General features: G+C 48.1%; 6 protein-coding genes, 2 long non-coding RNA genes and 5 other non-coding genes across 15 annotated transcripts in view; 10 read left to right on the top strand and 3 right to left on the bottom strand.

Annotated features, from left to right (window-relative positions):
* The window catches only part of FBXO47 (F-box protein 47), a 20,326-nt gene extending 8,227 nt beyond the window's left edge, over positions 1–12,099 (top strand). Inside the window, exons 6-12 of the mRNA XM_029928207.1 lie at positions 620–697; positions 3,111–3,219; positions 5,582–5,758; positions 6,694–6,840; positions 7,599–7,741; positions 10,518–10,677; positions 11,344–12,099. Of these exons, the coding sequence (XP_029784067.1) occupies positions 620–697; positions 3,111–3,219; positions 5,582–5,758; positions 6,694–6,840; positions 7,599–7,741; positions 10,518–10,677; positions 11,344–11,456 (927 nt within the window). The 3' untranslated portion in view covers positions 11,457–12,099. The remainder of the gene's footprint in view (positions 1–619; positions 698–3,110; positions 3,220–5,581; positions 5,759–6,693; positions 6,841–7,598; positions 7,742–10,517; positions 10,678–11,343) is intronic.
* A 6,978-nt stretch (positions 12,100–19,077) lies between these two features.
* LOC115282250 lies at positions 19,078–20,664 on the bottom strand. The gene is made up of 2 exons (XR_003904565.1): positions 20,340–20,664; positions 19,078–19,783 (listed from the first exon to the last, which is right to left on the bottom strand). It is a non-coding gene; the product is annotated as an uncharacterized LOC115282250 (long non-coding RNA).
* A 2,871-nt stretch (positions 20,665–23,535) lies between these two features.
* On the bottom strand, positions 23,536–63,897 carry LASP1 (LIM and SH3 protein 1). 2 transcript variants are annotated; one of them, XM_029929060.1, is made up of 7 exons: positions 63,829–63,897; positions 56,753–56,847; positions 46,972–47,056; positions 39,222–39,329; positions 29,773–29,926; positions 29,290–29,393; positions 23,536–26,572 (listed from the first exon to the last, which is right to left on the bottom strand). In XM_029929060.1, the coding sequence occupies exons 1-7, from the start codon at positions 63,895–63,897 to the stop codon at positions 26,399–26,401; spliced, it is 789 nt and encodes a 262-aa protein (XP_029784920.1). In that variant the 3' UTR covers positions 23,536–26,398. The 2 variants fall into 2 exon arrangements, with proteins under 2 accessions (XP_029784920.1, XP_029784921.1); XM_029929061.1 differs by lacking the exons at positions 46,972–47,056; positions 63,829–63,897 and having other exon boundaries at positions 56,753–56,833.
* On the top strand, positions 50,873–52,585 carry LOC115282858. The gene is made up of 2 exons (XR_003904774.1): positions 50,873–51,063; positions 51,851–52,585. It is a non-coding gene; the product is annotated as an uncharacterized LOC115282858 (long non-coding RNA).
* Positions 63,898–64,760: 863 nt separating the features above from the next.
* Positions 64,761–64,832, top strand: TRNAC-GCA. The gene has a single exon. It is a non-coding gene; the product is annotated as a tRNA-Cys (tRNA).
* A 1,593-nt stretch (positions 64,833–66,425) lies between these two features.
* On the bottom strand, positions 66,426–66,497 carry TRNAC-GCA. The gene has a single exon. It is a non-coding gene; the product is annotated as a tRNA-Cys (tRNA).
* Positions 66,498–70,055: 3,558 nt separating this feature from the next.
* On the top strand, positions 70,056–70,127 carry TRNAC-GCA. Its single transcript has one exon. It is a non-coding gene; the product is annotated as a tRNA-Cys (tRNA).
* A 6,040-nt stretch (positions 70,128–76,167) lies between these two features.
* Positions 76,168–82,163, top strand: RPL23 (ribosomal protein L23). Its single transcript, XM_029929063.1, has 5 exons — positions 76,168–76,272; positions 76,856–76,939; positions 77,247–77,375; positions 81,822–81,935; positions 82,035–82,163. The coding sequence occupies exons 1-5, from the start codon at positions 76,260–76,262 to the stop codon at positions 82,115–82,117; spliced, it is 423 nt and encodes a 140-aa protein (XP_029784923.1). The 5' UTR covers positions 76,168–76,259; the 3' UTR covers positions 82,118–82,163.
* Positions 76,979–77,113, top strand: LOC115283117. Its single transcript, XR_003904925.1, has one exon. It is a non-coding gene; the product is annotated as a small nucleolar RNA SNORA21 (small nucleolar RNA).
* Positions 82,164–84,316: 2,153 nt separating the features above from the next.
* Positions 84,317–87,716, top strand: C17H17orf98 (chromosome 17 C17orf98 homolog). The gene is made up of 3 exons (XM_029928658.1): positions 84,317–84,618; positions 86,604–86,703; positions 87,455–87,716. Exons 1-3 carry the CDS (start codon positions 84,412–84,414, stop codon positions 87,610–87,612), a joined length of 465 nt encoding a protein of 154 aa, XP_029784518.1. The 5' UTR covers positions 84,317–84,411; the 3' UTR covers positions 87,613–87,716.
* A 689-nt stretch (positions 87,717–88,405) lies between these two features.
* Positions 88,406–88,477, top strand: TRNAC-GCA. The gene has a single exon. It is a non-coding gene; the product is annotated as a tRNA-Cys (tRNA).
* An 8,362-nt stretch (positions 88,478–96,839) lies between these two features.
* Positions 96,840–123,858, top strand: CWC25 (CWC25 spliceosome associated protein homolog). Its single transcript, XM_029927982.1, has 10 exons — positions 96,840–97,024; positions 99,664–99,836; positions 106,993–107,229; positions 109,688–109,757; positions 110,938–111,065; positions 111,710–111,773; positions 112,636–112,847; positions 113,901–113,999; positions 121,515–121,676; positions 122,397–123,858. The coding sequence occupies exons 1-10, from the start codon at positions 97,007–97,009 to the stop codon at positions 122,509–122,511; spliced, it is 1,278 nt and encodes a 425-aa protein (XP_029783842.1). The 5' UTR covers positions 96,840–97,006; the 3' UTR covers positions 122,512–123,858.
* Positions 123,859–124,800: 942 nt separating this feature from the next.
* Positions 124,801–139,886, top strand: part of PIP4K2B (phosphatidylinositol-5-phosphate 4-kinase type 2 beta) — a 27,124-nt gene continuing 12,038 nt past the window's right edge. For both annotated transcript variants that reach the window (XR_003904430.1, XM_029927492.1), the window contains exons 1-3: positions 124,801–125,085; positions 135,453–135,550; positions 138,510–138,606. Coding sequence is in view for 1 of the 2 variants with exons in the window: in XM_029927492.1 (XP_029783352.1) it covers positions 124,927–125,085; positions 135,453–135,550; positions 138,510–138,606 (354 nt within the window). In the remaining variant the exon portion in view is untranslated. The remainder of the gene's footprint in view (positions 125,086–135,452; positions 135,551–138,509; positions 138,607–139,886) is intronic.

Raw genomic sequence — 139,886 nt, 5'->3', positions numbered from 1 at the left:
TCAAGTTAATTTTCTTCCATAAAAATCTTCCAGTGGCTACTCAGTTTCAGCAAGATAAGGTCCAAAGTCCATTTTAGGGTTCTCCCTGACAATGCAGCCTTACTTCGTACCACACTGAGCCGAGTTAAGCATGCCATACCTTTCGTCCCCTGTAAACCTTTTTATTCTTACGTCTATGCAATCTTGTCCTTATCATTTCCCTCACCTATCTTTTCTATTCATTTTATTTGCATCCTACTTTAAGATAGTGCTTTTCTTTTTCACATCCTTCAGAAGCTGTTTTGATCAAATTTATGTTGTTTCTGCTTTCGTAGTATCTGATATAGTGTAGATTTGGTCACTTTAATATTTATATGTATTCTAACCTGAATTGTCAAAATAATTTTATGTGCATGTATTTTATTCTTCTAAATAAATTATGAACTTGAAAACAGAGACTGTTTTATACTCTTTTGAGATCCCACCTATGTAACACATTGCTGGTTAGTTATTTAGCATTTTAATTTTAGCATTTAATTTTTCAGTACTGAAAAATTCCTGCATATTTCTATTAAATTTGAATGTCCAGTCATTGTACAGTCCCACTGAAAGAAAGGAATTAATAGTTGTTTCTTTACAGGTTTCCTGTTTTAAATTCAGTGGCTGTGCAGCTCCTATCCAATGTTTAGGATTACCATGTTATGGCCTGTTTTTACAGGTACATTTTTAAATTTTATTTTATTTTTTATAGGTACATTTCTTGAAAAAAGAAGAAAAGGAATGTTTTTTGAAATATTAACAAGTAGAGCATGTAATCTATCTTTCTGTAGGTTAATAAAAATAATCTAGAAGAGAACAAAATTAAAGATTTGAGGATGTGTTAATCTAATAGTGTGTTTGCCACCTCCAATTTTTTCTTGAATTTCTCAATGGTAAGAACATTTAACATTTATTTGCTCTATATCAATATTTTTGACATTTCTAGCCAGACTGGTAATCTTGTGGGGTGGTGTGTGTGTGTGTGTGTGTGTGTGTGTGTGTGTGTGTGTGTTATGAAGTTTTAGTCTTGAGCTAGTTATTTAAAATGTGATTTTAGGCATCCCTGGGTGGCTCAGTTGGTTAAGCATTGGACTTTGGCTCAAGTCATGATCTTGCAGTTCAAGGGTTCAAGCCCAGCATCGGGCTCTGTGCTGACAGCTCAGAGCCTGGAGCCTGCTTTAGATTCTGTGCCTCCCTCTCTCTCTGCCCTTCCCTTGCTCATGCTTTGTCTGTCTCTCTCTTAAAAATAAATAAACATTAAAAAAATTTTTTAAAATAAGCATTAAAAAATGTGATTTTAGAAATGAAAAAAATTGTGACTTTAGGGGATGAGAGCTGTGTTAACTAACATTATTGTAGGAATTATTTTGTAATATATACATATATAAAATTTCTACATGGTACACTTTCAACCTACACAATGTTAATATGTCAATTATATCTCAAGTAAGTTGATAAAAAAGAAATAAACTACATGATTTTTTAAAGTTTTTGACTAATCTTTTATTATAAATAAAGAAGATAACAATAGTATTATTTAATGTTATTCAATACTAATGACATATTATTAATCTATTACATTGTTCTAAGCAGTTTAAATGTACAGTTTACCCTTGAACAACACAGGTTTGAACTGTCCAGGTCTACTTATACACAGATTTTTTTCAATAAATCAGTATAGATAAATGTAGTACCTCTTTCTTATGATTTTCTTTTTCTTTTTATCTTTTTGAGAGAGAGAGGGAAGGAGGGAAAGGGGCAGAGAGAGAGGGAGACAGAGGATCTGAAGCAGTCCCTGCACTGTCAGCAGAGAGCCTATGCAGGACTCAAACTCACAAACCGCAGGATTATCACCTGAGCTAAAGTTGGACACTTCACCAACTGAGCCACCCAGGCACCCCCTTATGATTTTCTTAATAACATTTTCTTTTTTCTTACCTTATTGCAAGAATACAGTATATAATACGTATAACATACAAAATATGTCAATTAACTGTTTATGTTATTGGTAAGGCTTGTAGTCAACAGTAGTCTATTAATAGTTAAGTTTTTGGAGAGCCAAAACTCTATGTGGATTTTCAACTGTCCAGGGATGTCAGCGCCCCAGCCCCTGCGTTGTTCAAGAATCAACTGTAAGAACTTATTTAAAGCTTAAACAACCTTACAAGGTTTATAACAATCTTGCTCTATATCCCATCCTGCTAGCCACCATCTGCCTGCCCAGATTCCAGGGACCTAGGCCCTCCTACTATCCCTCTTCTAAGATAGACTTTTGTTTTGGGGGAGAGGATCGGGACAACTAATATAAATACATATATTCATATAAAGTTCAAAATGTACCAAATTGTATAAAGTAAAAAGTAAGTCTCCCAACAAGGCCTGTTCCTTGTCTACCGAGTTCCCTTCAACAGAAGTAACTGTTGTTAGCAGTTTCTTCTATGTCCTTCCAGAGAAAGTGAGATTAATTTTTAAACTACTAAAATCCAGCTCAAATATTTTAAGAAAAATTTATATGGTTAATCAACCTTTTGAAAATCTGACTATAGTGGTATACCATTTGAATTTCCTTTTCATATATGTATAACTTTACATTCTGGTTTGTTCAATGATAATTATTAAACTCTGTCCTAATAAAAACTTTTTGCTTGTTCACATCAAAATGTCATAATTGTTATATTAAAATGAAATAATTATCATTTGTATGTAATATCATAAATGATAGCTAGAGGAGGTTAAAGGGATTCTGTTGTCCTCTAAAACTAAACTACAGTATGTTGTGAGTCAGATATCTAATGCTGTGTTTTAGGGTTTTGGCTTTGTTATTTTACTCAAGCTGTCAGAGTTCAGGATTCAGTACCATTTGAAAGTTCTCTGAAAGGATACTCCCTTTACAACCAAAAAGAAACTGGATTTTGGAGCATTTCTAGGATTTGCTTATATAAATTTTCTTATTAAACATTCCATAGTGGATAAAAATTGCACATCACCTCAATCATGTGCTATAGCAGTTATGCTCATAAGGCAGCAGTGACTTACATTTTGATTTGATGGTCTGAACATCTGCAATGTTTCCTTTATTTTATTATTCTCAGACCTTAACAGCAGGTTGGGATGAACTTGAGTGCCATCGTGTGTATAACTTCTTATGTGAGCTGACTAATCTCTCCCGCAAGATGCAGGCCGTTGTCTGCAGCAAACCAGGTAAAAAACTACAATTAACAGATAATATTATACAGATATTAAAATGGGGGGGGAGTGGGGGCCTAGGTGGCTCAGTCAGTTGAGGGTCAGACTTTGGCTCAGGTCATGATCTCATGGTTCATGAGTTCTAGACCCACTGTCAGGCTCTGTGCTGACCACTCAGAGCCTGAAGCCTGCTTCAGATTCTGTGTCTCCTTCTCTCTCTGCTCCTCCCCCACTCACACTCTGTCTCTCTCTCTCTCTCTCTCCTCCTCCTCCTCAAAAAGAAATAAACATCTAAAAAAATTTTTTAATATAAGAACAGGGGCACCTGGGTGGCTCAGTCAGTTAAGCATCCAACTTCAGACATAAAAGAGAATGAAGTCTTGGTGCATGCTAAAATGGATGAAATTGGAAAGCATGCTATGTGAAATAAGTCAGACACAAAAGGACAGATGTGTGATTCCACTTAAATGAGGCACCTCAAAGAAGCAAATTCATAAAAACAGAAAGCAGATTAGAGGTTATTAGGAACTGGGAGCAGAGGGAAACAGGAGTTGTTGCTTAATGGTTATAGAGTTTGTTTGAGGTGATAAAGAGTTCTGGAAATAAACAGTTATAAAATGGTTGAACAATATCATGAATATAATTGAGGCCATTGTATTATATACTTTAAAAATGGTTAGGATGGGGGGCGCCTGGGTGGCTCAGTCGGTTAAGTGGCTGACTTCGGCTCAGGTCATGATCTCACAGTTAGTGGGTTTGAGCCCTGCATCGGGCTTTGTGCTGATCGTGCAGAGCTTAGAACCTGCTTCTGATTCTATGTCTTCCTCTCTCCCTGACCCTCTTCCACTCACAATCAGTGTCTCTCTCTCAAAAATAAATAAATAAAATGTTACAAAAAATTTTAATGGTTAAGATGGTAAACATTATGTTATATATACTTATATATATATAAATATATACCACAATTTTTAAAAATTAATAATGTAATAGATTTTTAAAGTTTATTTAAGTAATCTCTATACTCAACATGGGTTATGAACTCATGACCCCAAGATCAAGAGTCTCATGGTCTTCCTACTAAGCCAGCCAGGTGCCCAATGATACAATAGATTATAAACTTTTGAATTATATACTTTAAATGGGTGCATTATATGGTATGTAAATTACATATATTTCAATAAGTCTGTCTTAAGAAACAAACACAAGATTCCACTTCATTCCACCAGAATGGCTAGAATCAAAAAGTCAAATAATAACAAATGTTGGCAAGAATGTGGAGAAATTGGAGCCCTTACACATTGCTGGTCAGGATGTAAGATGGTGCAGCCACTTTGGAAAGCAGTCCGGCAATTCCTCAAAGGATTAAGCATAGAGTTACTAGATGACCCAGAAATTCCACTCCTAGGTATTTCCCAAGAGAAATGAAAACATATGTCCACACAGAAACTGGTAGACAAATGTAATAGCCAAAAGGTAGAAACAACCCAAATATCCATCAGTGGGTGAATGGATAAACAAGATGAGGTATATCTATGCAATGGAATATTATTTGGCAAAAAAAAAAAAATGAAGTAAGTACTGATAGATACCATAACATGGATGAACCTTAAAAACATGCCAAGTTTTGTAGTTATGAACATTTAAAGTTACTTGCTTTGTATATTGCTATAGTAAAGGAATGTTGTGCATTAAAAAAAATGCCAAGAAAAAAAAAGACCAAAAAAAACATGCTATATGATTTCATTCACATGAAAATCCAGAAATAGGCAATCTTTAGAGACAGGATAGATTGTTGTTGCTTAAGGCTAGGGGTGGTAAATAATGGAGGGATGGGGGGGATGATAGCTAAAAGAACAGGATTTCTTTTTGAGGTGATGAAAAGGTTCTATGGGGCACCTGGGTGGCTCAGTTGGTAGAGCATCCAGCTTCGGTTCAGGTCATGATCTCACGGTTCATGGGTTCGAGCCCCACATCAGGCTCTGTGCTGACCACTAGCTTAGAGTCTGGAGCCTGTCTTTGGAGTCTGTGTCTCCCTCTTTCTCTGACCCTTCCCTGCTCACACTGTCTCTCTCTTTCTCAAAAAAATAGTGAAACATTTTTTTAAAAGTTAAAAAAAAATGAAAAGGTTCTAAAATTGACTTGATGCTGGCTGTACATATCTGTGAATATACTAAAAGCCACTCATTCGTATGGTGTGTAAAGTATATCTCAATAAAATTGTTTAAAAAATAATCCCTTGACAATCTAAAATTTTTACAGAGGAAAATGAAATCGCACTTTCAGTACAAAACATGTTACAGATGTCTATCACTTACCTAGCCAATATGCACATCAGTCTTTCTAGGAAGAATGGTTTACAATTCTTTTGTCTTCATAGGAAGTGCCCGAAAACTGGAGTTAAGGATCAGACTATTCTGTAGGAATGTCCTGCTTGATCACTGGATACATGAAAGTGATTCTGCTTTTTGGTTGACACGTATATTAAAACCATGGCCAATGGTCAATCAGGCAAGATTATTGTATATCATCTTTGGACCAACATCTCCTCAAGATGGTGAGCATCCATTTTTCAGGGATGTATGCTACAAAACTAGTTAACTACTTTTGCTTTAGGAATCATATCTTTTGTACCTGCTCAGTTTCATCATTCCTAATGACTACACTGTGTTTCATGATTTCATAGATGTGCACTACATTAGCTTATGCATTACTTAAGACTGCGGGCCATTACCAAATATATTCCCATCATCTCTGGTATACCTAAAAATCACTACATTTTATTTCTAAACATTACCTTAACTCAATATTATGTTTGCTGCTGGAGGGAACTCATAATGCCTTTAAAGCACAGTAGCCATTGAAATTAATGTTTTGGGTGCATAATATGATTATTTGCATTTTCTCCTTTCTAATTAAGTTCTACTTAGATTAATGTTAAAATTAGTGTGCAGTTCTTTGGTTCACATTGTCTCTGTCAGGAAGTAACCAGTTTAAAGTATACTGAATAGCAGCAGGAAGCCAATCTGGGATAAAATGTTATGTGTAATTCACAAAGCAAATTGATCATAGGTAAATAATCAAAAATTGACTGGATTACTGTGTTTTGGTATAAATGTTTGAAAGATACTCAAATACAGCATGCTGGACATCAATAGATTTGATTTGATTTTAGTAAGATTACATCAATTGTTTACTACAATTTCTATTGCAGGAATAGCATTGTCTTTGAACTAGAAACACAATTCTACTTGGTGAAACTACCTTTACTTCATTTAGCTTTTGTTGCTATGCTTCATCACATCAGCCAGAGACATTCAAACTTACACTGTTATCAAAATTGACTTTCATTATGAAAGTTAAAATGAAAGTAGCATATATAAGCAATGGGAATTTCATTATGCAATCCAATTTCGTTTTTAAACAATCCATGAAGACTTTATCATAAGTCCACTATTCTGTCATAGCCTAGTTTTTGTTTCAATTATCTAGGACAGGTGGTTTGGCAGAAAATGATAGAAGAATCTACAGATGAATCCAGTCTTAAAGGTTTGGCTGGTGCCATTAGATTACTATATGACACAGGCACCAAAGAGTGGACAGCAGATGATGTTATCAGTCTTGTAGATGAACTATCAGGTAAAAATTCATATTTGCCACATAGAATAATAGAAGTGTATTCTTGGAATATGGTTATCAAATTGTAAGAATAATTCTATGGGTAATAAGTGAATTATCTATTCCAGATCACTAAATATTCTAAAGTATTTAAAGAGTTTGGCATTATGTTTGAAGAGAATACATATAATCAATATACTTTCCTCCAATTGCCAATATTTATGTATATATACTTATATATAATTTATATATTTATATATAATAATTATATATAATATAATTATATTATTATAATATATATTGTATATAATATATATTTATTACTATTACTATTGAAAGTTTCATGAATTTAATTAGCTCAATTATTCTCAGTTTGCAAATTCTCCCAAACACCCTCTTAGTAAGACTGTGTGAGAAGAAAACTCTCTCCCGTTGGCGAGAAAAAGGAAAACAGTTTTTCCCATTCTTGCAGAACCCTTCAGATTCTAAAGCTTTTAAGATTTCTTTCCTTCCACAGAATTAGACTATCTCGCCTTTTGATCTATGTGCAGGGGAAATGCTTTGACTATATTATTAGGACGTTTGTAAAAGTCGCCACAACTTGGCAATAATCTCTGTCTCTAGTTGAATGCTGTAATTGTACAACTAAAGCACTTTTTTCTGAGCTTGGCACTAGTTGTATTTCCAAAAAAGTGATATAATATTGCATGTTCTTAAGGGTGTATACTAGACCTATTATATAATTTTTCACTAAATAACTGCTCTTCCTCTAATAAAAGTGGTTCCCCGTGAGTGGCTTCTAGAGAATAATGCACGTCTCCTAATCCTAAGTGGGAACAACATCTGTTTCACTTTCATGGCTAGTAAAGCTGTAAATGGACGGGCCATTGAACTGGCAAAGCTGATAGTCTTTTTGGCTTTGGTAAGTAAAAGACAAGTTTTTCTCTAGCAATTTAAAATTATAGTTTCCCTACCAGGGAGCTGCCCTGAAGGAACTGAAATATTTCAAAACATTTTGAAAGAATAAGTATTTAAGCATATATTTTAATGTATACTTTAAAATTTCAAATACATGTAATATCATATTTGGAAACATTCCTTATATTAACCTTTCCCCACTTCATGTCTATATTGTCATTATACAGCTCTGCCAAATTATATTCTTTTTTTTAAGTCTCATTTTTTAAAAACACTCTTTATGATTTGCTTCAAAATAATTAGTGGGCAAAAGGGAAAGGATGCAAAATTAAATGGTAGTAGAGGGGAGACAAGATTGGTAATTGTTGAAGTTAGGGAATGTATATGAGGGGTTCAGTATACTGTTATTTCCACTTTTGTATAGTTAAAATGTTTTTCAAAATAAAACATTAAAAATATGTTTAATATGCATTCATTTAACACAAATTGAGTGTTTTGTTTTGAGCCATACGCTGTGTAAGATTCTAAGACTATGGAAATTGGGGTCCCTGGTTGGCTCAGTCAGTTGGGCATCTGACTCTTGGTTTCAGCTCAGGTTATGATCTTCTGGTTCCTGGGATCAAGCCCTGTGTCAGGCTCCGCGTTAATGGCGTAGAACCTGCTTGGGATTCTCTTTCTCCGTCTCTCTCTCTCTCTGCCCTTCCCCCGCTTGTGTTCTCTCTCTCTCTCAAAATAAATAAACATTAAAAAATACTTATTAAAAACGATGGAGATTAGTAGAACAAATAAATCTCTGACAAAAAGTGGCTTAAGGTCTTTTAAGAGATTATCAGTTTACTTATTTATAAATAAATTCAATGTGATAAGTACAAAAATATATGTACAAATAGAAATAGAGGTAGCAGAGAGGAGCCAATATTAGGTGAATATAGAGCACAGACAAAGCTTCCCCAATCCTAGTAGAAATAGGTTTTTAAAAATGAATAGAAGTTTGCCAGAAGATTGGGGGAGGGGGTTGCAAATTATTCAAGCATGTACCTGCACGTATTACATAGGAATCTCATTTATTTGGCTACCGTCACAGATGCCACCCCACCAGTGCTTCAAAAGCAACAGGAATTGGGGCACCTGGGTGGCTCAGTCGGGTAAGCATCCGGCGTTGGCTCAGGTCATGATCTCACGGTTCGTGGGTTTGAGCCCCGCGTCGGGCTCTGTGCTGACAGCTAGCTCAGAGCCTGGAGCCTGCTTCGGATTCTGTGTCTCCCTCTCTCTCTGACCCTCCCCTGCTCATACTGTCTCTCAAAAGTAAATAAAAAACATAAAAAAATAAAAATACTTGCTATTGTTTAAAAAAAAAGCAACAAGAATAGTCTTCCAATTGACTATTATGAGGAGTGTAATCCATTTCCTATGAAATGGAGACCAGGATCTTTACCAACTCAACTGCTTTAAACATGAATGAAACCTCTGTGGCTCTTCTTAAAATGTGAAACTGTGAAGAAAACTGTAAATTAACTGAATTCTCAATATAAGTATTTATTTTAATAATTAAGCAGATTCCCTCAGAGGGAGGAAGAAATGGAACTGCCTAGCTATATTCAAAGGCCTGTAAACAGTTCAGTATTATTTCTGGAGTAAAATGTTCAGAGGAAGAGGAGGTAAGGTTAGATAGGAAGGGCTTTGTCAGCCCTCCTGTGGAGCTTGAACACACCCTCTAGTAGGGAGCTGCTGAAAAGGTTTAGGAAGGCGAGTTGACATGATCAGTTTCTAAGTTTGTGGAAGTTTACTTTGGCAGCACTATAGCAAGTGGAATGAAGAGGAAGTCACTAAGGATGACTTCCCCACAAAATCTCCGATAAACATCATAATTCTGATCCTTAACTTTCTCTAAATGGCCTCAGATTTGTCTCTTCTTTGTCTTCATTTACAGTGGTGTTCATAAGCCATTGTATGTGTGGGGTAAGCCATCTCCTAGAATTGATTGCGAGCTCTTTGACATCCAGGACTATGTCACTTACTTCATCCATAGTTCCTGGAACAGTGCCTGCTACACAGTGCAAAGTCAACAAATCTTTCCTGTCAGATTTACATTATAACTAAATGTGAGTGCTCGCTTCGGCAGCACATATACTAACTAAATGTGACACTACTACATGGTTTATTTTCATGCTGTTTATTGTTTGGCTCTGTGATTTAAGTTGGCCATTTAGAAAGTAAACCTTTGTTCTTTAAGCCACTCTTAACTATTAACATGTAATCTTTAAATATCTTATCTTTTAAATAATAGAGATGTAAACATCCCTATAACTCTTACAGTAGATAGTTGATAATACCAAAGTGCTCTTGCCTATTAAAATTTTTTGTTTGTTACCCTTGTTGGATTCCTAGAAAATAGAAGCCCTATCCTAATGGCTTAACCATTGTATCCCTAGCTCTTAGCATCTGCTCAGTAAATTTTACTGATTGAATGACAGAATGAACATATGTCTATTTTTTATATGTTTCATAATTATTTGTGGTGTTCTTACATTAATAAATTATATACTATTATAATCTTGAACAAAGCTTTTACTTACCTCACACTTTTTTTCTACTAAAATTGTACCATTTGAAAACAAAGAGGAATTAGATGTAAGAACATTTCCCGCTTATAAACTCAATATGATGTCATGTGTAATAAATCATGTTAAGACATAAACCATCATTATTAAAACCATGTTCAAATTCGACAGTTTCCTTTACATGAAGACTTACCATAATTCTTTTTATATCTAAATCAGGTGTGTGAGAAAGAACTATACTGCATGGACTGGGCAGTTAAAATGACGCAAAAAGTCTGTAAAGTCTTTAGCACTCCAGTGGAAAGAAGTAACTTCCTGCAGAAGGTGGCAAATGCATTTGCATGTGTTACAATGGAAATGCTGCAGTCGATTATGTCTGGTGAGTGTACACGTAGAAGGTGCACAGGTGTGAATAAAATGCATTCTAATCTCCACTTAAAACATAATTCTGTGCAGACTTTTACTTCTCAACTAAGAATAGAAGGAGCAGACATTTTTTGTTTGTTTTTCCTTGAGATATATTTAGTTCCTGATTTTGCTACTTTTTAAATCTGGTATGATTTTAATGGAAAACATAAAGTTGAAGAGTCTGCTCCGGAAGGAACTCATTTCAGTTTTGCACAGTAAAACGTTAACTTGCTCACTTACCAACTATCATAATCATCATAATAGTATCCTATATATTTTAGTTTCAATGCATATTATTGTATAGTTTCACTAGCTAGCCAACATACTAATCAACCCTGTTTTGCAGGTGAGAAAACTAGGTCTTAGAGAAATTACTTGACTTGCCCAAAGTCATATAGTTAGAGGCAGTACAGCATGAACCAGCACCCTTTTCTTCTGACTCCCTAGTCAGTGCTCATATGTAATTCCCTAATGTGGCTAATGTGGTTAGTAAAGGGGTTAGTAAAGGTCATTAATTAGTCTTCTATTACACATTACTAGGGAAAATTGGAACATCTTGTTCTGAATAACTCATAGATTTAAAATTTTAACTGTGATTTTCTTTTCCCTACTGTCCATTCCTGTGTGTGGCATATAGGAGACCATGATGAAGATGACAGAAACTTTTTGAATCTGTTCCATCTTGTGCATGCTCAGGCTAACTTCCATAAGGAAGTCTTGTATTTGACCATGAATACTCTTTCTGCCTAAATACTCAGAAAGCCTTGCATTTAGAGAATACCTCACTGAACTAACCATTAGAAGAGTGCTACTTTTCCACACTCAGAGAACAGCATCCATGGGACTTTTTGTCACCTAAGTAACCTAAGAACTCAAAAGCTGCATAGAATTTTAGAGGCAACTACTTACACCATTATTAATATAAAAATTACAGACATCCCCAAGAATGTATTGAGATTTCTCTGGAAAACAAGTTGTGCGCCTCCAGATTTTGAGAAACCTAACACCCAACTAAATAGAGCATTAGTGTCAAAGAATCTGGGGCCAACCTGTATGTGTGGATGTTCGAAGCAAGGGAAAATTCTGGTTTATAGGTAGTGATGTCTCAAATTCACTAAATGACTTGTATCTGTTCACTTTGCTTAGACTGTGTAGACGTAACCTAAAATGTTTTGTGAAGATTTGCAATATGATGTTTTGGGATGTACAGATATAAATCACATTTTTTACCACCTTTTGGCATATGATTACAAAGAACATGTTTTGCATGAGCTAACAGATCAAAAACTAAAGGAAGTGTGTGGTATACGTACTCACGCAGATATATGTATGTCTCTCTCTATATATACATACAAACACACACTTCCTTCTTTACGACAGAAGTCTATAAATAAAGGAAAGTCTATATTGTCTTTTTTTTTTTAATGATTATTTTTGAGAGAGAGAGAGAGACAGAGCGCAAGTGGGGCAGGAGCAGAGAGAGAGGGAGACGGAATCTGATTGAGGCTCCAGGCTCTGAGCTGTCAGCACAGAGCCCAACATGGGGCTCGCACGATCCGTGAGATCATGACCTGAGCAGAAGTCGGATGCTCAACTGATTGAGCCACCCAGACGTCCCAATTAAATCATCTTTTATTCCTTCCTGAAGATTAGAGTAAAATGCTGCAAGTAAGTGAGAATATAAAATGAAAGTACTTATTCTGCTGCCAGAACAATCTTCACAAGTAATTTGCACTCTTTCCTAAAGCTTTCCTCCCAAAGAGCAGGACTTGAAGGGAAGTGGAAGCATGCATGGGTAGAGCAACCCAGGAGAGAGCGGGGTTTTCATTCAAGTAAATGGTTTCCAAGAAGCTGCGGGACTATTTCAGTCTAAGAAGCATCTGCCACCACTTTTACTATTAAAATAGAAACTAATAGTGTCTCAGGGGGCCGAAATCATGCTGGAGCCCTCCGGGATCTCCCGTTTTCTTCTCCTTGGGTTGGTCATTTTATTTCTGCTAAAGACACAATTCCCACTGGAAAGGACGCTGGCTTTCTTTCCCTAAGTCCTTGGCTTAACTCATTTCTGCAACTGATGAAGGAAAGGAACACTAGAAAATTTAGAAATTACTCATAGAAATGGGATGTAAATTGTGAGAAATTCTCAAGTATTCGGCATGAGGGACTCTGAGATTTAATAGGATTGAGGAAGAGTGAAAATTTTGGGGAAAATATAAATTGTGATAATAAGATTTTACTCTATTTCAGCAGCAAAAGTATTTTCCTTCATTTTTGGAGTGTCAGAAATTAACTACCTTTTCCTGACGGATAATCCCACTATACTTCCACTGATGGCAGGAATTTTCTTCTGACCCAGCTGGGTCAGTCATTTGAGTGTCCGACTTCAGATCAGGTCATGATCTCGCAGTTCGTGGGTTTGAGCCCCACATCAGGTTCTCTGCTCTCCATGCTGAGCATGATTCAGATCCTCTGTCCCCATCACTCTCTGCCTCTCCCTCACTCGTGTGCTCTCTCTCTCTTTCTCCCTGAAAATAAATAAACACTAAAAAAAAGAATTCACCCACATTTAAATTAGAAAGATTAAAAGTTGGCAGATACCAGAGTACTTGATTTTAACCTTTTCTTCTCCCTCTCTCACTCTTTTTCCTGTACACGCTTTGGACAATCTAATCCATTTATTTATGAAAACATTGGTGATTCCAAGTTGCCAATATACCTATTAGATTATTTGGGGAGAAAAAAGGCAAATAGGGGAAAAGGAAATTTTAAAGACCCGTGAATATTTTTAGTATCTTACTAAATAGATGTTGTTTCATTCTCTTAGAAATTTGGCATTGTGAAGTTTCCTTGAATTCCGTGAAATTTCCTTGAATTCCGTAAAGTTTCCTTGAATTCCTTGAATTATCTCAGTCTCCACACCAGTTATTTTCAGCACATTTACAAAAGAAGCGTGGTTTAACTTAAAACATTTTTAAGAATTTATTTATTTTAAGTATGCTCCATACCTAATGTGAGACTTGAACTCACGACCCCGAGATCAAGAACCACAGGCTCTACCAACTGAAAGGTCAGGCGCCCCTTCACTTAAACATTTTTGGTGCAGATTTTGAATCTCGTTATAACTTGAATGGACTTGACTGCTGCCATACAATGTTTTAAAAACATTACTGTATTATCCCCGATAATTGTGAGACTATTATCTCATCCACCCCAAAATTTGGAACATAAAAAAATCTCATCCACCCCCAAATTTTGGAAAAAAATTCATTCTTTAGGTGTAATAGATAAATGAAAATAAAATGAAAATTAAAAGCTACCATTAAAAAGTAAACTGACAAGTTCTTCATTGAGTTATTAATACGTAAAAATAACATTGAAACCAAACTTGCAATTTCCTTAGTGCAGCAGCCCAGTTTTTTGCCAAATACATCTGTCATCAGAATGAAGTGTGATATCCGATGTTGAAGTAGGAGATTAACTTGCAAAAGCACATGTTATTATCATTGGTTTGGATGTTTAAGCGATGATGTAAATGCTCCTAGTGCCACCAAAAAAAACCAAAATGAAAATTGCAAAATGAATAGCCTAACAATACGCGAGGACTGGCCACTTCTAACTTTAGAACAGTCGTAACATGACAACGTGAGCTGCTAACAGGCTAGATCCTTTATCCCATATCTTTTTCTAAATTAGAAGATCGACCTGATCTTCTAACTCTTTTTTACCTTTTACTAGTGATTTCCTCAGTCTCCTCGGACTTTCATTTGATGCTGATTTTTACTTCTACTAGAAGGCAAACCCAAGCATTATATCTATCTTTACCTTTCTTTCTAAACACACACAACACCATATTGACACACTAAGGATACTTCTTTTCCTAGAAACTCATCTAAAGTTTATATCTTGTGACAAATATACTACACCTTAAGAGACCAGGGAACATCTATCTAACCTTAACACTTTCTAAAAAAATAATTCTGTCTCATGCCCTGCGGATCCCTTAACTTCTTTATCACATTCACAGTGCAGGCAGTCAGTTACTAAATGTGGGCAGCAGTTCAATCACTCAAGAAATTCAAGGGGTTTCCTGTCAGGCTGTTCTCCGTAGCATGAACAACAGACACCTTACTTCACACTTTCCCCATCTTCTGATGACTTAGTTCATGCTTCCAGTTCTTCCGTTCAAAGATTTTTATTGCCAGGATAATCATTCACCTCAGGTGGAGATAAGAGCAAGATGAGGTTTATAGGAAAAGATGCAACTGGAAGAACCATCTTACGTCAATAAAAAACAAACCTTAACCTCTTTGTGTGATTATTGCTCAGGAGTTCACCTCTTTAAGTGAATGGTACCCAATTACACGATTACAGATTTCTTTGTCAGTAACTATTGTGACGGGTAAAAACAGAAAACCGTTGTACTCTTTGGTTATTGGTCACCTTACTAGCACTGTCACGTCTTTCAATTCCACTAGCAGGTGGCAGCGAAACCTATAAGAAATTAGGTTATGGACATATGTTTCTTTGCTGATTGAAACATCACTAAGATAGGAAAGATGACCTGAAAAACTATTGGATAGTCTTCTCTAGGTTAAAAAAAAAAAAGTGCCAAAGTACTAAGAACACATTTTATTTACATCAAGAAAGCAAATATAACTTCAGAAAATTCCTTAAGTAACCAGAGACTTTAAAAAAGCTTTAGTGTGGTCCTTGAAAGGCTTTCATATAAATATGTACAAAACTGAAAAATATGCATTGTTAAAATATTGTATTTATGGTAGAGTGTCTTTGATACCTAAATATTTAATATTTGCTAAATTTTATTTAATTTGTTATTTATTCATATTAATAAAAAATGAAAATTAAAAACACTTTAACTTGTTCAGAGTTTTGTCATTATGCAAGTCATTGAATGTAACTCCTTTAAATTATTTCTTATGAAGGAACTTATTTTTATTTAAGTTGTTAATTATAGCTCTACCATGATAAAACACAAAACATCTTAATATAATGTTGCAATAAGCTATATATTTATGTATACTTATGCTTAATACTATAGTATATAAATTAATTAGATAATTTCATTTACTACCAACAACTCATAAATTGAACAATAATCTATAAGTAGATCAATGTTCTTTTTTTAATGTTTTTTTATTTATTTTTGAGAGACAGAGAGAGACAGTGTGAGCAGGGGAGGGTCAGAGAGAGAGGGAAACAGAATCTGAAGCAGGCTCCAGGCTCTGAGCTAGCTGTCAGCACAGAGCCCAACGCGGGGCTCAAACCCACGAACTGTGAGATCATGACCTGAGCCGAAGCCGGACGCTTAACCGACTGAGCCACCCAGGCGCCCCAAGTAGATCAATATTCTGTACTATTCTGCTATTTAATGCAGAGACCAAATTCCAAGCAATTAATATTACAAATACTACAATTATCACAGTTTAACATTAAGTTTCAAAAAACAAAATATGTGATCAAGTATTGTGGATTGATTACCTGCAATTTCCCATGACAACAAGATCTGTTTTTCTAAGAACAAAAAAGTTCTTAAATATTTCTAGATGTATCTGCATGTTTGCGTTTATAATGGAAGTTGTGGCAACGGCCTTTTCTGTTTCCTCTTTTATATGTGACTTTGGGTTTTATTTTTGTTTAAAATATATGGGAGCAAGACTAACTTAGAAGAGGTCATTCTAGGGGCGCCTGGGTGGCTCAGTCGGTTAAGCCTCCGACTTCGGCTCAGGTCAGATCTCACATTCGTGAGTTCGTGGGTTCGAGCCCCGCCTCGGGCTCTGTGCTGAGCTCTAGCTCAGCGCCTGGAGCCTGCTTCCAGTTCTGTGTCTCCTTCTCTCTCTGACCCTCCCCCTCTCATGCTCTGTCTCGCTCTGTATCAAAAATAAATAAAACATTTAAAAAAAAAGAAGAGGTCATTCTAGGCTTACAAGTATTTGGAGTGTGATAATGCAGAGAAAGACCATTTTCCACTTCAGCTATGCTTACTTTTTATTTGGGGAAGTTCCCTTTTTTTTTTTTTTTTTTAGTAATTTAACATTAAAATGGTACTTTTAAGGGATTTGAAATCAGAATAATGCTAACTTTATTAATTTTTTGAATAATGCTAATTTTAAGCCTTTTAAAAGCAAATTTCTGAAATTTATAAATCATGTCATGCCAAGCTATGAATTCAAAAAGTTTGGATATGATTCTGTATACCCAGAACAATGAATCTTAGATAGTTCAAAACTTAGTAATATTTATTTATTATTTTCCTTTAGTGTGTTATGCGGAGATTTTAATATCACCCCCAAAAACCAGAGACCGCCAGGGAGGCCGAGGCACGCATGCAAAAGCAAAGGGCTTTATTACAGGCCTAGGCTCACCCGGGGCCTAAACTCGGGCTCACAGACTTTATCGGCGTGGTGGGTCCATGCTGAGAGCCCCGAACACAGGAGGGGTAGGGCTTTTATGAGTTTGGGAAGGGGGAGTTACAGGAAATTGTGACATAGGTACAGTGATCCAATTATTATTATAATACAATATTATTGACAGCAGATTTATCCAATCACAACATTTAGAGTGTTAGCCAGTTACAGAGTAGGCCTAGGACCCAGGACCCTCACGTAGGGTGTAACTAGCCTTAAGCAATAACTGATTACCTATAGCTTCTATTTCTAGGCCTGCCCTTCAGAATGTTAAGGGTATTACAAGGGTGGTCGCTCTTGCCTTGGGCAATGTGTGCCCTTCTGTTGTCTCAAACCTGCGTCCTTACAAGCCCAACATACATCCTCTTTCTCCTGAAATAAAATACATCACCTTCCCATACAAATTTCTATTTTTTGTCAAAAAAGCAGGAATTAGTATAATGCTGCATTAACTATTTTCTAAGTAATCTACAATTATTTAGAGGTGTTTTTTTACTGCATCGATGTGGGCCAAATATAATACCCACTTTATAGGACAGGATTGCCTTATGACAGATTTATAAAATTTATACAAAACTTTATATTACAGGGGTGCCTGGGTGGCTCATTCAGTTAAACGTCTGACTTGATTTTGGCCCAGATCATGATCTCATGGTTCGTGGGTTTGAGCCCTGCATTGAGCTCTAGCACTGACAACATGGAGCCTGCTTGGGATTCTCTCTCTCTCTCTCTCTCTCTCTCGCTCTCGCTCTCTCGCTCTCTCGTTCTCTCTCTGCTCCTTCCCTATGCATGCATGTGCGTTCTCTCTCTCAGATATAACATTTTTAAAAAACCTTTACATTACTTAAGTAACTCTTTTCAGTGTTTTATTGTGTATTAGGATGCCAATATACAAATAGTTTAAGTATGAGATTTAAAAATGTATTGAACTGATGAACACAGTAAGATTCTATTATAAACTGGCAAATTCTAGCATGGGTAGAAGCATAAAGTCCTAAAATTTCTTCCAAAATGTAATTACTTATTTTTTAAAACCATAGTATTTCACAAGCAATATGGGTACCCTTTCTGTGCTCAGCCTGCACACAATACCAGTGATATGTATCAGTGGGCTAGGACTAAAATTGCTGATCATTTTCACTGAATTGTTTAGTCATTTCAACTCTGCATGAATCCAGGCTAAAGAGCCTTGACCTCATAGAACTTCAGAGTGAACTCGGTTAGAGACTAAAAGTTGAAGATTCATACCACTATAATTAACTGTGTAACTTGGACCCCCTCCAAAATACTGATGCTTGCCCTAAAGTAGAAAAATTTTAGTGTGAAACACGAAGTTATGCCAAAGTCAGAGGAATGTTTTCCTGGGAAATGTCATGTCAAGGACTCCCCAGATAACTGAAGATCATCCCTTGTAAGGACGCAGGTCTGAAACTGACTCCATGAGACAATAGAAGGGCACACATTGCCCAAGGCAGGAGGGACCACCCTTGTAACACCCTTAACATTCCGAAGGGCAGGCCTAGAAATAGAAGCTATAGGTAATCAGTTATTGCTTAAGTTATCACTTAAGTTATTGCTTAAGTAATCACGTAATTTGTTGCCAAGACAATACCCCTAGAGTAGTGTATTTTTCTTGGCCAGAATTTTAAAATGCAAGTTTTCCATTTTAATTGGATCATATATTGTATTGCCTCAATTATATTCCTTTTTAAAACATGGAAATTGAACACAGTATTATAAATAAGAACTATTATGTTAATCTCTCTCCTTGTTTATTTTTATGCTAGAAAGGAAAATCAAATGTAGAACCATTATGATGGGCTTTTCAAAGGAATGGGTACCACAGATTTGAGGCCCAAGTGTACTCTGGATTCCAAAATATATAGTTTCTTCAACCCTAATTGGACAAAGAAATATGTTGAAAGTCTTTTTCCAGAAAAGGAACATTTGACAATATAAAAAAACCATTTATTTTGGGGTAAGAGAGAGATTTTTCCCACATAACAAGAAAGATGAGTTATGGCTACCCTATTCCAATAATTTATCATTCAGACAGTCTCAAAGAATGAGGACTATATAACCATTTCTCTCTTTAAATGAGAAGCTGGAGCTCAAGTGGTAGGGAGTGGCAGAAATGTGATAAATCTTAAAAACTCAAATGACAAGTTCCTTCTGGCTAAAGAGTGAGATTAGAGATACCGTACGCCCTCAGGCTATGCAGTCTGTAAAGAGTGATAAAGTGAGGACTTCAGAGGAAGATAGACAATGTGCTTTAGAATTTACAGGCCGCCCCACCCCCGCCCCGCCCCGAGCGTGAGAGGGAAAGAAAACATATTTTAGCATAATATACAGTTGCATTTACACCTAAAGAAAGGCTATCAAAATGGATTTGTGAGCCATTCTCCATGGTAACTTTATTGAGTCTACATTTCAGCTCTGTGTCCTCAACACCTTCTATCTACAGCTCAAACGCACGCAGCATCTGCCAGCCTTGCCCACGAATTCCTGATGTCCCTGCTGAGCGCCTCTGCCTCGGGGCTCAAAAAGCCCCTTGCTCCACAGTGGCTAGCCTTTTCCGGAAGGCTCTGGAAGAGGTCTGCTGGGCAGCAGGACTGCTGCTAAGAGGTCTCTTGTTGGACTGGAGACCAGGAGCTGTGGGAGACCCAGAAACAAGGCTCAGACCGGGATAGCAGCGCAGGTATCAGCAACCCAGTACTGTCTACGGACTAGGAAACAAATGAATTCCTCCCTCCTCGCCACCAAACCCCACAGTTGGAAAAGAATGGACGTCTCCCCCCAGACCCCACTCCCAAGTAAATTTCATTTGTGACTTCATCTTCCAGTGAAAACAAGTCACTAATTAATTAATGCAATTATGGAAGCATAATTGCAAACCACTCTGCTGACATATAAAAATGTGTTTTACCTTTAATTACCGAGAGAAGAAAGGCAACTTGGACTATGAGCAGGTAACTTTAAAAAAAAAACACTAGGAAAATAATAGTCCCTCCCCGCAAGCACACCACTCCCAACCCATTCTATCCCCAAATCCTTTGTATTGTGGGTTTTATTTTTCATCTTAAAAATGTCTCGAAGTTGGCATTTCTTATTCTTTTCAGAGTGGTCTGAGAAATACTCCGCCAATGCATCTGAGGGGGGGAAACATAGGATAACAAGATCTCTTTCGATTTTGTTTTTGAATCAATACCCGAAATAACGACCAGAAGCAAAATTCCACCGGTGCGTCAGCAAAGCAGGAGGCTCGGCCAGTCAGCTCCATCCTTCCCCCCCGAGCTGTCCTGAGGGCTCCCCGCCGCAGCCGCAGGCCACTAGAGCAGATAGATAATGTAGGACAGAATGACCAGGCCTATAATGGCAAAGAACATCAGGATGAAAATATCCAGCATTATGGAGTCCTTGGCCGAGGAGGCCTCTGGATTCCGGGCAAACGTGAGCTGTGAGCACGGAGGTTGCAGCCAGTGGAGAGAAATGGCTCCCTCCTCCCTCCACTGCTCGGTCTTTTCCCTTCCCCCTCCCGGGGCCCGAGATGAAGGGATGCGGCCGCTCCATCAGCAGCCTACTGTCCCCTCCCCACCCCCCACAGCCAACCAATCACAAAGCCCGGGAGCGGGTGAACCAAGGCACTGCTCGATTTAGACCCAGCAGAAGCGAAGAGGCTCAATTTCTCCCCAGGAACCCAATCCCACCCCTTCATATCTAAATGGAGTCTGCATGATATGGACGTAGGAGGAGAACTGATCTCTATCCAGATCCCCTAGGAATGAATCCTCCTGACTGCCTTCCTTCTTCCTTTTTCCTCTGACACATCTGTGGCAAATTCTCACAGAAAAATAACGCTTGGGAGCTGGGTGGGCCATGGGCAAGTGGTAGAGGTCACGCCGTGGAGGGACATGGACAAACGTCTCGTGTCAGCCTCAGTCGCATCTCTGGGGTCGGAGCTAACACTTGGGGGCCTCCTATACTGGGCCAGATACCGCACACGGGCTGTATATCAGTTGAACCTCCCCTCAAGCCTTTTATAGATGAGGCTCAGAGATGGACAGGAAGTTGCCCGATGTTTCATTGGAAATGGGGGAAACCAAGATTGAAAACGAGGCTTGCACACTCTGGAGTCCATGTTCTTTTCTCACCCTCCCCTCCCTCCCCCAGCCCGACCAGCCCACCCCGTTCATCTGAAATGCTCCTCAGCCCTACCTGCACTGCCCAGATCGCTCCACAGACAGTGTGAGCGCCAGGGGTCTCTCCTCTAGCTGCTACTCCTGGTCTCTTTGTGTAATTACCCGCATCCTTATACTCTTCAGAGAGCTCAGGGTAGTGCCCTGGGGCGTCTGGGTGGCTCAACCTGTTAAGGGTCTGACTCTTGGTTTCTGCTCAGGTCATGATGTAATGGTTCGTGGGTTCAAGCCCCAGGCTGGGCTGTGCATCGAGGGCTCGGAGCCTGCTTGGGATTCTCTGTCTCCCTCTCTCTTTGCCCCTCCTCGGCTCACTCTCCATCTCTCTCTCAAAATAAATAAAAACTTAAAAAAAAAAAAGCACACGAATGAATTCCCAGGCCTTTCCCTGCAATGAGGGGCTCTAGATATGCAAGTTTAAGTGATGCTTTCTGAGGGGAAAGGAGAATTAATGTTTTATCTTTTTTTTTAATGTTTATCTATTTTTGAGAGAAAGACAGAGTGGGGGGGGGGAATCAAAGAGAGAGGGAAACACAGAATCTAAAGCAGGCTCCAGGCTCTGAGCTGTCAGCACAGAGCCTGACAGGGGGTTCGAACCCACGAACCGTGAAATCATGACCTGAGCTGCGGTTGGACACTTAACCCATTGAGCCACTCAGGCTCCCCAATGTTTTATCTTTTAAGTGGGGTGTTCGGTATTCAGTTATGTCTCATGTTGTTTTTATGTCTTTGATGTCTTAATTATTCCGCATTAAATTAAAAAAAAATTCCCTGTGACATCTCTGAGGCCTAGTGTCCTTGGCTCTACCTTAAATAGTTCTTTGGAAGGCCCCGGGGTGAGGACATTAGTTGCCCCCTTCCATATGTTAGGCCACGGGAACTGAGGCAACTTCCAGAAGGGGGTCTAGATACGGCTCCCATTGGCTGGTGCCAAGAGGTAGAGCCCAGGGCTCTCTGTGAGCGGGGAGTGGAGATTCCTCCCCAGCCAACTGCCCCCTTGAATGAAGGTGAACGGAGCCTCCCGGGAGAGAGGGCCTGGCTCTGCAGACACAAGGGGGCAGGCCAACAGGAGGCGAGATTCGCCAACTCATTCCCTTCCGCTGGAAAACATTACGCGCCCAGCTTCTTCAGAGCCAGAGCGGGTGACTGTGCTGTCTTCAATTATCCCACCCGGAGCCTCTGGCGCTCCCTCCACCCCTCCAGCCCTGCCTCTTCCTTACTCCCCATTCCCAAGGCTCAGGGAGAGCCCTTTCTTCCATCTCCGCTGGGCTATCCTGAAGCCAGAGAATGCCTTCATTCTCGGCCCCAAGTGGGAGACGCCCTTTGCCACAAAGCAGCTGGACGTGAGGCCTCCTGGTGGTGCTGAACCCGGGCAGAAGGTTCTGGATTCCTTCTCCATCACCGTCCACTTCCCAACCGCACAGAAGAGGGGAGGCCACCTTGGCCTTCTGGTGGGAAGTCAGACCCAGGGCACCCGGAGCAAAGGACAGAGCAGGAGTGATATGAACGTGAGTGGCGCAAAGGGCATGGGAACGGGGCCCACGGTGGCAAGGCAGCATGGCGTGAGGCTGCGAGGGTCACACTGTGGGTCCTGAGACCTCTGGCCCCGCCACTCGCTGTGCAACTCCCACCAAACCACGGCCTCTCTGGGTTTCAGGGAACCCCCATCAGTGAGGTAGACAACGCTGTGGTGATTTGGATTGTGAGTATTGCTTGGAGTTGCCAGACCACATGATCAGATGGCTTCGTCCGTCCTATCCCACCACAGACCACCCCTCTGCCACGTCACTCCTCACACAAGCCCGTCCAACGCGCCAGGCAGAGGCGGAGGGCTGAAACTGCCCCCGAGCTGAGTTCATGCGTTAACGCAACAAATCTTTGTTGAGCAGCTGTGCGCCTGGCCCAGGGCAGGCGCTGGGGACTTAGGGGACTTAGACATGTTAGCGCACTGGCTGCTGGGGAGACAGGTGCGTCACAAAGGAAGTCCGACAGGAAGAGGGACATACAGGAGGGAAGTTTCTGGGAATGTCACTGCTGGGCAGAGGAACTGGTCGTTCTGTCCCTGAAGGGCAGCAGCGCTCAGGAAGGTGCCGGGCTAATGCCCCCAAACACTTAGGGGACACACACACACACACACACACACACACACACTCACTCACTCACTCACATTCAGCAGCATCAGTACTTCAGAGCCAGAGAGAAAACCAAGTCCACAGGTAAAAATTATACTTTTATTATTTGAGTCACCAGGAGAAAGATTCACTTGTGGTCCAAGTCAAATGTTGAGAATCATAACAGGCCAGAAAGAGTTGATCCCAAGCACAAGTCCACGAGGGAGGGGACCAAAACAGACCAAGAAAAGACAACCACCCCATATAAAAAGATGAACGGACGGCTTCACACATACACACACACACGGATGAAATGTTTGGACAGAGGCAAATTTCACATGGTCATTTGTATCTTTTTAAATACAGGTTTGCGGGGTGGTATTTTTTTCCAGCTATTAAAAAAAAAGGCCCAAAAGTGCATATGTGAGAGGAAAAAGGCAGAAATGAAGCAATAAAGTAGTTTTCCCTGGAGGGACATGAGGAAGAAAATAGGAAGCAGTGTTGCCAGAATTCACTTTTCTCGCCATTGGGCTTCTTGCATTTTCTTATTGGTCCACTAAAGTTATATTCACATTCTAGCTTTGATGGTTCTTCTTTCCTGGGATTAGATTGGCCAGAGACCTTTGTGAACTGTAAGAAAAGACCAGGGACTCGGCCCAGCCCTCGGTTCTGTGCTCTTTTAGGGATGGATGGTTCTGGAAAGGAGCAAGGACTCCCAGCAGCCCCTGGGTCCCTCAGCACCAGTGTGACAGTCCCTCTTCTCTATGGGGGTGTGGAAGAAAAGGTCCCCTATTTTTAGGACAGGAGGAGCAGAGGGGCGAGGACAACAGACTCCAGGGACTGGCCTGCCTCGTTCTGGAAGGAAAATTAGGCTGAGGGAAAACAGGCCGCCTCCTGCTCCGCCAGGCCTTCCTCCTGCCTCTCACCATGCTCCCAACCACAAGTGCTCCAACAGGATGCACCTCTGCCCGTTGGTCCCCAAATCCAAGTTGTGCTTTGAGATCACTTAGAAGGTTAGTGGGGCCTCCCCCATAGCTCCCTCTCTGCCTCCCTCAGCTCCACACGGTCCGACATACAGACCCCCTACTCTCGGCTGGGACCAGAGGAAGAGATGGGTCAGGCAGGGCTCTCCCCCAGTACCAGTGGCCATTTCTTCAACCTTCTGATTTGGGGGGAAAATATTCCAACGTCCACCACCAAGCGGTGAGGACCTGCCTGCTGACTTCGCCTGCAGGGCCCTCCTTCCCTGGACGGGACCAGGAAGCAACAATGTCGACTGTGGAGCCTGAGTGGACTCAGGGTGAAGGTAGGAGGGGGAAGCCCGGAGGGGTGTTGAGAGAGAGGCCAGAGATGAATAACGCCAGGCAAGGGTCATCACAGCCACCAAAGAGCAAGAGAAGGGACTTGGAAATAGCACCATCTTTCCCTTCCTCACCCCGGGGTCTGCGCTTCCAGTTTCGTAGCCCTGGGACTTCCTCCTTCTGCTTCAGGGGGGCCTTACCTAAGAGAGAGAGAGAGGTCTGGTGGCGTGGGGGGTGAGCCCAAGAGTGAGACACCCAGTGTGGCCGACACAGGGTCGTCCGGTGCTCTACTCTGCAGCCAAGGACATGGACGTGAGGGGAAAGAATGTGCCTGGAGACACGAACCCTTGCCCCCTCTCACCCCAGCAAGCTGCAGGCCCAACGTCAGCCCCACCAACTCCGGGACCACCCCCTCACCTCTGCCCAGCACGCTGGAAAGGCGAGGGTGGGCTTCCGCCATGTGGAGATGAAAGGAAAGGAGGGATCTTCGCGCCAGAGAAGACATGAGGAGTTTCTCTCCCCCCACCCCTCTCCCCTCTCCCCGTGGGGTCTGAGGAAACTATGGGGGGTGGGGGGCGGCGGCTCTGCACACCCTCACAGAAGCCCAGAGACTCCTGCCCGCCTGGACCCTGGCTGCTTCGGTCACGCAAGCCTGTCACAGGTATAGGCGCGCTCCCTCCCCCACACGCTGAGTCCTGGAGACACAGAAGGTTCTGTGGCTGTGCACAGCTCCAGTGTGCTTGGTGCTGGGCCAAGGAGGCGAGGCCATGGGAGGCCGGGGACATCTTCCCATGGGGAGGAGGGACGAGTGGCCCACCTAACCCAGAGCCCAGGGGCTGGGCCTTGCAGGCCAAGAGGCCCAAGGCTTCCTTGCCTCACGGTTTAGGAGCCACCAGGGGGCCTGGAGACTAGGGGGAGGAGGAGAAAGGGCTGTGGGAGAGAACACCCTGTTCCCCTTCCTCCTGCAGCTGTCCCTAAAAGTAAGAAAGGCGAGCACTTGACCCAAGCCATGCTTCCTGGGGAGCTCCTGGCCCACACCCGGGCTGTGTGGGCAGGAGTGCGAAATCACAGTGTGAGAAGGAACACGTGTGGGGAGGGATGAATGAATCCCAAAGCGGGAACTCTACCCTCCTTTGTGGTCCTTGAGAGTGAGAGAGGGGGCTGAGGGGCCCCTCCGAGGGCCAGTCGCGCCCCGTCTTTGAGAAGCAGAGGCTAAGCCCATCCCAGGGGCAAGGGGGTATGGAGTCCCGTCCCCTGGGAGTCCTGGGAAGGTTGGGGGTCGGGGGATGAGGAGGAGGGCAGGAAGGTCTGAGGGGGTAGAAATGAGAGAAGGCAGAGGCCTGGGAGCCAACGGGTCTCCCACTCCAGACCAGCTCCCCAGGCCTCGGCCTCCCCAGGAGAGGTCCACGCCTGTTCCATCCAGAGAGAAAACCAAGAAATTGGTCAAGGGGAAAACCTGCCAGAGGAAGGAGCCCGCAAAAGTGGCAGAACAAGGCTTCGGTTGGCAGAAGTAGCTGGAGGAGGGTGGGACTAAAACAAGCTGTCGCATTTTAAAAAAAGAGAGAGAGACACGGAAGAAGGGTGGGCAGGTGCCCAGGACAGATGCGATGCCGGGAACGCGCTGAAGACGGGTGGGGGCGGGGCAGCGCCCGGGGGAGGGGCTCAGATGGCCTCCACGTAGTTGGCCGGCAGCATCCCCGTGTCGCCGGTGCGCTCCACGGTCCCGTACATCCAGCCATCGTCGATCTGCTGCACGTTGATGATGGTGTCCCCATCCTGGAAGGAGACTTCGTCCTCGTCGGCGGCGCTGTAGTCATACACGGCACGGTACCGCTTCTGTGGGGGAGGGGGGGGACACAGTCAGCCCAGGGCTGGATCCCTTCTTTCTAAACCCTACAGGACAGGACCGAGCCCAGACGGGCAGCGATCCAGGGGCTGGAGACAGGAAAGGCCTGGGCTCTGCCACGAATCTTCTCACCCCTGTGTCTCCCTGTCTGAGACCCATCACCCTTCTCACAATTATCTGGCATCTACGGAGGGCACAGGACAGGGACTGAGGTTGCCACCGGTCTACCCCACCTCTCGGAAGAGCAATGCAACCGATCCAGTGATATGATGCTCTGTAGCGTTTTAAAGACATCTTCTGGGGAAAGCGATCTGCAGGCGGCACAAGAAATTCCACCCTTGACCCTCAGCCAAAATCATATGCTTAAGCCCCTGTGAAATGACCGGTGAATCTGCGATCCGACCTCGGCCTGGGAGCCGGCCGCCATTCTAATGCCCTGTCCTTCCTATGGACTGGTCTCCGGGGGTCGGCTCAGCCTTCGTCTTGTTCTCCCAGCCCAGGCCCTGGGATCCGTGGGCTGACTGGTCCAGGATGGAGGAGCCCCTCAGGGACCTCCCACATCTGCCCCCAAGGCTCAGCCCTTCTATTTCTGGCCTCCGATCTGCCCCCTCCAACTGTTCATCCACTGTGATCTCAGGGAATCGTCTTATTCCCTGGCTTAAAATCCTTCAGAGGTATCCCATTTTCTTTCTTTCTTTTTTTTTACTTTTTTAATGTTTATTTATTTTTGAGAGAGAGAGAGAGAGAGAACGAGAGCGAGAGCGAGCATGCAAGCAGGGGAAGGGCTGAGACAGGGAGACAGAATTGGAAGCAGTCTCCAGGCTCTGAGCTGTCAGCACAGAGCCCAATGCAGCCTTAAACTCACAGACCATGAGATCATGAATTGAGCCGAAGTCAGACACTTAACCGACTGAGCTACCCTGGTGCCCCTCTTTTTTTTTTTGTTTTGTTTGAAGATTTTATTTTTAAGCAATCTCTACACCTTACATGGGACTTGAACTTACAACCCCGAGATCAAGAGTTAACATGCTCCACCAACTGAGCCAGCCAGGCCCGCCTTTCAAACTTTCTTTCAACCAACAGAAACCAGCTCCATCAGCCCTGAAGGCTGTGGGATAAGTGGTCACCCCCCACCCCTACCCCATGAAGCGACCTGGGTCTCTTATCACCAAGTCCGCCTCTGTCTCCTGGGCTGATGCCAGCTACGCCTGCAATCGGCAACAGCCTCCTCACCCATCTCCCTGCTTCCAGCCCCAACCTTCTACTGCCTCGTCTCACACAGCCGCCAGAGCGATCCTGTAAAAGCATAAACCAAAACCTGTCACTCTGCATACGCACCAAGTGCAAAGGCCTTCCTGTGGCCTGCACGTCCCTGCACGATCCGACCTTATCTCCTACCCTCTTCCCCTCTAATCGCCTTGGCCTTTCTGCTGGCCACAGGGCCTTTGCCGTGCTGTTCTCCCTGAACCAGTCACTCTTTCCTCTAATTGAGGACTTTGCTGCTTTCCTTCCCATCACCCTGCTGGTTTTTTCTTCACAGGATGTGCCACTGTCTGACCTTATATCATATACCCTCTTACTGATTGCCTCAAGTGTCTCCCTGACTGGAATGTAAGCACCAGGATTGCAGGAATGTGGTCTTTGAGTCAGAGCCAAATCCCTCACGTCCAAGGCAGGTTTAGCAAGTATTTGAAGGACCAGCTGTCTATCTGGAATCTTATCCTACAGATGACTTCTCGGTCCTGCCCAGTCCCCTACACGGCACGGACCCTCCTTTGTTTACTTCCTTGTACCCGGAGCTTTGTGCTGAGGACACGTATCTCAGGCTAGTTTACTTCTCTGAGTATTGTCTCTCTTGCTCCAACGTGAGCTGCTTGGAACTCCCGGGAAGCCAGCATGGCAGAGCTGAGCTCAGCCGGGAGCTCAGTTGGGGAGGCTCAGCAGCCCCTCCGTGGGATAAGGATCAGGACTTACAGACGGGGCCCTTCGACCCGAAGGACTGGTATGCCTGATTCTGCACTTCTTACTTTACTCGTCATTTACTTGGCAGTAGAGGAGTGCCCGCTCTGCCCGGATCAGAGTGGCTGAACCAAAGGAACACTGCCCTGCCCGCCCGCACAGAGCTTCAAATCTAGCAGGGGATGCAGCAGAAGTTAACCCGCAGAACAGCCCTCCGTGGGGAAAAGTGCTCTGAAGGGCACTGCTGAGGGTGGAGTGATAGAGATGTCAGGGGAGACCCACTTGACATGGGGGGTGGGGGAGGGCCCCTCAGAGGCAGGGGCAGGCTGAGATCCGAAGGCCGTGGGGGCAGGTCATCATCATTAAGAGTGGGGAGCGTGACCTGGGTCTGGAAGGCCCCAAACAGAAAGGTACTTCGTGCGCCCCTGGGGAACCAGAGTGCGGGAAATGGGCAGGGGGAGGTGACTGGCCCAGGGTACCCCCAGAACCTACTCCCAGCCCAGGGCAGAGTCCGATAACCACACTTTCTCTGCGCAGAGGCGGAGGTGTCTATCACGTGCAGAGGACAACAGGACTGGGATCAAAGGTCCGGGGAAGCCAGGCCTCCTGGGTGGGGCTCTTAAGGAGAATCTCTGAGCAACGTCCATGAGGCCTTCCCTTGGCCCATCCACCTTCGGCCTCTTCAGGCTTCCTGGGTCCCTCCAACCTCTCAACTCCAGGATCTCTCCCTCAGGCCAGAGCTACTCACCCCGCCCCCGCCTGGGGCGCAGCGCGGTATGGACACCGGGGCTGCGGGCTCCTTGTAGCCACCATAGGACTGTGCCGCCTGCTGCTGCTGGGGCTGCTGGTAAACTGGAAGATGGGGGGAGGCGGCGCTCAGAAACTGTCTCACCAAACCCAGTCCCTCCCGGATTGCCCCACCTTCCCCGACGAAACCCCGATTGTGCATTTCCACCCCCCACGACCTGGCTTGGCCCCCACTTCTCAAAGGCTTGTATGTCCGGTGTGCACATCTGCTAGTGCTGCATCTTCTACGGCAGGGGCTGTGTCTCTGCCAAAACCCTGGGGACCCGGCGTAGACCCTGACCCCGGTGGTGCTCGATGCCTCTGGTGGGAAGGGCCTGAAGGTCTGTGAGCACGCGCATGTAGACAAGGCTTCTCTCCGACCTCCTCCCCCTCCCACAGCCGGCCTGGTCTGGGGTCCCCGGCCCCCCCCAGGCCTCACACTCACCCGGGGCGCTGGTTGGGATGTGGTGGGGCGGCGGCTGCTGCTCCTGGGGCCGCCGGTAGCTGCTGCTGTCCTGGGAATCTCGGCGCTCAGGCTCCAGGCCCTCGCCCCCGCTGGGGCCCATGCGGCTCTTCTCAAACTCCTCGTGGTACTTTATCTGCGGTGGCCGAAAGTGCTGGGTGAAGGACCAACAGCAGCAAACCAACCAGAGCTCCCTTCCTTTGCCACTTCAAATCTCCCAGGAGGGGAGAGGTGCCCGGGGGCCCCAGGCAGAGAGAACCAGATCCCTGTGGGAGGCGCACGAGCTGTGTGGTCTTGGATAAGCTACTTACTTAACCTGGCCGGGCCTCAGTTTGCACCCCTGTAATAGAGGGCATCTCTATTATCTATAAGTCTATATTATCTCTATAGGCCGGAGGATGGCACCTGCTGTTCCCTGCGCCCCTGCTGGGCGCCAGGCACTGGGCCAGGCGGAATACATCACGGGCTCGTGTTGACCTGTCAGCGCCTCCGAGGGGGTGTAGGACAGTCCCCAGCGAACACACAAGAAGGAAACTACGGTCCTGACAAGCTGAGCGAGTGGGCCAAGATCACGCAAACTCCAGGGCCTGGAGCCTGACCGCACAGGGCTCTGGGCAGGATCCCAGGTGGTGGGACAAGAAATGCAGGGTCCTCCCTCCTCATCGGGGAAGGGAGGAGGGCTAGAGCCTGCCCTGTTATCTGGAGCAGAAGGAACTAGTGAGTCTGCGCCCCAAGGCCCGAGAGGAGCCGTCCCACCCCAGGGCTGGCCCTTTGGACCACTTGCCCACGTTCTCCGCGGCCATCTCTCCCACACCGTGACACTCGCTTTGCAAGGAGGGCGAGAGCTAACGCTTGGCCAGGCGGGGCTTCCCTGCAGTAGCCGGGCTAACCTTCTGGGAAGGCTGGAAGAGCAGCAGAGCCTCACTCAGGACCACACCTGCCCCTTCCTCTCACGCCCCAGGGCGGACCCCCACCCAAATGGCAAAATGGGCTGAGCCCATTCCTGAGGGGGAGGCCAGACCAAAAGCCCATGGGATCCCTCGACTCCCACCCAGGAGGGCACCCAGGGGTGACGCTCTCAGACACAGGGCCAGCGCCCTGCTCCTGGATTCCTGAGACAAGAGCAAAAGGCAAGTGTCCCAGAGCCCCACTCCCTCAGTCAACCCTGTCCACTGGTGGGGGGGTGGGGGATAAGGCGAGGGGCCACCCCTCCTGAGGCCTTTAGGCTCACAAGGCAACTGCCCTTCCGACTTTTGTCCTGGGGGCTTAGAAAGGTCAGCTTCCTGTGTTTACTTTCTGTGAAAGACGCCTGACCCCAGGAGCCTGTGACCAGGGAAGGGGAAGTACACGTGTGGAAGAGGAAAGAGGCCGATACTGGGGGACAGGTGTCCCTAAAGCTGGGGGCCCCGCCACCCTGGGTGTGAAGGGGTAGCACAGAGGGTGTGTCGGTCCTGGCTCCCTTCCGGTATCAAGGAGCCAATGCCTGCTGCCGTCCCCAGTGTGTGTCCTACAGACAGTCCTTCATCCTGGGCTGCAGAGGCCGTCCCACACCCCCTCCCTGAAAGATCAAGAGCCTGTTGCTTACTCATGTGACCTTGGAGAGTCTCCACCCCTCTGGGCCTCAGTTTCCTGATCTGTAAGCAAGACCTGGTACCATCGGTCCCTAGGAGGTCTCGAGGCTCCTGATCGGTTCTAGGAACCTAACCGAAATCCAGAGCCGAAAGCAAGTACAGACATGCGTGTTTCCACAAGGGCCTGGGAGACTCGACCTTGCTCCTGACACAGCCGCTACGCCAGTAAATATTGATAAAATGAGGGCCAGCTGCCCCAGGTGGATGGGGGCGTGGCAAGCCTGAACACAAAGGAACCCTCCCCAGCACCCATGCCCATCCCACTTGTTACTGTTAATATTAATAACCTTCGCATCTGCTCAGCGATTCACACCGAGCGCGTAAAGGCTCTCTGCACATGATCTCCCTTGGCCCCCGGTCATGGGCCCCCCTAAATAAAGAAGCTGTACAGGTACACTTTAATTCCCATTTTACAGAAGAGGAAAATGTGCTCAGAAGTTAAATGCCTTCCCAAGACCGAGCTTTCATTACTCAATAAGGGACAAAGGGTCACAGGGACAAAGTAACAGCTAGACAGGCCCTTTCCTGAGGGCAGGAGTGGAGCAGGATGACCACAGGGCCATGTCTGCCCCGGGTCATGTCTTCTTGTTCTGGAATAAGTAGGAGTAGGCATGCATTTCCCTTGCAACAGGGATGATGAGCATTAAGAGGAGAGGCAGCGAAGGGACGGGCCAGTGGCGCAATGGATAACGTGTCGGACTACGGGTCAGAAAGAGGAGAGGCAGCGCTGCAGGGATTAGTGGGCTGAGAAAAGTAGGGTACAGTCCCTCTGCCTCGGCCACCTGGGATAAGACGCTGCTCCTCTCCACTTCCTCTCTCCCTCCCTTCCCGCAGCGAGTGGGAAACTTCTGTCATTGCTCTGCCGACTGACCAAACGGGAGAAGCAAATAGGCACGCTGAAGGGGGTTAGCACATCCGAAAGGGAAAGAAACATTTTCCAGACTCCGGGGGTCTGGCTGGTGCCTGCTCCACGTTCTTGAGAACTGCTGTGGGCCGCCCGTGGAAGGACACCCTGTTCTGTGCCCAGAAGATCCAAGTGCATGTGGGTTGAGGGGCCCCGGCCCCTGCTAGCAGGGACTGGTCCATTCCAAAGCTAAAGAAACCCATTTCCTCTGCTAGCCGACGTTCCGTTTTCTGAGCCCCTGCTCTCCTCATGCTGGTGGAAAACCAAGGTCTGACTCCTCACGATGAGGCCACATGATTCTACATCACGGTCAGCAACAGAGCGCAGGCTCTGAATGGAATCATCAGCTCAGCACCCAGGGTCTACTTTTTATAACATCTGTCACTTGCTGAGGGCCTGTCTCGTGCCCTGACGTGGATTACTCACTTCCTTTTCTCAGCCAGCCCTACAGCTAGGCATCACCCCCGCCCACCACCCATTTGCTAGGTGGGGAAACTGGGGCGCGGAGGCGGGGAGCTGGTGGGTTATCAGAATCCAGCTCTCGCATCCTACCCTTGCTTCTCAACTACCATGCAATACTGTTCCCCATTACAGACGAATCATACTTCGTTTTTAAAACAAATGTAAATCCTTGGGGTGCCTGGGTGAGTGTCCGACTCTTGATTTCAGCTCAGGGCCTGATCCTAGGGTTGTGGGCTCGAGCCCCACCTCGGGCTGCATGCTGAGCACAGAGCCTGCTTGGTATTCTCTCTCTCTGTCCACCCCCCTCCAGGCTTGTGCTCCAACAAAATAAATAAAATAAAATAATAAATAAAAAGAGTGGCAACTGGGTGACTCAGTTAGTTAAGCATCTGATTTTGGTTCAGGTCATGACCCCATGGTTCGCGGGTTCCAGCCCCACGTTGGGCTCTGCGCTGACAGCTCAGAGCCCAGAGCCTGCTTGGGATTCTATGTCCCCCCGCTCTCTCTCCGCCCTTCCCCTGCTCGTGCTCCATCTCTCAAAATTAAATAGACATTAAAAAATGTTTTACATAAATAAGTAAAACAAATGCAAATCTGTGTTTTCCTTCATTAGTTATTAGAGAAAGGCAAGTTAAAATCACAATGAGATACCATGATATGAAATCTAAATGGCTAAAATGAGGAAGTCTCAGGAAGTAGGGCCGTAGGGACACTCATCACTGCTAGCAGGAGGGTAAGTCAGTACGTGAAAACTGGAGGAGCACTACGCGGTAAGGCGGAAGGCTCATAAACTCTAAGACCCAGCAGGAGCGCCTGCGGGGCTCAGCTGGTTGTGTCTGACTTCAGCTCAGGGCATGATCTCACAGTTCGTGGGTTCAAGCCCCGCATCAGGCCCTGTGTTGACAGCTCAGAGTCTGGACCCTGCTTCGGATTCCGTGTCTTCCCCCCCTCTCTGCCCCTCCCCTGCTCATGCTTTGTGTCTTTCTTCTCTCAAAAATAAATGTTAAAAAAATTGTTTTATAAACTCTAAGACCCGGCAATTCCACCCACACAAACACCAGCATCAACCAAATGGGGCACAGGCATAAACGGAATACTAGACAGAAATGAAAGAGTGAACTAGAGCTCCATGCAAATAAGTAGCTGAATCTTTTCTTCTAATGTTTTGTTTATTTTTGAGAGAGAGAGAGAGAGAGAGAGAGAGAGAGCGCGCGCACGCACATGAGTGGGGGAGGGGCAGAGAGAGGGAGATAGAGGATCTGAGGCAGACTCCGCGCTGACAGCAGAGAGCCTGATGTGGGGTTTGAACTCATTAACCATGAGATCATGACCTGAGCCAAAGTCAGACGCTTAACCAACTGAGCCACCCAGGAACCCTGCAGCTAATCTTTAAATCCAAATGTAGACCCAAGGAAGAAAGACACGAAAAGAATACATACTCTATACCCAAAGTCAGGAAAAACAAAACTATAGTGTTTAGAAATACATGGTTCCATATTAAAATTATAAAGGAAAGAATAGCACAGGCTTTCAAACATCATGCCAGAGAGTTGTCCCACAAGCCTGCCTCCGGGTCATTTGACCCTGGGGATGGAATTTTTGTTTGGTTCACTATTTACTACTGACTAGGCCCAGACTCTAAAGACTGAAGCTAACTTACAGAATATGCACTGCCAATTATTATTATTTTTAATGTTTATTTATTTATTTTGAGAGAAAGACAAGCAAGCAGAGACAGGGTAGAGAGAGAGGGAGACAGAGCCCTAAGCAGGCTCTCCGCACTGTTAGCTCAAAGCCTGATGTGAGGCTTGAACCCACGAACTGTGAGATCTTGATCTGAGCCGAAACCACAAGTTAGAGGCTTACCTGAGTGAGCCACCCAGGTGCCCAGCCCTGCTAGTTATGTTTAGCTGATGGAAATGCAAAGCATTTCTGCCCGTGGCAAAGATATTCTCAAAGTTTATGGTTTTATGGTCCTGTAGAACATTAACCAGTTCTACAGATAGTGGCAGGGCATGGAGCAGCTCTGTGTCCAATTGCATCCAGCACTTTCTTTCACTGACGAGGCGTCACCTCTGCCTTCCTACCCTCCAGCGTAATTAAGTGAAATATATGATAGGTGCTCACTGCATGAGAGTTATGTTTTCAACACTTTGAAAACTTGTGGGGCGCCTGGGTGGCTCAGTCGGTTAAGCGTCCTATTTCGGCTCAGGTCATGATCTCACAGTTCATGGGTTCGAGTCCTGCGCCAGGCTCTGTGCTGACAGCTCAGAGCCTGGAGCCTGCTTCGATTCTGTGTCTCCCTCTGTCTCTGACCCTCCCCTGCTCATGCTGTCCTCTCTCAAAAATAAATAGAACATTAAAAAAAAAAAACTTGTAAGGGGAGTTCAGCAAGGTAGTTTCTTGACTTGTGCGATCCATACATACACACGTTTACTATACGTGTCACCGGGTGTTATGTTTCAAAGAAAAAGAAAAAGAATTGTATACAGAAAACCAATATATAAAAGTAGATTCGTAGGTAAATAAAAGCAAAGCTTCTCTCTCCTGGAAGGCGGGGGCTCCCAGAGAAGGGTCTCCACAATGAAAATTCCCCAGGCCCTTATAGCCAGTAGAGCTCATGACCAAAGGCCAGGATTCCAGAAGGATACACTGCATCCTAGAGTATGACGCTCTGGCCTCTCAACCCTTTTGATGCCTTTCTTGAAGACACAGTCACCCCAGAAGGATAACTGACTAGCGCCTCGCCTCACAAGCTTTCACACATTCTCAGTACCCACAATGGCCCCACGTTTCCACCAAGCTTTCCTCTCTGCCTCTTCTTTAGCCACAAGGTGGGAAGGGGACAGGACTACCTCTACAAAAATGAGGATTCCATTGACAACACTGATCTGACGGACGACAGACCACACACGTCCAAAGTGTTTCAACACCACCCGGGGAGACCAGCCACTTTTTCAAAATGCTCTTGCTTGTAAATCCTCCAATCTGGAGCACATTCCTCCAGGGAGGTAAATTTCATCTCTTTGCAAGATGGTCTGACCTCCCTGGACGCAGCTAAAAGTTCAATGCTAACCTGGGAAGTGAGTGACAAATTACACACAGGACGCTGTTTTGGATACAAAACAATGGGTGTGGCTCTAAACACTGTCTTTTCCCAAAACTCTTGTGGGAGTTGGGACAATTGAACAATGGCTCTGAGTGTAGTTTCGAGTTCCCTTAGAGTTCGGGGATGTGGCCAGGCCTGACACCCTCTGACTTAGGGCTTGGGGAAATTTTTAAGGTTTTTTTTTTTAGTGTTTATTTATTTTTTTTTTAATGTTTTAATTTATTTTTTATACAGAGAGAGACAGAGCATGAGAGGAGGAGGGGCAAAGAAAGGAGGAGACACAGAACCGGAAGCAGGCTCCAGGCTCTGAGCTGGCTGTCAGCACAGAGCCTGACGCGGGGCTCGAACCCACGAACGTGAGATCTGACCTGAGCCGAAGTCGGAGGCTTAACCGACTGAGCCACCCAGGCGCCCCTAGTGTTTATTTTTTAAGAAAAGAGAGAGAAAGAATGCAAGCAGGGGAGGGGCAGAGAGAGAGGCAGACACAGCATCTGAAGCAGGGTCCAGGCTCTGAGCTGTCGGCACAGAGTCTAACATGGGGCTCGAACCCACAAGCCGTGAAAGCGTGACCTGAGCTGAAGTCAGACACCCAGGCCACCCAGGCACCCCGACTTCCTCAGGCTTTTAAGTGATAGTTCTCAAACTTTACTAAGTACCACAGAAACCCAGTGAATGTTTAAAATGCTGGTTCCTGGGCCCCACGGCCAGGGACGCTAAATCTGGCAGCCCGTACAGAGGAGGCCTGTGAGCCTGTATTTTCCTTTTTCTTTGTTTCAGAAAAAAATTTTTTTTTAATGTTTATTTATTTTTGAGAGAGAGAGAGAGGGAGAGAGAGAGAGACAGAGCACCAGTGGGGGAGGAGCAGAAAGAGAGGAAGACACAGAATCCAAGGCAGGCTCTAGGTTCTGAGCTGTCAGCACAGAGCCTGACGCAGGGCTTGAACCCACAAACTACAAGATCATTACCTGAGCTGAAGTTGTACACTCAACCAACTGAGCCACCCAGGCGCCCCTGTTTTAGAAATTTTTAAATGCATATTTATTTTTGAGAGACTGTGTGAGCAGGGGAGGAGTAGAGAGACAGGGAGACAGAGGACTTGAAGTGGGCTCTGCATGGACAACACAAAGCCCAGTACAGGATCTCACAAACCATGAGATTATGACCTGAGCCGAAGTCAGACACTTAACTGACTGAGCCACCCAGGTGCCTCGAGTCTGCATTTTCAATAAACCTTTGCACGTGACTATAGCACACTTGTCTGGAGGCCCACATTTGACAGCCTCTAATTGCATTCACTAAAACCAAGAGTTCCAGTTCGTGGTCACACCTCAGAGGTCCCAGCTAAAGCTGCAAAAGCAGAACTCGGTCAAGTTCAAGTCACCTCCCCCACCTCGGAGCAGAGGACAATCAGCTAATTGCAGCCCCGTGGTTAACGATAAGATAGTTATCTCGTTAGGTGTAGATGTCCTGGCCACAGTGCGTTCTGTTACCAGGGCTCCTCAGATATTAACACCCTCCAATAACTGGGTATGGAATATTCTGGAAGCCTTCCAGAAAGGGAGGCTGGGATGACTGGGCTTGCTTATCTTCTGCCCTCTAAAAGCCACAGGCCGGGAGCACTGAGTGAGCGTGCTGGGGAGTTGGGGTTGCAGAGGAGAGCGCATGTCCTCGAAATGACAAGCCACAGAGGCCGGAGAATCAAGACACCAGCTTTGTGAGCCATTCCAGGTTTTCCCCATTGCCCAAGTCTTCCCCCTCCCTCCCACTTGCCATGTGGAGAGCTGGAAGGCACAGACCTTGAACCCTCTTTACCCTTCAGAGGGTCTGGGCAGCAGCAGCAGCAGAGAAGCTCTAGGGTGTGAGGCCAGGCCCTCCGCCCCGCCTCTAAAGTAAAGGTTTTACTTATGTGTGTATTCCAGGGGAGGGTGGTGGTGGTGTGGACTAGAGCCCTCCCAGCCCCAAGGAAGCTCTCCATTTCCTCAAACCACAACTATCAAACTGCAAGACAGCAGCCTCGTTGCAAAACTCACTTGGTTACCCGTTTAGTTAAGTCTGCAACAAGCATCTTTTACAAAATAAAATAGAATAGGAGAGACCTGAATGCTCTCCAAATAGTAAGGGCTTTTTCACGTAGGTTTGGATTTGCTCTTCTCTCTAAATAAGTAAGAGCACCGGTTTGGTGCGTCACTATGTGAAATGTATTTCATATCGTCGGTTGCAAGGTTTGAAAGCCATGGGCTTGGGCATGACTGGTACTCCTAACTCTGAAATCCAGCTGAGCCTCTCTGTGGGGCCCTCTCGGCACAGCCCCGTCAAGGAGGCTGCGGGGAGGAATGGGGAGGCATGCAGAGCCCAGAGATGGGGTCTGGGTGGACCACCTGGAACACAGGCCCTTGGCCCAGAGTGACATCGGGCACCTGGTGGACTCCTTCCTGTTCTAGACATAAAGACAACAGTTGGCCAAGGCCTCCATTTGTGGGACCTCCCAGACAAGGCTGGGTGGGCGTGCCCCAAGACCCTGTGGGGGGGTCTGCAGCCCATGTCCTATGCTTGTGGCTCTAAGCAGCACTCTGCCCCCACATACCCAAAACCCCCCAGACAGCCTCCCCACAAACCCAGAGCTGCATTGGCTCTACCAAGTGAGAAACCAATGCCTATCCCCTGGCCACAGGTGCCATGGGCCCATCGATCTACTGCCCACTCTCTGTACCCAGTCCTGCCAGGCACACACTGCTGACCGTCCCCAGCCCAGGAGGGCCGGGGGGGTACGGGGCCAGCCAGCAAAGCCGGCTGGGGTTTTTACACAGGAAGGAAGAGCAAGCCAAGGTGGGGGAGGAGGCCGAGGGAGGGCGGAAATGACTGCAATGTCAGCACCCAGAGACAGACAAGGGGGAGGCTGGCCCCTCCCCACCCCTGCCACCCAGTTATGACCTTTGCGCTTAGACCAAATGGTCGGTCTGGAACCTGACACCCACCATAGCCAGGAGGGGAAAAGAAGAAAAAGGAAAAAAACTTGAGAGAGGGTGGGGAGTGATTTCGCGCAGAGGCCCCCCCACCCCGTTCACACCCCCCAGGAGTGTAGTCCTTTCAGGGCAGACACGCTACGTGGGCAGAGGGCAGAACAGGGGGATGTGGGGTGCACAGAAAAAGCGGCCTCTGGGAACCCCTTTCTTCCCTCTGCTCCAGCGGCTGTCACCCAGACACACCCAGAAGGGCAGGGGCAGCAGAGAACTGGCCTGGTTCAGGCCAGCCAGGTGGGCAGGGAGGGGATGGGAGGGAAGGGCAGCAGGTCAGTGCGGCTTCCACGGCGGGCAGGGGAGCGTACGTTACTGATCTGGTCCTGGGTCTTCTTGATTCTCTGGAGCTCCGGGGTGTCTGCCACCACACTGAAGCCTTTGCCTTTGTTCTTCTCAAACTCCTCCTTGTAGCGCACCTGGGGGGCCGAATGGGGGAGAGGGATTAGAGTGAAGGCAGGGGCAGCAAGGAGGGCCCCAGTCTGTGGCCACCTCCGAGGCAGCAACCAGCCAGGAGAGAGATCCTGACCAGAGACACCCCCCTGCAGTGACACCTACCACCCAGCCCCGACCTGAAGGTAAAGCAGAAGCCTTAGCCAGAAAGTGTGAGGCTGCTAACAATAACCCATTAATACGGATTCAGTGCATTCCGTACTGAGGGCTTTACGTGAAGTACCTCATGTAAGTCTTCTGTATTCTATTATTAGCTCCATCTGACAGATAAGGAAACTGAGCCAGAGCGAGGCAAGGTCCGCTGCCAAGGTCACACAGCCTGGCAATAAGTGTCCAGAGCCACCAGGGCGCAAACCCTCATCTACCTGACTCCTGACCCTTCCCCGCTGGCCTGTGCTGCCTGCAAGAGGAAGGAGGTTCTTTCCAGAGCTCCAGGGACGGCCCCCTCACACCCTGGCCGGGATGCGGCCCCACCCACTGAGAGCCCGGAGACGTTTTTAAGCGACCAGCTGCACAAAGGCTGTGCCAACGGACAGAGTTAGCACCCAGAAGGGAGGGCGGTGAGACAGCTGTTCGGAAGACCCCATCGATGTGTCTTTGACAGGCCTGGCGGCTTCCTGGAGCCTGCCAGGCCCACGGCTAAGGTCAACACCACAAGAGGGGATGAAATTGGTGGGGGACAGACAGGACTTCAGCACAGGGTTCCTGCCACCCCATCACTGCCTTCCTCTTTTGAGAAATCCACAGAAATTCAAGTATGGAGGGACTCAAGTCAGACATAAGAAAGGACTTCCTGAACGCTAATGGAATTGAAATATGAAAAATATCTTGTTTTCTCCTGGGGGGAGAAACAGAATGGAGGCTGTAAATGCCCACGGGACCGAGAACTGTTTCCTGGCTTCCAGAGGCTTCACTGTCCCCCTGGGCAGCCAGCTGTCCCAACCCCACCAGCTGCCTGGATTTCCTCCACAGGGGCTGCTGCACTATCCTAGAAGCAGGTCAGCCCAGGACATGAGGCTCAGGACCTCGGCAGTTTCCAGGATGGGACGCCCGGGCAGCTCCCAGGCATGGAGACATCTGGCCACAGGGCTGAGCTGCACCGTGACCCTGACTGACAACACACATGCACAAATCTGTGGCCACAGCTGTCAGTTCCTCTGCACATCCATCCTCCAGGGGTCGGAGGTCCCCATTCACCGTCTGGAGCCCACCTTGCCCATCCATGGGTTCTTCATCCTAAAAAGGTTTAGAAGCTACTTTGTTTATTTTTTAAGAAGCTCCTTTGTTCTGATCCAGATGAAACTCAAAGGCCTGGATGTGCCAGTTCCCATCAGACTGGAAGTTAGTGCAGTAAATACAAGTACTGACCCACCCCGAGGGCCCCAAACTGCCTCCAGCATCATCTCTTCCAGGAAGTCCAGGAGCAGCAGGACAACTTTTTGTGGGGGAGGGAGAGGGACCCTTTGGGAAGGGCGCATTAGGGAGAGGAAAGTATGAGAGCCAGAAGATGGTAGCTCCAGAGGCAGAAGCCCCAAATCCAAGGTCTCTGGTCTCGATTTCCTCATCTATACAAGGGTTGTCATAGGAATCGGTCAAAACACGGGGGGGGGGGGGGGGGGGGGGGGGGGGGGGGGGGGGGGGGGGGGGGGGGGGGGGGGGGGGGGGGGGGGGGGGGAGGGCTTCCAGTCGCCAAGCATGGGTAAAGGAGTCAGAGGGAGCTGGTTCTAACACGGGCTCAGTCTCCCACTTGCTAGGTGATCTTGGGCAAATGACTTAACCTCTTGAGCCTCCATTTCCAATCTGTAAAATGGGGATAGTACCACCCATTCCCATCAATGGTGCAGGCTACAGACAGTGGCCCTAATACAGCAAATGCCTCGTGGAGCATCCTGAAGCAAGGCAGGGCTCAATACCCACTGATAAGGGGGAGCGTGGAAGTGCTCTGTCAACGTTAAAAGTGCTGAACAAGGGCCAGACCCCCATTCTTTCCTCCACTTCCTGGCCTTGTAAGGGTCAGGCCCCTAATCCAGGGGAATGATTGCCATGGCGACACTACAATGACATCAGCTAGTTCCCAGGCTCAGGAACTGCCTCTCCCTCCCTGCTGGGGAAGGAGAATTCATTTCACTGCAGGCACAGGCAGCCAGATAGGGCGGGGCGGGACTGGGGTGGTACAGGGGCTGAGAAGGGAGGGAGGGAGGTCTGGGCTTGGCACCTCTTTGCAGTGTGTCACTAAGCAAGTCAGCCCCCCTCTCTGGATCCCCTGAGCGGGGGCTAGCCGGATGATCCCTAAAAGCCCACTCAGCTCTTGAAGTTTATGACCATTTTTAAGTATCTGCAGGCCTTAACCATGAAGAATCAAGGTGAGGAAGATTCTCTGAGGCCTTTTAGTGCTGGAATGAGTACACAGGGAAAAAGGAGAGAGAGAGCCAGGGGTGTGGGGAGGGCCCTGCCCCCGCCCCCGTCAATGTTCCCTTGTCACCCAAGCAGGAGTGTTTGCCCTCGTCTTGGACAGCTCACCAGGATGGAGGTCTCGAAGGGAAAGGACGTGCCCAAGGTCATTCAACCTAGTTGTTGATAAGGTCAGAGTGCAACTCAGCACTGTGGGCGGATGACTCCAAGCCTAGGAACTGCCTGGGCCACCCATCCTGGAAATTCCCAGGGTGGGGCCAGATCTGAGCCCAAGGCTCCTCCCTCCCAACACACACAGCCCCTGACACTGCTTTCTCTATGCACGTTTATTAATAATTCCCCAGCTCGATCCTGTTCACTACTTATCCCGGCAGAGGAGGTACAAATATAAGTGGTTGTCGCATGAATGATGAGTGAATTGAAAAGACACAAAATCTCCTAACAGCGTCATTTAGACTAGAACTGCTTTGCTGATGTAACATAAAAGATAGCGACTTAAAAATAAATTGTTTTCTTAAAAAAAAATTACACTACTGACAATTTCCACTGACTGTGGGCCTACTGTGTGCTGGGTGCATGTACTATGTAACCCGCCCCTTCTAACAGAAAAGAAATCCGTTTTAAATAGACAGACACAGATGGGGAGGAGAGCTAATGGAAAAGTCAGTGCGGGAAGCGATCATGAAAAGGTCATTGTGTCTACTCCACAGCTTCACTGTGCCCTGGCTCCATTTCCTCTCCTTTCCAGGAGAATAGTTAATAGTGAACATTTATTGAGCGCTGACTCTATGCCAGGAACTGTTCTAAACGCCTAATAGATACTAATGTCCTCACAATAACCTTTGGAGGAAGGTAAGCCCCATTTTACAGATGAAGTCACTGAGGCTCGGGAAGGTGAAGGAACGTGCCCGGGTTCACACAGCTCGTGGTGGCAGACCCAGGATCTGACCTTCAGCTGGTTTAGGTTAAGAGTGACGCACGTGGGGCGCCCGGGTGGCTGTCGGTTAAGTGTCCGACTTCAGCGCAGGTCACGGTGTCAAGGTTTGGAAGCGGTGCTTACGCCATGGAACCTGGAGCCTGCTTCAGATTCTGTGTCTCCCTCTCGCTCTCTCTGCCCCTCCCCCACTCGTGCTTGCTCACTCTCTCTCTCTTTCAAAAATAAATAAACATTAAAAAATAAAAAAAGCGTGCCACCAGCGTGCTGGTCACAGACTACACTCTCCTGTGCGTCAGGGCATTTCTGACTCTGTGCTGGGCTCAGCACCACGGGGGTGTGGCCACATTGACACCCCCAGCTCGACCCCACCCCAAAGATGTTGCCTCTGTTCAGCCTGGGGGCTGGAGGTGGGAGAGCTGCCTTGGGCAGGGGTGCCACTGGGCCCCAGTCTCTTTTTCCCTGCCTGAGCCAGCCAGGCCCGGGCAGGACCACCCAGAAGGTCATTTCTGGTCAGTTCTGTGGTTCCCTCCCCGGCAAGGGAGGCTCCAGGTGTCCCAGACGCCCAAAGTACCACTTTGGGAACCAAACTAGAGACAGGAAAACAAATAAAGTTGAAATAGCACCAGCGGCTTCCAGAGAGGAGGGCTGAGACACCCGCACCCAGGCCAGGAAGGGGCCCTGGAAAGAGACCAACTGACACCCTGGTGGGGAGGGGCGGGGCAGGCCGAGGAGGCTCCCACTTCCCTTCCCGCCAGCCACAGACTGCTCTAGCAGGCCCTGCCCCCACAGCAGCCGCAGGAGCCAGAACCTGTCACCATACCCCCCACACCAGGCCCACTCATCCCTTCCAAGCCTCAGTGCATCGGCCCAGCCCCCGACCTCTAGGCGACTGGGCTTTGCTGTCCCCATTTTACAGGGGAGGAAAAAAGCTATGAGAGGAAAGCAGCCAGGCTCAGACCACAGACAGAGCTGGGGGCCTCGGTAGAAGGAAGACAGAACCAGGCTTGCAAAGAAGGCAGGAACCCTGCCCCCACCCGCCCACCTACCCCAGCTGCCGGGCCCGCGGAAGCCCCACCGTGGGTTAGAGCTGTGTCCTCAGTCCAGAGCCCTGACTCCATGACTCGCACCCCTCATGGCAGAAGCAAGGTGAGAGCTGGGGTCAGTTCCACCCACTTCCTGCCTGCCCCCCCAGCCCAGCTCTAAGGCTCTGAGTAGGTCCAAAAGGCACGCAAGAATCACCAGGGCAGTCAAAATGCAGATTCCTGGGCACTGCCCAGAACTGCCAGCCAGAAACCTCTTGGCAGGGCGGGGCACTAGGAATCTGTATTCCAGTGCGCCTACCCGTGTCTGTGAGTGTGTGTGTGTACACATTCTCTCTCTCTCTCTCTCTCTCTCTCTCTCTCTCTCTGTCCCCCACCACTGGTAACTGTATCTGGTGGGTCAAGAATACAAGGCTGGGCACCACGTCAGACTACAGAATTGGTAAGAGCAAAGGATTTGAAACCTGCCTCTGGGCAAGTGGCATGGCCTCTCTAAATCTGTGCCCCCATCTGTAGAATGGGGATAAAAAGATCTCTCCTTCCTCAGGTGGTCATAAGGATTAAATGAGGTCAGGGCCTGGCCCTCAGCGAGGACCTCATGGAGAATGATGGCCGTTCTCAGAACGTCCTCGGCCTGCCTGAGACACAGGAGGAGGCCGGGAGTCCAGGAGGCAAGCAGCAGGCCAGGCCCCTTGGGAGCAGGGAGCGAAGGCAGGGAGCCTGAGCTTAGGGTGCTTCCCCTACAGACCCCACCCCTCGGGGATCTGGTCTCAGGGACAAAAAGAGCTACAGCCTTGCTTTTGTGGGACTCACAAAGGCTGAGGGAATTAATAGGGTTTGAATTTCTCCTCCTGAGAGTAGGGGTGTGTGGGTGTGTGTGTGGGCGTGCATGCACGCACGCGTGCCCTGGCTTCTGCCTGAGTGTATGCACATAACTCCCCCAAGTCTGGACCTGCACCTTTCCAAAGACCCGATGTCCTCTCCCCAAACCTCTTCTTCCAGGTTCCTCTGATGGGGCCCCCACCAATCGGGGACCTGAATGCCTCTCTCAAGCTGTTGGGGTGGTCCAGGTCACCCTGGATGCTATGGCCTGCCCACCCCTCCGGCCCCCCTCCACCTTTGGCCCTCTACAGAATTGGGAGTCCAGAGTGGTAGTCAGCAGCTGACCAAGGAGGCTCTGGCCCAAATCTTCCCTGTGCACACCAGGCCCAGGCCCAGGCCCTGGAGCTGCCTCAGCCCCTCTCCCTGCCAGCTGGACCACCCTGACCTCCTCCGCTGGCAGGGGTCTGGAGTCCTTGCCGGCTCCCCCCAGCTGCAGGGTTCACGCCAAGCAGGGTGGACCTCTGGGCTGGCAGAGGTAAGCCGCTGCTGAGGGAAAAACCAGCTTCCCCTGCTTGCTCCCCGCTGCTGTGGGAAACAGAGAAGGCCTGAGCCTCAGGCCCCGCGTGACAGGGCTATACGTGAGGTCAAGGTCACTGTACTTGGGAGTGGAAAAACCAGAGCCCAGATCCCGAAACTTCAGTTACTGGGCGTGTCAACAGGCAAAGCCTCAGTTCCCTCACCTGATACCTCCCAGAGCGGGGTCAAGGATACATGAGGCAAAGTAACTAAAAGCACTTCCTAAGCTATAAATGTTCCCACCAGCACCAGAAACTATCGTGTTTAGTATCAAAGTGGAGCTAGTTCTCCTGAGGGAGCTGGGTGGAAAACTGGAAAGAACACAAGTCTCAGAATTAGACAAACCCGCCTTCAAAGTCAGCAGCATCTCTTCCCTCTTCTCTAAAGTAGCAGTGACCTTGGAGCGCCTGGATGGCTCAGTCAGTTAAGCGTCCAACTTTGGCTCAAATCATGATCTTACAGTTCATGGGCTTGAACCCCAAGTTGGGCTCTGTGTGCTGACAGCCTGGAGCCTGCTTCAGCTTCTGTGTCTCCCTCTCTCTCTCTGCCCTTCCCCCACTCATGTGCGTGCATACTCTCTCTCCCTCTCAAGAATAAGTAAACATTAAAAAAAATTTTTTTTTAATTTTTTTAGGGGCGCCTGGGTGGCTCAGTAGGTTAAGCGTCCGACTTCGGCTCAGGTCACGATTTGATGGTTTGTGGGTTCGAGCCCTGAGTCAGGCACTCTGTGCTGACAGCTCAGAGCCTGACCCCCGTCTTCGGATTCTGCGTCTCCCTCTCTCTCTGGCCCTCCCCTGCTCATGCTGTCTGTCTATCTGTCTCTCTCTCTCTCAAAAATAAATATCCCCGGGCCTCTGTTCCTTCCTCACAGCTGCTGGGAGGAGGCAAGGAGAGAATGCACGCACAGACCCACGACCACGGACGAGGCTGGTCCTCCTTCACACAACCTACTAGGACCCCAGACGGGTCATGTTAACATCAGACAGCAGGAGCCCCATTCTGGAGGGGTCAGGAGAGATCCCCCTCTGTGGCCCAGGTGGCTCTCCTGCTACATGTTCCTGGCCTTGGGCACCCTGCCCACTTGGCTAAATCCCTCAAGGGGTCTCAGCAGAAGCCCCGCCCTGCTCTGCCCCCCTCCTTCACAATCAAGGCCAGGCTTGTCCCAGAAGCCCTCCCAGACCACTAGGCAGAATGACCCGTTTGGGTCTCAGGGTTCTAGATTCTTTGCTTGTTCCTCAATGTCCCCCCTGAAGACCTAATTCTCCCTGGGGCAGGAATCCCTCTCCTCCCCAAAAACAAGTGTTCAAGAAAATCGGGCCCAAGGAGACAAAGGTAGGACAGGCCCCCAGGGTGAGGGCCCAGGCCTCTAGGGCGAGGGCCCCTTCCCAGCCAGCCCTCTGAAGGGTGGAAAAGGTTCCAAGATATGGCCATAAAGAAGGGGCTGACCTCAGGCAGCCATAGTCTGGAGAGGTGAGTCCCCTCTCTGGAGTGGAGAGGAGGGAGAAGGGAACAGCTTCCTGGAGGAGGTGGGCTTTAGCTGCCTCACCGTAGTTCCTGGAGCAGAAAGAATCAGATACCCATACGTCCCCAGCCCACTGGAGGTAGAAGGAGGAGGGGGCATGGCTTCCTCCACGCCTTTGATAAAGTCAGGAAATAAGAAGGAACTGGGTGCAGGGGTGGGGGCAGGGAGACAAGGCAAGTGCCAGGATTTCAGCACCTTGGCCTTGCTGAGTAACCACAGGGGGAAGGAGCCCTTGCCAAATCCAAGGGTTACGACAGCCGTCCCTCCCCCAGGCCACAGGGCCAGTTCCGCCCCCTCACCTGACTCTGGAGCTCACTCTGCTGCTTGAGGCGGAGGTTTTCCGGGGTGTCAGCCACCATGGTGAAGGACTGCTTGGGGTAGTGTCTGCAGGAACAGAGAAAACAGAGTGGAGGTCACTCTGGGGACAGGGCGGGCGCCTCTGGGCTTCCCATAGACCTGACTCTCCTAGAAACGTCCTCTTCTCTGCCAGCAGCAGCAGGACCACCATGTGCCCCACCCTTGGCTGAGGGGAGGCAGGCACTCCTCAGACTGAGTAGGGGCGGAACCGGGAAGAAGACATCAGGCCTGAGTGGCTGGCTGGCCATGGAGAACTGCCCTGAGCCAAACGTTGGCCCTGGGGCCAGTGTCTGAGGGTTTCAGATGACCTTTATTTGGGGATAACCCCATGCCTTAGAGTCTAGTGTGCAGGGAGGTTGAGGGGTCTGGGCCACCCAGGACGGCCCCACTAGAGGAGAAGATGGGTATGTGACAGGACAAAGCTTTGAGCTAATACCAGAAATGGAGACCAAGCAGAGGAAGGGCAGGAGGGATATAGAGACAGAAGTAAAGGAGAAGGGAAACAAAACAAATGAGCAAAGGGGAGAGAGAGAGAGAGAGAGAGAGAGAGAGAGAAACCAAGAAACAGACTCTTAATTATAGAGAACTGATGGTTACCAGAGGGGAGGGGAACACCAGGTAATTAAAATAAGAACTTAAAAAAAAGTAGTAGTAAAGGAGAATGAGACATACATATCTGGGGAGGCTTCCTGGAGGAGGTGGTGAAAGAGAAAATGCACACCTCCAGAGTGGTGTTTCAAAGGGCTAATGAGGGCTAACTTAACTGGAGGTAAGAAATCACTGTGACTCAGAAAATCAGCTTGAGGCCCTCAGGGCGCCAGATAACGCTGTAACAAAGGTTGATGTTTGCCCTGTGCCTTACTTCGTTCAGCATGTCCTCACAAATGCCCTATTTTCCCACTCGGACAGAAGGGAGAACTGAGGCTCAGAGAGGTCAAACAATGTGACCAAGGCACACAGCCAGTAAGTGGCAGCATTAAATTTGCACCCAATCTCCCCAGGGCCCAGCCGTCTGAACCAAACCCTCCAATCTGCAGACACAGGACAGACCAGGAGCCTGTTCCCCAGAAAGAAGGCTGGCTTGGAGGTAGCATGAACCAGGGTGGCCCTCGAAGCCCAGCCTGCAGGGACCTCCAGGATCATGCAGACATTTCCCAGAGCAGGAAACAGTGTGCAAGGACCACGCACTTAGTACTTAACTGACTTCATAATTAGCTTATTTGTCACATGGGTTTATTGTCCTCTCTCCACTTCTCCAGGTGACGAGGGGGGCTTGGTCTCTTGTCCATTGATTTATCTCAACATCCTTAACAGTACCTGGTATTCAACGAACATTTGTTGGGTAAATGAAAGTCACACCAGGCACTGAGGCTGCACCAAGACTAGAACTTGGGTCTTCCACATCCCCCTGAGTCATCACAAAGTCCCCCAGCAGACCAGCTAGAGCAGAGGCAGCCCTGAATCACCGTGGCTGGTGGGTATGTGCTGGTAGGTGACATGGTTGGGGGTCCACATGGGTCCCAACTATTTCAGGGACTTCTCTGAACAGGAGCTGAGGTCTGGCCGTTTGCAGCCCTTGGGGACCACACCTCATCTGGGACCACCTGCAGGTCCCCAATTCACAGGCTGTCCTCAGGGAAGACACAGATTGCCTCTTTCCAGGCATGTTCCATCCCAGCTGGTGGACGCGCCCTAGAGCTGGAAACGCGCTGCCCTCCTCGACCTGTGCGCTCCCCAGAGCTGGGACGTTCCTGCCGGCACCACCCGAGCCAGCACTACCTGTAAACATGTGACTTCCCTGTGAGCCACCTCTCGCGAAGGGCAGGACTTGGGGTTTGCAGAACTAAACCAAGGTGGGGAGGAGTGTGTGACCAGAACGGACACAGTGCTGGACTCTGGCCCTGCCACTGACTCTCTGGGTGACTTTGGCAAATCGGTTTTGCTTCTGGTCTAGTTTCACTGTCCTGGACCTACGTGATTCCAGCTGTGTCCCCCACCCCCACCCCAACCCACCACCACAGCCTTCACTGCCCCACCTGGGTCCTGGCTCCCAGGTCAGCTCCCCCAGCAGAGGGAGGGAGGGAGGAGGCTGAAAAGCAAACACAGGTGTCTGCAGCCGGCAACAGAAATGGCCCATGGATGAATGGGGAGCTAAGGCTATGGGTCCAATCCCCAGGCTTGGCCCATCTGCATGAAGCTAGGGCCACCCACAGCTGCGGAGCTCCGTTCAAAATTCCTTAGCAGTTCCAGAAAAAGCGAGGATCAACCAGGAGTCTATTCCTAGAGGCTAGAAAGAGAACAGGAGGTGGGATCCAAGGAAGATCTCTAGCAGAACTGGCTAGTCCTGAGGTACCGGCAAGGAAGGCTTCAGAGATGACCCTCCCACCAGGTCAGAGCCCTTCTGAAGGTGTCATGGGGTGTGGGGTATGGTAAGGTGAGCATCTATAAGTAGAGAATCATGCGGCAGAAAGAGTGAGGTCCTGAAGCAAGGGCACCAAGAGGAAAACCTCCCAGCTGCTCTGGCCTAGAACTTGAAAGGTCAATTCCGAGATGGCACTGCTCAGCATCTGGGGGGGAAGGGTGGCTCTGGAGCCGATCCGTAAACCTGGGTTAGCCAAGATTAATCTTTTTTAAAATTTCTTAAGTTTATTGATTTATTTTGAGAGAGGGTGAGCATGGGTGAGAAGGGGCAGAGAGAGCGAAGAGGGAGAGAGTGAGAATCAGAAGCAGGCGCCCTGTCCTCATGGAGGCCAATGTGGGGCTCGATCTCACAAACCGCAAGATCAGGACCTGAGCTGAAATCATGAGCCTGCTGGTTAACTGACTGAACCACTCAGGTGTTCCCTGAATGTACAAGGTGAAAATGGACCGCCTGTTCCAGTGGCTCAAAGGACAGCCAGACACGTGCACCTGACATGTGCCCCCCCCATTCTGAGGCTCCTACCGCATACACACAGTGTTGTTCCTCACACACGAAGAAGACATAGATGGGCCCCCCGCAGTGATGCACATCTCATGGACCCGGGAGCCAGCAGATCCATGCACGACAGCTCGCCTTCCAGGCCACATGCACACATCTCCGCCCCTCCACATCAAGAGATCCTCCCAACAGGCAGCGAGTGCCTCTGGATGGAATTGTCGTGTATTTCATCCTCTTTGGAGCCACCATGACCCCCAGATTTTAGCCCCCCACAGCCAGAACACCTATCCCATCAGAAGGGAAGGGGAGACCCGCCTAGATGTTCATGCAGCTTAATCTGGCAGGAAGGGGGGACGTGGGGGAGATTTTAATCCTGCATGAGATTAACTAGATTAAGGAGCTCCAGAACCTCCAGTCTCTTACCGTGCCTCCTGAACCCCAACCCTAAGCCAGAAGAAGGCAGGCAGACATCTATTCTTCCTACTGGGTCAACCCTGTCCCCTCCCCACAGCCCCCAGCCCTGGAGAGACAACCCTGTCTTTCCCTTCCCCTGCTCACTGCTGCTTCAGGTTCCCATGGCAACCCCATCCTCAGCTCCAGGCAGGAGAGCGGCAGAGCAGGAAGACAAGAGAGAGTCTGTGGGGGTGGGGGAAGAGGCGCAGACAGCAAGGGTGTCCTCAGCTGCAGAGTAGCTCACGAGGGCAAAAACCAGGAGATTGGGAGCACAGGGTTCCTGTAGACAATGTCCGTGAGGAAGACAGGTGCCGTGGGTGTGTTTCAGAAGGAGGGGTGCACCAACATAGGTGCTGTGCCCTTCCCCCACCAACAGGACTACCTTCCAAGGGGGCTGCAACTGATTTGACCTCCTTCCAGAAACAATTGCTGGGAATTCTACCTCTTCCCTTCGTCTCTGTCCTCAGATTGAAGCTCCTCTTCTGCCCCCACCGCCCACTACCCACTGATCCCAGCTGGGATGAATGGATGTGTGTGTGTGTGTGTGTGTGTGTGCGCGCGCGCGCGCGCGCGCCGATGTGCCTGCCGAGGCAGACGAGGGGCTATCACCCCAGCTCGTGACCCTGATGGAACCCCAGCCTCACCAACAGACTGGGTCACGGTAAGGCAATGAGGGGCCAGGGTGGGAAGAGCTGGGTGTCCCAACCCTACCTGGAGCTCGGTGCAGAGCACAGCTGTGCTTTGTCCCTTCTCTGGGCCAGCCTGCACACAGCCTCTTGTTAACCATTCCAGGCAGCGGGCCCTCTGCCGGTGCCCCTCCCCACCCCTGACAGCAGCATCAGCTGCTCCGGGGAAGAGAGAGGCATGGAGACAGGCCAAGTTCACTAGGACAGGAAGCTGGGGGTGGTGGAGGGGCGGGGGAAGGGACATAGCATCCAGGAGGGCAAGAACAGGGACCAGGAGGGTAATCAGACAGCAGTGGGCAGCAGCCTAAGCCTCCGGGAGAACGGACAGGCACACTGAGTGACTTCTTGATAGACTGTGTCCTGTGCACATTGTCTCTTGAAATCTGACACAAGGCTTCAGGTTAGGGAAGGAGGCATTATCATTGTGCCCATTTTACAGATAAAGAAATTGATACTCAGTGTCCAGGACAAAGACCTTGCTTGCCCAGTGCACTTGCCCCCTCACCACAGCTGCCCGTCCATCTAGGGGGAGGCTGACATCTCTCTCTCTCTCTCTCTCTCTCTCTCTCTCAGATGGACCCCAGTCCACCCCCAGCTCTCAGAGCTCCAGGGGAATGAAATATGTGCTTGATGGGGTGGGTGGAGAACAAAGTACTTTATCTTTCAAATCCAGCCAGTTCCCAAGTTTGGGCATCATGAGAGACCCTGTGGGGTCTCAGCCAGAAGCCACCACCTCCTTTAATTAAAACTTTTCTAAAGCAGGTGTCTCAAGAGTGCAGACAATGATGGGCATGGATGCAGGAGGAGAGTCCTCTGACTGAGGACCTCTGAGTTTCCTTCCTGCTCAGGACTCTGAGGACAGAGAGGACGTTGAGGCTCCTGCTACCGACACACTGATGACGGGGAGAGCTTCTCCGGGGCAGCCCCACTCCGGCGCCGGCCATTAGCTGCATTCCAGAGGCTGAGCCAGAATAGACCAGAGATCCCGAAATCTCTGCTCCCCCTTTCCACAAGCACCCTTGCCCTTTCCAGCCTTGGACCCCTTCAAAAACCACAGCTTTTTGTTCAAGGAGGAACAAAAATACATCAACAAAAGCAACAAGGAGCCTTTGGTTTTACCAAAGGGAAAAAAAATAGCCCCTACATCCTGCCTCTGCTGATTCCCCCGCTGGGAACACTGCCCGTGGGCAGGCGGGGCGGCTCCTTTCTAACCCAGTTTCTTACCAGTCCCCCAGGCTGGAGGGGCTGAAATGGCGGGGATAGGAAGCAACAAGGAAGCATTGTTTGACCAAAGGAAAATAATGAGCAGCCAGAAGGATCAAGGCCGGACATGAAGAAGGACTTACCAAGCCCTCAGGCTGCAAGATGCAAAATCAAAGCTGGTACCGGTCCCTGATGGCAATACATAAAGAGACATGATTCGGCCAAGTTGGGTGAGGCTTAGAAACACTGGGCCTCAGTTTCCTCATCTATAAAATGGGGTCGTTCAGAAACAAAGGGATCTCTGAGGTTCCTTGATGCCCTGACATCTCTGAATGGAAGGCTTTGGGGATGAGAGTGGTGTGGGAGGGCCTGCGTTTGGCCACTGTGGATGCCCCTTTGAGCCTGCCTCCCCATCCCAAACACACATCACACACATGCCTCTCACTCCCACTCCTGATGCTTCACCTGCTCCCTGATACCTCTGATCCCGTTTTTCCCAATCAGAGGCAAGAAAGAGGGAATCGGGAAAGCTCCAGACCCCAGTCGGGGATTTGCCCACTAATGCTCCATCCCTAAGAGCAACTGAGATTTGACACAGTATCCAGAGACGCTTTGAGCACCCACACCCCACACTTTGAGACCTGAGGGAAGGAGCAGGACCACAGTCCCTTTTTCTCCAGAGCCAGGGCGGTCTCCACCCTCCTCAGCCCCGCACCACATAGCTCAAGGAAATTGAAGGATGGACCCGGAAATCCATAGCAGCGAAGAGGGAGGGAGACATCTGAGCCCTCATATCCACCTCCACACTCAATACCCCCAAACCTGGTTCCCTGAAACTCTGCCCCTGGTGTGCAGCTTTGCATGGATTCATGGCCCCCAAGGAGGAAGGAGCAGGCACAGTTCTCCCCACCCCCATCCTCCCTCTGACCTCCACACTCCTACACTATTTGCATGGAGGAAGAGGGGCAGGTTTGTACATGTGGACAGACAGCCCCACTTTCGGAAAACGTGGTTTACAAAACAAATAACGGAGGACGTAAATATTCCTTTAACTCAAGAGAGCAGGCTCACTTTCTAGAACTTTCTAGAAGTTTCACAAAATAATCTGATGAACAGTGGTTCTTGTACCACCAGCTATTGTGCCAAAGCGGAAAGGCACACCTCCACCTTGCCTGGGCACTGCTGCCTGGGAAGTGTGAACACAGATGCAGCCTATTCAGTCTGACTCCCAGGCATCTCTCCCTGGCCCCACACCACGAGAAAGTGTATGTGTCTGGGTACCCAGCAGGCACGTGTTGAAGGCCATGTTTGCGGGGTCCATCACGGCCCAGCAGACTGGCTGTGAGCTCTGGCCTGTGTTCTCTCTGCCGCCTAACCCCAAAACGAGTCTAGTGCAATGAGAGAAACAGAAGGGGCTACTTACGGCCCCTTCCTGGAACATTTTTAAATCTCCGTCTTGAGAAGCCAACTGGAGAATGACCGGCAGCCCTCTCCTCTCTCTTGACCACCCCCTGCGAGATCCTGGCTCAGGGACTGGCCAGAAACAGGATGAACATGGAAGCCTCCTTGCACACCAAACTCATACACTCTCAACTCACTGAGGGGGTCCAGCTCCCTGGCAAAGGGCCAGGACAGATCACCTGCCCCTGTGGGTCTTGACCAGGAGCTACTGCTGAGAAGGAGGGAAGCCAGGCCTGAGGTCCACAAAGCAAGGCCAGGATGGGAGTGGGGGCCAATCTACACCCTGGGAAACCCCAAGATTCAGGAACCCGAATGTCACTGGAGGATGGGGCCAGAGGCAAAAAGCAAACAGGAGGGAATGAGAGGGGACGGGGGCACAGTACCTGGCACAGGCCAGGTGCTCAGGACTCTTTGGCCTAGGGGCCAGCACCCCTAGGTGGGAATTCGTAACCACAGAGAAACTGGAGCTCAGACAGGTCCACAGAGGGTGCTCCCTGCAGGCCAGGCCTACTACATCTGGCTTATCCTAGAATCACCGTGTCAGGCTTGCTGGGCCCAAACCAAACACTAGCAGTCGCTGGCTGAGGGAGTGTGAGCGCCTTGGTCAAGGTGCTACTCTGCTCACTCCCAGCAGAGGTGAGACACAGCCGGGCCGGCCGCACGTCTGCACGTCTCCCGGAGCTTCAGCTCTCCTTCGGAGTCCTCTGAATCCTGGAAGGGACCATCCCAGCTGGGCCAGGGGTGCCTGGGTGGCTCAGTCAGTACAGCATCCCAGCTGGGCCAAAGGCCAACTGGGCAGGGCAGAGGCTGGGGCTGTAAAGCCTGGGGGGACAGAGGCCAACCTGCTTCTCTGGCTGGGACCAGGACAGAGACAGGGACATCTGCCTGGGCACTCTGGGAGCGGCATCTGGGGAGAGAGGCTTCGTCTTCTGGCGCCCTTGGAGACCCTAATACCTCCCGCAGTCCCCACCCCCACTTACTGCAGCCTCCCCAAAACAGGGTGAGAACGGTTAGGCTAGGGCTCCAGCATGAGATAGAGAAAATGCAGAGAAAACAAGGACAAGGCTGACTACTTTCACCAACTCCCAGGGCTCCCTAAATGCTAGGCTACTAGAGTCTTAGGAAGAGATGTAAGTGAACATCAGTCTCTGCCACCCAGCAGGCTCAGGGCTCAGCCAGACTTCTGCCAGGTGGGGCTGAGGCTCAGAAACTGCCCCCAAAGGAGGCTCAGTGCCCAGAATCCAGCTCCAAGTGGTCCAGCCATGAAGGGGTTACACTGCCCCGGCCTCTGGCTTTATTGAACCCCACCCCGCTCCCCAACAGAGGGAGGAAGTGGCAGAGAATCAGGGCTTGTGTGAGCCTGTAAGAATTCTAAGAATGTCCCATTTCCCTTGGGGGGTGGGAGGGGTTGGTGGGGGGAGAGGACCAGTGGAAGCTAATAGAGGAGAGGAGGCAGCTGAAGCAGGAGCCCAGAGGGAGCTGGGATCCTCCTCCTACCCCAGGCAACCCTCCTGGTGCCCAATCCCTCCCAGGAAGGGCAATATCCAAGTTGCTTCTTGGGCTTGAGATTTCTGTCACTTAGAAATCTCTTTTCCCAGGGGCGCTTGGAAGGCTCAGTAGGTTGAGCATCGGGCCTCGGGTGGGTTTGAGCCCCACATCAGGCTCCGTCTGTGCTGACAGCTTAGAGCTTGAAGCCTGAATCCAATTCTGTGTCTCCCTCTCTTTATGCATCCCCCCAACTAGCACTCTCTCTCTCAAAAATGAATAAATATTTAAAAAAAAAACCAAACCTTTGAGGTGCCTGGATGGCTCAGTTGGTTATGTGGCCAACTTCAGCTCAGGTCATGATCTCATGGTTCGTGGGTTCGAGCCCCCGTCAGGCTCTGTGCTGACCGCTGAGAGCCTGGAGCCTGCTTTGGGTTCTGTCTCCCTCTCTCTCTGACCCTCCCCCGCTCACACTCTGTGTCTCTCTCTCTCTCTCTCTCAAAACTAAATAAATGTTAAAAAAAAAGAGAGAGAGAGTGAATCATTTAAAAAAAAAAAACTTTTTTTAAGAAATCTCTTTTCCCAGTCCCTGACACAGGTTGGCATATAGCAGTTGGCAGCAATAAATGCGTGACGGATGTTCAAATCCCTAAGGGATGGTGAGTCTGGGGTATCAGGAGGGGACTGGGGGTGCTGTGAGGGAGAGGCAGACTTTCGGTTTAAGCCCCCTACTCCTTTTCAATAAGTCCCAGTGTTCCCCTCCTTAGCACTTAAGCCGCGAAGAGCCCCCTGACCAAGGAAACTCCTGGATGCAAGTCAGACCCTGAATTTTGCCATGACTCAGTGACTTGACCTCCTGAAGCCCCCGCTAGGAGGGTGGCCGTAGGGTCCTGCATACGCCAGGGACCGACACTGAGTTTACACTTGCTACATATGACGTCAACTTGAAGGTAGAAGGCAGTATACTTTCTGGAACTGAACGGCGCGGGGTCGGGGAGGGGTGTCCTGGACCCCACCTCTACCCGCCTCCCGCAGCAGGACAGGCTGCAAGTCCCAGTGCAGAAGGTACAGAGCCCAGCCAACACCACTGGAAAAGACATGAAGGTCTCCACAACCTTCCTCACCAAAAGGAAAGAGACCTGCCCCAGGCCCAGTCACCCCTTCTTGTTGCCCTCAGTTTTCAAAAGATGAACACCAGGAAGTCCCCCAAGCCTAGTGCCCAGCCCCTTAGAGAGGGACCGCACTGGGCCCTCTCTCGCAGCAGGGTGCACTGGGAAGAACATGCTTGCCTGGCTGGGTTTCAACCAGCCTCTCGCTAGCCATGCCATCTGGCGAAAGCCCATTCCTTTCCTAAGCCTCGGTTTCCCTCCCTGTAAAATGGGCACATTAGCAGCCCTTACTTCATCCAGCCAGTGTAAGGACTAAACGTGCTGAATGCTTCTTGGGTAGAGTGTGCAAGCGCTAGACAGCACCATGAGGACAGAAGGAAGAGCTAGGGAGGGAGGCAGGACTCACGCGTTGCAGTAGGGCGTCTTCTCGTAGCCCTTGTAGTTCTTCATGTTGAGTGTCATCTTGCAGGTCTCGCAGTGGAAGCATGCTTTATGCCAGAACTGGGGACAGAGGCACAGAGGGAGGACACCCGTCAGATGACAGGACTTTAGGAAGGGGGACTAGGCCCTAGGAAGGAGCACTCCATCCCAGGGACTGGAACACAGAATCACTTAGGGGGTGAGACGGGGACATCTCAAGTCACAGGCTCTGGCAGCCGATGACATACACTCTCCTCCCCTTCCGCACTCCCCACCAGTCAGCCATTTGAGCTGTCAGGAGCAGGAGACAGGCAGACTCGAAGGGTGAGTGGAGAAGGGCCCAGTTCTCCCCCAGACCACTCCTGCTGCCCCCCAAGCCCCAGAGAAGCCTCATTGCTTATGCAAAGCTGCACCAGGGTTGCTAGGAAGCAACTGCTACTGAACTCAGAGGGGAAGCCCAGCAGCCTTGACAAGGTCTTAGAGAAGAGGAGGAGGGCCGGCCACCAGGCCACGGGGCTGAAACCCTGGCACTGTTCACTCTCACTCCGGGACCACCACACACATGGGCCCCTGGTGCTGCTCCAGCTCTCATACCTCCCACTTCCTGGGGAACCTGTGACCAGATTGGGGGAGGGGGTGCCCCAAGCTCTAACCACCACCCCCGTTACCCTTTCTCCCAGCCCCGGTCAGATAACTGGGAACAGCACCCCACAGCTGCCCTCCCTCTGAGGCATCACAGAGCCCCCTGCCTGCAGGTGTACCCCCACGGTGGACATCAAAGCTCCACCCTGACCAGCCCTGTGAACTTGACCATATGCCTCTGAGCCATTTCCATGTCTGGCAAGAACAGCAATAATAAGGAGGCACAAAGGAGAAATCACCTGTAAAACAGCACAGCACTTGGTCCCTCTAAGTACTTGCATGTTAGGTGCTGGGCCCCGTGGCAGATACAAACCCAGCAGAGGGGGCGCCGCAGCTCCCAGTGGAGGCCTGCGTGTGCTGGGGAGCAGGTGGGGCTTCACCCTGCCCAACCACAGCTACAATGCATGGAAGATTCCAGGAAAACCCAGGGACCAATCCAGGGGGGGCCAACTGAGGGGAACAGAGCTGAAGGCCAGGAGGGACCAGGAACTGATGCAACAGAAATGCTCCCATCCCGAGAAATGCTGATGTTCAGGCAAACCCACGTCAAGATACAGAAATCAACCCCTCGAAGCCTGGGATGAGGCCCAGGATCATCAACGCCAAGCTGGAGTCCAGCTTCCAAGACCCCAGAATCCGGGCTACCTGGTGACCCGGCTGGCCTGTCTCTGCCCCATTTCCCAGCAGTTACAGGAAGACACTCCTGACCCTCAGAGAAGGCCAGAAGTCAGGAAGAGCCCGGGGAGACTCCCGTAGGCGCCCAGCACAGGCCTGGTTCTTAGCCATCTGTTAAGGAGTTCCCCCAAGGCAGTGCTTTTCAACACGTGTTGCCCGGCCAAGGGGTGTTTCTGGGACACCTTGGAGGTGGGGACAGAAAAAAGGAAGCTGAGGGGTTGGGATACCACCTCCTCGACCCTGGCCCACTTCCACCAGAGACCAGCAGATAATCTGAGGGTAATCACCTTCGAACAGGGTACTTTCCCTATGGAGGAGACTCTCCAAAACTGGAATAGTAAACGAAGCGATAGAAGAACCACGTTTTTTTGGGAAGAAGGCCAGCTGGAAGTCTGCAAGCAAAGGGATGGCTGGTGTGAGCTTGGCCCTCACCCCAACCTGGGCCCAGCCCCATCTCCTCTGTACACAAAACCCCAGCACGTGCAACCTGGCTGGCAAACCAGAACAGGGCAGTCCGGCCCCCACTAGCCCCCCAAGTGACAGCCCCTATCTCTCCCCCAGTGCCTGGGAGGTGCTGGCAGAGTGCCCCAGCCCTGTCACCACCCAGTCTGCTGGCCGCTGCCTGCCTAGCTGCACAGGCCCTTGCCTGGGCCTCCGCCTCCCCACACCCCCTCAGGGGCCTGCCAGGAAAAACATTCTCTGGAATCCGGACCATGACCCACTTTCACACACACATATGCAGGAATATGCACTGTCCTAGGACTGGGGACCTCCAAAGCTGCCTCCTGATTGACGTGGGGGAGACACAGGGAGAGAAAGAGACAGCCCTACCCTAGCAGCTGGCCAGGTCCCCACCAGGGGAAGGGGGGCAGACAATACTGGCCAGGCTGGGGGTGCAGTAGTTCCATAAGAAACCTCCTAGCCGCCTTTTGGAGGAAGGGGAGCCCCCAGGAGGGGATGGGGCACATATCCATCATTAGCTCTTGCCACCTCACCCCGAGACCCCTTGCTCTCAGCTAACACATTAGAGGCTGGGGCAATAGTCACCTGTTCCCTTACGTGGGGCTCAGGAGCAGAATAATGGAAACAAGAGGGGACCGAGTGCCTTCAGGGTCACTACTGAACTCAGTCTCTGCAACTGGAAAGTGGTCTCACAGAGGGGCAGGGTAGGGGCTGGGGGAGGAATGAGATGACCCAGTTCCAGGCTCCAAGCCCAGCACTGATAGCGGCTTCCCGTCACTTCCCTCCTCTCTCTAGAGGAGGGCTCCAAGGTTAAAGAAAATCCAGCAGCTCCAGCTACTGTGTCCTCTTTGGAGCAGGGTGGGGGAGGAGAGGAAGGGGGAACAGAAGATGGCAAGTCACCCAGCAGTCCCTGTAGGCTAAGCCTGGGCTGGGTACCCCAAGGGGACCCCAAGAGAAAAGAGACCTCATCCCTGTTTCAGCCAGGTCCAGCGAAAGACACAGGGAAATAAGTCAGTACAACCCCACTAGGACCTGTCTACCTCCCTCCCTGGCCCCACTGACCCTGTCCCAGAGCAAGAGCACCCCCCCTTTCCTGGAGGCCTCAGATAAGAAGTTTTCAGAGACACATTCCTGAGACTCTAGACTCAGGGGAGCAAAGTACACCTTTGGGCGTGCAACTCTAATCCTTCCTGCCGCCCTGGGAGTCCATGGTTTCCCTAATCACAAAACCCAGACCTCCAGGGCCAGTTAGAACCCTCTCAGCCCAACCCCAGGCTCCGGCGGTGCCCTTGAGGCTCTTTCACCTGCAGCTCCAAAACTACAACCTGTTCCACTGAACACCCACTTCACAGAAATGCAAATGGAGGCTGATGGGGACAGAAGCAAGAGCCTCCATACTTGGTCAAGACTTGGGTGGAGGCTGGAATCACGGTGCAGGTAGGGGAAGGGGCTGCTCAAAGCTCTGGGCGAGGGGGAAGCAGCAAACTTCAGGTCACTGGGCCTGCAGCCTTGCCCTCTGCACCCAGGCTGCCTGGGGTGGCCATGACTCCGGGCAAGAGTATGAGGCCCTCCCCTCCCTTCCTGTCACCAAGAGTTACAGTTTCTCCCTCCTCCAGGAGCAACACCAGCCGGACCCTGGCCAGGTCACCATCCTAGCTCAGCAGGCCACCTGGGCTGTGCTGCCCTCCAGGCACAGACCTTGGCTGCACCTCCCCAAATTTCACAGGGGGAAATTATTAGTCCCAGAGCTCCAGCTCCACACAGGAGCCCAGGTCCAGAGCATTCCTCAGGCCAGGGCCTGCTATGGACACTATGAGACAGCGTAAATAGAAGTACCTTTTTACAGGCAGAAGAGCGGAGCACAAAGAACTTGAGGTTTGAATTTCAATGCTGGCTGAGCGGGGAGTAAGCCGCTCGAACTGCCTGAGCCTCTGTTTACGGGGTTCACAATTTAGAGGAGCAATCCCATCTGTTTTGTGAAGACTGGGGCTGAACGTCACAATCAGGAGTAGCTATGATGAATGGAAGATCACAAAGTGATCGTGGGGTTCTCTCAGTTTCGGCTGGGAAAATGGGGCACCGCAGCTACATGGACCTGCCTCCCCTTTTGGGTCTAGCCCAGCTGCCTTCTGTCTTGCTGCCCCCAGTGGGGGGTGGCTCAGACCACCAGAGGTGGAGAGCCCTGCCAGTGAAGCATCCCAGGGGACCTAGCCACCTACCAGTCCTCTAGCCTTCCCGAATGTCTCCACCTGTTTTCAGGAGCCTGGGAAACAAAGCCAGCGGAGACGGACATAGCAAGATTCTTGACAGTACATAGGTCCCTGGATACAAACGCTTCCCAACAGGGTCCAGGACAAAACTCCACCCTTCTCAAAGGGTTTCTAGAGGATGTGTTGAGACACAGACTCTCTTCCTCCCCAAAGGTCCTGCAGCAGCCATTCAGAGAGCCTGGCACAGAGCAGGTGTTCAATAAGTATTTGTCGAATGAATGAGCGAATGAGGTCACCCCGTTTCTCCCCCAACTCTAAGACCAGAAGTCCTCTGGGGAAGAGCATTTCGACCTCCTTCCTCAAACACCGTCATCAGCAATACATATTTATTCAGTGTGCACAGCATACTGGGTACTGCAGGTTGGGGGCAGGGAGGCCATCAGAGGTGACATGGCCTTTACCCATCTAAGCCTTTGGGAGATAAGGGTCAGGGAAGAGAAAAGGCTAACACCAAGGACGTAGCTTGTGCTCTGGGTCACATCGTGAGCAATGTGCCATAGGGAAATCGTAGTGAAATGAGTCTAATTTGACTCTCTCCGATAGTAAATAGGAAGCCTTGGGAAGTTGGTTACCAACTGCACCTATAGGACTGAATGTTCCCCCCTCCCAGGTCTCGGGCCTCTGGGACCAGGTCTCTAGTCCAAGTGCCTATCCTTACTGCCTGGAGAGGGTTGGGTGGAATAGGTCTGATACCTGAATATTCTAGGCCTCCTGCTCAGTGCAGGGGGTGAGGTCTCCCCAGGGCCACCTCCTGTAAGGAGAGCTCAAAAAAAGAGGAGGAAGGGCACCTGGGTGGCTCACTCAGTCAAGATCAAGACTCTTGATCTCAGCTAAGGCCTTTACCCCAGAATCGTGAGTTTGAGCCCCTCACTAGGGGTTAAAAACCTCACTTCCCAGGGCAATCCCACCTGCCTGAATGGCCTCTTCCAGCTGGGGCAAGAGAACCCCTGGGAAAGGCACTTTGTGGGATCACTACCCCCACTCCTCTGGCATACAGCACCAAAAGACTTTACGAGGGAGCTAGATGTGGGGCTGGACCAAATATCCCAGAAAGATAGGGAGGGCACAGCCCATACCACATCCCCTAAGGCACTTCGGCAGACACTTTAGTACACTGTCCCACCTCCAAGGAAATGACATCATTCATACCCATCTGACAGATGGTGAATACTGAGGGGCCTAAAGCCATTCATAAAGCTGGTGGCAGCAGACCCAGAGCTAGCACCAAATCTCCCAACTCCTGGCCTAATAATCCCTCCACCATACATTGCTTCTGCCTTTTTATAGGTGAAAGGCCCACAGCCTCTTCCCAGCCTCTGATTATGGAGAGTAAGAGAAGCACATGGAATGCAGAGGCCAAAATCCCTCCCATCAGGGGAAGGCAAAAATCCCAGTGTGCAAGGACAGTTCACTCTTCAGCTAGTGTCCCCAAGCTCAAATCCTGCCCTCCAGAGGCTGGCATGGTCTTTGGGAAGGTCAGTACCCACATCGCTTGTGCTCAAAATATAGGTCCTCCTCTCCTCCTGCCCAGCCAAGACCAGGAGAGACGGTGAAACAGCAGCAGCCCTTTATACTGGATTCCTCCAAGAGCAAGTTCAAATGTATTTCAGGACTTGGGAACACAACCTCATCTCCCTGACTCAGAAGCTCCAGTCTCAAAGGGGAGAGAAGAGACCAAAAGTATCCAATGAACTATCCTTTCCCAAATAAATCCTGACTCTGTGCAATGAAGTTGGCCCCAGAGCTCTGCACCCCTCTTCCATCCCATGCCCCCCAACCCCTGCCAGTTCAGACAGGAAGGAAGGAATATTTGGATTTGGAGCCAGCTTTGTGAGGTAGGCAAAAGGCATGATGAAGAGGGAGACAAAACCACAGAGGCTTCTTCTCCAGAGTGGGGGGAAGATGCAGAGGGAGGTATCGCCTCAGGATCTTAGGGAGCTTAAAAGACTGGAACCTACCCCCAAACTGCTGGAAACACCCAGTTCTACTCTCCGCCCCCCTCCAAAAGTATAATAGCAACCAGATGAACAAGTCCAGCATGGCCAGGAGGGTGGGGGTGGGGTGACCGACGCCTAAGGGCCCCTAGGGGACCGTGAATTTCCAGAAGGCCACCTTCCCCCCTTCCTAACACCTCCCCCTTTTCTTGGCTTCCCCTGAACTCAGCCAACCTCACCCTCCATTGGGGAGACCTGCTTTGAAAAGTTAGCTCTTTGTTCTACAAGCCGGTCTCAGGCTCTGAGCACAATTTCAGGAGATCTCTGCAAAGCACTCCCACCCACCCTACTCCTGCACCCGACCCCTCCCCGCTCTGGCTGGGCAGCCCAGCCCCGGGAGAGGGCTTCTAATTTGAGGTGGGGGCTGGGAAGCTATAGAGGAGGTCTGCTGCTAGTCCATTAAGCGTTGAAGACCGAGGGGCGTGCAGGTCGTCCAAAAAAAGGAGTCTAGCAGAGGGGTTCGGGTCCTTATCCGAAGCCCAGTTCACCAGATGCAACATTCGCCGGCTGATAGCCCTCGCCCCCCAGTCTCCAGGCCATCAAGTCCGGCCATTTGCGTCCAGAGCTGAAGGTTTCACTGGGCCCCCCAGCCTCTGCCCCGCCCCCCGCCGCCCCCTCCCCCAGCGCCCCGCGCTTCCGCCTACTTGGCGCTCAGCGCGCCGGGGAGAGGGAGCGGCCGTCTCCTCTCACTCTCTCGGCCCTAGGAGGCGGGACTGCACCCCTAACCTTCCCCCACCCCGGGGCCTGGCCTCCCTACTCCTCTTCCGTCCTCCCAGCCCCACGGCACAGAGCCCACTCTTCTCCGGGAGTGGCTCTCCGCCCCGCGTGGACTCCTCGTCTTGCCGCAGACCTCCCGGGTTCCAGACTGGGGTCTGTCCGGATACCCTGTGACACCGCCCTCCTTCCCTCCTCCCGGGATCGCTGGGATGAGGCGGCGGAGACCCGGCCCTTCTCTCCTCCCCTAATCCGGAGCACTGCTCGGGGATCGCAGCGACGCGCCTCCAGATCTCGGGGCTCACCTTATCCAGACAGTTCACCTTCTCCGTGGGGTACACGATCTTGCCGCACCGGGCGCAGTTGGGATTCATGGCTCCGGGAAGGGCTGGGGCGGGGACGCCCGAGCTCGCGCGCGTTCTCTTTCCCGGAGCGAGCTGGCGGGAGGCGGCCGCGGCTGCAACTACACAACCAGCGGCGACGGCGGCTGGAGCTAGGGAACTGGCCTCCGCCTCCGCCCTCCTTCCCCTAATAAACACAGCGGGGAGGAGGGGCTGCACCGGGGCGGGGACGCGCCGCGGGCGCGGGCTGGGGCGCGCGCGGGCGGCGCGCTCCCCGGGCGACGTGGGGCTGCGCGGGGGCGGATTCCGGGGAGGGCTGCGGGGCTGGGGGGCGCGCGCCTAGGTGCGTCCCGAGGGTCCCCCGTGCAGGGGCGCTCTCCAGCAGAAGGTGCCCGAGAGAGGCACGCCCCGAGGCCAGGGGCCCTTTGGCACTGGAGACGGCGCGGAGCCGGTCTGCCTGCACCTCTGGGGAGCCCGGACTGAGGGAGGAGGACAAATCCCTCGCACCCGTCTAGGGTGGGGCTGGAACCCTCCTGGGCCCGCGACTGGATTCACCAGATTCGGGGACTTTCCTTTGTGCCCGTAGGTACCTGGCGTGAACCTGCGGACGGAACGGGAAGCCCCTGCCCCGCCCCTCGGTTAGCCTCCCTTCCCCCCACATCCTTTTCCACATTTATAGGGCGGAACTCGTCCCTACCGCCGGGATAAGGGGCCTCGCAGCCCGAACTAATTCTGTCCTCCCCGCGCTCTGCCCTGCAGCTTTCCCGGAGTTATCCGAGTCCGGATACCTCTGCTTTCCGCTTGGCCCCCTTTCTTCCTTCATTCCTTTCTCCCAACCCTCAGTGTAGCAGTGTCTTAGTGTCCAAAAGAGCCATCTCCAAGCACGGCAGCGGCGTGGGGGTATAGCTCAGTGGTAGAGCATTTGACTGCAGATCAAGAGGTCCCTGGTTCAAATCCGGGTGCCCCCTTCGCGGTTTTTCCTTCACCTGGTGATCAAGTAGTTAGCAAATTGGATCTACTGTTTAACAGCGGATCCTAGAGTAAACGAAAACAAAAATGTTTGAAAAATGCTTTCCTTGTTTTACCGCAGTAGCAGAAAGCTTTCGCTTTTGCTTTGTACCCAGCAAAAGGAGTGGATGGCTCGCACAAACATAGTACAAAAGCTGCGCGTCCGCATTATCCGAGCCCGAAGTGTCAGGATTTCTGGGGCCTGCCTCCAGCGCCTCAGATGTGTCAAGCAGTTGGAGGCGCCGGGGTCAAGGGACAAGATTATTCCCCGATTCGGGCTTTCCGTTTCCGATGGGGGAGTTGGTCAAGAGAGGGGACCCCCCCAAACGAAGCCTTTCTCCAACTTCAACTTTCTTTATTAACGGTGTCATAGACCTGTTGTGTTTACCCTTCCCTATTGCTGTTAACATAGGCAGAGTGAAAGCACTTCAAGAATGTTAAAATGGCGAATGCACACCCATAGGCTCATTTTAATTTACAAAAATAAAGTTACATTCGGATGCAACCTGATATACTATTTTAGTGACTCTCAAACTTGAGTGTGCATCAGAATAACCAGAAGAGCTTGTTAAGACACCTCCAGTTTCTAATTCTGTAGGCCTGGGGTAGCACCTCAAGAATTTGCATTGGTAACCGGTTCCTGGGTGATGCTGCCGCTGATGGTCAGGGGACTACATTTTGAGAACCAATGAACTAGTACTAGGAGGCCATTGAGTTTCACAGCCTGAACGTGGGACACAATCTGTTGGCAGATCACTGTCCGGCCACAGGGAAATAAGTATTAAAGCAGCAAGGGCATCCCCCTTGACTAGCTTTTGCCCAAAAAAAGGAAAAATAAAGGAGAAAGGGAGAGGCATGCTGCCTGGGTCAGGGGGCAGCTGTGATATTTTAAACCCGGAATCTGATTGTGTCATCCTTTGGAGGCTCGGGGGAATACTGTAGTGCATTTTTCCCCGAGGGCTCCCGTGACTGGGAGCAGCGTCAAGAGCCTGGAAATGGAGACTGAGCAGAGCTGCTGTCCTGGTGCAAAGCCCAGTCCCAAGAAATACTCAGCTTTTCACCCCTTTTCTGGACACCAGGCTTCAAACTTACCACCTGTGTATTGATCAGACCAAAGCCCTGCCTCTGAGCTAAACTTTGTGACTTCATAGATAAATCTTCCAAACTTGGACTCTGTGCCCCTAGTCCTCTCAGTTCAGGGAATGAACTAGGCAAAGTAATATTGCCCTAGCCGGGCACTCCATTGTAAAAAACTATAAATAACATTAAACCAATAGATCTTGAACAGAACAGTGTCAGATGAAAACAGTGGTGTCTTCTTTCTACCTGTAGGGAGTACAACCTGGTTTCTTGCTACCAAGTTGGGGAATGCAGTGAGGCTTGACAAAGTAATCCCTGTTCAACTTCCGGAGTGTTGCTCTTTGTTTCTCAGGTAAGTATCTGCTTGGGGAAATCAGCCAAGTGGAAGAGACAAGGATCCCAAAGAGTTTCAAATTCAGATCCCTTAGAGTCTGGGTTTTACCTGAAAGGCCATGAAAAACTAAAAGTAGCCAAGGGGGCACCCGGATTTGAACCGGGGACCTCTTGATCTGCAGTCAAATGCTCTACCACTGAGCTATACCCCCTCTACTGGCAGGGCCTTGGTAAATTCTTTTTACCACAATCCTAAATGTTTCTTCCTACAGTTCAGGGTTAGTTTCTTCTTGTTAAACGAAACGGAATTTTTTAATGAGGAACAAAACTAAAATATCAATAGAAGACATGGCATTTTGAAAACATGTAAACTCAGGTACCAGTTTTCCTTTTCAAAATAGGCTCAGGGGGCACCTGGGTGGCTCAGTTGGTTGAGCGAGTACTTCGGCTCAGGTCATGATCTCACGGTTTGTGGGTTTGAGCCCCACTTCGGGCTTTGTGCTGACAGCTCAGAGCCTGGAGCCTGCTTCAGATTCTGTGTCTCCCCTGCTCACGCTGTCTCTGTCTTTCAAAAATAAATAAATGTTAAAAAAATTTTTTTAAACCAATCCCTTTAAAAAACAAACAAACAAAAAATAGGCTCAATTCTTTATCTATACCCCCACCCATCTCTTTACCCAAAAAAGTTAGAAAACAACTTTTTGCAAAACCGGATCGGGAATTTTTTTCCCTGGTCTCTCTAAAAAGAATACAAACACCAGCTACCAAGACACCACTGGGAAACTTTCGCTGGCCACACTCACTAGTGGTTGCTCTCCCTGTTTATGGACCCACCTACCCTCACTTTAGGCGCAGAACATACTGTCTGTTCTCACTCACACCAAGTTTAGAATTTAGTGAAGGCAAACTGGAAACTAGAAAGTTAAGATCTGAAAGAGGTGAAGGAGACAGTTGGCCACCTGACAGTTGGCAGGCATTCTACAGGGTGGGAATGATTACCACAAGTGTGCTAGAACCAGAGTGGCTGGCGAGGTGGACAAGGCAAGAGCAATTCAAAATAGCCGGACAGGTAGCCAGGGCCATTGAGGGCCTTATAGTCCAAGGTAAGGAGTCTTGATTTTATCCCAAATGGATAAAAAGCCAGCTGTCAGACAGTTTTGAGCGGGGGTTTGAAATCATCACCCTCACTGCTGTGGGGAAGATGTTTAGGGACTCAAGAATTGACATAGAGGACACATACAATGGAATATTATTCAGCCTTTAAAAAATAAAGGAAATTTTGCAATATTTTACAACATGGGATATTATGCTAAATGAAACAAGCCAATCATAGAAGCACAAACACTGAGTTATATGAGGTAACTAAAACCAAACTCATAGAAGCAGAGAGTAGAATGGTGTTTCCAGGAATGAGGAAAGAGACATGGGGAGTTGCTAACCAGTGGGTGTAACGTTTCAGTTATGCAAAATGAATAAGTTCTAGAGATCTGCTATACAACATTGTGCCTATAGGACAATCTTGTATCGTACACTTAAAAATTTGAAGAGGGTGGATCTCATGTTAAGTGTTCTTACCACAATAAAGGAAAAGAAAAAGATGGACAGAGAGAGACAGGTTAGGATTCTATCGCAGTAGTGCAGTGAGAGACAGTGGTGGGGTCTCAGAGTACAACAGTGTATTTGTTTCCTATCGCTGCTATAAACAGATCACCTTATTTGTTTATGCAAAACAAATCACAAATCCAACTTATTTCCTTAAAACAACACAAATCTACTATCTTACACTTCTGGAGGTCAGAATTCCAAAATCAAATTCACTGGGCTAAACTCGTGTTGACATGCCTGTATTCTTTTGGGAGGCTTTAGGAGAGAATCCATTTCCTTGGCTTCAGTTGCTTCCAGAGGCCACCTGCATTTCTTGGCTCATGGCCCCTTCCTCCATCTTCAAAGCCAAGGTAGAACCTCTCAGCCTCTGATCTCTGCTTCCATCCTTACGACTTCTGTCTCTGACTCTGACTCTCCTAGCTCCCTCTTAGGAAGATTGTTGTGATTAAATTGAGCTCACCCACATAATCCGGGATAATCTCTCCAACTCTGGATTCTTCACAACATCTGCAAAGTCCCTTTTATTTTGTGAGCTAACATATTCACAGGGGGATTGGGACAAGGACATATCTGAGGGCCGTTATTTAGCCTACAACAGTGGGAGCAGTAGAGTTGGAGAGGAGTGCAGACATCCAGATTGGCCATGCAGAAGAGCCACATACATCCTATACATTGGATGGTTTGAGGAAGAGGAGCGAAAGAGAAGAATCAAGACTCTTCTTTTTTGTCTTCACTATCCGGGTGGATGGTGGTGTGGTTTCCTGAGATAAAGAACACTGGGGAAGGAGTAAGTTTAGAAGGGGAAAAAAATTTAACATTTTTAAAACTCGTACACAGGCAGTAAAAGAGTATAGCTCCCTATCCTCAAGGACTTCACATTCTAATGTGGGTCAAAATGTTAAGACATAGACACTGAAGAGGAGATGTTAAATATGCAGTTGAAGATCCAGTTAATTCTGGAGACCAGGGAGAGGTCTGGGTTGGAAATGTAACTCTGGAACTCGTCAGTGTCTAGTGGTTAGTTGATGTAGGAGGTAGTCGATCCCAGAAGTGTGCTAGATTTGGCTCATACTGGCTTGTGAGAACCGGCGGTTAAAATGTCAGGAATTTAAAAAGCCAGTTGACTTCATTTTGGTGGCTTGAAATTGGCCGGTGGGAGTATTTGCACCATGGGAACATAGCAAATGCTATAAATCGGGCCCTTTGAAGCCACTTGTCAGCCATTTACCAGCACACCACTACTTCTGACTGATTCTGATTTTCTCAAAAAAGGAAGTGGCCAGCTCTTCAGCTAAGAGAGTGAGGAGAGATAAGATATGGGAGGTTTGAGGCAGGAGAAAGTGTGTGAAAAGTCATTTTGGAGAGTAAGAAAGTGATCCTAGTCAGCCAGTAGTATAGGAATACCAGACAGGGTATTTTGAGATTGATGAAGTGACACGGGACCTGGGAGCTCTCCTACCACAAAATTCAGCTGCCTGGGTGCTGCCGTGGTGTAACGTGAGAGTTGAGTTTCATTAGGATTGTGGTTTGTCTGGCAAATACAAACTAGACGTATAGTGAACCAGGCACTGTGCCAACGACTGTGAGGAGTACAAGGAGGAATGTAAAGTGATCCCTGCCCTCAAGGAACTTACAATCTAGTTGGAGAAACAAGATACGTATTCCAAGGGAAAAAATTACTGGCAGCCGAGAAAGCAGATGCAGAGGGATGGAACTGCAGAGACAGGTGGTTGATAAAGAAATGAAGTCCCTGACCTTTTTAGAAATTGGTTTTGAAAAAAAAGAAATGGACCAGCCGTCACAGCTAAAGGAAGGGCTTTCCAATCTAGGGGAAAACTGTTGATGTTTGAAGAAGCAGGAGGAGAGGAAATGACTGAAGATGCTGAGAATCGAGACAATAGAACCCCATCTGGTACAAGAGCAGAGAGGGTCTTAAGAAGGTCAAGGGAAACACTTCCTCTCCTGCACAAAGCATTGGGCTGGGGATTCAGTGCAGCTCAGGTAGCAGGCAGGGAGGATGGCAAAGCCATGAAGAATCTTCTCTTGATTCTTTGTATCACCCTGGGAAACTTCAAATAGTCAATCATAGGTACTAAAATATTAATCACCAGAGGTCTGGTTAGTGAACACTACAATTAAGCTATAATCCCTCTTTCTTTAGCAGAGGGGGTATAGCTCAGGGGTAGAGCATTTGACTGCAGATCAAGAGGTCCCCGGTTCAAATCTGGGTGCCCCCTGCCATAATCACTTTTAAGATGATAGGGAAAGCAACAAATCACTAACCACACAGGTATCTTGTCCATTCTGTGGAGTGTTCTGGGACTAACCGCAAGTAAAAAAAAACTCCAGTGATTTTCACCATCTAATACCTGAGTCAACAGGCAAACAAAGGAATTATCATATATAGATTGGTACTCTCGGCAACCATTCCAGGGTCAGTGGTGGTTCTCAAACAGTGGCCTGGGGGTTTGGGGGTGTGGGAAGAGTCTCTGAGGCCCCCTCTAGCAAGAGATAAGTTAATCCTGTAATACATTTTTACCTGTTTCTTGTCACTCATGAGTTTACAGCAGAGTTTTCCAGAGGCTGCATGATGTGATATCATAACAGAATAAGGGTGGGAACATAAAAATCCAGCCGTCTTTCATTAAGTCAGACACTAATGGGATCTCCAGGGGAAGGTAAAGCAAGTCACTCTTCTCATTGTTTGGAAAAATGTAGTCATTTTTCATTTTAAGATGTTAAGCGTTTTTAACAGGCAATGGGCTTATTATTATCTTAAATGAATTAACAAATACTTAAACATGTCACAGTTTAAATGTCTAATCTGGTAAATATCAATAGATATAAACTATATAAACAAAAACTCTTTGGGGCCCTCAATGACTAAAGAATGTTGAGGGAGGGGTCTTCAGATGAAAATTTGAGAACCACTGCTCTGAGTAAAGAGGTGGCTGGGGGAGAGCATGCTGGGATTGCGAGATGGAAAAGAAAAGAGATGACATTTGAACACAATTTTGAAGAACACAAGGATAAAGCAAGAGTCCCGAAATCCAAAGCCCTTTGGTGTTGCTGGAGCATGAAGTGTAAGTAGCAAGATAATAGGAAATGAGGCCAGAGAGGAAGAAAGCCATTTCAGGAAAAACTCCAGTACAGTGCTTAAGGAGCTTGGACTTTATTGTATAACCACTAGTGGGCTACTGTAGGATTTTAAGCAATGGAATGTTATGCTCAGACACTGGCGGTAGCACCAATTTAGAAGGCTAATACAGGGGAACCTGGCTGGCTTGGTTGGTGGAGCGTGTGACTCTTGGTTTTGGAGTTGTGAGTTTGAGCCCCATGTTGGGTGTAGAGTTTCCTTTAAAAAAATAAAAAGAAAAGAAAACTAACACAGGCAGAAAAGCAGATGTCCTGAGGGGAAATGATGGTTTCTGTTTTGGACCTGGCAGGTTTAAAGTGCCTGTGGGGTAGAAGTATCCCAATCACCAGTTCCATATATTGGCTAGAGCTAAGCTGAAATGTCTGGGCTGGAGGTGTAGATGGGGGTGTGTGATCGGCATATACATGACAATTGAAGCTTGGGGCGGGGCGTGGCGAAATACAGAAAGAGAGAGCAGAGTGACTTAGAGCCTGTGCTTTGTAATCAGCCAGATCTGGGGTGGTATTTCAGCTCTGCTTTTCGCAAGCTATGGGGTCTTGGACACGGTGCTTAATCTTTTTATTTCCATTTTGTCATCAGTAAAATGAGAATAATAATACTAGAGTTATCGGGAGGATCCAAGAAGTCACATTCTAATAAGATGCTTAATCCAATAACTAGTACTCAGGAACATTCCATTACTAGTAACTTCTATTATTCGCAGCATCATGGAAACCATGGGTGAAGACTGTCAAGAAGGTGGAAATGGTTATAGTGTGAAATGCTTGGAGGTCAAGTAGGATAAAGACTGAGGAATATAGGGGTGCCTGAGTGGCTCGGTTGGTTAAGCATCTGACTTCAGCTCTGGTCATGATCTCACGATTTGTGGGTTTGAACCCCGCATCAGGCTCTGTGCTGACAGCTCAAAGCCTGGAGCCTGCTTTGGATTCTATTTTTCCCTCCCACCCCCACCCTCCGAACCCTGCCTCTCTCTGCCCCCCCCCCATTCTCTCTCTCTTAAAAATAAACGTTAAAAAATTTTTAAAAAATAGTGTGAAAGAAAAATGCACCATATTAAAGTAGCTTACAACTGGGGGGCTTGACCTAGTATGAGGGTCAGGGCGGATTTCCCTAGAGACATTTAAACTGAAATCTGAAGTTCAGTAGACGTGACGGCCATGATGAAGGTAGGCAGGGTAAAGTATTCCAGTAGGTATTTGGAGCATGGACAGAATTTGGGACTAAAATGTCAACTCTTCGGAACAGGAGCAAGTATGTTTTTTAATGTTTATTTATTTTTGAGAGAGAGAGAGAGAGAGAGAGAGAGAGGAGAGAGAGACAGAGAACGAATGGGGGAAGGCAGGAGGCAGGAGACACAGAATCCAAAGCAGGCTCCAGGCTCTGAGCTATCAGCACAGAGCACGAAACAGGGCTCAAACCCATGAACCCATGAGCCTCAAGATTCTGACCTGAGACAAAGTCAGAGTCTTAACCAACTGAGCCACCCAGGTGCCCCGACAGGCATTTGTAAAGAATTTACTTATTTTGAGAGAGCGAGTGAGCGAAAGAGAGCATGAACTGGGGAATGGCAGAGAGAGAGGAAGAAAGAGAATCCCAAGCAGGCTCCAAGGAGCCCGATGGGGGGGCTCAAATCCATGAATCTGAAATCAGACCTGAGCTGAGATCAAGACTCAGACACTTAACTGACTGAGCCACCCAGGTGTCCCTAAGATTCTTTTTTATTTTTTAAGTAATCTCCAATTCAATGTGGGGCTTGGACGTATAACCCCAAGTTCAAGAGTGCCATGCTGTACACACAGCCAGCCAGGCACCCCTACACCAGACATTTAGAAGATAACCTGAAAAGGACTTGGCTAAGAGTCTCAGATGGACACCTGGATGGATGGTGGTTCCATTTATCAAGAGAGACACATTTGGTAAGGAAATCATATATTCAGAAACCCATGGAATTTGGTTGAGAAGTGAAAGAGAATGAAAAATTGTTAGCTAGAGAAATTGGTAGGATCAAGTGAAGGCATTTTAAGAGTGAAGAGAGGGGTGCCTGGGTGGCTCAGTTGGTTAAGTGCCCAACTTCAGCTCAGGTCATGATCTCGCAGTTCGTGGGTTCAAACCCTGCATCAGGCTCTGTGCTGACAGCTAGCTCACAGCTTAGAGCCTGCTTCTGATTCTGTGCGTGTCTCTCTCTCTCTCTGCCCCTCCCCTGCTCATGATCTGTCAATCTCTGTCAGAAATAGGTAAATTAAAAAAAAAGAGAGAGTGGAGAGAAATTTAAAATGTATAGATTCATAGAGTTCTTAATGTTGAAGTGCCTCAGAGCTTAGTTTATGGTCTTTATTTATCCTTACTTTTTTTTAGATTTCTAAATTAAAACAATTATAAGTTTTTTTGAGAGCTAGAATATGTGCACCAGTGGGGGAGAGGCGAGAGAGAGAGGGAGAGAATCCCAAGTAGGCTCCACACTATCAGCGCAGAGCCTGATGCAGGGCCTGAACTCATGAACCATGAGATCATGACCTAAGCTGAAATCAAGAGTCAGATCCAACTGAGCCACACAGACACCACTAGATTTTTTAATTTTTAATGAATCTCTACATACAATATGGGGCTCAAACCTGCAACTCCAAGATCAAGAGTCACTTGCTCCACCAACTGAGCCAGCCAGATACCCCTACCCTTACATCTTTATGACCTCAGCCACGGTCATGGTTTTAAACATGGTCCACCCTTGAACAACGTGGGTTTGAACTGCACTGGTCCATTCATACATGCATTTATTTTTTTCAAAAAATATATTGCAGTACTGTAAATGTATTCTTTCTTTCTTATCATTTTCTTAAATTATTATTTTTTAAAGTTTATTTACTTGAAGGGAGAGGGGCAGAGAGAGAAGGAGAAAGAGAGAATCCCAAGCAGGCTTCACACCAGCAGCGCAGAGCCCAAGGCGAGGCTTGAACTCACAGACGGTGAAATCATGACCTGAATCAAAACCAAGAGTCAGCTGCTTAACTGACTGAGCCACCTACGTGCCCCTATTTTTTATGATTTCCTTAATAACATTTTACTTTCTCTACCTTATATTGTAAGAATCCAATATTCTGAATCTAGTACATATAACATACAAAAAACGTTAATCAATTGTTTATGCTGTTGGTAAGGCTTCTGGGCAAAGTAAGCTAGAAGTAGTTAAGTTTTAGGGGAGTCAAAAGTTATACATGGACTTCTGAGTAGCATGGAGGAGTCATTGCCTTTAATCCCGGAATTGTTCAATGGTCAACAGTATATGTATACGCTAACTCCCGAATTTATAGATCCTTCTCTCCAGAACTCCAGGCTAATATGTCCAACTTGTTATTTGAATTTTGTTTGGTTGTCTAATAGACATCTAATTTAACATGTCCCAAACTGAAGCCCTGTTAACCCCCAAATCTGTTCCCCCAATACTTTCCCCCAAGCCAGTTGATGCCAATGCCATCTTCAGCTTGCTCAGACATAAAGCCTTGGAGACATTTTGACCCCTTCCTTTCTTTCACGCCCCACATTTTGTTGGCTCTACCTCCAAAACACATCCAGGACCTGACCACATTACATTACCTCTACTGCTACCACTCACGGCCAAATCACCATCATTTCTTTCTTGAGTGTTGCAAGAGCTTCCTAACACATCTCCTTACTTGTAATTTTGCGTCCTCTCCCACTGTCTCGCTTCTAGAGTGATCATTCTGATAGATTATTTCTGTCCTCTGCTTACAACAGGGCAATGGTTCTCCAGTTCAGTCCACGAATGCTGAAGTCCATAGTGGTGTACAAAGCCCTGCACAATCTGGTTGTTACTTCCGACTTTCTTTCCGACTCTTCTTCACTTACTCTGTCCAGTCACATCCAGTTTCCTTGTGGGTCCTGATATTGCTCAGGCACACTCCTGCCTTAGGGGGCCTCCACTGGCTCTTGACCATCTGTACTGCCCTTCCCATTTATATTGCTAACTCCCTCACCTAAAATCTAGTATCAAATAATCTTATTTGCTTTACTAGCAGCTTCTCCCATGGATCCCACACTGACCATATTGCTTCAAATTGCAATTTGTCTCTCCTCCCACTTCCTGATCCCTCTTACCTTGTTCCTTTACTTTTCCACAGTATGCATCATCTAACATACCATACACTGAAGTTATTGTAGCTATTTTTTGTTGTCTAGTACCCACTGTCATTTGTCACCCTAGCAGAATCATGAATCTGTTTTTCCCCCTGATACAGTCTAAGGTATGCCCATGACAGTACCTTGCATAAAGTAGGTGCTCAATAAACAGTTGACTGAATGTATCAACAAAAGGAAAGCAGCCAGAATGGGGAGGTTAAAGCTGTAAAATGGGTAACTAATACACTGAGATCTCTAAAATACAAATGGGTATGGGACCAAACATACACACAAAGGCACACCAGATTATCTGTAGTGCTAGAATGGCTCTTTTCATTACCACATCCTTTGGGGGCGGGGGAGGCTTTCGCATTTATTTTTACTCGCAATCTCTTTTTCATCACTGTTTTTTTCAATACCACATCCTAATGACACCGTCCAGAGCTCTTTCTCACTCGGTCCCTTAACGCCCTGTGTTCTTTGGGGGCCCCTACACAGCACAGAACCCTTTAACCAATCATTTCTTTCTAATTTTTTTTTACATTTATTTATTTTTGAGAGACAGAGCGTGAACAGGGGAGGGGCAGAAAGAGAAACACAGAATCTGAAGCAGGCTCCAGGCTTCGAGTAGCGATCCGCACAGAACCCGATGCGGGGCTCGAACCCACAAACCGTGAGATCATGCCCTGAGTCGAAGCCGGACGCTCAACCGACTGAGCCACCCAGACGCGCCTAACATTGGGTCCAGCGAAGTTCCTGACGCACCCTACGTGCTCAAAAGAGGTTGGTGGGTAAATTTACCAAAGTTTCCGTGTCCCCCACTACATCCGAGCGCTTAAAAAGGAGACTCCGGGCGTCCCTCGCTCCACCAGACCTCAACGCCCATCCCACCCACTTCGCCGCGAGAACTCAGCCGGTCCAGGACGGATTACGTAATAACACGGCGCCCTGAAGTTTTGGACGGAAGAGGCGGGTTGAGCCGGCTCCGGGACACGTGATGAGATTGGGCGGGGCATCAAAGTTCATATCCCAGAGTCCTTTGCACCTACTCCCTTTTTCGACTCCTTGTTGAGCAAAGATGTCGAAGCGAGGTGAGTATCTTGGGTATCCTTCGCCATCTGCCGCGAGGGGACTTTTCATCTCGTCCGGAGCGGCGGCCGTGGGCAGCCATGGAGCTCTGCTCTCTGGCCCGGCGGAGAGGGAGAGGAGGGCCGCGCGAGAGCGCTGGACGGGCCGCCGAAAGCGGCGCGGGGGGGCCTGGTAGCGCAGTCGACTGGATCCGGTCGGGGCTCTAGACCGAACCTCTCGGGGTCGCTCTGCGCCTCGCGCTCCTGTAATAGTATTGAAATGGGACTGGCTTGGGTCCCAGAGTGGGCGACTTGTGCGGGCTCCCGCCTTGCAGGAAGAGCTGCGTGGTGCAGAAGTTGGAGCGAGGACTGGGTGGTTCAGGCCCCTTAATCTCCCAGGAAGGGCGGTAATGGTGAGGAATTGGCTGTTCTCTATGAGAACGGGTGGCACATGGGGAGGGTAGGTGGAATCCCAGAGAGAGGGAATGTAGTATGCCGTTTCCCAAAGCACACACGTGCGGGTGAATGTATCCCTTAAGAGTGTGAAGGGAACCCCGAACCATGACTAGACAGCGACCCCATTCCGGTTTTCCTGCCTACCTTACAGGACGTGGTGGGTCCTCCGGTGCGAAGTTCCGGATTTCCCTGGGTCTTCCGGTCGGAGCCGTGATCAACTGTGCTGACAACACGGGTGAGACCTTCAGCTGCACCGTGCCAAAGCCCCCCCCCCCCCCTTTTAAAAGCACTCGTTGGGCCTTGACTAATGACCCACTGAGCCGTCAAGAAAGGGCAGAGTAAAAACACTGCTTTTGGGTGAAGCAGCAACGTGGTGTGTTGTTTTGCTTCAATCGGTGGTGTGACAAGGTATTCCACCTTGGGGTGTGGGGCGACTAACTGCTTGGGATTATGTGGGGACAGAGAGGCTCTGGAAGTGTGGCACCGGGAGAACTGCTTCATCTCTCCAAAAAAAAATCATGCTTGTTTACATTCTTTCATAGGAGCCAAAAATCTGTATATCATCTCTGTGAAGGGAATCAAGGGAAGACTGAACAGACTCCCTGCTGCTGGCGTGGGTGACATGGTGATGGCCACAGTGAAGAAAGGCAAACCAGAGCTCAGAAAAAAGGGTGAGTGGAGACCCTGACTCTTCCTTGTTGCTTGGTGGACAGTGACTTTATCATTTTCAAGGCTCCTTAAAGCTTGATTTCCTTTGAGAGGGAGTCTGAGATTTTTATCTGCAATTGAAGTTCTGCTCTTGCTGTCTTGGAAATTGTTCTCTCCCTTGTCTGGTTCTGGTGTGTGTGTGTGTGTGTGTGTGTGAATTCAGTAATCTCTGTGCCCAGCATGGGGCTTGAACACCTTACCCTGAGATCAAGAGTGACCTGTGCTAATAACTGAGCCAGCCATACACCCCATTGTTAGATTTGTTCTTGCCCCCTTACCTGTTAGGTGTATTTGCCACACTGAAGTCAGGGCCCGTCTTTTAAAAACGTTAAGTCTGGGGCCCCTGGGTGGCTCAGTCGGTGAGATTGAGTCCCACATTGGACTCTGTGCTGACAGTACAGAGCCTGAAACCTGCTTCAGATTCTGTGCCTCCCTCTCTCTTTGCCCCTCCCCTGCTTGCACTCTGTCCCTCCCTCCCTCCCTCCCTCCCTCCCTCGCTCGCTCGCGCTCTCTCTTTCTTTCTCAGGAACTGAATAAATATTTAAGATTAAAGTGTAAGGTCTTGGGGCACCTGGCTAGCTCCCTGGAGAATGTGACTCTTTGATCTCAAGGTTGTGATTTTGGGCCCCATGTCTGCTGTAGAGATTCCTTAATAAAATCTTTTAAAAATAAGTAAATAAAAATGTAAACCATATCATTTCCTGTCTTAAGTTCTTCTTTGGCTCCCAGGATCAGCTGCAGGGAAGTACATATTTACCCTGTCATTTCCCCCAACAAGTTCAGCGGATAATACTAAGCCAGCTCAAGTACTTGTAGAACTTAGTCCGTTGTGGGACGCCTGGGTGGCTCAGTCGGTTAAGCCTCTGACTTCAGCTCAGGTCATGATCTCAGTTTGTGGTTCGAGCCCCACGTCGGGCTCTTTGCTGACAACTTAGTCCATCTTTGTGGTGCCTTCTTCAGCTCTGTTGCTTTCAGTTCCTGATTTCCCCTCCCCCTTCCTTGGTGCTTCAGATCCTTTGCTTTCTGTGCCTCCTGCCTGGGACACTCAAATTCAATCATCTTCCCGGCTCACTTCCTTGTTAACATCTCTCCTCATCCACCAACAGCCTTCCCTGTCCCCTACTTAATCCAAGTGGTATTTTTTGTGTAACATTAGAGTTTCTTCTACTTAAGTTCCAGAAGAGCAGGTGACTATCTGGTCCATTGCTCAACTACAAATGAATATGGTGGGGTTTAGTAAATATATATATTTTTTAAGTAAGTAATCTCCACACCCAGCATGGGGCTTGAACTCAGGATCCCAAGATCAAGAGTCATATGCCCTGGGGCGCCTGGGCTCATCTGACTTGACTCAGGTTTGGCTCAGGTCTTGATCTCAAGGTTCGTGGGTTCGAGCCCCATGTCGGGCTGTGTACTGACAGCTTAAGAGCCTGGAGCCTGCTTTGGATTCTGTGTCTCCCTCTCTCTCCGACCCTTCCCTGCCCGCACTGTCTCTCTCTCTCTCTCAAAAATAAAAACATTAAAAAAAAAAAAAGTCCTATGCCCTCCTGACTGAGCCAGCCAGATGTCCCAGTAAATGTGGGTTTTGTTTGTTGGTTTTTGATGGGCACGTAGAGCCTGACCAGGTCTCAGGCAAGTTTCCTTTCTCCGAACTACTGATTTGAAAGGGAAGAATAACTTGCATAACGTGGTTGTGAGATTCAGGTAATGAGCTGAGCACGTAGAGCATTTGGGGCTCTGACACCTAGCACTTTATAAGTGCAGAATAGCATTCCTTGTGTTTTAAGGTAGGTTCTTTTTATAAAGATGAACTCAAGATTGTGACTTGTCAAAAGTTTGTCATGCTTGCTTCTAAATCTCTTCTGGTAGAAACTGAAATGGGGAGCTGGTCATTGCTTAATCCCCACTAGGTGTAGTAGTTTGTGGGGGGAGACGGTTCTGGAGCGATTCTGACTTGTAATGTCCTGTCTGGCTTCAGAGCCTCTGGCACTCGGTGCACTTAACTCCAGCCCTTGGAACTTTCCTCCTGTACCTGCTTAGTCTGTCTCTGTCCTGGAATATCTTCTTCTTCCTGGGGGCTCCTAGCCATCACTTGAACATACAAGTACACCGGTGATGGGTCTTGGCCACATACTGCAGGTACTCCTTGTAAGCCCGCACAAACACATCCCTCCCCCTTGGTTTTTTAGCCTTTGGGCCAAAAATCTTTGTTCTCCTTTAAATACCCGGTTGAGGGCTTGGTAGGCAAGGAGTACCAAGCTTTGTGGCTAAACATCACTGAATAAGTGTGTGACTTGAGATCCACCTGCGACTGGACAGGCTTTCCTCCTAGAACACTTGCTGGGTCTGACCTGCAGCCCGGGAAGCTGTCAGGGAAGGGCAGAGCAATCCGCTGTCGCCGCTGATGAGACGGCAGCTGCACGTGTTGTTGGTCTCCATCAGGTTATTGTGGGACAGACCAGAGAACACTTCATAGTGGTTTTTTTTTTTTATGTTTTATTTATTTTTAATACAGAGAGAGACAGAGCATGAGAGGGGGAGGGGCAGAGAGAGAAGGAGACACAGAACCGGAAGCAGGCTCCAGGCTCTGAGCTAGCTGTCAGCACAGAGCCTGACGCGGGGCTCGAACCCACAAACGTGAGATCTGACCTGAGCCCAAGCCGGAGGCCCAACTGACTGAGCCACCCAGGCGCCCCTATCATGGTTTTAAAAATAGTTGTGAAATTCCAACTCTCTTAATGTCTTACTTTGTTCTGGTTTCTGTTAAATGAATACACCCCTCCCGTTAGGCTTCCGTGGTAGCAGAAACTTGAAGGAAATGCGGGCAGTGGGAAGGGGCAGTTTTGGAAGGCCAAAAGTCCTGGATTTGTGTGGCGTTCTTCTGCTAGGTTGGTCATTTGTGAGAATTTAAATGGTTATGAGTAGGGGTGCCTGGCTGGCTCTGGGCAGAGCGTGCAACTCTAGATCTTGGGGTCATGAGTTCAAGCCCCATGTTGGGCCTAGAGTGTATTTAAAAAATATATATATATGGTTACGAGTAGATGAGGGCTCAACAGGAGGCTCTCAGTAAATACTAGTTAACCCTCAATGTGTATTTCACTGTTAAAAACTTGATCAGAGTCTATGTATAGAGATAGTATTTGACTCAGGGATAACCAGGATCCCTGTCCTAATATTAAAAAGTCTGCATTTGCAGTGTCTGACCTTGAATATGGAAATGTAACTTATCCCTGTTTTCTAAGAGGAAAACTTGAACCTCAGAAGATTAAATAACTTGTTCAGGGTCTCTAAGCTAGTGACTGTCAAGGTTTGCAAGCAGGTGGTATCTGGCTTTAGTTCTTGCAAGTGCAGTAGATGAAGGTCTGGGGAAGTTCACTTTTAAGTGCAGGTAGGTTTTTAGAAGTTACTTAAGACCCTGGAAAACAGGTCCTCAAAAGTTAAACCTAGTTAATTACATAGGAAATAGAAATGAAATTAAAATTACCCAACTTTCAAACTTCCAAGAGATGATCACTGTTAATATTTTGTTGTATGTCCTTCTTTCTTGACTCAATGTGCAAAAAATTTCTTCTTGTTTAATTGGGAGGGACCGTGACCTTCCCATAACTCATTCTTTTTGCTTCACAGATGATTGTCCCACATACGAAAAATTACGGATCGACCTAATTGTTTTTAAATGATTCTGTTTTGTGTATTTGCCATGGGATGTATAGGTTAATTCCAAATTTTTGCTCTATTAACATATGTATGTGCCCAGCAGTTAAGCATTTGAGATAAAGTGGAGTGTATGGTCAAGATCCTGGACCTACTCATGGAGTTCAAGGAGTGTGTGTACACATGCACGCTAGAAGTTGCAGGTTTTCTTAGGATAAATTAGTGTGTAAATGAGCTTACATTTATAAAATCTAACGTGGTACATATTTAATCCCAACAAATTCTTGGGGAGCAGTAATTTTGAGATCTAGGTGTGTATTTTCTTGGAGGTTTGATAGAGGCTGGGATGGAACATTGCCTAATGAGCTCGTAGGCCGGCCTCTCTACCTTTTCAGTTCTAAGCGGGCATCCCGTTTTGTGATACTCAGATCTTAACAGTCCCCACCTTTTGGGCGAAAGTATAGAAGGTGGTTAGCAGTTTCCTGCTCATGTGTTACTAATTGTTCTCCTGAAAGTACAAATTTACACTTCGGAAATGCAGGCAGTTTTGACTTGAAGTAAGGTCATTCCTTAAGGGGCGATTGACGTTTGCGCTGTCTCTCTCACTTGACTTTTAGGAAATGAAAAGCTAACGGTGAGTATACGTTCTGTCCATGTGGGAAATGTTGGGGAACTAGGCGGGACGTAAACTGCTTTCTTGTGGTGGCACTGGGACTTGTCAGGTTAAATGACTGCTACCCTTTTTTCCCTTTTAGTACATCCAGCCGTGGTCATTCGACAACGAAAGTCATACCGGAGAAAAGATGGCGTGTTTCTCTACTTCGAAGATAATGCAGGGGTCATAGTAAACAACAAAGGTGAAATGAAGGGTAAGGAAGTATCCATGTTGTCCCCTGGATCCTTAATATTGGATGATTTAGCCCTGGGTCTGTGTGATCTTACCTGTCCCCCATTCATTTTTTACACAGGTTCTGCTATCACGGGACCAGTTGCAAAGGAGTGTGCAGATTTGTGGCCCAGGATTGCATCCAATGCGGGCAGCATTGCATGATTCTTTGGTTTATCCGTTTAAAAAAGTAAAAATTATTTGCTCCCAATGTTTGCCTTCCTGTTCTTTTCCACACATTATTCTTCATGACACCACCTAACCCTTGCCTCCTTTTGTAAAATGAAATTACTCAGTGTAACCTTTCTGGGGACTTGCGTAAAAGGTGTAAACAGTCCTTGGCAGTTTGTGACTCTACAGAAACTTTTGTACTTTCCAGTTTCTGCTGTAAAAACTTAGTTGCTTGTGATTGTGCAGTCCTTATAGTAAATTGCAGATAGTGGATACTTTTTGATAAGAGGTTACTAACTTGAAGACACTGGTTTTAAGTTTTTATTTTTGTGAGAGGAGCATGAGCAGGGGAGGGGCAGAGAGGGAGAATCTGAAGCAGGCTCCAGGATCTGAACTGTCAGTACAGCGCCTTATGTGAGGCTTGAACTCACAAAACGATATCATGACCTGAGCTGACGTTGGAAGCTTAACTGACTAAGCCACCTAGGTGCTCCTGGAATTAGGCTTTTCAGATTGAAGTTTGTGTTCACATGTTTGTTATCTGAAAATACTCTGCCTTTAGTGTTCTCTGTAAGGTTGGAGGTGAGAGTGTGTGAGGACCCTAGTACATACTCGGTAAGATTATCCTTTTGTCCTTCAAGATTCCAATGGAATGTATTAGACTTTTTTTTCTTAATGACGTTTGTTTATTTTTGAGAGAGAGAGAGACAGTATCTGAAGCAGGCTCCAGGCTCTGAGCCGAAGTCGGGACGCTTAACAGACTGAGCCACACAGGTGTCCCTGGAGTGTATTAGACGTAAGTGGTGGTTCTCAGCCTGAGGAGCTAAAAATAAAAAACCAAACATGTACAGGCAATATCCCAGGCCAATTAAGTCATTATGGAGGCAGGACCCAGGCATCAGTGCTTTTTAAAGATTCCCCAGGAGATTCCAAAGTGCGGCCAAGATTGAGGTCCAGTGCTGTTGAGATTGCCTATCTTGTTTGAGAAATGAATTCAGAAGTCTGAAACAGACCTATCTTCCTATCCTCCAGCCTGTGAAATTGAAGTCTTTAATGTGACATGAAATGTAAAATTAATCCTTTTTAAAATCCTGTTGTGTGAACTCTAAATGTGAAATTTCTCACCTGCTTCAAATAGGTGTGAGGGCTGGATCTCTTCCCTGTCTTAATGTCTTCATGTTCTGCCTGGGTCCTTTTCAAGCTTTTTTTTTTTTTTTTTTTAATGTTTTATTTATTTGGTACAGAGAGAGACAGAGCATGAGAGGGGGAGGGGCAGAGAGAGAAGGAGACACAGAACCGGAAGCAGGCTCCAGGCTCTGAGCTAGCTGTCAGCATAGAGCCTGACGCGGGGCTCGAACCCTTAAACGAGATCTGACCTGAGCCGAAGTCGGAGGCTTAACTGACTGAGCCACCCAGGTGCCCCCCTTTTCAAGCTTTAATAGAATAGACTCAAACTATAGACTGCTATCCTATAATTTCAGGTTTCTAGGAATTTACCTGTCCTAGTATAGAACCCTTAGATAATGCTGAGTTTTGCCAGAATTAAAGACTTCCTGATCCTGTGGTCTCGTGTAGAATAATGTCTCATAGAGTTGGTGAGGAGCAGTTTGAATTAGGTACTTCGATGGGTAAACCATCTGTGTTGAGGCTTATTCAAGGGGAAAAGTTTGGAAGTAAAACAGTCACGACAACTAGAAGTCATTGTTCATGGTTTGCTGTATCCTGTCACACATATAAAAAAAAAATTAGCCAGGGGATAAATATGGTGATGTATCAACCTGCTGGATTTTTGTTCTCTATCCCTCTCTCCTTCCCCCTCCCTCTCTTTTAACAGGAGGGGGAATACTAGCTGATGGAAATAATTCGGTGGGGAGAGTAGCTTTAAGCGGACTACTGAAGTCAGGAGACCTGAATTCTGGTTCTGGATCTGCCACTAAACGGATTTAGGGAATATCCCAATGTTTCTGACTTTCAGTTTCCTCTTAATGTAAAATGAGAGTTGGAAGTAGATGCTTTCTGAACTTTCTGATCCATTCTTGGTACAAACAAACCTCAATGGAACTGACTGGGAAATGGTGGGGGGCGGGGCCCATCTGCGCTCAGATTGCCCACGTTCTGTAATCCCGGAGCAATTTACCCCACAGCCCTGAGCCTTCCCTACTGGACGGGGCTACGCGGTTTGTGTGCAGGAGTTTTTGACACCACACCACGTCATAATGTGCACGGGACCCCCTACCTAGGGCCCTCAGCTCCCACCACAAAGCTCCTTGAAGGCTGTAGTGGTTAGGATGTCGCGCTTGTGCAAGAGTCCTCAACGGCTGGAGAAGGACTTCATCTTGGATGGTGTGGCAGTGAGCACCATGGCCCGCACCTATGAGCGCCTGAGGCCCAAGGTCTGGTCGGCGATTCCGCCCTACAATGCCCAGCAGGACTACCACGCCCGCCGGTACTTCCGGAGCCACGTGGTTCCGCCCGTTCTGCGGAGGACTGAACAGGTTGGGGTTTTTTTTTTTTCTTTTTAACCTTTATTTATTTTTGAGAGACAGAGTGTGAGCAGGGGAGGGCAGAGAGGGAGAGAGACACAGAATCCGAAGCAGATTCCAGGCTCTGAGCTGTCAGCCCAAGCCCGACACGGGGCTCGAACTCAGGAACCGCAAGATCATGACCTGAGCCTAAGTCTGCCGCTCAAGCGACTGAGCCACCCAGGTGCCCCTTAACAGGCTATTTATAAGAGCGCCCCGGACGATCTCACTGTCCCCACAGAGCTTGACCCTGCTGGGGGGAGCCCCAACCCAGATCCTGGCGTTTTACTCCTAGGGAGGGCTCCCCACTCCCACCTCCTTGGTTTTACTGAACACCCGGAACTGGCGCAGGCGGTGAGAGGTAAATTGAGTTCACAGAGCTCACAGTGATTCTGTTCCACCCTGAATTTGAGAATGATCTCATTTTGGGTTTCTGCAAGCCTTAAAGAACCGGGCTGGAAGCCCACCTCTCCCAACAGATCTGTTTCATTGTCCTTTTTGACGTCATGGACCCGCCCTTTGGGATGATCTCACACCACAGATTGTCTAAGAACTCGGAAAATCCTTGTGACCTCAGCGAATGAAACAAAGAAACGCCTACACTTGCGGGGGGGTGGGGGGGGCTCCATCAGTGACGTCATAGTTGCAGAGGGGCTCACTAGTTGGGACTTCCTGTGAGCACTGAAGCTCTTTGCTGATGGCTCCAACACTTTGGGCTCCAGTATTTGTGTCTCCCCATGTCACTATGGTATGGGTAGGGGAGAGGAGGCTTCATGGGGGTTATTCTGGGAACACCTCTTGGGGTTGTTTTGGTGATCTCCTGTGTGTGTGTGCTTGTGTGTTGCATGTGTGTGGACACATCTGTTTGTGCCATGCTTGAGGGTGTAAGTGCTGTCTCGTAATTTTTATGACGGAACCAGGGTCTAGGAGGAAAAAAGAGAAAATCTGAGTATTTAAAAGCTTGAAAATAATATGGTGTGCACACTTTTTAAACTTTCCATTTATAAGTACTTAATCATCCCCACTGTTTGTAGTAGGTATTATCTTCATTTACATAAAGATAATGGGTTTTGTTTATTTTTTTGTTTTGTTTTTAAGTAAACTCTGCCCCCAGTGTGGGGCTTGAACTCACACCCCCAACATCAAGAGTGGCATGCTCTAAAGACTGAGCTGGCCAGGACCCCCAAAATAATGTTTGTTTATTTATATTTTGAGAGAAAGATAGAAGGGTGCCAGTGAGCGAGGGGCAGAGAGAGAGAGAGAGAGCCAGGCTCAACTGATTGAACTCACGAATTATGAGATCATGACCTGAGCCAAAATCAGATGCCTAGTGACTAAGCCACCAAGATGCCCCAATTATGCATATTTTTAAAGTAAATAACTTTTACTATGCCAGGCCCTTTGGAACTATCTCACTTAAATCTCTCAGCAACTCTCCTTAAAGCGATGAGAGGGGCGCCTGGGTGGCTCGGTCGGTTAAGCGTCCGGCTTCGGCTCAGGTCATGATCTCACAGTTCGTGGGTTCGAGACCCGCGTCGGGCTCTGTGCTGGCAGCTAGCTCAGAGCCTGGAGCCTGCTTCAAATTCTGTCTCCCTCTCTCTCTGACCCTCCCCTGCTCATGCTGTCTCTCTCTGTCTCTCAAAAATAAATAAAAGACATTAAAAAAATTAAAAAAAAAAAAGCGATGAGAAAAGTGAGGTCCAGAAGAACTGTGTCATTGGCCCAGGGTCACACAGCTTCTTAGTGGCAGAGCTGGAACTGAAACCAGTCTGGCAACAGACAGCCCTTAGCTGCCCAGCTATGCTGTCTCTCCCTGAGAGATAATAGGTTCATACGTGTATTTATATTTAATCTGTCTGGCCCAGTTGCCCCTGGCTGTGAAATAAGCCCAAAGGGAGTTTGCATGTGCACCTCTCAGCATGGTGGCTGACAGTCTCTGTTTTCTCCCTCACTTTCAGGATCACGGGGGCACAGGAAGGGATGGCTGGATAGTGGATTATTTCCACATCTTCGGGCCAGAACAGAGATACCTGAACCGAAGAAACTGGGCAGGGGCAGGCAAGTGCCACCTGGCTTTCTGGCCTCACCATGGACCCACCTGGAAGAGTGATGTGCCTTCCCTCAGTTCAGAGGGAGAAACTGGGCCACACAGAGCCCTATTTGCGGGGGGAAGAGGCCAGGGACCTCATCCTCCAGCTTTTCTTCTCATGCACGAGCAGATGGTGTCCCTGTGGTCCTTATATTTAGTTACTGAGCTCCTACTCTGTCAGGTGCTATCTCCCCTCATGCTATCCCCGGGCTGCAGCAGGGGAAACTGAAGTGTAGGGAGATGAAGTGATGGCCAAGAAGGGCTTAGCTGGGATTGGAATTCCCCTCTTTCCAACTCTAATGCCTGTGTTTCCCTAACTGCTTCCAGCCTGAGCAAGCTGTGTCCTGCTCCTTTTCCAAGCCCAATTTAGCAACAAGAAAGGAGGGATCGAGAGCTGTTTTTCTGACAGTGTGAACCCTCCTCCCACCCCAACCTCATCACCCTTTGGCCACACTCTCTAGTCACATGATCCTATGCACCACTTGGCCAAATTGAGCTCATCCATTTTCTTCCCATGGGTCAGAAGCAAGGGTGAAATGTTTTCAGTCTTCCTGGGAGCAAGGCAAGTTCAGCCAAGCTCAGAATCTTCTGGGCCCTCCCGTCTGTGAGGGTTTAGCTAGGACATGGGGAGGACTTTCTATACCAGCCCTGTGGGGGCGGGGAAAAGCAAGGGGGGTAGGGCTGAATAAAGGCTCAGGCCTCTCTCTCTGCGCCCCCAAGGGCATTCCCTCCCGCAGGTGACCGGGCACGGTAACTACAATGCTGATCTGAAAGTGACCAACGGGTTAAACGGTCGGTTTGGGTATCGCAGGAACACCCCAGCCCTCCGCCAGCGCCCGTCCGTCTTTGGAGAGGTCACCCGATTCCCCCTCTTCTGATAGCATTCCTTCCCTTCCCACCCCTTGACCTAAATAGAAGATAGATGTTTAGATGATCTCTCAGTTCTATTTTTATATAAACAGCGATGTTATTGTGCCTCCAAGTGTGCCGTTTCTTTCCTGAGTTGGGGACCAGGGCCAGCTAGTTTCTCCACCCTCAGCTTCTCTAGCCTTTGGAGAAGAGGTGGCAGGAGAGAGGCCATCGTCAGGCCTGTGCCTTTACCCTCCATGCCCACGTGCGCCAGGCTTGAAAGGAGGCCCCAGTTCTCCTCTGCCTATGTAAGAAGAAGGAGCTGCACTGCTCCCCGAGCCCTCCGCAAAGCTCTGCCCCAGGCAGCCGCGGGCCCCGGGTTAGACACTGGCTGCTAATGGCCCATTAAGAACTGAGCCAAAGGATTCGGCCGAAGGGATTGCCTTTGGTTGACCCTGAGAAGGATTTCCTGATCTTCCTTCTCCTTTCTACCCTCAGCCCATCAAGAGTCAGGGCATGAACAAGGGATGTGTGGAGGTGCGTTTTAGCCTCTGGATTCTGATCTCGTATTTCTGTTACAGGGCTTGTGGGCACCTGCTCTGCTGGTGCTCTGTCAGTTCCTTTTCAGCTAGTTTCCAGGATGTCACTTTTCAAGTGTCCCCACCCAGTTTACTGGTGACCAAGAGAAAAGCCACAGCAGATGATGGATGCAAAAGAAGGTGGAGCTTCAGAACACAAAGCTCGCCAGGACTCTGGTGTGGGTGGAACCCAGTGGTACTGAGTCACCTTAAGTGGACAAGGAAGAGGAGCCCCATAGGCCACGGGGGTATAGCTCAGGGGTAGAGCATTTGACTGCAGATCAAGAGGTCCCCGGTTCAAATCCGGGTGCCCCCTTCCTTCTCCCTTTTATAACTCCATTAAATGGAAGTAGGTAAATGCCCTATACCTCTTCACTCCCAGCCAGGGTGTCCAGAGAGAACAAAGAATCGTCAATGCATTCTTGTACTGAAACACTACAAGGTTTCCCCAAATTCCAAAGGACTCTTACCTTGAGACCCCTGGATGATCTTGTTGTCTTCAATTAAGACAAAGTTCCCTAAGGAAATTCTGAATCTAAAATTAGGTATGGGAGCTCTGAACACAAATTTAGCAATCTGGCGTATGAGAGCACAGGTAAAGAGGACCGTACAACATGCATTTTTGAGAGCTTAGGACAGTACATTTAAGGCAGCTGTGAATTAAAAGATGAAAACGGGGCCCCTGTCCTCCGGGAGTTTTATGTCTGCTGGAAGTTGACATGTTCATACACAGCTGTCGGCAGAAGACGTTTGGTTGTAGCTCAAGGAAGGAAGGTATCTTTTACAAATACCTATGCACTTTTCTAGACTTAACTGCTAAGTGAAGCTTTTCTACAATTGAGACATTCTGCCTGATCTGAAGAATTTATTATGGACATGTTGTTTCTGACACCGCAATTCCCTCTCTAGAAGGTTCGGGGCACTTTCTTCTTAGTAGTTTATTGTTCCAGAGTTCTTGGAATGGCCATGATATTCACTCTGGCCACTCAAAGGAGAAAAGGAGTCCACTAGAGGTGTGAGGGACTCACAGTGTTGATGGAAGTTTGGAGAACGTAACTCACAAAGCAGTTAACTATGAAGGGCTGTAGAGGAGGGAAATCCAGCTCAGGTCTCCGCTCAGGAAGTGTCCACTGCTGGTGTCAACCAACTCAGGACGCTTATCACCAAGTCGTGGTATGGTTGCAACTGGACCTGCATCTCCAGGATACTTCTGCAAGTTTCAAAATAACCAAGTATGGGGTGCCTGGGTGGCCCAGTGGGTTAAGCGTCTGACTTTGGCTCAGGTCGTGCTCTTGGGGCTTGTGGGTTTGAGCCCTGCATCGGGCTCTGTGTTGACAGCTCAGAGCCTGGAGCTTGCTTTGGATCCTGCAACTCCCTGACTCTCTGCCCCTCCCCTGCTCACCCTCTGTCTCTCAAAAAATAAACTTTAAATAAAAATGCCAAGTGGAAGCAGTTGATTGGCTAAGTCATGGTCTGACGTGTATGCAGTTCCCCGCCAGGGAGGGGAGGAGGTAGTGTTGCCTCATCGAGTTAGACAGTGCGAGGTATTCCCCCTAAATTGGAGGGGTGTTTGGGTGCAAAACTGGATGTATCACCATTTCCCCTTTCTTGAAGAAATAATTGTAAGGAGAGAGCGTGAACTTTTACTGTTTTAGAGATCTAGTGGTCAAGAATTTGCTCTCTCATACTCCTTGATTTCCCAGTTGCTAAAATTAGATTAAAAATATTTTTAATGTTTATTTTGAGAGAGAGAGAGAGAGAGTGAGGGAGAGAGAGCACAAGCAGCGAAAGGATAGAGAGAGATGGAGAGAGAAAATCCCAAGCAGGCTCTGCACTGTTAGTGATCTCACGAACCATGAAATCATGACCTTAACTGAAATCAAGAGTCAGAGACTTATCCAACTGAGCCACCCAGGTACCCCTGAAGAGGAAGTTCATAAAGGAAGAGATACAAATGGCAGATAAGCCCATGAAAAAGTACGCAACATCGTTAGTCATCAGATAAATGCAAATTGAAATCATATTGAGATACCACACGTGCATCAGAATGTCTAAAATTAAAAAGACCAATAACACCAGACACCAACTCCTAGTGGGGATTATAAAATAGCATGCCATTTTGGGAAAAGATCTGGCAATTGGTACAGGACACAAATGTTCTGACCTTCTGGCCCAGCAATTCCATTCCTAGGATTTTACTCAGAATAAATGAAAACATATGCTTGCAAAAAGCCCTATATAGGAATGTTCATAGAGACATTATTCATAAGAGGCAGAACTAAAAACAGACGGGCCCACCAATAGGAAGATGTTTTTTTTAAATCTGTGGTTAATTCATACATTGAAATACTACTCATCCATAACAAGGAATGAATTACTGATTCAAGATGGCCGAGTCTCACCAATATCATGCTGATAAAAAAAAACATAGAAAAGATTGTATGTTGTATTATTCCAATTATATGAAATTCTAGAATAGACAAAACTATGGTGAAAAAAAATCACAAGAGTGATTGCCTTCCGGGTGGAGGTAGGAAAGAGATTATGCAGGAAGAGGAATGAGGGAATTTTATGGGGATCATGTTAATGTTCCATTTTCTTCCTTTTTTCCTTTTTTTAAATGTATACTCCATTCCCAGCATGGCGCTTGAACTCATGACCCAGAGATTATGAGTCACATGTTCTACCAACTGAGCCAGCCAGGTGCCCCACTGTTCCATTTCTTGATTGCAGTTTTGGTTAACACTAGTGCATGTATCTGTCAGACTTAGTGAATGGACACTTAAGATTTATACATTTCATTTTATGTAACTTTAACATAAAATGAAAAATGCTATAAACAAATACAAATGCTACTTAATATGTATGCTGAAGTACTTAGGAGGAAGTGTATTGTCTGCAACTTATTTTGAAATGCACTGAAGATCAGATGGAGAAAGGAATATTCATATATATATATATACACGTATACGAGAGAAAGGGAAATATGACAAAGCAGTATAGTAAATATAGTAAAATGTTAACTTTGTTCACTATAGAATGTAGGTGGTGGGTGTATAGGTGTTCCATGTAAAATTCGTTCACCTCTGTTGAATGTTTGAAATTTTTCATAACTAAATGTTGGGGACATTTTTCAAAAGGTGAATCAATAGGGGCACCTGAGTGGCTCAGTCAGTTGAGCATCTGACTTTGGCTCAGGTCATGATCTCACAGTTTATGAGTTCGAGCCCCACATCAGGCTCTGTGCTGACAGCTCGGAGCCTACAGCCTGCTTCAGATTCTGTGTCTCCCTCTCTGCCCCTTCCCTGCTCATGCTCTGTCTGTCTCTCCCTCTCAAAAGTAAATAAACTTTAAACATAATTTTAAAAGGTGAACCACTAAAAGTAAAAGTATAAAATAAATGTCATTGCTGTATGAACATGACAAAACTCAACAGTGGCACTTGAATGACTGAAGTAGGTGAGCAGAGCATTGCTTACCTCATTTGATCCGCACAGCAGCCTTGTGAGGTAGGTTAGGTACTAATAAAATCATTGTTTTGGTTACAGGGAAACTGAGGCCAAGAAAAGTTTCTTGACTTGCAATGTGGCCTGCCAGGATCCCAGCCCAAGTGTATTTTGACTCCAGAGCTCACTATGTTTTGCTGCTCGTGCAAAACTTTCTCTGTGTTAATACATTACTTTGTACTTTTCTCAGTTGTAGCCTTTGTTGTACTATAGTGATGTCAGTTGTTTAGGTGTCTGTCACCTTCATACCATGAGCCCCTTCAGGGCAGAAACAGCCTTCCATCTTGTAGCTTCCATACATAGTATAGTGCTCACTAGCCTATAACCATCTCTCCCTTAAGGGGCCGTGGAGGAAGAAAGGAAGAAAGAAAGAAAGAAATGCTTCCTAACTGCAATGATGTTCTGGCTTAACGTACCCCCAAAGCTCCCTCTCCCACCACTTTCTGCAAACGTCTAGAGAAAGAGCAGGCGGGGGAGAGAGAGAAAAAAAAAATCAGACACCGTTTGACCAGAGTCTATCTGTGACCGCCTGGCTCAACAGCTGTGGGATATTTATGGTTACTGGACGGGGCTGCTTGCTGCAAGCCCCAAAGAAACAAAAGTTGGAACATCTGTCTTTGGAATAGCTGAGGAGTAGCAAAGACCTGACTTTACCTCAGGAAGAAAGACTTTACCTCAGTCTGTGGCTATAATACAATTTGTCCAGTGTCTGACATCTATTGAGTGGAGGGATGGATGGATGGATGGATGGATGATGAATGATGAGCAGCTGGATGAAAAGGCAACACAAGTCAACCATGGTGATTAATTTCTTTTTTTAATGGTTTTTTTTTTTTTTTTGAGACAGAGAGAGCGTGGGCAGGGGAGGGTCAGAGAGAGAGGGAGACACAGAATCCAAAGACAGGCTCCAGGCTCTGTGCTGACAGCTGGCTCAGCACAGAGCCGATGCAGGGCTTGAACCCACAAACCATGAGATCATGACCTGAGCCTAAGTCAGACACTTAAGTGACTGAGCCACCCAGGCGCCCCGGTTAATTTTTTGATCACCAGTGATGTCTCACCTCTCCTTATTGGGGAAACAGTTCTGTATTACAGTGTTTGTAAACAAGTTTCATGTTTCCTGGTTTAAGACAAGACTTTTTCTTCGAAAACTAACTTTATTCTAAAGACGTTTTCAAATTTTAGTGTGCATCTGAATCACATGAAGAACTTGTTAGAATCTAGTGATTCGACTGTTTGGGAAGTCAGTGGTTCAAGGTAGGGCTCAGGGTTCTGTAGGGTTTGATAAAACCTTCAGGGCAATCCATTATGGGTAGTCCCCAGGTCACAATTTGGAAAACACTGGTGAAAACACATTATTTCCTGCAATTTCAGTTCTCTCTCCCTCAAATATAGCCCTGGCTTGCTTGTATTCTAATATTTTCCACCACAAAACTATGGCATCATTGACTTTTAAGAAGCATCCTTGTCCTAAGTGCTCATGTCAATTAGATGGAGTCCTAGAAAAGAAGTTTTACAGATGTTAGTAACGTGGTAAACTGTTACCATTCGTTGAGCACCTGCTGTTTGCCAGGCAGTATGTGAAGTGCTTTACAAATGTTATCTCATGTAATACAACAATTTTTCACAGTAGGTGGTAGTATACTTATTATACAGATGGGGGAAAACCCTCAGAGAGGTTATATAACTTGTCCAAAGTCACGGTAACATATATGGCAGACTTGAGAGTCAAACTCAAATCAAACCCACTGGTGTTTCAAATATACAATCCCCTTCATTATCGTGTAATTATTAATAACATTAATGATTACTGTTATTTCTATGAGATCATACCCTAAAGAAATATCTTGGTCAACTTTGACTCCAGACACGGGCCTTTAAGGATTCAGCAATCCATTCATTCATTCATTTAATAACACTTAATTGAGCAACTATTATGTGCTAGAATCTGTGCTGGGCATAAAGAACACAAAGATGAACTAAGGTCTCTAGTATTATGGAATTCACATGGATACAGAGAAGTATATAGGCAATTTGTCAAACAGTGATAAAGTGTTATAAATCTCCTAATTGATCTACAATATGATATATCCTTCAATAAAAAACACAAACAGCACTTTTTCTGGAACTGAATAAGCTGACTTTAAAGTTCAGTTGGAAAAATCAAAGGGTAAGAAGAGCCAGGACCTTCCAGAAAAAGTTTTGAGGGAGAAATAGGCATACCAGTCATTAAAAGAAAATTATAATCATGAGGACAGTTTGGTAATAGCAAATAGTGGATTAATGAAATGGAATAGAGAATCCAGAAATAAAGTCAGATACAAACGGGAATACACTATATAATAAAGGGATATTTCACACCAGTGGGGAAAATATAAGTTATTCTGTAAAGCATTAAGGCAAATGTGTAGCCAACTGGAAAAGACAACACACAAAAATAAATTCCAACTTGATCAGAGACATATTTAATATAAAATTACAAAGTTATATGAAGGAGGAGTACTTGGACGGCTCAGTCGATTAAGCATCCGACTCTTGATTTCAGTTCAGGCCATGATCTCCCAGTTCATAATTTTGAGCTCCACATTGGGCTCTGTGCTGACAATGCAGAACAGGTTTGGGATTCTCTCTCTCTGCCTCTCTCCTGCTTTCTCTCTCTCTCTCCCAAAATAATAAACTTAAAAATAAAAGTACTTTAAGGAAACATGAGATGAAATAACTCTGATCGAGGAGGGTATAAGAATGGTGGGTGACTTTTTTTTACTGCACTGCCTTTTGCATCTTTTAAAATATATTTATAATGTGTTAGCTATTTTAAAAAATGTTAAGAGTGCTTGGCCTGGGAGATAAAAGTTTCCCTGCCATAAGACAGTGAATAAGGAGTAGGAAGTCTTATAAGGCGAGAAAGCTTAAGAAAGGACAGGTTACGCCTAGATATGTTAAAAATATGGACTTTAGGGACACCTGGGGGGCTCAGTTGGTTGAGCGTCTGACTCTTGATTTCTGCTCAGGTCATGATCCCAGGGTCGTGGGACTGAGCCATGGTTGGACTCCACACTGAGAGTAGAGTCTGCTCAAGATTTTTTTCTCTCTCTCTCCCCCCCTGCTCTTTCTCTAAAAACAAACAAATATACAGACCTTATAGTATGAATAATGGGAATCTATAAAAGGTTTTAGAGGGGTGCCTGGGTGCCTGGGTGACTCAGTCGGTTAAACCTCTGGCTTTGGCTCAGGTCAGATCTCACGATTGTGGGTTCGAGCCCCGCGTTGGGCTCTGTGCTGACAGCTCAGAGCCTGGAGCCTGTCTTCAGATTCTGTGTCTCCCTCTCTCTCTGGCCCTCCCCCTCTCATGCTCTGTCCCTCTCTGTATCAAAAATAAATAAAACATTAAAAAAAAGGTTTTAGAGCATGGGGATTGATAGGGCGTTTTGCATTTTAGAGAGATCACTCTTAGGTATAAAGGAGTGCATAGATTGGTAAGGGCTAAAACTGAAAGTGGGGAAATAAGACTTCTCCTGGAGGAAAATGATGGTGGTCTGAACCAGGCTGGTGGTGAATGGTGATAGAGAGGTGGATGGATGGGATGTTTACCAGTGAGGATCTTGTTGACTGATTGGCTGTTGGAGGTGAGGGAGAGATTCTGAATGATGTCGAGATGGAGACGCGGTGGTAATAAGCGACAAAAGAGCCGGGTTGGGGGAAGAGGGATGGATTAGATAATGAGTTCAGTTTATATACCTCCCAGATGTTCAACTGGAAATGTCTAATAGCCAGACTTAAAAACCTGGAGCTTGAAATAGAAATATAACTGGAGTTAATGAATTGGGGATCCATCAGTTTATAGATGGCAACTGAAGCCTGTGAGTAGATGAGATCATCCAGTGAGAGCACTGAGCGTGAAAAGACCCAAGACAGAACTTAAGAGGTAAGATGAAGTAGAAACACAATGTTCCCTGAGAAGGGACTACAGAAAAAAACAATACCCTAGAGAATGGTACGGAGAAAAGTGAAAAGTATTTTGATGAGAAGAGTGTGTTCCTCAATACCTTTAAAGGCTCAGTGAGGTCAAATGTGGATGAAATGTGGCATTTAAGTATTGGGGACTTACTGAAGATCGTTGGGAAAAACAGTTGAGTGGAGGATTGATTGAGGTTGAGCAGAAGATGAAATGGAGAGCATCATGTCTCCTGAATGGAGACAGTCCTTTTAGAGTTTGGTTAAGACAGAGTGGAGCAGCTGGGGGAAAGACATGATTGTTTTTCTCTCCTTCCCTCCTGCCTGCCTGCCAGCCTGCCTCCCTTTCTTTCTATCTCTAAGGGTCAGTTGAGCGCATCTAAAATGCTAATGACAAAGTGCCAATACTGAAGGCTAGACGGGATAGAGGAAAGTATGTGTAATACCTCAAGTGAGGGGGCAGATTCAGAGCTGATGAACCGCCCCGCCTTGGGAACGATATACCTTCCAATGTAACCCAAGGGAAAGGACATCGGGAAGCTGGCAGATTCTAAAGGTTTGGTACAGGGAGGGGCGCCTGGCTGTCTCAGTTAGCAGAGCATGAGGCTTTTGGTCTCTCAAGGTCGTGAGTTCGAGCCCAGGTTGGGGGTAAAAATTATTTAATAAATTAAAAAAATCTTAAATAAAGGTTGGTGCGGGGAAGCCGATGAAAGTTCGGTTCGATGCTTTCTACTTCTTTCGGTAAACTCCGCCTGGAGTACGGGAGTTGACCCTGCGTGGAGGTTGGAGGGGAGTGCGGGCTATTTTTTAAATCAATCAATAAATCAATCAATCAATCAATCAATCAATCAGTTAATTAATTATATTTGGAAAGCAGGGTGCGGGAGTGTGTGCCCCTGGGAAGTGAACTAGGCCGGTCGGCGCCGGGGCCCTGCGGAAGAAGCCCGGTGGAGCCGGCTGGAGAGCCGGCGGAAAACAGCTCGGCGAGCTGCCATGGCAACAGGACGGCGGGGCGAAGCCCGAGACCGACTGGAACGGGACCAAGCGGCTGCGTCTCAACACAGCGCTCGCGAAACTGGGTGACGTGCCAACCAAGAAGCCCCAAACGCGACTGCAGGCGCCGCAAATCTGGGCCTCAAATCGCGAAACTAGTGGTGACGCTCGTGCTCCTCCGCGTCGGAGTGCGGCACGTCATCATCCCGCGAGGCCGACGCAGTAATAGGGCGTCCTCCCGGAAGTGAGCTCTAGAGCTGGCTGTCGAAGTGGCAGCCGGTGGCCTCCGAGACCAGGTCCGGGGAAGTTGTCGCTGAACGATTTCTCTGTGTTTCCTCCGGATCCCTCTTGAGTCCACCAGATCCGCGCAGAGAGGAAACTTCTGCGTCGTCATGGGGGGCGGAGATCTGGTAAGCGAGGGGAGCCTGGGCGGGAGAGGACCGAGCGGGAGCCCGACCGGGTCTGGGGACGGAAATCGGAGGGTGTGGGAGTGGGTGACCAGGGCTACACCGCTGTGCTTTCGCGAGAAGGGAGCCTTAGCCTCGGAGGGGGGACTGAACTCTGGGGCCACGGAGGGACCGGGCGGAGACTTGGAAAGGCGTGCAAAGTGTGTCGCCAACAGTGGCCCCAGGTGTTTGTGTTGTTTGTTGGCGGGGACCCTCCCCGCTGGAAATTCTGGGAGGGGGGTGGTGGTGGTGGTGAAACCATGCCTACGAAAGGAGGCAGATACCGAGTCACGCAAGCTTTACTTTGTATATCTTGTCTCTTCCTCAGCTGGGAGTTCAGTCATATTTTGGGCTATAGTGGGAGTGGTTTGTGCCCCATTCTCTTTGTCCTTGAGCCGTATCCAGGAGTCTGTTTTAAAGCTGAAGGGATCTTCTTCATGTCCACCTTTCTGATTTCCACTCCTCGTCAATGCTTCATTCTGATCTGTAGTGACAGAACTTTCTTCTGAATTTATAGCACTTAAATACAAGTGGTGTGGCAATTTCTCTTGAACTGTATAGTTCATTTGTAGGGTGCTAAAGCCCTCGATCGGGCAAAAGACCCACAGGGGCATGGTGCAAGGTCAGAAAGATGCTAACCTCTTGAAAATGTAGCTGATTGAATCAGCAAAAAAATCAATTTCACTTATCCAGTATCTATATTAGAGTTTTTTAGGTGTTACTGATTAGAATGCCTTCCAGGACTCTGAGCTTCATACAATTTAGTGTATTCTTTAGGCAACTGCACTTAGGTACGGGAAAGCTCTAATTCAAGGTTTCTTAGCGTCGACACCATTGACATTTTGAGTTGGATAATTCTTGGTTTTGCGCTTTTTTTTAATTTAATTTTTTTAAATTTTATTTTAGAGAGTGAGCATCAGAGCCTGAGCAGGGGAGGGCGGGGGGCGGGGGAGAAAGAGAGAGAGAGAGAGAGAAAGAAAATCTTAAAGAGGCTCCATGCTGAACATGGCTGGATTCCATAACCCTGAGATCATGACCTGAGCCGAAATCAAAAGTCATATGCTCAACTGACGGAGCCACCCAGGCTCCCCTCTTTGTTTTGCTTGTATGTGTGTGGGGGAGAGAGGCAGGGGTCCTCTGCATTGTAGGATGTTTAGCAGCATTTTTGGGTCTAGTCACTGGATGCCAGTAGCATTCTTCTCTGGTTGGGACAACCAAAAATGTCTCTGGACATTGCCAGATGTGGGGTGCGTGGGGGGCAAAATCATCCATGTTAAAGGAGGGAGAGGAAGGCCAGTAGGACAGAGCCAGGGATGGGGTGGGGATAGGGCATTGAGTGACCTGATGAAGGGAAAGGAAGGACGAGGAGGAAGAGGGAAAAGAAAGACAAGAGAGCCCTCATTGACGGAATACCTTCTACATGCCAGGTACCTCGTGTAGGTTTTCTTATTTAGGCCTCTTAACTGGTCTCCTGGTCTCCAATCTTTGCCCTTCCCAATGCAGTCTTCACATGATAGCTAGTCATGCCTGCATATGACTGTTTAGTGTTTCTACTGCCCACAGAACAAAGCCCACTCGATTAACATGGTTTCTAAGGCCCTTACTCAGGGGGACCTGGGTGGCTCAGTCGGTTAAGCGTGTGACTTCAACTCAGGTCATGATCTCGTGGTTTGTGAGTTCAAGCTCTGTATTGGGCTCTGTGCTAGCCTGGAGCCTGCTTCAGATTCTGTGTCTCCCTCTCTCTCTACCCCTCCCCAGCTTGTGCTCTGTCTCTCAAAAATAAATTTAAAAAACATCTAAGGCCCTTACTCTATTCCTTTCTTAGTCGGCTTCATCTTGGACCCCCCTCTTCATCAACTTGCATGCCATCTTTAGCCACACGAAATCATTTATGCTGTGTTCTTTCTTGTCACTGGGCCTTCAGTTGTGTGTGCTGTTCCCTCTGGAAATCTGCCCTCACTCCCCCCTGCTTCCCACATCACTGGGCTAAATGATAATTGTCCTTAGATGGTCACTTCTTCCAGGAAGCCTTCCCTAGTTGGGAAGCTGAACCAAAGCAGTGGCTCACCAGGAAGAGGAAGAGGAGGAGGATTGTTGAAGTGCTTCAATGTGCAATGTGAAGGGGAGCTCAGAACCAAGGGGAGATTCCCAGGAAGGAAGGGTAAAAGAGGTACTCGGGGTTATAAACCGCAAAAAGTTAAGGCAGGTTAAGTGGACTCAAGGGAAGGAAGATCGTGTTCGTAAAAATGAAGGCACTTGGTTTCTGTTGCCTTTCAGTTTACCTTCCCACCTCTCTGCCCATTCCCCCTTTACTGTCATCACCGACCCTCAGTTCAGGCAAGGCCAGCGGGAGTCCGAGCCATATGCATTTCAAGTGAAAGGTGTTCAAAGGGAATCCAGACCAGGCCTGAAGCTTTACCCCCGTGAATGAAACCCTCGGACGTGTGGGGACTTGGGTGCCAACCTCGGTGCTGTGAAGGGTGCCTTGCCCTTAGATGTCTGCTTTGGTATGCGCAGAGAACAGAGGGGTCGGTGGTGGTGCGGCCCAGCCACCCACTCACTCCCTGTGTCCTCCCCCCCCCCCCCACCTTTCATCCCTACAGAACCTGAAGAAGAGCTGGCACCCCCAGACGCTGCGCAATGTGGAGAAGGTGTGGAAGGCTGAGCAGAAGCATGAGGCTGAACGGAAGAAGATTGAGGAGCTGCAGCGGGAGCTGCGGGAGGAGCGGGCCCGGGAGGAGATGCAGCGCTACGCTGAGGACGTCGGGGCTGTCAAGTGAGTGGGGCGTGGAGGCCGCAGGGAGGCGGCGGGCCTGTGGGTGTCCCCGTGTGCAGGGCTCTGCAGCCGCGTCCCCCTCTTCTTCAGACCTGCTAGTTAAGAGCACGGGTTTTGGGGGCGCCTGGGTGGCTCAGCTGGTTAAGCGCCCAGCTTTAGCTTAGGTCATGATTTCACAGTTTGTGGGTTCGAGCCCCATGTCAGGTTCTGTGCTGACTGCTAGCTCAGGGCCTGGAACCTGCTTCAGATTCTGTGTCTCCCTCTCTCTCTGACTCTCTCTTGATCGCACTCTCTCCATCTTTCAAAAATAAATTAAAAAACATTTTAAAAAATTAAAAAAAAAGAAAAAGAGCATGGGTTTTGGAGTCGGCCTGACCTGCGTGCCGAGGCTGGCTTTGTGTGTACCAGCCTCCCTGCATAACTGAGAGCAGGTTCAAGGCCTCAGTTAGCTCTGTTGGGCTAAGGGAGAGGACCCAGTTCCTAAGGTTTGTGGAGGATCAAATGAGGTAACACCCAAAGGGCCTAGCGTTGGCCCGGCTTCTCGCAGGTGACTGACAAATAGCCCTACGTGGGGCTGATCGCCTCCAGCCTGCCTCTCCGTGTGTGTCCAGGTCTCAGACCTGCCCGGGTGTGTGTCGGGACCACAGACTCATTGCAGGGGGCCACGGAGGGCTCCTGGAGGGAGGTGGACGGGGCGTCTGACCGTAAAAGTTCTGTGCCCGTGGACAGTCCCCCTCGGCCTTCCGTTGCCTCTTGTATCACACAGGGCAGGAGTAGCAGATAATTGTCAAGCTACCCATCTCGGAAAATGAGGTGGGGGGACATGTGTTCTGAGAAGAATAAAAAGTGGAAAACGTACAGTGCATTCTGGAGTTTCGTGAGAACGACACAGGGCCGAGAATGGAGTGACCTGCCCTGTTCCCTTCTCCTTGTACAGTTTCCTTGTTCCTGTCCTTGTGGGCCAGTCCCCGGGGTGCTGCGTGGCATTCTCTCCCCACCAGGTGGCTAGGGCTCTTCCTTAATACCTCGTGACAAGAGGACCTGTGACATTCAGGGGTGTGTGTGTAGGTGAAAACTTAGTTTCACATCATGGAAATGGCATTATGGACGTGGGGCCCTGGTGACAGTTACATTCTTTCAGGAAAACAGACTGGGGAGAAGGCCCTTCTGACTCCGGTATGAAATTTGGTATGTTTTAAAATAAATAGAGTTTTAGGGGCACCTGGGTGGCTCAGTCCCTCGAGCATCCGATTCTTGGTTTTGGCTCCAGTAATGATCTTACGGCTTTGTGGGTTCTAGCCCTGCATCCGGCTCTGCACTTGTGTGCTCTCGCTCTCTCTCTCAAAAATAAGAAAGCATTTTAAAAAAGTTTAATAAAAAATAATAATATAATGTAAATAAATTTCACACGTTCAAATTGGTTCCTGGGCAGCTTGTAAGGTGAAACCATATTATTCTATGTGAAATTTTAGACTTTGTGAACCCTGGATTTTAAAACAGATACCAATTTTAAATTCAATACTCATTAGTCATAAGGGTTTGCTTTCTCACTAACCAAAAGACAAAATTTGTTTGAAATTCTCTCTTGTTTATTAAGATTTTATTTTATTTTTAAATTAAAAATTTTTTTTACTTTTTACATTTATTTATTTTTGAGAGACAGAGAGAGACACGCACGCACAGAATTCAAAGACAGGCTCCAGGCTCTGAGCTAGCTGTTAGCACAGAGTGCGACACAGGGCTCAAACTCACGAACTGTGAGATCGTGACCTGAGCCGGAGCAGGACACTCAACCGCCTGAGCCACCCAGGAGCCCCTAAGATTTTATTTTAAAGTAATCTCTATACCCAACATGAGGCTTGAACTCACAATCGTGAGATCAAGCATTGCATGCCCTTATGACTGAGCCAGCCAGGTGCCCCTTAAAATTCTTATTCAGCAGAGCATTACATACACATCATATGCCTGATCTGTCCGGAATTTGAGCTTTGCAGAATCTAGGTAATGAGGTGGGACTGTTGATATACAGCTTCAGAGCTGGGAGTTAAGTGTGTATCCTTTGCTGACCCTCATGTCTGCTTGTCTGTTGTGAATAGGAGGAAGTTGGGGCACCTGGGTGGCTCGGTCGGTTAAGCGTCCGACTTCGGTTCAGGTCATGATGTCATGGTGTATGGGTTCGAGCCCCTTGTCAGGCTCTGTGCTGACAGCTAGCTCAGAGCCTGGAGCCTGTCTTTGGATTCTGTGTCTCCCTCTTTCTCTGACCCTCCCCTGCTCACGCTGTCTCTCTCTCAAAAATAAAAAAACACTAAAAAAAACCATAAAAATTTTAAAAATGAATAGGAGGAAGTTGATTTTATATTCTTTTGATTTTTTTCCCCCTCACATATCCTCCAACAATATAAAACACAGAGATCATCATCTGCATCCTTTTTTTTTCTGGTCTTCACTTGCAGATGTATTTAATCATCTGCTTGTCCATCTCTCTGCTTTCTATAGTTCTTTGCACGGTGGTATACTTTTAATTTGTCCTATAAAAATGCCAATAAGAACCTTCTACTATCTAATGACTCACTTCCGTGGGTCAGATCATTCTTCTATGTTTGTAATGCATCGCTAAGAACAAATAGAAACCTTAATGCATGCGTTATCCCGGATGTCCAGATTCCTCTTTGCAGTAGAATCTTGCTTTAGTGTTTACTGATAATGCTAGAAAATCATGTGCTCTAGCCAGTGGTCTATGCCAGAGTTTCTCACCCTTTGCCCTTTCGAGTGTTCTTGGAAGATTCATGATGGGAGTGGTTCCCTGAGAATAGCAGGAGATATGTGGGGCAAGGGCGTCTGTATATTTTAAGAGCTCTCGGCGATCCTAATGGGCAGCCTCGACTGAGAGCTGGCCTGTGTCCGTAATGATAGCACCGACAACGTTCTGCAGATCATTTTGCTCTGACGTGGCTTCTCGTCTAAAAACTCAGAGATAACGGTGAGAGACGGCACTCACTAGCTCTGTCTTAGGGCGATCCAGGAGTAATGGGCGTGGTGACCCGACCCGGTTAGTGGTGAAACCAGGGTCTCAGCTGCTCCGTGTGTTCTCTTACCAGAGGGCCTGAGCAGGACTGACACTTGTTGAGTCCCTTCGAGACTCAACGGTTGGGGCGCCTGGTGGTCGGTTGAGCATCCGACCTCACCTCACGTTGTGATCTCGCGGTTTGTGAGTTTGAGCCCCTGCGTTGGGCTCTCTGCTGACAGCTTGGAGCCTGCCTGGAGCCTGCTTCCGATTCTGTGTCTCCCTCTCTCTCTGCCCTTCCCCTGCTAGAACACTGTCTCTCTCTCAAAAATAAATAAACCTTTAGAAAAAAAAAAAAGACCCGGCAGGTGCCCGGAAATACCACCTCATAAAAGTCCCTGCCTTTGTTTTTCATTTCCTTTCCTCCGCAGTTGCCCTGGTTGTCCTTCCCCAGGTCTAGGATGTTGCTCCTTGGCCTGCAGGTTCCTCGTCCTCCCACCTCTTTGGATCATGTCTTCCCTTTCCTTCATTTACTTAGCTTCCTCCTCGTCTCCTGGCTGCTCTCGCCCTTTATTCTCTTTCTGTCACAGCGTCTTCATTCCTACAGCGCCTCTTGTCTGGTGCTGGCCCTGAGTCCCTGCGGCTCAGGCTTAGCCCCTGGTGCTCAGCACCGCTTGGGAACTCGTGGGCCACTGTGCCACAGAGTGGCTGGTGAGGCCCGGCTGCCTGCGTCTTTTTCGTCCCCTGGCCTGCCTCGGCTGTCTGGCTCCTAGGAGGTAGCAGAGCAGATGTTTACAAATGGATAAACGACTGTTTGTCCCCAGCTTCCCCATCCCTGTTCATGGTGGGCGGGCGTGCTGAGGCATGGTCCCTCTAGTCCTCTTTTAAAGCCCCCCTGCCCCAGTCACCAAGAGCTGCTTTTCTTTCAAAAAGAACTGCCTCGCTCAAGCTCCATTGCCCACGAAATGGCAAACACTGAACACGTGATCACCAGGCAGTTTGTTGGGGCTCACAGGTGAGTAAACCGTGGTTCCCGCCACCCAGGAGTGTCAGAAAACCTGGTGGGAGCGAGAAGCACCTACATAGCTACTAAAAGGGCCAGTTAGTGTTTACTTAGTGCTTCCTTTGTGCCATGCACTCTTCTGAATGCCTTAAAAAAGTCTACGGTCTTTAATCCCCAACAAACCTGTGAGGTAGGGACAGTTGTATCGTATTTTACAGGTAAGGACACCAGGCTTGGCTTTAGAGCTGGGATTCAAATCCATGTTGCCTGACTCCAGAGCTAGCGCTCTTCACCGTTATGTTGATTATACGGCCTTTCAGGAAAATGAGCTTCCTAGAATATTCTAGACACCCCTGATCTTCCTACTCAGACTTCCTTAAGATCTGATGTGGTCTGCCTTTCACAATCAATTCTTTTTTTTTTTTTTTTCCACCCCAGGCATGGAAGTCCCAAAGGCATCGATGGTCATGTTGCACTATTATTTGCCCTCTGTGCTTCATCTTCTAGACACTTATTATATATTTTCTTGAAATGCTGTTAGACATTTATTTTAGTCACAAATACAATCCAAGTGTGGTTAAAGACATGTATTACCTTTTTACACCTTATCTCCTTCCCCCGTGTGCTAAGTGTCTCTTCATAGCCTACATGGCCATGGTTATGCTATAGTTTAAAAACAGATTGTACCTTGGTCTTCCCAAGTTCTTCTTGAATTACAGCTTACTCAGTTAAAGGAGGCCTGGGAAAGGAGTCCTCTTGGCATTGTCCGTATAGTCTCCAATGGGGAGCGTGGGAACTGGGTTGAAGGCAACTGGGAGGAGTCTTCAGCAAACTAAGTACTGTTGAGAAACTGCACAAAAGCACATCTTGTCAACCAAATACCAGCTCCTCCAGTTAAACCTTGGATCAGCCATCACAGCTGACCCAACAGCCACGGCTGGTTTATTTCTGGCTGCCAGTGTGGCTCCTATCAAGGCAGCACATGTGACGGAGTTCCAGAAATCTTCTTTCCCTCTATCTTGAACCGTCCAACAGTCCATCGTGGAAAACAGACCTCCCCCAACCAGAGCTGCCTCCCAACTCCCAATCAGGCCTGATTTAAAAAAAAAAAATTTTTTTTTTTAACATTTATTTATTTTTGAGAGACAGGGAGAGACAGATCATGAGCAGGGGAGGGGCAGAGACAGAGGGAGACACAGGATCGGAAGGAAGCAGGCTCCAGGCTCCAAGCTGCCAGTACAGAGCCCGATGTGGGGCTCGAACCCATGAACTGGGGGATCATGACCTGAGTTGAAGTCGGACACTCAACTGACTGAGCCACCCAGGAGCCCCTGATTTTAATAGCTGTCAAAGTCTCTTGTCATCTCTGGTTTATCCCACCTGGAGAATGGTGAGAACATTTAATTGCTTGAAAGACCTCACTACCTGTGGTACTAATTCTAAAGGCCCCACCGCAGTCTTCCACAGTTCTCCAGGGCACGGCCCTTGCTATCCTCCTCCATCTTGACTCCAGTGGGGTGAGTGAGGCTGGGCGAGGTAGGTTGAGCCCAGCCCCAGGAGCCCATAATCTGTTTTTAATGATAGACTATAGTGTTTCTCAAATCGATCTCTTTTAATAGGAAAAAGCCAAAAACAAAACTAAAAGCATTATGACCCTTCATTATCGGTTTAAAATATTCATGGGTCACCTGGGTGGCTCAGTCGGTTGACCGGCCGACTTCGGTTCAGGTCATGATCCCACAGTCTGTGGGTTCGAGCCCCGCGTCGTGCTGACAGCTCCCCTGCTTTAGCTCTGTCTCTCAAAATAAAAAAAAATAGAAGACATAAAAAAATTTAAAAAATACTCTTATTAAAAATGTCCAAAGACATAACTAGGAAGACATTCTTTATGCTCATAGTTGGTATGTAATCTTAAACAAAAATAAACACACAAATTTTATTAAAAAAATTTTTTTGGGGGGCGCCTGGGTGGCTCAGTCAGTTGAGTGTCAGATCATGATCTCACAGTTCGTGGGTTCAAGCCCCGCATCAGGCTCTGTGCTGACAGCTAGCTCAGAACCTGGAGTCTGCTTCAGATTCTGTGTGTGTTTCTCTCTCTGACCCTCCCCTACTCGCACTGTCTCTCTCTGTCTCTCAAAAAAATAAATAAAGGACATAAAAAAATTTAAAAAAAATGTTTTTTTTTAACTTTTTAACTTTTTATTTTTGAGAGACAGAGAGAGACAGCACGAGCAGGGAGGGTCAGAGAGAGAGGGAGATGAAGAATCTGAAGCAGGCTCCAGGCTCTGAGCTGTCAGCACAGAGCCCAACGCGGGGCTCGAACCCATGCACCATGAGATCATGACCTGAGCAGAAGTTTGATGCTCAACCGACTGAGCCACCCAGGTGCCCCAACACACAAATTTTAAAAAGCCGTATTCAAAACCATTGATTAATGTTACAGATAATAAATACTATTTTTGATGAAACTACTTAGTGGCTTGCAGTATAAACTTGCCATTGACTGCTTCCACACAGGCACATAATTTGGCGTGCCTTTAGTGTCGTGTGAAGGTTCGGTTTTCCCACCATTTTTTTCTCTCAGAACCACAGGGCAGTATTTGTTTGGCATACATCAGACGTTACTGGACCCCTCCCTTGTGGCTGGAAAGCATCATTTCCTTATTGAGTTATCTCTGGTCTTTTCTCATTATCTTCTCAAATGTAGAGTTACCACTTGTGCTCATGTGACAGTAGGCGCCAAAACACACCCGCAACTGTGGCCCCTGAAACTGTTCTTGGGCATGAGGTGGTGTGGAATCTGGGTGCTGTTTCAGATTTTCCTCAAAATGAAAGCATAACGTAAGGACTTTGTAAAGGAGGCTTAAGAAGCCCTGAACAAAGGTCCATGCCTCAGGGTGAGGGATACTTTGTCCACAGAACTTGCTTTAAGAGTGTAGAACCGATCCCCCACTAAATGGTGAGCTCCATGCCGGCAAGCACCGTCTCTTCTCATGTGCCACGTGGAGCACAGTGTTTAGTCCCTACTAGGTGCTTGGAGAGGAGTCCTGCTCTCGCCAGCTGTCATCTCTCCCTCGTGTTCGGGTTGTATGCGTAGGTCTGCAAGAGTCTGCATTTCCTTTGATTTGTGTTTTTTTGTCTTGAACTAGGAAAAAAGAAGAGAAACTGGACTGGATGTATCAGGGTCCTGGTGGGATGGTGAACCGGGATGAGTACTTGCTGGGGCGCCCCATTGACAAGTACGTTTTTGAGAAGATGGAGGAGAAGGAGGCAGGCTGTTCTTCGGAGACAGGACTGCTCCCAGGTTCTATTTTTGCCCCCTCCGGTGCCAATTCCCTTCTTGACATGGCCAGCAAAATCCGGGAGGACCCACTCTTCATCATCAGGTACTGATGGCAGGCCGGGGATGGGTTTTTTCCATAGTTGTTCAGCTTGGCTTTTGTCTGCCCTGTAAAAGGGTTCGTCTCCTTTCGGGCTCCCTGATATTGGGAAGGAGGCTCCATCCAGTGTTTCTTATCCAGGCCATGTGATAGGAGAAGGCAAGTGGACCAGGCCAGACCAGATTTATTCATTTACCTTGGGCCCTGGAACAAAAACAGGTGTCAGAAGCAGGGTAAGGGGTGCCTGGGTGGCTCCATTGGTTAGGGGTGGTTTTGGCTCAGGTCATGATCTCACGGTTCATGAGATCAAGCCCTGCGTCAGGCTCTGTGCTGACAGCACAGAGCTTGCTTGGAATTTGCTCTCTCTGTCTCTCAAAAATTAAAAAAAAAAAAAAAAGATGAGAAAGGCTGGCAGCTTCTTGGAAATTTGGGGATATGTATATACTGGGATAGGTGGGTGAACAAGCCTTCTACCCACCCCCCCCAAGCTCTCCTTTTTTGCACAGTCAAACCCTGTAAAAAGAACCTGCCTTGAAACCCTAATATGTAACATATCAAAGTGGAGTTGCATTTTGCCATACCATACACATTTATTTGTTTGGTTTAATTTGCAGGATTTTCTTTCAAGTGGATGAGGTTGAACATTGAAAAACCTTTGTCATTTATATTTCTTCTTTTGAAAACATTTTAAAGTTATTTACATATTAAAGGTATTGCATAGATATATGTAAAGGTATTGTATAAGAGTTTATTTTGAGAGAGAGAGTGTGAGCAGGGATGGTGCAGAGAGAGAGAGAGAGAGATTGAGAATCCCAAGCAGGCTCCATGCTGCCAGCTCAGAGTCTGACTTGGGGCTTGAACTCAAGAACTGCGAGATCATGACCTGAGCTGAAATCAAGAGTCAGATGCTTAACTGACTGAGCCATCCAGGTGCTCCACCATTTTGTTAGCCTCTTTTTAAAAAATTTTTTTTATTTTTGAGAGAAAGAAACAGAGTGCAAGCAAGGGAGGGGCAGAGACGGGGGACACAGAATCTGAAGCAGGCTCCAGGCTCTGAGCTGTCAGCACAGAGCCTGATGTGGGGCTCGAACTCACAAATTGTGAGATCATGACCTGGGCTGAAGTCAGACAGTCAACCAACTGAGCCAGCCAGGCACTGCGCCCCCCCTCCACTTAGCCTCATAATTAATTAAATTGTGGTTAATTGTGTCAGCTATGCTGACAGCTCAGCGCCTGGATCCTAGTTTGGATTCTGTGTGTCCCTCTCTCTCTCTCTGCTGCTCCCCCATTCACACACTTTCTCTCTTAAAATTAATACAGTAAGAAAAAAAAAGTTTTTCACCTTACAAAACTGAAACTCTTTACTCATGAAAAAGAACTCCACATTTCCCCTTGCCCCAGCCCCTGCCAACCACCATTCTGTTTTCTGCTTCTAGAAGTTCTGCTACTCTAGGAACCTCACAGAAGTGAAATCATACAGTAATTATCTTTTTGTGGGACCTGGTTATTTTACTCAGCATAATGTCTTCAGGGTTCATCCATGTTGTAGCATGTATCAGACTTTCCCTTTTTAAGGCCAAATAATATTCCATTGTATATACATTCTGTTTGTCTCTTCATCTGTCGATGGACATTTGGGTTATTTCCACGTTTTGGCTATTGTGAATAACACTACTGTGAACATTGATGTACAGATATTGTGCATATTATTTTATAAGCTTTTTTTCACCTAATTATATATAGCAAACATCTTCCTATGTCACTATGTTTCTATAATACCATTTTTATGTCAACATTGTAGGGATATACCATAATGTAATACTCTCTTATTGGGTCCCTAACCTGTTTCTGAATTTTCATTGTTCTAATATGGACAACTCTGTAGGGACCTTCCTTGATTATATCCATACAGTAACAAATTCTTGGGAAAGAATTTATAAGAATAAAGAGTGTGCAGGAAGTGATAAGTGTTGCCAAATTGTCTTCCATGAAGGCTGACCAGTTTACCCTCATGAATAATAAGGGTACATTTTTTAAAATGTTTATTTATTTTTGAGAGAGAGAGAACACATGAGTAGGAGAAGGGCAGAGAGAAAGAGGGATACCCAGAATTTGAAGCAGGATCCAGGCTCTGAGGTGTCAGCACAGAGCCCGACATGGGGCTTGAACTCAGGAGCCATGAGATCATGACCTGAGCCGAAGTCGGATACTCGACCGACTGAACCACCCAGGTGCCCCCTAAACTCTCACTTTTATACAAGGAACCAGTGTGGACTTGCCCCACACCATTCGGTCCCTTCTGCAGATTTGGGGAAGATTTCTGGCTTTCATACCTTCATGTAGCCTGTCTGCATGTATTTGGAAAAATGATTGCTAATTAGACTTGTGGAGAGTAGAGTGAATGATTTAATCCCCTTCCTGAAAGAGATAGCCATGATTTTTATAATGCCCTCTTTCTCTTCAGGAAGAAGGAGGAGGAGAAAAAAAGAGAGGTATTGAATAATCCCGTGAAAATGAAGAAAATCAAAGAATTGGTAAGTAGTGCATTGAATAGGCACCAAGAGTGTCTTTTAGCTACTTCACATGAGAACTACTCACCATTCACTCTTACCTTGTGAGAGGGAAGACAGAATGGCTTTTACATTTTGGCTTTTAGAGACCCTTGATTTTATGCATTCTTCATTATGATGCTTAATTAAGCTTCACTCCCTCCTTTATGTTTTTTGGTTGGAAAAGCACCATGTGATGTCATTATTTTATCTTATGTTTTTTAGAAAAAGGGGAGTATTGAGGCACCTGGGTGGCTTAGTCTGTTAAGTGTCAGACTTGAGCTTAGGTCATGATCTCATGGTTCGTGGGTTTGAGCCCTGTGTTGGGCTCTGTACTGACAGCTCGGGGCCTGAAGCCTGTTTCGGATTTTGTGTCTCCCTCTGTCTCTGCCCCTCCCCCACTTTCTCTCCCTCTCTCTCTCTCTCTCTCTCTCTCTCTCTCTCTCTCTCTCTCAAAAATAAATAAACATTAAAAGTTAAAAAAAAAAAGGGGGAGTATGAGATAGGCCTTTGGAAGCCCTGATCCCTATTCGGGGGATCAGGTGGTATCAAGACTCTAGGGCCCATTTATCATTCACGTGACATTTTCTGCAATTGTGTTTTGGATTAACTAACTGGTAAGGAAAATGTAAAGGGATATTGCGGTCCCCAATTGCTTTCAGTGGAGCTGGGAGTTCTTTTATTTATTATTTATTTTTGAGACAGAGAGAGAGACAGAGCCTGAGCAAGGGAGGGGCAGAGAGAGAGGGAGACACATAATCTGAAGCAGGCTCCAGGCTCCGAGCTGTCAGCACAGAACCCGAGGTGGGGCTCGAACCCACAAACTCTGAGATCATGACCTGAGCCGAAGTCGGACGTTTCACTGACTGAGCCACCCAGGCGCCCCAAGCTGGGAGTTCTGTAGACAGAGTGGAAATTCCTAGGCATCAGTTCTGGGGATGATTTAAAACCACAGACTCCTAGCCCCACACGCCAGAGATTCTGTTCGGCAGTCTAGAATCACCGCCAAGGTCAAGACTGGACAGGGACACCCTGCCAGTGTCTTGGTTGGACCTCTGTTGTCCCGGAGGCATGGAGTCAGGTTGGGGCACAAACCAGGCCCCTCAGAGGGACCAAGCAGGGGGTCGGCATGATCTTGCGTGGTTCTGTTCTGGGTGTTTTGTAGTTGCAAATGAGTCTGGAGAAAAAGGAAAAGAAGAAAAAGAAGGAGAAGAAAAAGAAGCACAAGAAACATAAGCACAGAAGCTCAAGTAGCGATGGGCACAGCAGCGAGGACGAGCGCAGCCGGGGGAGGTGAGCAAGGCGGGGGCTCCCTCACTGACTCACTCACTCATTCACGCCCCGTGTCGTCACGGGCGGCTGCCCCCGGCTGGGAGCTGCCAGGCTCTGGGGTTTCATGGAGGACACTCGAACGTGGGCCCCGTGCCCACAGAGCTTTGCCGTCTCGCACCAGAGTTCCTTGGAGGTCTTAACTCACACGTCCTGGATGTGACTTTGAACTCAGCTTGTGACTCCTCCAAGACCCAAGTGGGTTTTACGTAGGCCTTTTTTCTTTCTTTCCTTTTTTTCTTTTTTTTTTTTTTATTGCATTAATGGGCCCATCTGGGCCCATCCTGCGTGTCTTCTCTGTGGGAACAGTGAGCGTCGTTGCCGCTGACTCACTTCTTAGTCCCTGGAATAGCAGCACGAGGTGAGAGGAGAATGTGTCCGGGTGCTGGGGCTGAGGAGCCAGGCCCACCTGTTTTCGCAGGAGAAACACGACCGTGCCAACGGGTCTCCCAGCAGAGACGGTCCAAAGAGAGAGCCATACTCCCAGGTGATAGCAGAAGTGGGGAAGGTCACGTTTGAAGCAGGAGGAAGCACGTTTCAGCATGAGGCATTTAAACTGGATCTTCATGCATTTTTCTTTTCAATGAATGTGTGCTTTAATCTCTTAGAGCTCAAAAGAAGACTACAGATTCTTCCCCTGTTTTGTCCAAAGCCCCTGGATACGGCTTACAGGTGAGGGTGCGGGCGTCTCAGAGCGAGTGGCTGCGGGCCGGGGAGTGTGTTAACTCAAGGCCTTTTTGGACAGAGAGCATTTCTAGTAGCCAGTCAGACGTCCCACGGGAAGCAGGGAGTTTGGGCAGCCAAGGTGGGGACTGTGGGGGGCCCTGGCCCATTCCTTTTCCCTGAGCCTCCCACTGGGGCTGGGGGCCCTCTGAGCAGAGTCCGAACCACCAGTGGGGGCCTGCAGGCACTCTGTGCATCCCTCTGCAGATAACCTAGAGGAAACGCAGGCATTTTATGCTTCCGGGTTGACGACTTTTAACAGAGGGACATCCCTCTGGATCCCTTTTTTTTTGTTTTTTTAATTTTTTTAAATGTTTTTTTTATTTTTGAGAGAGAGACACACACAGCATGAACAGGGGAGGGTCAGAGAGAGAGAGGGAGACACAGAACTTGAAGACAGGCTCCAGGCTCTGAGCTAGCTGTCAGCACAGAGCCTGACGTGGGGCTTGAATCCACAAACCGCGAGACCATGACCTGAGCTGAAGTCGGATGCTTACCCGACTGAGCCACCCAGGTGCCCCTGGATTCCTTTTTCCCTTAGTAGGTTTCACCTTAGGTCCTGCTCTCCCTGCCCCGTCTCCTGCTCCTGCGCGGGCTTTGGGGAAGCGCCAGGCCTGTGGAGGTGGCCGGTGGGCATGTTCTCCTAGGGGACACTGCAGATAACTTTGTGAAGTTTGAGTGGTTCTCCGCCGTGTGTGGTGGGACTTTGTACAGCCCCCCAGTGCTCCTTCGTTTCCTTGTTTTGCTGCACTTCCTCCTGAGCCGCATGTTTACCTCCGAACACCTTTTCTTCCTTTCCTCGATGCTGCAGGTCAGGGACTCCTACCACAGCCAGGGACTGCAGAGTCCTCTGCCCACCAAGCAAAAGGGAATGCCTGGGTTGAAGAATCATTCCAGGTCCAGGAGCTCCTCCCGCTCACCTCCCAGACATGCCAACAGGAAGAGCACCAGAGGGGCTGCGTCCTGGGACAGAAGTTCTCGCTCCCCGGGCAGACGGTCACGGTCCCCAAGGCCAAGCAAACCGTGAGTGTAGCACTTCACTGGGAAATGACTCACTGCGGGTATTTCTGTTCATTCATTTTTCCGAATGCCATGCTTTATTTCCTTTATGTTATTTTTCCACCACCACCACGTAAAGCTCAGGCCCCTAGAACTATATGTACAGCTAGAACTTCTATATGTAAGATCTTTGGAGTGAGTTTAGTATCAACTCTCCTGTATCTTTTTTTATAAATGATTTTTTAAAAATAGTTTATTGTCAAATTGGTTTCCATACAACACCCCGTGCTCTTCCCCACAAGTGCCCTCCTCCATCACCACCACCTCTTTTCCCCCCTCCCCCTTCCCCTTCAACCCTCAGTTCCTTTTCAGCATTCAATAGTCTCTCAAGTTTTGCGTCCCTCTCTCTCCCCAACTCTCTTTCCCTCTTCCCCTCCCCCTGGTCCTCCATTAGGTTTCTCCTGTTCTCCTGTTAGACCTGTGAGTGCAAACATATGGGATCTGTCCTTCTCTGCCTGACTTATTTCGCTTAGCATGACTCCCTCAAGGTCCATCCACTTTCCTACAAATGGCCAGATTTCATTCTTTCTCATTGCCATGTAGTACTCCATTGTGTATATATACCACATCTTCTTGATCCACTCATCAGGTGATGGACATTTAGGCTCTTTCCATGTTTTGGCAATAAATGATTTTTTAAATGTTTATTTATTATTGAAACAGAGAGAAACAGAATGAGTGGGGGATAGGCAGAGAGAGAGGGAGACACACAATCTGAAGCAGGCTCCAGGCTCTGAGCTGTCAGCACAGAGCCCGACACAGGGCTCGAACCCACAGACTGTGAGATTACAACCTGAGCCGAAGTCGGATGCTTAACCATCTGAGCCACCCAGGCGCCCCTCAACTCTTCTGTATTTTTATGTGTTTGTTTTCCTTTCACCTCTGCCTTCTGTTCTCTTCAATTTGGATTATAATTCTAAGACTGTTAGCTTTTCTCCCATTGTTTGAGGGACATAATAAAAAGCCCCTGTACTGAAAAGGCTTTTCTCCTCTCTGCCCTGTGTGTGTCTATCCCAGGCACAACTCGAAGGTCAACAGGAGAGAGAGAGGCCGCACTAAGAGTCCATCACCTAAAAAAGAGGTCTATCAAAGGCGCCACGCTTCTGGATATACCAGGTGAGTCAAGAGCCCTAGAAGTGAACTTCAGACTCTGCAGGCCTGAGTCTCGGCGTGGCTTAAACCAGGGCAAGTGGATAATCTACATCACCATTTTTTTCTTTTTAATTAAAAAAATTATTTTTAAATGTTTGTTTACATTTGAGAAAGAGACAGTGAGCAGGGGAGGGGCAGAGAGAGAGGGAGACACAGAATCCTAAGCAGGCTCCAGGCTCCGAGCTGTCAGTACAGAGCCCGACTCGGGGCTTGATCTCACAAGCTGTCAGATCATGACCTGAGCCAAAGTCGGACGCTTAACCGACTAAGCCACCCAGGCAGCCCTCCATCACCTTTTTGCCAAAACAGCTTTAATTCTTCACATCAGCTTTTTAAAATATATTTTAATTTTTATTTTTGAGAAACTGAGATAGAGCATGAGCAGGGGAGGGACAGAGAGAGGGAGACAAAGAGCTTGAAGCAGTCTTCAAGCTCTGTGTTGTCAGTACAGGGCCCAACGTGGGGCTCGAACCCACGAACTGTGAGATTGTGACCTGAGCTGAAGTCACATGCTTAACTGACCATGCCCCCCAGGCGCCCCTCTTCCTGTCAGCTTTGAACAGTCTGTCCCGCCTCCCTACACTGAGCACACTGAAAGGATAAAGTAAGAGTTTTAACTTGTTGAACAGTGACTGCCCCTGGACATCTAAATGTGTTAATCCTCACAGAGATTTCCGCAGAGAGGCTGTCCTTGAGCGAGTGTCCTTTCTTGAGGCATCAGCTGAAGGAGAAACAGGGTGCTCTCCTTGAGGGCAGACACCCTAAGATGGACTGTGTCTTCGAGTTGGGCGTGTAGTGGGTCAGACAGAACAGGGATATAAAGCCCTGGGACCTGGGGGGAGTTGGTTGTGCTCATGAATGGCTGTCCCTAGGGGCTTCTCTTGCTCTTAGTAGAATTTAGAGGAGCCAGGCAACTCTTGTGAACCTCCTTTTACTGCCCAAACAAATCAGCCACGCATTAGAATCACCTGGGAAGCATAAAATAAGAAAAAAATCCCATTACCCGGCTACAGCCGAGCCCTACTACATCAAAGTCTCTTGGGGTGGGCCCAGACCTCGGTATTTATAAAGCTCCCGTGACTGCAACAGGCAGCCAGCATTGAGAACCACCGAAAGTCTACATCCACCTCTTCTAGTCACCGTGTTAAAAGAGAGGCAAACCCTATACTTGTAACTCTTAATTGCCCAATTCCCTAAGTTTCTTTCTTTCTTTTTTTTAAATTTTAACATTTATTTATTTTTGAGAGACAGGGAGAGAAAGATCATGAGCAGGGGAGGGGCAGAAAGAGAGGGACTCTCAGAATCAGAAGCAGGCTCCAGGCTCTGAGCTGCCAGCACAGAGCCTGACGTGGGGCTCAAACCCACAAACCGAGAGATCATGACCTGAGCCAAAGTCGGACGCTCAGCCGACTGAGCCACCCAGGCGCTCCTAATTTCCTGTTTCCAAGGAACGGAAATTTTTCAAAGGTTTAGTCTTGACTGGCAACTTTTAAAAGCATGTTACATATTTCCCTGCCTTCCCACACAGCATATGTTATGTAGAATTTAATCCATTATTAGTTGACAGTTTTTCAGCTGTGCTGTAATTCGTGCTGCTCTTAGGGTAGATGCTTGTGAGTGTAGGTATTTGAATCTGTGTTCTAAGGCTGTGGTCGGCATGCTTTTTCAGGTCCTGCTTTGTTTTCCTGTCTCTTTTGCCCTCTACCATCACTTTAAGTTTATTTGTTTATTTTGAGAGAGAGAGCGTGCGCGAGCAGGGGAGAGGCAGAGCGACAGGGAGAGAGAGAATCCCAAGTGGGCTCCGCACTGTCAGCACAGAGCCCGATGCAGGGCTTGAACTGTGAGATCATGACCTGAGCCGAAACCGAGAGTCGGATACTTAACCGATGGAGCCCCCAGGTGCCCCTCACTTTAGTTTGTTTTATTTTATCAGCCTTCCTTATCTCCCTTCCAATTTGTGTTGAATTTTGTGACTTAAATGATTTACAGCTCTCAAGACCTCTCTTCCCCAGGAGGAAAAGCACAGAAACTTTAATGTGTAGATTTTATGATTTCATCGCCTGTTTTGGTTTGTTCCAAGTGGTCAAGGTTGTTTTATGAAATGAAGATGATACTGAATTAAGAAAAAGAAAAATTATGGCCATCATCAACAAGTCTGTGAGAATTTTTTCTTTCGTGTGTATTTTTTCTTTTAATTGGTGATCTAAAATGACTTTCTTGATGGTTGAAAAGATGAAGCTTCTCCTTTGTTGCGAGATGCTCAAATTAAAGTAATTTTTATGGGCCAAGACTGTATTTTTTCTTGTAAAAATGTTTTGGGGTCTTGTGGGATTCCCATTTAATTAATATTGTTTTTGACTGCTTTTTAAATTTCTTACAGGGAACATAGCACTTTTGTAATTTAAAAATGTATGTGCTCAAAACAGACAAAAAAACCTACTACTATAAGATTCCACCACTACAATGCCTAAAATTCCTTCTTTGGGGCTTAAATAAATTGTCCAGAATAAAAGTGGCTACAGAAAGTAAAAAATAAAGCTATTACTCTTATATTATTACTATTATTATAGAGGGACAGTTACTATTATTATAGAGTTTTAAATTATTTTGATCAGATCATATGCTTTTTTTAGACACATTTTATTGTTTTTTAAATGTTTTACTTATTTTTGAGAGAGAGTGATTGTAAACGGGGAAGGGACAGAGAGAAGCGGGGACAGAGGAGCTGAAGCGGGCTCTGAGCTGTCAGTACAGAGCCCGATGCGGGGCTCGAACTCACAAACCATGAGTTCATGACCTGAGCTGAAGTTGGACACTCAACTGATGGTGCCACCCAAGCTCCTAATTATTATTATTATTATTATTATTTTAGAGAGAGTGTGAGTAGGGGAGAGGGGCAAAAGGAGAGGGTGATCGAGAGAGAATCCCAAGCAGGGGCTCAAACTCATAAACTGAGATGATGACCTGAGCTAAAATTGTGTCAGAGGCTTAACCGACTGAGCCACTCACGCGCCCCTAATAATACACATTTTTAAAAGTCAAAAACTGGGGCACCTGGGTGGCTCAGTCGGTTGGGCGTCCGGCTTTGGCTCAGGTCATGATCTCATGGTTCGTGGGTTTGAGCCCCACGTCGGGCTCTGTGCTGACAGCTAGCTCAGAGCCTGGAGCCTGTTTTGGATTCTGTGTCTCCCTCTCTCTCTGATCCTCCCTTACTCATGCTGTCTCTCTCTGTCTCTCAAAAATAAATAAAAAAACAGAAAAAAAAATTTTTTTTAAGTCAAAAACTATTAAAAATCTTCTCACAAGGGGCACCTTGTGAGGCACAGAGCCCAGAGCCTGCTTCAGATTGTGTCTCCCTCTCTGTCTGCCCTGCCCCCCTTACAGTCTGTCTTTTCTCTCTCTCAAAAATAAAATAAACATTAAAAAAAAAAATCTCACAAAAACTACCAGTTTCTTGCTCTGCCGGACCTCACTTCTGGTCATGCTGCCCAGTGGCAAACACTTAGCTTTTTGAGCTGTTTCTTTTGGCAGCTACTTGTTTCTAAAAATACGCACATTTTGCTATTTCTTAAGTCAATTCTATTTATTTATTTATTTATTTAATTTATTTATTAAAGTAATCTCTACCCCTGTTGTAGGGCTTGAACTCACATTCCCAAGATCAAGAGTCTCATGTTCTACAACTGAGCCAGCCAGACGCCCCTTAAGTCATCAATTTTATTTATTTTTTTATTAAAAAAAATTTTAGGCTTATTTATTTTGAGAGAGAAAGAAAGCGTGAGCAGGGTGGGGAGGGTTGGGGGGGAGAGAGAAAAACCCAAGCAGGCTCTGCACTGTTAGCAGAAAGAACTCTCTCTTTCCCAGATGTTATTTCTGGGAAATTTTCTTGTATCATTTCTTTGATAACTTCTTTGTTCTCTCTGATTTTTTTTTTTTTAATTTTATTTTTGAGAGAGAGAGAAAGAGAGACAGCATGAGTGGGAGAAGAGCAGAGAGAGAGAGGGAGACATAGAATCCGAAGCAGGCTCCAGGCTCTAAGCTGTCAGCACAGAGCCCAGTGTGGGACTCGAACTCACAAACTATAAGATCATGATCTGAGCTGAAGTCCAGCACTTAACCGACTGAGCCACCCAGGCGCCCCTGTTCTCTCTGATTTCTAAGAGCTCTTTTATGTTCTGATTGTTCCCTTTTAATTTTTTTTTTACCATTTTTATTTAATTTTGAGAGAACAGTGTATGAATGGGGGAGGGGCAGAGAGAGAGAGAGAGAGGGAGACACAGAATCTGAAGCAGGCTCCAAGCTCTCAGCCTGCACAGAGCCTGATGCAGGGCTCAAACTCATGAACTGTGAGATCATGACCTAAGCCAAAGAAGTCAGACGCTTAACTGACTGAGCCACCCAGGCACCCCTGATTGTTCCTTTCTAAAAGTCTTTCTCAGGGTGCCTGGGTGCCTCAGTCTGTTGAGTATCCAACTCTTGGTTTCGACTTTGGTCATGATCTAGGCTTGTGGGATCGAGCTCCATGTTGGGTTCTGAGTTGAGCTTGCTTAGGAGACACTCTCTCTCTCTCTCTCTCTCTCTCTCTCTCTCTCTCTCTCTCTCTCTCTCTCCCTCCCTCCCTCCCCCTCCTGCTTTCCCCTGCTTGCGTTCTCTCTCTCTTTCAAAGAAAAAAATTAAAAGAAAGTAAAACAAACAAACAAAAGCCTTTCCCACTTCAATGATGTACTCTCTTTATTATCCCTGAGTGGGATTTTTAGTTGTACATTTTTTTGGTGCCAATTTTAAATAGTTTTATTTAAGATTAATTGTACATTTTATTTTATTTTTTAAATTATAGAGTGAGGTACTTTATTTTATTTAAAAAAATTTCTTTAATGTTTTATTTATTTTTGAGACCGAGAGAGACAGAGCATGAGACGGGGAGGGGTAGAGAGAGGGAGACACAGACACAGAATCCGAAGCGGGCTCCAGGCTCTGAGCTGTCAGCACAGAGCCTAACGCGGGGCTTGAACCCACAAACGTGAGATCATGACCTGAGCCGAAGTTAGAGGCTCAACCAACTGAGCCACCCAGGTGCCCCTAATTATACATTTTAAATAAGTTTTGTGCTTCATCTTTGTTAAGTTCTCTTTTCCTTTTCTTTTGGTCTCTTTCATTCGAGAGGCTTTCCTGAAATGTTCGGTGATATTTCACTGTTTCTTCATAGGCATTAAAAATCTGAGATCGCTGTGTATTGTGTACGGGCAGGGCTTGTCTGCTGGTGGGGATTGGTTTTATACTGATTTTTAGCTGGGGACGTTCTTATACCTCTGGTTACCTCTGGTTCTCTTGTCAGGAACCGTTAAATTTCTGTAGGAGAAAAAACAAACCCCTCTGGTTGCCTGACCAATGACTCTAGCTCTGGCTGCTGGCAGTCTGGGACATTGTTTCACCCCTGTATCCTGCCAGCTTCTTTTGCTCTGCCCGAGACCTCTGCAGCTTCTGATTTCCTGTCTGGTTTAGTTCTTCAGAAACTACCAGAAGGGTCTCCCCTCTGGAGGGTCTCCTGTAGATGTGTGGGAGGACAGTCATTGGCCTCCCCAAGTTAGGCATGAGGACCCAGGGTGTCTTAATTGCTTCTCATACAGACATTAAGTCATTCCCTTTGTTTTCAGCCTTACTGTCCTCCTTCAAAGTGCCCGGTGCCCACGGTCTCTGAGCCCCTCCTGGATTTTGCTTCTGATTGGTATCAGGCACTTGAAGGGATTCAGTGTTCTCTACTCCATTAAAGTAGTTACCACTTTTTCATCTATTTCTATCTTCCCCAAATTTTTAGACATCTCTTATCCAGTGTTGCCTTTTTAAAAAAAATTTTCCTTAACGTTTATTCATTTTTGAGAGACAGAAAGAAATAGGATTGTGCACAGAGGAGGGGCAGAGGGAGAGGGAGAGGGAGACACAGGATCTGAAGCAGGCCCTACACTCTGAGCCATCAGCACAGAGCCCGATGCCGGGCTCGAACCCATGGACCTGAGCCGAAGTCGGATGCCTAACCAACTGAGCCACCCAAGTGCCACAAGTGTTGTCTTCTCTCCCGTTCTGTGGTTTTTGGAAAGGGAGCATGCCCTCTTACTGTAGACAACTAAATGTCAAGTGTTAGTGTCTTAAATTTGTTTCTCAAAATTCTACTCCATTTATGTATGTATGTATGTATTTTATTTATTTATTTAAATTTTTCTTTAATTTATTTTTGAGAGATTTATTTTAAAGCTTTATTTATTTTGAAGTAATCTCTCTGCCCAGTGTGGGGTTTGAACTCATGACCCTGAGATCAAGAGTCACATGCTCTTCTGACTAAACCAGCCAGGCACCCCTTATTTTTTATTCTATTTTATTATTTGTTTTAAATATTTTTTAATGTTTACTTATTTTTGAGAGAGAGACATAATGTGAGTAGGGGAGGGGCAGAGAGAGAGGGAGACACAGAATCCGAAACAGGTTCCAGGCTCTGAGCTGTCATTACAGAGCCCGACATGGGGCTCGAACCCATGAACATAAGATCATGACCTGAGCCAAAGTCAGAGGCTTAACCAACTGAGCCACCCAGGCACCCCTGTTTTTTCTTTTAAAGGGGGATCTTTCATGGGGTGCCTGGCTGGCTCAGTCGGAAGAGCTGTGGCTCATGATCTCGTGGGTGTAGAGATTACTGCAAAAATATAAATAAATTTAGAGGCGGATCTTTTTTTTTTCACTAAAGATTTTATTTTTAGGTAATCTCTACACTCAACGTGGGGCTCAAACTTACAACCCCAAGATCAAGAGTCACATGCTCTACTGACTGAGCTAGTCAGGCACCTTTAAAGGGGGATCTTTCAAATGGGTACATCATACCCATTTGAGAAGCCATGGATTTGGATTTCTCATATTGTTAAATAGTGATTGAGCTCCTTCATCACCTCCTCTTCTTGCTCTGGCTTCATTTGCAGTGAGTGCCAGGAAAGACCTACCTATTACTTTCTGAGGTGAAGTGGAATTGACTTGAATTCTTCAGGCGTCTGCTTTCTAGCTTAGGCCTAAAGTCGTATACTCATGGCTATGTCCATGAATTGCTGAGCATTCCAGTGGGTAAATGGTAGATGTCAGCAGTCACGTGGCTAACTTAATCCTCTATTCTTCAATAAGTTGTTGAGCAAACAGTGGAATATTTTGTTTTTAGGGGGGGAATATTTTGTTTTTAATGTTTCAGAATAATCACTCCAGGGATTATTGAGAGAGTATGGAATGCTTCATTACAAGTGTTTGAAATTTGGATGAAACCACCTGACCCAAGATGTTAGGAAGGAAGGAAACTTAGGCTGAGTTTGGCCCTGGATTGGGCATTTCCATGGAGAGAGCATCGCGATGCAAAACCTGGGGTCCTGCCTGATTTCTGTTCTCCTAGAAGTGTTTGTTTGCTGGGAGAGAAGCAGACCCGACAGGATGGTTTTTTGTGTTCAACAGAAAGCTCTCATCCGAGGAACTAGAGCGCAAACGGCAAGAGATGATGGAAAATGCCAAGTGGCGGGAGGAAGAGAGGCTAAACATCCTCAAGAGGCACGAGAAGGATGACGAACGGGAGCAGAGGCTGGAGAAGCTGGGCTCCCGAGATGGGAGGTTTATCCAGTGAGTGCATCTTCCTGCCGCCTAACGGCTTTCATGGCTGCGCTTCCGGGGAGCAGTTGGGCAGCTGAGTCGTTCATTGTGTCCTGGTGTTTTTGTGTCTGTGCAGAGAGAACGGGGAGATCAGCCTCCAAGGCACCTTTGTTAGTACCTCCAGCATCTCACCAGACACGGGGATGGTTTTGATTTGAGGATTTGAGGAGAGAAGTGAATTAGTATTTTCGTTGAATTTCCTTGCCTTCCATTTAAATAAGAGTTCATGGCTCAGCAGGCCTTTTCCTTTTTTTTTTTTTAAGTTTTGTTTTGTTTTTGATAGCTTGAGCAGGGGAGGGGACGAGAGGGAGACAGAGAACCCCAAGCAGACTCCGTGCTGTTAGCGCAAATCCTGACGTGGGGCTTGATCTCATGAACCGTGAGATCATGACCTGAGCTGAAATCAAGAGTCAGATGTTTAACTGACTGAGCCACCCAGGCGCCTCTCAGGAGGCCTTTTTCCAATGAGGCTTTACTTACTTTCTGAAACAGATAGATCAACTTTATGAAAACTGGTTTAAAGAATTGAGTTCGAAATGGGGTCACTCCAAAGTTATTTACATGGGCTTAAAAGCTTGTGTTTCTACATCTGCTTTACGGCTGGCAACCCATTTCTTCTAATTCTGCCAGACAGTTGACCAGTTGACAAATATTTGTCACTCATAGTATTCTCCCCTCTTTTGTTCCTAGCCGCATGAAGCTGGAGAGCGCATCCACCTCCTCCCTAGAAGATCGGGTGAAACGGAATATCTACTCTTTACAGAGAACCTCGATAGCTCTGGAGAAGAACTTTATGAAAAGATGAAAACTGTCCCCTCTTTTGTTGGTTTTCCTGAATTTTCCAGGGAGGCTGCTGATCCCTTAAAAATTCTCTTTATAAGAGTTCGAGTGACTTCTTCCACAGTTGTCAAACCACCACTGTTCAAAGTGACTCTCCTCCAGTGATTCCTGAAAACAGCTCACTTCTGTTAAGAACCAGTGTGACTCGCTTTACGGGACCCTCAGTAACTTTTGCTGGGCACTGAGTGGGTTTTGACTGTGTTCTTAATGGGTGTGCCCTGGACCATCTAGGGGTGAGCACTCGGCCTGGCCTGGAAGGGCTGCTCCCTGTGGTCGTGATACTTAATTATGCTACTTCCTTCCCACCCGTGAGAACTGTGTGCCTTGGTATAGACCAGACCTTTCAGAAACCTCTCTCCAGAGTCAACCAGGTAGATTGTGCCTCGTGGGGTAAATGAACATTTACTGGATTTAGCAGATAAAGTGACAGAATGATGTCAGCTTAGGGCAGAGCAAAGGGGGTGACAAAGACTCTGGAAAGGAAAACAATACAGAAAAGCAGTAAATGAGCTGTTGATCTATTTGGACCATCTTTTCAGCTGTAAAAGTGTAGTGTGTATGTGTATAAATGTATAATTTTTACATACTTTGTAAAAAGTTAGCTTTGTGAGACTATCATGTTTGGCAAGTGACTTTACTATGTAATCGAGTAATCGAGTCAGGCAGGTCAGCTTTTTTCCCCTCTGAATCCAGCTAGTTTAGGGGAAGCCTGGGTTTGCAGATAGGATCTAGTCTATCTATCCTTTTACACTGCTTACAGTCTCCCATGTGGGCAGAGCCGTGGTGAAGTCCAATGATTTTAGGAGTCAGGACCGAGTTACCAGTGTGCTCCCACCCTGGCTCTTAAAAGAAAAGAAAACGGAAGCGGTTTATTTCATGGCTTCCTTTTTATCATGTAGTAATCTTACTACGATGCTATATTTTCAGGACCTGTTTGCTACTATTTTTTAATCAGGTATTAAAAATCCCCAAAACTCATGGGACAGTCTCCTGTCTTTACTCCTTCCCCTTTTCTATTCTTTTACCAGAAGCCCCTCATTTGACCCATGCAGCTCTAGGCCCGCTTGCCCCACATATTAGCTGGGCCAGTCCCTTGTTCTGCTAATCCCTAATTCTGCTTCAAACGACTTTGGATTTATATTTTTGAGCATTTATGATGCCAGGCAGTGTAATACTTAAAACCCAGTCTTTCCCCAGAAAGAAACACACACTTGTTATTCATTTAATCACCTCATCCTGCTTCTCTATGCTAGAGCTAATTATGTCTTTTATTTTATTACTTGGTAATAAAGGCGACATTTATTTTTTGTAACTGTTTAAAGAGCAACCATGCGCGGAGTACTGAATTTACGAATTCCCCTACAGAACGATATTGACCAGTAATTTGTGTCGAATGTATGAAGATCCTTCGTCCAAGAGGAATTATGTAACAAAGCGTGGGCAGTTTCCCCGAACGATTTCTTGAAGCGAGCCAGAGAGTTAAGGCGATTATGCTGCTCTGCTGTAGGTTAGGAGTCTTAAGGTGCCGCCGGTCTTTTAACCGGACCCTTTGGAGGGAGGCGGCCAAGCGGCAGGTGGGTGGGTGCGGGACCCATTCATAAAACCCAGGGCTCCGGGCCTGCTCCTCTCATTGGCCCCGGGGGAAAGGGGCGTGACCCGCGGGTGGAGCGCGCTCCAGGCCCCAGGGAGTGGGAAGATCCACGCTCGGGTGGAGCGAGGGGGCGTTCCTTGGTTTTCCCGGCAGGACTTCCTTTTCCCCTTCTATGTTCCTCCTCTCTCCCCTGGGGTGGGATGGTACGTCCCACCCTCCTCGCATTCCCGGCCCCCTCCCCTCCGGAGCTGTGGCGCCGCCGCCATCTTGGCACGTCAGGTTGAAGGAAAGAGCCAAACCCTGGCTTCGGGGGGCCCGGAGAGGGGGGGACTCTCCAGCGGCAGACAGAGAGCCCTACCCCCAGCCCTTCCCCCTTTTTCGCTCCGGCGCGGGGCTCTGAAGCGTCCCGAGGCCGACCGGTTCCTGTCAGGCCCGGGGAGGAGGGGCGGACAGGGCAGCCGCTGCCTCCCCGGGACGGGCACTACCACCGGGGCGGGGAGGAGAGCGCCTGGTGACGGCGGGGCGGCGGCGGCGCCCGGGGGCGGGGTGCGGAGCTAGTCCGCCGGCTCCTAGGAGCGGGGCGGGGCGGGGCGGGCCGTGGGGGCGGGCCGTGGGGCGGACGAAACCACCGGGGCGGGGTGGGGAGGTAACGGGACGGGCGCAACCATGGCGCGGTGAGGGAGCGGGGGTGGGGATCGGTCCCGGGGAGGCTTTGGGGCCGCTGGCTTGTGCGCCGTCTCGGCTGCCCCCCCTTTTGCCGCCGCCGCCGCCGCCGCCGCCGCCCCGGGCATGTCGTCCAACTGCACCAGCACCACGGCGGTGGCGGTGGCGCCGCTCAGCGCCAGCAAGACCAAGACCAAGAAGAAGCATTTCGTGTGCCAGAAAGTGAAGCTATTCCGGGCCAGCGAGCCGATCCTCAGCGTCCTGATGTGGGGGGTGAACCACACGGTAACCAGCTCCCCCGCGCGCGCCCCTCCGAGCGCAGCGCCGCGTTCTCCCACGCCCCCCCGCAGGCCCGGCCCTCGCTCCGCTGGCCCTGTCGGTGACGCCCGCAGCCCCTTGCCAAGCCACTTGCACGCCCACCCCACCCTTGCACGCTGTCCCGGCCGGGTGTGCACTCCCCGAGCGCCACGCGAGGCCTGGTGTCTCCGACGGTGGTATGCCGTCGCCCCCTCCCTTCCCTCCAGCCCCTCTAGCTTCCTGCATCTGGCTTGCTCGCTTCGGGCAGTCCCCGGAGCGCTGGGGGAAGGCCTGGGTGCGGCGGAATCGCTTTCATCCCTTCACCCTGTTTGTTGCATGTGTTTTCCCCCCTTGTTCCTTTAACCGGCTGCCAGCTCGCTGTCCAGTTGACAGGGCAAGTGGCACTGGCCTGCCTGAATATTCCTGTTTCTGGTTATTCGGTTGGTGTGGCTGCTTAAAGTTTCCCGTCCTCCAGACATCCTTACCCCTGACTATGGAAATCCTTCCTGGGTTTCTTTTTTTTTTTTTTCCTTCTTGAACAAGATGTATCAACTGGAGAAGCACAGGCTTCCTTGAACCACAGACACTTTACCAGGGTCTTCCTTGGTTAGGGAGAAGAGAGAGTGTAACCATTTGAGAGAAGGTGAGGCCTGATTGTAAGAAGGACTATCCACAGCAGAAATAATGTGTCTTCCTGCATTTGCCTATGGTGTTCACGTCAGACACTGACTTCTCTTTTTATTGAGCTTTCTGTTGTCTGGTGGTGAAGGGTGTGATAATGGATGAGAAGGCAGTCCCTTGGACCTTTGGGGTGCTTCGAGATTGCCCTGTCAGGAAGTTGGAGCCCAGAATTAGTGCTTGAGTCTGAGGACTTTTTGTTTGTGCCCTGTTTGTTTGGGTCTTTCTTTTTTTCTTTTCCAACCACTTGCTCCTTGCCTTCTGACCACTTGCCCTGTGAGTCCCTACACCAGGAATGAGCAGAGGAAGTAAAAGGACCTGAAACACCAACTAGAAGTTCGGAATGAGGAAGATGAAGCTGATGGCTTGGGTCTCCTGTGAATTTCAGTTCTTGAGGCATCTGCCTTTTCAGAGCACTTGAAATTGTCGACAAGATCAAATGACGACCAAGGGGCCTGGGGCCACCAAGACTTTTTGCTTCACTTTGGCAGAGGAGCCTTCGGCTAGAAATTGATGAACCTTAGTCTGAGCTAGGGTTTTTACATCTTTACGTCTAGTACGGAAAAGTACATGTGTATGATGAGGTCTTTGTTAGTGTTTTGGTCTTGGACAGGTGACGGTTTTCAGGAGCCTCACTCGGGCGAGGGTCGTGGCCAGGGTAGGGACTAGCCCTGGTTTAATTCCCAGGTCCCTGGAAGCTGTTCTGGGCCAGGAGTCCAGCAGACTTTGTTTCTCCTGGTTCCTGACGTTTCGGGGGTCATCTGACACCATTGCAAGGGAAACTGGGTCATCAAAATGTGAACCTTGTGTCCTTGCCTGGAAGTCAATCCTTAATTTTGCTCTACAGCCTACTCCTCACTAGAAAGCACCCTGTCTCTGTAAAGAACCAGTGGAGGTCTGAGAGGCAGCAATGTTACAGCTTGGGTCGCTGATTTTATACACAAAGGAATGGAGGCTCCAGGTGGAGGATTAGCTCACCCACAGCCACGGCAAAAGATGCAGCTCATCATCCGACACCATGGGCCGTGTTGGCCACTGGTGGTGCTTGAATGGCAGGTCTCGCTTTCTGTGCTTCCTGTTGTTCATGCTGTCTCTCAGCCGAGTGCCAGGATAGGTGGGGATTACGGTCTTGTTGGAGAAGCGGAGTGTAGGCTCAGGTATGCGTGCTTGGGTTCTCCGGAGTGTAGGTGATGTTTGGCAGTGAGTCCGCCCAGTTGCGAGCCTCCGAATGGTGGTTGGATAGGCATCTGTGAGTCTTACTTTCTTGGACTAGGCGGTCACCCTCCTTCATTGCTAACTTGAAGAAAGTTAGTTTGAGGGCTAGCTGGAAAGGCATTGACTTTAAGTTAGACAGTTGGTTCTGGGAGTAACGAGCAAGCGAGCGCCTCAGGGGCAAGGCACTGGGCACCACTCCCTGGACAGCCCAAGCAGTGCAGGCCAGTTAGTTCCAAGTTTGATTGCGTTCATCGTGGCCTGCGATAAGGTCTAAAACTCTAGGGTCTCCATCTGGGAGATGGAGGCGTCTCTGAGAAGAGTGGTATCAGATCTTGCAGTTCTCCAAGGGGTCAGGACTGCGTAGTTCTTGGCGGATTGCTAGCCTCTCTGGGAGGTTACTTTCCTTCAGAAGCCCCCTGGCGCCACTTTTTGCAATCTGAGGTTTCAGCTGTCACATTTCTTTGATTCTTTAGTTTCTCACCCACTTAGGCATTCAGAGCATGATGGTCTGTGACTGATGGTGCGCGAGATGCTATGTCTTTATTGAGAGCAAAAAGTCAGTTACTCTGTCCTGAAGTGGTTGATTACTTCTAGGCGGAAGAAAGAGAGGTTTTTGAGTTTGATGTTGTCACCGAAGCTCCTCTCGTGGACAAGAGCTGCAGCCCACGGACTGGAGGAAGACCGAAGGAAATGGAGAAGAGTCAGAAGACTTTGGCTCTGTCAGGGGAGAACTAGTAAAGAGAGAAAACCAGAGTTTTAGTGGATGAAATACAGTTTAGAGGCTCTGGAGTTAGAGAAGAGATTGCCTTGGAGAGGGGCGTGGAGACCAGAGGTCTCCAGACCTGGGTCCATAACCTGTTGGCCATTTTAGGAACCACCTATGTGTGAAGATTCACCCAGGTGATCAGAAGGAATGGGAGCAGTTGACGGCAACAGTATTTAACCATATAGGAAACTGCTAGACTGTTCTTCGATGTGACTACACCGTTTTATATTTCCACCAGCAGGGTGTGGGGGTTTCCAGTTTCTCCTCATCCTTGGCAACACTCGTTATTGTCTGTCTTTTTGATCAAAGCCATTCTGGTAGATGTGAAGTGTTACCTCGTTGCGATTATGATTTGTGTTTCCTTGATAACTAATGATGTTGCGTATCTTTTCATGTGCCTATTAGCCTTTTTTATATTGTCATTGGAGAAACGTCTGTTAAGATCCTTGGCCCATTCTTGAAAGACCTTTTCACCCCTTTTTCAGTTGGGTTGTCTTTTTATTCTTGAGTTGTAAGAGTTCTTTGTATATTTTAGATATAAGTCCCTGCAGCACCTGGGTGGCTTAGTCGGTTAATCATTCGGCTTCGGCTCAGGTCATGACTCACGGTTCATGGGTTCGAGCCCCGCTTTGGGCTCTGTGCTGACAGCTAGCTCAGAGCCTGGAGCCTGCTTCAGATTCTGTGTCTCCCTCTCTTCTCTGACCCTCCCTTGCTCACACTGTCTCTCTCTGTCTCTCTCAAAAAAAAAAAAATTAGATACAAGTCCCTTATCAGATATATGATGTGCAGATGTTTTCCACACATTCTTTGGATTATCTTTTCTACTTTCTCTCTCTTTTTTTTTTAATTTTTTAAATTTATTTTTGAGAGACAGACAGCGCCAGCTGAGGAGGGTCAGAGAAAGAGGGAGATACAGAATCCAAAGCAGGCTCTAGGCTCTGCACTAGCTGTCAGTACAGAGCCCGATGCTGAGCTTGAACCCACGAACCGTGAGATCATGACCTGAGCCAAAGCTGGATGCTTAACCAACTGAGCCACCCAGGCACCACACTTTTCTACTTTCTCGATGGTATCTTTTGAAGCTCAGGTTTTTAATTTTGATAAAGTCCAATTTAGGTATTTTCTTTGTTTACTTGCCCTTTTGGTGTCATATCTAAGGAGGCTTTGCCTTATCCAAGGTCAATGAAAATTTCCTCCTATATTTTCTTCTAAGAAAAACTCTCATGGTTTTAGCTCTTACATTTAGGTCTGTAATCCATTTTGAATTAATTTTTGTGTATGGTGGAAGGGACAGATTCATTCTTAAGTCTGCTCAGTTCTCTCCCACACTTCACCCCCATTCCGTCCGTGTATTTTCTTGGCTTAGTGCAGACCCAGAATCTCTTTTATCTGCCCTTTTCTCTAGCAATGCCACTTTTAAAATCTTCAGTAAATATTCCCACTTTGGATAACTTTGCCCTTCGGCAGGCCTTTCCCTTCACAGAGAAGAGAAGGAGAAGAAAACGCACCGGGTGCAGAAGGAGGAATAAACGTAGGGGTGAATTTGTTGGCACCTGTGGTTCTGTTCTTGCTTTTTTCCTCTCTGTTTGAGGTCTTGCTTGGACTTCCTAGCCTTGGGAGTGTGTTTTTCAACACAACATGTTTTCTGATGGAGGCAGGTGACTCACGATCGTCAGTGTAGCCAGCCTGTTGCTGAGCCGGCCACACACCTGCAGGACAGGTCAGGAAACCAGCACGCCCCGGCCGCACCTTCTGTGTAACAATTCCTGTGAAGGTCACACAGGGAAGTAGAGGCTTCTGGAATCAGAAGTTCACCAGACTAGAACTACCGACTGAATTTTCATCTCCAGGAGGATCAGCGGAGGGTGAATTCTCTGCTCCTAAATCTCTCACTCAGCTTGTGTAGCCTCCTTATTATTTATGCTGATGGCTCATGGAGTTAATCGTGTGGATAATCCAAAAACCACTTACATGATGTGAGATCCGTCCTAATATGTTGTCTTTAGCGTGCTGCTTGAGTGAATATGCGTTCCACAAGTGCACTTCTGCAGAAGGCCAGAGGGCTTGGCCCAGAAATGTGCTAGATAATAAAGGAAAGGCACATCTTCCTGAAACATTGAGTCATGACCTTTCAGGCTTCAAAACTTTTAGTCACTCCCCTTTGCCTACCAAATAAAGTTTCTTCTCTCCCTGGTATTTAAGACTCTTTAAGGTCTGGTCATAGCCTCCTCCATAGCTAACTTTAATCTTCGTTCCCATCCTCCGGACCATGAGTCTTTGGCAAAGTCACAACAGCTTTGCTGTCTCTTTTCTCTTTATCCTGGTATCTGCCGTCCTTCAGTCCCCGTTTTCTCTCCATCCATTCCTCTGGCCAACATTTATTGTGCAATTGCTGTGTGCCAGTCATTGATTGTGCCAGGGGCATAAACACAGGTAAGATGGTCTCTTCCTTCTAGGGGCTCAGAGCCTAGTGGAAAAATCGCGCATGTTTTCTAGGGAATGTGATATGTAGGATATAAAGATGCACAGGGGAATGAATAATTAATTCAGCCTGGGGAAGACAGGGTAGGTCTCACAGAGGAAGTGTCATTTAGCCAATCTTATATGATTCTCTTAGCTTTATCCTTTCTTCAGTTCTTGCTGCCACAGTCTGTCACCTGAACTATTAAAATGGCCCCATAAATGGTCTTACTGCATCTCATTTTTGCCTTTTCCAACCCTTACTTGATTTTGGTTCCAGGACACCTTTCTGTTCCATTTGAACACATGAATTCCCAGACTTGAGCCCAAGAGGACTTCCCATTTCCTGCCTAGTCAAGTCCAGATTTATATAGTGGACAAATCTAAATTCAAATCCAGGCTCTGCCCTTTATTATAGCTTTGGAGCTTCGTTTTCCTTTTCTATAAAATGAGCAAAACACTTTCCTTGCAGATTATTAAGATAGAGTCAACGGATGGAAAACACTTCCTTAGTCAAGGTATCCATAAGAAGGATCACACAGCACAGCATAGGGGCTCCAGACAGACCTGGGAGCAAATCCCGACTCTGCACATCCTGTCGATGTGACCTTGAGCAAGGTACTCTGAACTTCTGCAAAATCAGATTTATAACAGTTTGTGTGACTATCAAGCTTTAAATAATAGCACTGAACACAATATATGGGACACATGTGATCTCTGTGTGTTATGATATATAACATATAATAATATAAAGCACCAGCCGCTTCTAGGTACTCAGTAAAAAGAAGCAGCTGGTATTTATTCATACTGTTACAGTGAACGCGTTAGGCCAGCCACCATCTTCCTGTGTCGTCTCCCTCTGCTCCTTTGTACCCCTGTCCTACCCTCCCACCCCCCAGCTCCGTACTTAGTCTGGGCAGTAGACTTTTACAACTCTGAGGCCTGGTTCTGACTGTTCCCACCACCTGGGATTCCCTTCCTCCCTCCCTCTCTCTTTCTCTCTCTCTTTTCGGAGAACTACCATCCTAGGCCTTTCTCACACATTCTCTACAGCTTCCTCTAGCCAGCATCTCTGACTCCCACTCCCAGGCAGCACCAATTTCTTAATCTGTTTTTCCACCTCCCTTTATTCATAACTCCACAGCACTCTTCACGTTGTATTCTTTGTTGTCCGTCTTCCCAGCTAGACAGAGATCACGTCTTTTTGTTTTTGTGTCTGCAGCGCTGGCACAGCCCTGACACATGTAGTAAGGCCCTGGGTACACTGAGTAGAAATAAGCTGAAGAGGAGCTTGGCAGAGTCTGTGCCAGGTCAGGAAGGGCCTTAAATGCCAGGCTAAGGAGGTTTACCCTGAGTTTGATGAGGAGCCATGGAAGATCTGAGGCAGGGGTGTAACATGATCTTGTTGTAGACTGTCCCAGTGTCCAGTGCTCTTGGCAAAACCAGGGGGGGCATTAGGTGCCCTGCTTCAAGCCTGATGTGCAAGAGCCAGGAGTCTGTGACCACATTAACCTCGCCCTCTGAGCCTCTCCTGTTTTTGGGGGTTCTGTCCTGCGTTCGCACTTGTATACCACTTGACTTTGAGTTTCTCTGTGTCATGGGTTTGTCTCCTCTCGCTGATTAGAGGAGAAGCCCCCTGCTTCTCTTACGTACATATTGTGCATGTTTCCCCCACTGTGCGCTCCCTCCTCTCTAACATGAAGTGAAGCACATAGTAGGTATTTTAGAAAATGCTTGTTCACTTGACATTGAATAGAACTCTCTGGGGATGTAAAATTTAGCACAACTAAAAAAAAAAAAAAGAGTACAGCTAATCCCTAGAGTGAATCATCTACATGGGGCCCAATGGAAATGAGAGGTGAGTCTACATAGTTCAGATATATGGATTGTTCGGCACAAAGTATCTCAGAAATGTCCTGTTTTGGGTTGTGGACTCAAGAATAGAGATAAAGGGAGAACTAAAAACCAACCAACTGAACAACCATTCAAACTAGGCTGAACTGAAGGTTAACAGAGAATTGATGAGCGTTCTCGAACAGCTGCCTTTAGGATACTTCCCCCTGCCTTGGCGCAGCTGAGCCTCACAGGCAAGGGCTTCCGTCCTCCCAGCACCAAGCCCTGTCCTGGCACCAAACCTGGATTTTCTTTTCTTTCTTTTTATGTAGTTTTAAATTGTTTAAATGTTTTGTTTATTTTTGAGAGAGAGAGGGAGACACAGAATCCAAAGATAGGCTCCAGACTCTGAGCTGTCAGCACAGCGGGGCTCAAACTCGGGAACCGTGAGAACATGACCTGAGCCGAAGTCGGATGCTTAACCAACTGAGCCACCCAGGCGACCCCCCCCAAATCTGGATTTTAGACTAACCCAGAATTTATGGGTAGTAAATACTAGAACATTTTGGTACAAAACCATACTCTTGGCGCCAGTGGTATGTCCTTTCTAGTGTGGAGGTAGGAACTAGAAAGTCTGGAAGCTGCATGTGCGCTGTGAACTTCTTAACTTCTGGAGCTGTCAGAGCCAGGCCGTGCATGCTGGGGGCGGGGGCTCAGGGGGAGGACGCGGGACAGCTACCATGAGCTGTTTGTGTTGGCAGGAAAACGAGGAAGTGGAATGGTTTCCTCCATAGGCACACACGTAACAGTCAGGCTCCCTCGTGAGCCCACCCCCTCCCCCCCAGGAGTGGGAAGTGTGTGTGTGTGTGTGTGTGGCTGGAAGGCCAGTGGCGGGCATCACAGGCCTGGATGCTGGGGATTTTCAGTGTCCAGATTGATGAGTTTCGATAAATGGATATAGCCATGTAATTATCAAGCCAAACAACATACAGAACACGTCTGTCACCCCAAAATCACACCTGCCATGTCCCTTTACAGTCAGCCACCTCCAACCCAACCCAGGCAGCCTCTTTTTGGATTTCTCTCACTGAAGATTCCTGTTCTAGGAGGTCATGTAAATGGACCCCTACAGGAAATACTCTGTGTCTATGCCTGCCCTTTTTTGCCAGCGTTTATTGAGTCTCTGCCCCCATGCCAACTTCTGCCAGTACCCTGCTACCCCCCCCCCCCAACATGTATATGCCTTCGCCTTCCTTCATTCCCCCAGGAGCAAGTTAGGTTTTTCACCAACTCTAGGAAAATATGGTTCCCCAGCCTGGTTACTGCATTAACCTGAACTTCTTCTATCCTCTGACATGTCTAAATAAAAAAGGTTTGGAGCATGAAAGGGGCAGCAAATTAAATGCTGTTTCCCCCCATTCATGCTCCTAATGACTCTAGGTTATTCCCTCACCACCACATGGGCCTCATTGAGATAATAGGATTTGCAAGGAAAGTCTCTGGGAGACATAAGGCTGTGCGTCCCCTCCAGCCCCCCCATCCATTAAGGCAGGCCTAAGGTTTCCTCTGTAAATCCTCACTGCATTAGTGGCCACTGGGTTGAGGTCAAGTGTCAAATACTCTGCTGTGAAGGGAAAAGACATCTGTGGCCAATTAGACCACTAATTGGCTAACCTGGGGACGGGGAAGGGCAGGATGCACGCTCTCAGCTCTGCACCCACGGGAAGCCGGCTCCCGCAGTCTCCTGCTCCCTGAAGGGGACGAAAGCCCATGGGAAGGTTTGTTTGTAAGATACCCACCCCATCTCCCCCAGCTCAGCAGAAGACAGGACTTGGCTTTAGGAACTGACCCTTTTTAATTTTATTTATTTAAAATTTATTTTTAGGGGCACCTGGGCGGCTCATTCTGTTAGGCAAGCGTTCGACTTTGGCTCAGGTCATGATCTTGCGGTTTGTGAGTTCAGGCCCAGCGTCAGGCTCAGAACCTGGAGTCTGCTTTGGATTCTGTGTTTCCGCCTCTCTCTGCCCCTCCCGTGCTCATGCTCTGTCTCTTTCTGTCTCTCAGTAATAAATAAATGTTAAAACATTTTAAAAATTATTTTGTTTTATTTTTTTTATTTTTGAGAGAGAGAGCAGGAGTAGGGAAGATTGGTGGCGGAGGTTGGGTAGGAGGCAAACAGGATCCAAAGCGGGCTCTGCGTTGACAGCTGAGAGCCCAATGCGGGGCTCGAACTTCACCAACTCTGGAGCCATGACCTGAGCTGAAGTCTGACGTTCAACCGACTGAACCACCCAGGCACCCCTGTTGCTTAATTTTAAAAAATGTATGTTTATTTATTTTGAGAGAGAGCACAAGTAGGGGGAGCACAGAGAGAGAGGGAGACAGAGAATCCCAAGCAGGCTCCCTGCTGTTAGCATAGAGCCTGATGCAAAGCTCAATCTCAGGAACCATGAGCTTGAATCAGAAGTTGGCTGCTTACCCGGGTGGCCCAAGAACTGGCCCTTTTTTAATCAGGAGAGTGAGAGTGAGCCAGTGGTTAGATGTCTACCTCATCTTCTCACTTAGTCCTTTATTTTAGGGGCACCTGGGTGGCTGAGTCAGTTAAGCATCTGACTTTTGGTCATGATCTCACGGTTTGTAAGTTTAAGCTCCGCATCTGGCTCTGTGCAGACAGCAGGGAGCCTACTTGGGTGTCTGTCTCTCTCTCTCTCTCTCTCTCTCCCCCCTCCCTCCCTGTCTCCCTGTCTCTCTGCTCCCTCCTCTCTCTCAAAATAAATAAATACACTTAAAAAATAATCCTTTACTTTGGAGACGAGCCCCACACCCACACAACCTTGTCGAGCTGCTTTCCTACCCCAACCTGGTTTCTTGAGTGACCTATGATTTGTATGAAGATGCTAAAGGCCACATAGGTTGTATGATGTTTATTCATTGATCCACTTATTACTACATTTGACAAACATTTATATAGTACCTGCCAGATGCAAATCATGGCGCCAAGCACCAGGGAGCCTCCGGAGGTTAGGTGACCTTTGCTTGCAAGGGTCAGCAATAGGATCTTGCCTCGCTGAGAATCATGCAAGGTTGTGAGGTGGATAAGCATTAACCACACTCTGGGGGAGGCTGTGTGATGGCCAAAGGATGGTACAAACAGTGCCCCAGGACTTCCAAGGTCAGAAAGGACATTCATGGTCTAGAGAATCACAGGAAGCTTCATGGGGGGAGGTGCCTTTTGAGCTGGCCCTTATCAGGTGGGGAGAATTTCAGTAGGTGGAGATGAAGTTGGGAACGTACTTGAAGGGAAGAGCAGAAGCATAAAGACCAGGAGGGAGCCCATAGGCGTGTTTTGGGAGAGATGGTGGCGTTCGTGTTTGTAGCATATATCGTGTCCCTTGCTTTGCAGATCAATGAGCTGAGCAATGTCCCTGTCCCCGTCATGCTAATGCCGGATGACTTCAAAGCATACAGCAAGATCAAGGTGGACAACCATCTCTTCAATAAGTAAGTCACCCCCTGAGTGGGCTCAGGTTTTGTGGGCAGTCCTTCCACTCCAGGCGGAGAGCTTCTGAAAACCCGTGCGTGGCAGTGCCACGCCAGTGCCTGGCAGGCTGTGACAGGGACACCTGGATCTCAGAGCTGACAGGCTGGCTGGGAAAATGCATTCATTATGTGCCTCTCCCGTTTGTGTTGTTTTGTCATCGCCTTTATGTGCCTACCTCCAGGTCCCTCGGGGCATGTGGCCCGGCCTGGGGTGATTCATCTGGGGCCAGGTTAGGTAGCAGTGAGCGCCCACGAGCTGCGGTGTCTAGTGTGAGGCCGACAGCCGTGGCCCTATCTTGATCTTCATCTGAGGCAAGAAGCTGCCAGGCGTGTTCCCGGCCCGGGATGCAGCCAAGCTCTTCCCTCTCCGCGCAGTGTGTGAGCGACGGGCTGAGCGTGATGCCCAGGGGCGCTGCCCAAAGTAACGCTTCCCGCTTTTGTTCACTGTGGCGTCTGGGGGGGGACACTGGTGTCTGAAGCTTGGCTCAGGTCGTTGGGGCAGCTGTCCCAGCTGGTCCAGTTTGCGACCTGCTCTGAGCCCTCTGGGGGCCTTGCTTTTTTGTCCCGTTGCGGGTTGCCCCAGGAACCATTTGTGGCTCACACTCCCCTCCTTTCTGCATTCACATCCAGGCTCCACGTTCCATTGGCCCACGGTCCCCGCACCTCACCAGCTGGGCTCTGTCACCCCACCACGGCCAGGAGGGAGCCTGGAGGGAAGCTTGATTTGAAAATATCCCTTAGCGGCCTCTCTGTGCCACAGGAAGTAATAACAACATCTTATTCTGGAAAACATCGGCCTTCACGGCTAAGCGGCCACCAGTAGTCTGCTCTCACACCGCCACCACACTTCTCTGGGTTTTCCTCAAGTCAGGCAACTCTGTAGGACACTAACCAAGTGTCCTGCCAAGTTCAGCTCTGACGCTGTCCACCTGCAGTTAGCATCAGGCCCCACAGGTTAAGAGCTTAGTGTCACAGAACTGCCCCCACCTTCAGACGCCAGTTGCAAATCTAGCTCGTTGCCTGTGCTTCTGACCAACCTGCCTTGGGCCCCTGACCCTCCCCCTTGGGTTTGGTGAATTTGCTAGAGGGGCTCGCAGAACTCAGGAAAACAGTTTCTTTACTTGATCTCTGGTTTATTGTCAAGGAGACAGCTCAGGAACAAGCAGATGGAAGAGACGCACAGGGAAGGCCTGCGGGGAGCAGTGGGCGGCTCGCGGGCCCTCCTGGCACCTGCGGGCACTCAACACCTGCGAACTGGCAGCCCCTGTCTTTGTTAGGAAGGCGTGATTGATGAAATCGACTGGTGATTGGTTCACCCTCCGGTCCCTCTTTCCTTCCTGCGGTCCAGGGAGTGGGACTGAAAGTTCCAGCCCTCATCCTGGTTGGTTCCCTTGGCAACCAGCACCCATCCTTTGAGGCTTTCCAAAAATCACCTTATTCACATGAGCTCAGATGTGGTTGAATTTAAAAAAGACCTCTTTATTGCTCTTACGATTTAGGAAATTCCAAGGTTTTTAGCTGCTCTGTGTCTGAAACACGAGTGAAGACCAAACATATATTTCTTATTATATCACACTGTCACACCCCGTAAGGAAGGAGAGGCAGCCCTTGGCTTTGACGCAGGAAAGAAGGTTGTTCAAGCCCAGGGGTCAGGGCTCTGCAAGTGGGCATTGAACCACTGCCCATTTCAAGGTCCGTGGCCTCTGGTGAAGTTCCAGGACCTTGACACCTTGGCCTAAAGCAGAGCATCCAGTCTCTTATTTATCTTTCTTTGTTCCTTTTGTCCTTTCAACGACTGTTTATGTGCTGGGTATTAGCCTGCCGTGCTCTTTAGTAGAAGATGGGTCCACGAGGCGGACCAGGCCCCTGGCCTCATAAGAAGCCATTGCTTTATTTCCTCCAAGTATATCATCCTGGAGTAGTCTGAGGGATGTAGTTCTCAAAGGGACTCCCCAAGGAAGGTGACCGTTGTAAAGATGGAGGGTTTGGAGGAGGCACCCCTTCCAGGCTATTCTCCCTGCTCCTGGCATCTGGATTATTGACCAAGGAGTGGGAAGGGCTGAGGTTGGTGCCAGCAGCCCACACACCAGGCTTCCTGAAAACATGGGAAGTTGGGATTCCAGTCATTTGAGATCTCTTTAATCCGAAGCACCCTTGTCCTCCGTCCCAGCGGCAGCCCAAGGCAGGGCTTCAGGACGCGTTGACAGTAGCGCCCTTAGAGGAGAGGACCCCTAGGATGAGAAAGTCCGCTCCCTTTAGCCGTCAGACTGCCCTCCACCTCACATGCTGTTCACACGCAGCCGCTGACGCGCAGCGAGTACCGCGCTCGTGCAGGGGCGCCCGCGCTCCGTCCCCTTTCGTGGCAGGGAAGGCTTTTTTCCCCTTTAATGTAGATTTTGTCTACAGATAACACACACTCAGAAAAAGCACAAAATTGTAAGTATACAGCTCTTACAAAGTGAACACAAGGGATGTAAAGTTTTTAAGCTTATACATGCACAGAATCACTAGGAGTGTTTGTTAAAAATTCAATTTCCAGGGGCGCCAGGGTGGCTAAGTTCGTTGAGTGTCCAACTTCGGCTCAGGTCGTGATCTCACGGTTTGTGAGTTCGAGCCCTGCATCGGGCTCTGCATTGACAGGTCGGAACCTGGAGCCTGCTTCGGGTTCTCTCCCTCTCTCTCTCTCTGCCCCTCCCCCACTTGTGCACACACACTCTCTCAAAAATAAATATTTAAAAAACTTAAAAAAATGCAATTTCCAGACTCCTCTCCAGAATTTCTGGGGCCTAGGCACCTCCATTCTAAGAGCCACAAATTGTTCCAATTGCGGTGACCTGTGGACCAAACCCACAGAAGTTCTGAGGTAAGAATTAGATGGGTGAGGAGAGGCTCACAAACTGATTTCTCTGCTTTGCCCTAGGGAGAACCTTCCCAGCCGTTTTAAGTTTAAGGAGTACTGCCCCATGGTGTTCCGGAATCTCCGGGAGAGGTTTGGGATCGATGATCAGGATTACCAGGTACGGGGTGACTTTGCAGTGTCGGAGGGGTCAGGATGTGGAGTAGGGCCAGGAAGCCGGAGGACAAGGGGAGACGAGACTGCTCTGCCATTCTTATGCTGTGTCTTCCTGTCCTGTCCCCCGCCCGTGGTCTTTCCCCACAGGGCTGGCAGGCTCCTGGAGGGGTGAGGGCCCTGGAAGTGGCCTCGAAATCACAGGCTGTCTCCCTGGGAGGGAGAGGCACGGGAGGGGGAGGGCTGCGGAAGCTGCTTCGTCTCAGTCCGTTCTCAGTCTAGGCTGAAGAACCCTTCCCCTGCGTAGTTTGACTTAAAAGAGAATTGTTGCCAGCGGGAGGTGAGGCCTCTTAAAGCAGATAAGACAGAGTAGAAAAGGAAGACTTCAAGGCTAGTGCAACCTTGCCAGGTCTGAGTGCCACCTCCTAAGCCTGTCCCCTGTCTTCTGTCGGGAGAGAGGATAGGCAAGGCCGGTGACTGCCCTCTCCAGGGGCTGATAAGGCTATAGAGGCCTTTGGCCTGCTGGAAGGAACCAGTCCCAGTGTCAGGGATGTTCTAGTCGGACTTGTAGTGTGTGGTTTCTGTTCCTGCTCCACCTAGCACCTTCCTTGGACCTTCTCCCGCTGGCAGATAGCCTGCTGGTGAGAATTTTCCACTTCACTTTGGTGGCAGTAGGAAATACCGCTGCCTTTCAGTTGTCTGTGAGGGGTGGGGGGAAGGAGTACAGTCTACCAAAATCGAAAAATGGATGCCCAAATCTTTTAAAGGACCGTGACGCCTTCTGGCCCGGTCCCAGTAAGCCTCTCCTAGAGCAGTTCCCAAAGCGCAGAGTGTGCCTCCGTGAGTCCCCTGCCTTCCCTTTCCTCTCTGGAGGGCCTCCTGCAAAGCTGCGTTCCCAAGAGAAGGGCGTGGGGATGCGGGAGGAGGAGATGCCAGGGACGGGAGGGTCGAGAGTCCTGTCTGTGTCCGAGAGGCACTGGGAGGTCCCTCAAGCCCCCTCTGTTAGGACCCATCCGTGAGCTAAATCATGACCTGATTGGAGCCGGAGGTTTCCTGAAGACTCCTGCCCCCCCGCAGCCCCACGTGGCTCAGACGTCTTCCTTCCGCGGTGGCCCCTTCCCTTCCCCGGGGTGTTCTAACCCCATCCTCTGGGCATGTGCACTTTTTCTCTAAGAACATTGTGGGCAAATGATGGTGCTCACAACTCAAATAGAGGCCGGGCGGGGTGTTGTTCAGGGGGAGGGCTCTAAGGACCTAGAGTCAGAAGGCGCTGCCTGCTGACAACCT

This window comes from Suricata suricatta, chromosome 17 (assembly GCF_006229205.1).
Source record: "Suricata suricatta isolate VVHF042 chromosome 17, meerkat_22Aug2017_6uvM2_HiC, whole genome shotgun sequence".
NCBI classification, from domain to species: Eukaryota; Metazoa; Chordata; class Mammalia; order Carnivora; family Herpestidae; genus Suricata; species Suricata suricatta.
Note: the sequence above shows the minus strand (reverse complement) of the source record. Positions and strands in the feature narration are given on the sequence as shown.

Excerpts from the sequence above, each read along its gene's own strand:
- LASP1 (XM_029929060.1), bottom strand. The coding sequence starts at position 63,897 with ATGAATCCCAACTGCGCCCGGTGCGGCAAGATCGTGTACCCCACGGAG. Across the intron at positions 56,848-63,828 it reads AGGTGAACTGTCTGGATAAG|TTCTGGCATAAAGCATGCTT; the intron begins GTGAGCCCCGAG and ends CTCTGTCCCCAG. Across the intron at positions 26,573-29,289 it reads GCGCCCCAGGCGGGGGCGGG|AAGCGGTACCGTGCCGTGTA; the intron begins GTGAGTAGCTCT and ends CCTCCCCCACAG.
- RPL23 (XM_029929063.1), top strand. Across the intron at positions 76,940-77,246 it reads CAACTGTGCTGACAACACGG|GAGCCAAAAATCTGTATATC; the intron begins GTGAGACCTTCA and ends ATTCTTTCATAG. Across the intron at positions 81,936-82,034 it reads CAACAAAGGTGAAATGAAGG|GTTCTGCTATCACGGGACCA; the intron begins GTAAGGAAGTAT and ends TTTTTTACACAG.
- C17H17orf98 (XM_029928658.1), top strand. The coding sequence starts at position 84,412 with ATGTCGCGCTTGTGCAAGAGTCCTCAACGGCTGGAGAAGGACTTCATC. Across the intron at positions 84,619-86,603 it reads TTCTGCGGAGGACTGAACAG|GATCACGGGGGCACAGGAAG; the intron begins GTTGGGGTTTTT and ends CCTCACTTTCAG. Across the intron at positions 86,704-87,454 it reads AAGAAACTGGGCAGGGGCAG|GGCATTCCCTCCCGCAGGTG; the intron begins GCAAGTGCCACC and ends TGCGCCCCCAAG.
- CWC25 (XM_029927982.1), top strand. Across the intron at positions 99,837-106,992 it reads GAGGACGTCGGGGCTGTCAA|GAAAAAAGAAGAGAAACTGG; the intron begins GTGAGTGGGGCG and ends GTCTTGAACTAG. Across the intron at positions 121,677-122,396 it reads CGAGATGGGAGGTTTATCCA|CCGCATGAAGCTGGAGAGCG; the intron begins GTGAGTGCATCT and ends TTTTGTTCCTAG.